The 141,702-nt window shown below is 38.4% G+C and overlaps 10 protein-coding genes across 19 annotated transcripts; 7 read left to right on the forward strand and 3 right to left on the reverse strand.

Annotated features, from left to right (window-relative positions):
• Nucleotides 1-1,490: 1,490 nt before the first annotated feature.
• On the reverse strand, nt 1,491-8,467 carry tacr2 (tachykinin receptor 2). The gene is made up of 5 exons (XM_077237148.1): nt 7,911-8,467; nt 6,630-6,824; nt 6,304-6,454; nt 1,921-2,117; nt 1,491-1,683 (listed from the first exon to the last, which is right to left on the reverse strand). The coding sequence occupies exons 1-5, from the start codon at nt 8,303-8,305 to the stop codon at nt 1,491-1,493; spliced, it is 1,131 nt and encodes a 376-aa protein (XP_077093263.1). The 5' UTR covers nt 8,306-8,467.
• Nucleotides 8,468-9,419: 952 nt separating this feature from the next.
• Nucleotides 9,420-38,540, forward strand: tspan15 (tetraspanin 15). Its single transcript, XM_077237149.1, has 8 exons — nt 9,420-9,620; nt 14,588-14,773; nt 15,227-15,301; nt 15,677-15,772; nt 22,137-22,250; nt 33,736-33,786; nt 34,214-34,330; nt 37,085-38,540. The coding sequence occupies exons 1-8, from the start codon at nt 9,537-9,539 to the stop codon at nt 37,244-37,246; spliced, it is 885 nt and encodes a 294-aa protein (XP_077093264.1). The 5' UTR covers nt 9,420-9,536; the 3' UTR covers nt 37,247-38,540.
• Nucleotides 38,541-43,808: 5,268 nt separating this feature from the next.
• Nucleotides 43,809-60,406, forward strand: rufy2 (RUN and FYVE domain containing 2). 4 transcript variants are annotated; one of them, XM_077237151.1, is made up of 19 exons: nt 43,810-43,955; nt 44,414-44,500; nt 50,353-50,526; nt 51,301-51,418; nt 51,837-51,938; nt 53,342-53,465; nt 53,554-53,618; nt 53,770-53,835; nt 53,941-54,010; nt 54,087-54,188; nt 54,555-54,671; nt 54,769-54,936; nt 55,070-55,167; nt 57,018-57,137; nt 57,247-57,376; nt 57,760-57,854; nt 57,940-57,988; nt 58,164-58,244; nt 59,462-60,406. In XM_077237151.1, the coding sequence occupies exons 2-19, from the start codon at nt 44,425-44,427 to the stop codon at nt 59,603-59,605; spliced, it is 1,899 nt and encodes a 632-aa protein (XP_077093266.1). In that variant the 5' UTR covers nt 43,810-43,955; nt 44,414-44,424; the 3' UTR covers nt 59,606-60,406. The 4 variants fall into 4 exon arrangements, with proteins under 4 accessions (XP_077093268.1, XP_077093266.1, XP_077093265.1 ...); XM_077237150.1 differs by lacking the exons at nt 43,810-43,955; nt 44,414-44,500 and adding an exon at nt 47,252-47,797; XM_077237153.1 differs by lacking the exons at nt 57,018-57,137; nt 57,247-57,376; nt 57,760-57,854; ... (1 more) ...; nt 58,164-58,244; nt 59,462-60,406 and adding an exon at nt 56,372-56,744 and having other exon boundaries at nt 43,809-43,955.
• Nucleotides 60,407-61,099: 693 nt separating this feature from the next.
• Nucleotides 61,100-66,818, reverse strand: hnrnph3 (heterogeneous nuclear ribonucleoprotein H3 (2H9)). 3 transcript variants are annotated; one of them, XM_077237154.1, is made up of 10 exons: nt 66,752-66,818; nt 65,721-65,833; nt 65,471-65,626; nt 64,925-65,068; nt 64,344-64,482; nt 63,356-63,546; nt 62,106-62,311; nt 61,868-62,003; nt 61,704-61,760; nt 61,100-61,583 (listed from the first exon to the last, which is right to left on the reverse strand). In XM_077237154.1, the coding sequence occupies exons 2-10, from the start codon at nt 65,806-65,808 to the stop codon at nt 61,510-61,512; spliced, it is 1,191 nt and encodes a 396-aa protein (XP_077093269.1). In that variant the 5' UTR covers nt 65,809-65,833; nt 66,752-66,818; the 3' UTR covers nt 61,100-61,509. The 3 variants fall into 3 exon arrangements, with proteins under 3 accessions (XP_077093269.1, XP_077093270.1, XP_077093271.1); XM_077237155.1 differs by lacking the exons at nt 63,356-63,546; nt 64,344-64,482; XM_077237156.1 differs by lacking the exons at nt 64,344-64,482; nt 65,471-65,626; nt 65,721-65,833; nt 66,752-66,818 and having other exon boundaries at nt 64,925-65,061.
• A 788-nt stretch (nt 66,819-67,606) lies between these two features.
• Nucleotides 67,607-70,406, forward strand: LOC143744705 (phenazine biosynthesis-like domain-containing protein). Its single transcript, XM_077236349.1, has 9 exons — nt 67,607-67,763; nt 68,197-68,293; nt 68,373-68,471; nt 68,558-68,667; nt 68,787-68,816; nt 68,901-68,989; nt 69,523-69,698; nt 69,881-69,943; nt 70,141-70,406. The coding sequence occupies exons 1-9, from the start codon at nt 67,680-67,682 to the stop codon at nt 70,251-70,253; spliced, it is 861 nt and encodes a 286-aa protein (XP_077092464.1). The 5' UTR covers nt 67,607-67,679; the 3' UTR covers nt 70,254-70,406.
• An 863-nt stretch (nt 70,407-71,269) lies between these two features.
• LOC143745377 (phenazine biosynthesis-like domain-containing protein) lies at nt 71,270-82,425 on the forward strand. The gene is made up of 7 exons (XM_077237485.1): nt 71,270-71,391; nt 74,319-74,445; nt 77,656-77,781; nt 80,203-80,335; nt 80,955-81,130; nt 81,313-81,375; nt 81,568-82,425. The coding sequence occupies exons 1-7, from the start codon at nt 71,308-71,310 to the stop codon at nt 81,819-81,821; spliced, it is 963 nt and encodes a 320-aa protein (XP_077093600.1). The 5' UTR covers nt 71,270-71,307; the 3' UTR covers nt 81,822-82,425.
• A 404-nt stretch (nt 82,426-82,829) lies between these two features.
• Nucleotides 82,830-85,158, forward strand: LOC143745225 (phenazine biosynthesis-like domain-containing protein). Its single transcript, XM_077237193.1, has 9 exons — nt 82,830-83,177; nt 83,278-83,374; nt 83,461-83,559; nt 83,650-83,759; nt 83,877-83,906; nt 83,988-84,076; nt 84,329-84,504; nt 84,666-84,728; nt 84,907-85,158. The coding sequence occupies exons 1-9, from the start codon at nt 83,094-83,096 to the stop codon at nt 85,017-85,019; spliced, it is 861 nt and encodes a 286-aa protein (XP_077093308.1). The 5' UTR covers nt 82,830-83,093; the 3' UTR covers nt 85,020-85,158.
• Nucleotides 85,159-85,577: 419 nt separating this feature from the next.
• Nucleotides 85,578-95,884, reverse strand: dna2 (DNA replication helicase/nuclease 2). 3 transcript variants are annotated; one of them, XM_077237208.1, is made up of 23 exons: nt 95,495-95,884; nt 95,334-95,381; nt 93,629-94,569; nt 93,352-93,525; nt 93,072-93,255; nt 92,618-92,766; nt 92,305-92,436; nt 91,952-92,180; nt 91,748-91,865; nt 90,958-91,114; nt 90,658-90,849; nt 89,777-90,007; nt 89,552-89,668; nt 89,357-89,466; nt 89,090-89,199; nt 88,670-88,891; nt 87,863-88,056; nt 87,590-87,679; nt 87,178-87,385; nt 86,778-86,867; nt 86,501-86,683; nt 86,166-86,312; nt 85,578-86,030 (listed from the first exon to the last, which is right to left on the reverse strand). In XM_077237208.1, the coding sequence occupies exons 1-23, from the start codon at nt 95,522-95,524 to the stop codon at nt 85,977-85,979; spliced, it is 4,110 nt and encodes a 1,369-aa protein (XP_077093323.1). In that variant the 5' UTR covers nt 95,525-95,884; the 3' UTR covers nt 85,578-85,976. The 3 variants fall into 3 exon arrangements, with proteins under 3 accessions (XP_077093323.1, XP_077093321.1, XP_077093322.1); XM_077237206.1 differs by having other exon boundaries at nt 92,618-92,769; XM_077237207.1 differs by having other exon boundaries at nt 85,850-86,017; nt 86,153-86,312; nt 92,618-92,769; nt 95,495-95,831.
• Nucleotides 95,885-96,464: 580 nt separating this feature from the next.
• Nucleotides 96,465-100,104, forward strand: LOC143745241 (E3 ubiquitin-protein ligase TRIM62). The gene is given in 7 exon segments (XM_077237243.1): nt 96,465-96,562; nt 96,565-97,161; nt 97,566-97,661; nt 97,889-98,122; nt 98,228-98,250; nt 98,482-98,615; nt 98,724-100,104. Coding segments are annotated over 7 exon segments (1,674 nt in total). The 5' UTR covers nt 96,465-96,532; the 3' UTR covers nt 99,284-100,104.
• Nucleotides 100,105-104,746: 4,642 nt separating this feature from the next.
• On the forward strand, nt 104,747-141,468 carry psda (pleckstrin and Sec7 domain containing a). 3 transcript variants are annotated; one of them, XM_077237203.1, is made up of 16 exons: nt 104,747-107,107; nt 107,197-107,308; nt 108,211-108,742; nt 109,371-109,790; nt 118,698-118,883; nt 119,214-119,294; nt 119,394-119,506; nt 119,638-119,696; nt 120,430-120,519; nt 126,472-126,515; nt 128,437-128,624; nt 129,118-129,188; nt 129,274-129,431; nt 131,023-131,167; nt 138,471-138,617; nt 138,713-141,468. In XM_077237203.1, the coding sequence occupies exons 1-16, from the start codon at nt 104,879-104,881 to the stop codon at nt 139,013-139,015; spliced, it is 4,878 nt and encodes a 1,625-aa protein (XP_077093318.1). In that variant the 5' UTR covers nt 104,747-104,878; the 3' UTR covers nt 139,016-141,468. The 3 variants fall into 3 exon arrangements, with proteins under 3 accessions (XP_077093318.1, XP_077093319.1, XP_077093320.1); XM_077237204.1 differs by lacking the exons at nt 104,747-107,107; nt 107,197-107,308; nt 108,211-108,742; nt 109,371-109,790 and adding an exon at nt 111,713-112,139; XM_077237205.1 differs by lacking the exons at nt 104,747-107,107; nt 107,197-107,308; nt 108,211-108,742; nt 109,371-109,790 and adding an exon at nt 117,889-118,012.
• Nucleotides 141,469-141,702: the final 234 nt, after the last annotated feature.

Consider the following 141,702-nt stretch of genomic DNA (forward strand, 5'->3'; position numbering starts at 1 on the left):
GTTGAATGCTTTACCAGAAAGAAAAGTAAATACATATTATTGGCATTGAAATAAAATGAAATATCTCTTCGTCTCAGAGCTAAAACCAAGGTAAACGGTCTTTAATCAGTCAAATGTATTGATGTACATGCAGATTTTGGCTATATTAAAGATAATACATGCTGAAACATTGAGCACCACTGAAATGTGACCTTGCTTTTCTATGTACAGTACAATTACAACATGGAAATGTCTGTTTCGTTTCATTTATATGTTTGCTTGTCTATAAATATATACATAATGTCTTCAACCACTATATATATATATATATATATATATATATATATATATATACATGCAATACATTTTTCACTCCTCATTTTGTCTATCTTTTTGTCAATTTAAGACAACAGTCATCATCCTGTTTACACTTGACGGTATATCTCAAGCAATCCATACCATTGACCTGTGGTGCAGATGCACTGACCAATTTAATGTTGATTTCTTTTGTTTGTTTAGTTTCCAGGCACCACTTGAGTTTCAACCAATATTTAAAGTCTAAAACATTAATTTCTCTATGTGTGTATAAAACAACAAGGTACACTACCGTTTAAAAGTTTTGGGTCGGTAATATTTTTAGAGAAACCAAGTTTTTGATAAAAATCAAGACTGCATTTGTTTGATCAAAATACAGTAAAAAAGTAATTTGGTGAAATATTATTACAATTTAAAATGACTGTTTTCTCTCTCTCTCTCTCTCTCTCTCTCTCTCTCTCTCTCTCTCTCTCTCTCTCTATATATATATATATATATATATAAATTAAATGAATTTTCAGCATCATTACTGTCACATGATCCTTTAGAAATCATTTTAACATGCTGAATTGCTGGTCAAGAAACGTCTTCAATCTTGACATCAGCTGTGCTGCTTGTTATTTTCATGGAAACCAGGATACATTTTATGGATTCTTTTGTATCATTTTATATCTGTATTTTTACTTTTACTGCATCCTTTCTGAATAAAAGTATTAATTTATTCAATCTTACTAACCACAAACTTTTAAACAGAAGTGTGTACAGTATATACAGAATACTGATTGTATAATAGGACTAGTACTCTAAGCAGCAACACAGAAACAAATAAGGCTTGGTGCTTCTGCCATAGGAATAGATGAATTCTCCGCCTGTAAAGCCCACAGAATCCACTGTGAGGTATTAAGTGCAAAGTGTGGGCGTGCTTGATTTTAAGAATAGCCAACAAGAGTGTTTTTCATCCTCTCTGTATGCCCATCAGAGGTGTCAAGTCCAGGTTCAGAAAGTAAAATTCCTCCTCAGTATTTTGTTCCAATCACCTGGATTTGCTAATTAGCAAAGTTTTTCAGCCAGGAGATGGAACTAATTAGTGAAATCAGCTGGCTGAGTTAATGGGTGGAATAAACATATGGCAGGACTTTTACTTTCTGACCTCTGGAATTGACACCTCTGATACCCATCACTGAAATATTGTCGACTCAAGCTTTGATTAGTTTGGATGTGTTGTCTTCTGGTTCACTGGCATGATTTCGGACCACCATGCTGGTGGTCTCGGTGCGATAACTGCGTCTCATGTGGAAGGTCCTCATGTGCTGCAGTTCCATGTTGTCCTCCTCAGAAATCTTGATGAAGGGGCACCACTGGAACGCTTTGCGAAAACCTGAGCGGAATCTACAGAAAGACAGCATGATGCAACATGCAAACTTCTTGTGCATTAAATATGAACAAGTTTAATATTGAGTAAATACAAAGAGTAAATATTGATTATAGTATTGCAGTAAAACTCTAGGGATCACCATTGCCACACCATAGTCCTAAATGACATTAATGCAAACGCTGTACTAAATATCTTTCTTAATGTGTTTCATAAAATTTCTTTGTCTTACATTAGATGTAGTGTGCATGTACCTTTGGTTTAGACAGCAGTAGATGATGGGGTTGTACATAGTGGAACTCATGGCCAACCAGAAGATGGCCAAATAGACCTGCTGGATGTAGTGCTGCTTGTATATGTCCCTGTTGAAGCTCCCCAGAATGAAGTAGATGTGGTAGGGGAGCCAACATATTGCAAAGGTTGTCACCACCACTATCATCATCTTCACAACCTTTATCAAATTGCAAAAATGACATGAATCTTTTTTTCTTTCTACACAAAGACCTATAATCTAAAACCATAAATAGCTGCTACCATCAATATAAAGTCCCACTGAAGAGGCTTATTATTATTGACAAAAAAAAAGGAAAAATGTGAAAGAAGTGAAAAAGCGCATGTCCTGTTCTGCCAGAAGAAAAGATTTCTGTCCCCAGTAGAGGTTTTATCATTGATTCTTTGAGTCTTCGTGGAACTTAACTACATTCATTCATGATAATATAGTTTTTTTTTCAGATGTAGCTAGGGTAATTACAGTTAATGAAAACTGAAATTAAAAACAAAAAAAAACTTTCAAATAAGAAAAATGTTAACTTAAAATAAAATGTATGCATCTATCTAGGGTTTAGAAACAGCAGAATTGTAAATATAACAATTACAATTACAGTTTTATTTCATTATTATCAAGTATTACCCCTGATGGACATTTTTTTCTTTTTCAGTTTTTTTGTTGAAATCCTTTTGCCTGCGTTGATGCCAATTGCCAACTGCATAAATTTTGGCACAAGTCTGTATTTCTATTGGAATTTTACTATCCCCCCCCCCCCCATTTAATTTAAATAAAGGAAGACATTAAATCTCTAGAGGAGGATTAAACAACTCCACAAACAGCATTACCAGCTTCACTTATAACTAACCAGATTGACTTTATTTCTGTTAGACATCTACAGAAGTTCTTATTGAGAATTAACAGAGGTTTAGATATTGATGTATTTTTATTTTGTTTGTCGTTACCATGATGGTGATCGGTGTTTGCAGTGACGGCGGTGTGAGGTTACACTTTTAGCTCACTTTGACCTCTGATTGTGACCAAATCTTGAGTATCCTGGTGGTCGTTGAGGAGATTCCCTCTTCAATGTAAAGCGCTTTGAGTGTTGAGAAAAGCGCTATATATAAATGTAATGAATTATTAATATTATTATCCTGGGAGCTCATGCTGAGATCACTGATCAAATTGTTGACTGGGTAAGGAAATGAGTCACTTTTTTAAATTGATCCACAAAGTTAATTATTATTTCTCTATAATGGTAAAACTCGGTACGACAATTCGGCTACTTTAGAAATGTTAAAATTTATAACATTTTTCCTGTCAGGCAGAGGCTTACATACCCATATTTAATCATTTTTAGTCATAAATAAATACTATTGTATTGCTTACTATGCTTCATCCTCTGCGGCCACCTTAAAATATGGCCTCCCTCAAGGCTCTTTGTTGTACATTTTTGTACATTTTTGTTGTACAAATTGTACATGCATCCTTTGGGTTCTATCTGTCGTCACTATGAAATTTCCTATCATATGTATGCAGACGACACACAGATTTATCTACCTCTCAAAATCGGGAACCAACAGTCCCTCAAGTCCTTGTTGGACTGTTTGAATGAGCTTAAAGTTTGGCTGTCTAAAAACATTCTTCAACTTAATGAAAAAAAGTCTGAAATTATAATATTTGGTCCACCAAAATTCAAAGAGAAGATAGCCAGTGCTCTTACTCCATTAGAAATGACGGTGAAAGATAGTGTGAGAAATCTTGGTGTAATAATCTACTCATCCCTAAGCTTTGATAAACATAAATTCTGTTGTAAAGAATAGCTTTGATCAGCTTAGATTGATTTCTAAGATAAAACCCTTTCTTAGTTTTAAAGATTTGGAGGTCGTCATCCATGCTTTTATTACGTCAAGACTGGACTACTGCAACTCTCTCTATGCAGGGATCTGTCAACGTCAACTAGGCCATCTGCAGCTGGTGCAGAATGCCGCAGCCAGGCTTCTGACTGGCACTAAAAAAAGGAACCACATTACTCCAGTATTATCTTCTCTTCATTGGCTACCGGTTCAATAGATTATAAGATTTTATTAATGGGTTTTAAAGCATTGCATAATATGTCCCCAAACTACATTGTTGACCTTTTAGGATCTTACATACCAGGTAGGACATTAAGATCAACGAACCAACTTTTGCTGACTGTCCCTTATTCTAAAAAGAAGTCAAGGGGTGATCGAATTTTTTCAGTTGTGGCCCCCAAGTTGTGGAACAGTCTTCCCCTTCATATCCGGCTCGCTCAAACTACAGAGATTTTTAAGTCTCAGTTAAAATGTTATCTTTTTAACTTAGCTTGTAGTTAAGGGTATTGTACATTCTACTTATTACTTATTTTTATCTAGTTTTATTTTTTCTACACTGATCTCATTATATAGTTATGTGAGGGGTATGTCTAAGAGTGTGTCATGCCTTCATCTGCTGAGCTTGATAAATATTTTATACATGTAGGCCTATGTATTGTTTTAGTTAATTGTGAAGCACTTTGGGCAACAACGTTGCTATTAAATGTGCTATAATATATAAAAGTTGAAGTTGAAGTTGAAGTATTGTCATCCTTTAAGTCTGCTGTGGCTTTTGCAGTGGCGCGGAGAGCCGCTTCTGGGACGCTTCTGAGACGCGCTGCGTCCGCAGCTGGTGGACTTTAGAGCATTGACTATAATGGCCGAGATTAGCTGCGGCATCCGCGACGCTGACGTTCCGCGCCGTAGACGGATCCAGTGGATTTTAGGGGTTAGGCTGCGCTCATATATAGCGCCTGAAAACGCTAGTCACGCCGCGTTCTCCTTTTTCCAAAGCGCGGTTGCGCTCTGTCTGGAGGCGTCTGTCTTTGCTTAGCAACCATCAGCTGCGCTCTCCGTTACAGCAAGGAAAACGCTTGCGGCATTCTGAAAAGTTTTTATCTCGATGCGGCGCGGACGCGCTTGGAAAAAACGAGCGCGTCGCACCGCGACCGCGTCGCTTCCATTATGAGCGCGCATACCGCGCGCCTACATTTGAAATAACGATCTTGAGCGCGCAAAAAACGCGATACGTGAACAGGCCCTTGCAGTTTTTCCGGTAAAACACATTTCTTGAAACCATCACTCATTTTCCTTTCAAAATCAAACAATTGCCTCAAAACCATTTTATCTGTGCTCAAAATAAAACCATGCTCTCAGATCATACACACAGAGATGTCAAAATTATAAACACTAGGCTACAGATCATTCATCATTAGACACTACATAAAAAAATGGAGAACAGAACCCAAAGCATGCAGTTACAGAAAAAAAGTATTGTAACAAAGTAAACAAATTTTGCAATTACGTAAAAAAGTATAGTAATGAAAACTTACAGTTAAGGTGAATAAATTGTATACTTTATCCACTGCAAGTATAGTATTGTACTGAATATTGAATAGTAGGCTAGGCCTATCGAATGTCTGTATATTCACCACTTGCATACGGTGAAAATACAGTGACCCAACTGCAAAAGCCAAAAATGTTACAGTAAAATACTCTAAATGAAAATAATGTTACAGTCACTCAGAAGAGTTGTGCAACTGCAGAATCAAGGTGAGTTTAAGAGATTGATTCTGCTTCAGTATCTCGTCTTCATGTCGGGTCCGAGACACGGTGTGATCACAGACAATGTCGTTTCTGCAGGCCTTTGGGAAAAACCCTAAAGCCAGATCCAGCCTTGACAACATTCTCCACACCTTGCTCTTTCTCGTCCTCCTCCTTTTTGTTCACCACTTCTTACACACATACTTTACCTCCTCTCCCTCTTATATTGTTTCCATCCATTGTTAACGTTCAGTACAACATTTTGAGTAAATGTTGGGACTCTGAACTGACTTGTATTATGTACAGTTGGTTTGGTCACATCATTAGAAATAAGTGTGAATTTTGAGTCGCTGTGTGTAAACGATGACAACTGTGTTGCAGTTGTGTTTAACTTTCGCTTACCTGTGTTTAGCATTTTGAAACATAAGTGCATCACAGTGTAAAATGTGTTTTAGTGAGTGAGAATGTGTTTAGAGTTTTGAAAAAAGAGTGCATGAGATTTGCAAATACTGTTTTAACTACCTGAACTTGTTAAATGTTTTACAGAAAGAGTGATTTATTCGACAAATAGGTTTAGACTATTGAGAATTTGGTTCAGAGAATCGGGTTTAGTGTTTTAGCAATTCAGAAAAACTGTAAAGCCCAAAAAATGTATTTTGCCGCGTTATGTCACCGACCCTGTGTATGTGAGTAGGTTAGTTAGGTGACTGTGCAGAGTAACTGGAATAAATATCATTAACAAAGTTATATGAGTAAATACTAGCATCGTTGACCTTCCGTTTCGCCTGCATCTGATTCTGGTAGTGGTCGGATGCTTCTCCGGGGATCTCACTGCCCCACAGCCTCTGTCCCACCAGGCTGTAGGTCACCAACATCACCAGCAGAGGGAGCAAGTAGATCAGGATAATCACAGCAATCTGATATCTAGTGAGATCAAGCATCACTTCACAAGTCAAATCTGTGCCACAAAAATTATGATATTGTAATAAGAACACAAAATCATTATGTAAATCAAGAAAATGGAAATGAGATGTATTAACATTTTTTTCTTGTGAGTAGAAATGTTACAATGCTAGTAATTTTTGTCTGCTTTTCTTACGAGAGCTGATGTTTCCCTCCATAATCATCAGGCCATTCCACCATACAGACAGTCCGAGGGAAGTAGAACTTGGTGCTCGCGTAATAACACTGAGGGAAGGCCAGTGAAAAAGCCACAGTCCAGATGATCCCGATCAGAACTTTAGTAGTAGTGGAGGAGAGCCTGGGCGTCAGAGGATGGATTATAGCCATATATCTGTGGATTTCAGACAGCAACATCTTATTGAAAGTGAACAGTATAGCCTATAGGCTACCTTTAAATGCAAAACCACTTTTTTTGACTCACCCTTCTATGGACATTCAATGTTTCAGAGGGCTTTTTAAAATAAATTTACTGCATGCGTAATGTTTTACATGAGAACTTCCAGAAAGAGAATTGATAGGTTGCGTTATTTCCCGTGCGTGCTTAATTACTATCATCATCATCATCATCTACTTGTTAAGTCACTCAGAACACAATATGGAAAGTGATAAGTGAAAAGTGGAAAGTGATCCTAACAATCACTTCATGAAAATGAATATTCATATGGGATATATTTGAATAGTAAATATTAACTGCTTCTGCCCGTTTGTGGTGGATTAGTGATGGAGCACAGATCAAAGCTTTATAGCCTACACTCTTGATATATTTAGAGCTATTTCTAAGCACAGTGGCAAAAGCTAAAATTTGGTTGATAAATAGCTCTAACCGCTTCATCTGTCTAGGTGGATGTCAGACCATCTGATCAATCATCCAGAATTTAGATCAGCTTGGACCAGCAGAGGCTGGTTGCATAAACATAACCATTATGTTAAGACAGTGTCGTAAGTTCAAGTATGACCCACTAGCAGTTGGTCAGGGGCAGTCAGTCTTAGTTTTCAGTATCAAATTAGGCTAATCTACATTTTTATGTAACTGATTTAAAAAAAGATATGAACATTCTTAAAGAAAATAAATTGATGTCTAACTTGTAACACTAGTCTTAGAGGTTTATGCAACCGACCCCTGCTCTTAAACATTTATGACCAGGAAAAAAAAAAACCACATAAAACCAGCTGCCAGCTGAAGGGTAAACTTAGTTAATGTATGTGTTATATTACAGCTACAATTAGGCTTTCATTCGCTTTCGGGCTGTAACTGTTTTATGACATGGTTTATGGCATGTTATCTCATTAGGATGGTGATTAATTATTATCATAATCCATGGGAACATCATGTTGAGGTTTACTGATATTCACTGAGAGCACTAGATATGATGATGAGATAGATAGATAGATAGATAGATACATAGACATTGCTTACCTGTCAACAGCAATAGCCGCCATTGAATAAATGCTTGAGAACATTGCTGTTATTGGGAAGAAGTTTTGAAATTTACAGTATCCTAAACCGAAATACCAGTCATTGTGCAAAGCATACACGAAATTGAAGACAGTGTTAAAAGTTGCCATAGATGCATCAGAAAAGGCGAGGTTTACAATGAAGTAGTTGGTCACTGTCCTCATGCGTTTATGTGCCAGAATTATCCAAATAACAGTGACATTGCCAATGATGGACACAATTACGATCAAAGAGTATGCAATCGCCCATAGTGCCACCTGCCAGTCCGGCTGCTCGAACAGATTGGTGGAGGTTTCGTTTCCATCTTCCTCGTCGTAAAGAACAGATGTTGAAAGGGGGTCCAAAGTGATATCCATTGTAGTTGTCCGAAGTCACAGGGCATGAATCAGTCAGTATGCTTATTCCAGTGAGTTACTTACTCTTCTGTAGCTATACGACATGGTAAACCTGTGTATTTTGGACATTTGCAGCAGTTCCAAACAATGCGCGATCAGTGCGCCTCGTAGCCATACCGCCTCGTGTTCAAACTGTCAGCTGAAGTGCGTTATTGTGCCCGCAGCGATCGAGCACTGGAAAACTGAAGGAATGTGTGTGTGCCACAAGTATTGGAGGTGTGTCGGTTCAGATGACGTTGATTGATACACATTTTTGCCAACGCGCATTGTGACGCACAGAACTTTGCGCTTTTTCTCCTAAAATCTGTCAATAATATCAATAATAAATATAATTGGCATGCAGTTGACGTGTTAATGACAATGGCCAGCTTGCTGTCATCAATAATTGCAACTCCCCTGCAGCGAACACTAATGGAAATATCTATGTCACAGTTTAAGAGCATGTATGCTCTTGTTCTGCTGAGACGTTGCTTAGATACCCCTTAATTCTCCAGTTGTGTGAGGTGATATTATTCATTTTGTCTGAGGAGTGAGACAGGTGTCTGGGCAGCATGGTGGAGGAGGATGTGGATAGTGAATAGTGTAGCCTTGTTTGGACACTTCGAATCACCAAAGGCTATTTCTGGATGGTTTTCGCAGATCCGACCTTTTCATTTAGTGTGCGTATTATAAAAAAACTTTTCATGGGAATTTCTGCCAGTAGCCTAATTTTACTGCCGCAGTCTGTTGAGATTTTCCACACAAAAAAAAACTCTAGATAAAGGGTAGGCTACCGTATCTTCATTATAATTTTTTTTTAAAGTTTTCTTCGATGTGTAAATCGATAATATAATTACAATAATTATGTGTTTTGTGTTTATGTGTTTTTATTGATTGTCTATAATTATAATAAATTAAATGTGACTTGCTTTAATGGATAACTTTTGTTTAGTGTTTTGTGTTGTCTTTGTTTATAGTTTTTTTCATATTAACTGTACCCTACTGTTAAAGAGTAATGTATTTCAGTGCTCTAAATTGAATAAACTCCCCTTCCGCTCTCTCATTGGACAACCCACCCATCAATCAAAATATTGTAATTCATGTCAGCGTTAGTGATAATGGAGCGCGTGCTCTGCTCGCTCAGGTAGACGTTACAAACAAACCAGGAAGTGTTTACGGGAACGTATTCCGTTCCATTTTTACGTTTTTTAACATGTCAAAAGAAATCCGATATTGCGATAGGTGCTCGTACATCTTTCTCAAGTTCTCGTTAATCGTATATGCAACAATTTTCTGGGTGAGTTTGGTTGTTTTTCTCTCTCCTATGTAGCCTAATAGATCGTTGTAATACATTCACGAGGCTATAGTAAGCAACTAAGCACAAGAGCGGTTTAAAAAGTCGGAAAGAACAGAGAGAAAGAAAAGAATAGTTGAATATCATAAATCTGCTTAAAGTAACACTTTGTATATGTTTATATATTTTTAATTAGGCTATGTTATGACGCCCATTAACCTGTTCCAGCGCTCTTGACCCCACCCTCCTTCTACTACTGTAGGCTACTGTAGGATTAAGAGTTTGTTACTGAATTATAGATCTCTTTAGTAGAGTGGGCTAACTTGCTGTTAAAACATCAATGTTTTTTACGACGTTGCATGTGTTTATCAATTGATTTATTAATAAATATAGGCTATATATATATATATATATATGCAACGTCGTCGCTGTAGAAAGTAGGCTACTAAGCGGAAATATTAAGGTAATGACTAATTAAAGTAGGTATATGCTACGATTTAAATATCTTAAGACCTTCCTTGTTAAACTGATATGTTCATCTGGGCACAAAACCAAGTGAATAGGATTCCTTTTGATAGAAGTAGATAGAAACTGAAATAGACAAATTTTAGTGGTTGGTGGTTATCTTGCTTCTGTTATTGATTGCATTATGACGATCAGCTGACCAACATTGTGTGTGTACTGTGCATGAATATAATGTTTGTGTGTTTCCCTGGATTGCCTTGTTCTTAAAATCAGTTGAAAGATAAAATAGCTTGCATGTGTCCTGAATGCTTGATCCTTAAATGTATTGTCTATCTATATAGCCTACATAACCACACATATGCTAATTGTACTATATATTTTAAAAGCCATTAATGAATAATTTAATCTAGTGCTTTTAATGCAAAACATTATCAAGCTTTATCAAGCAAACATCATCAAGCAAGTTTTTATTTTATTTTAGTTCTCAATTTATCTAATAGCCTACTCTTATTTGCTATTGTCAAACTACTAAAAATCAGAGAGTCATTTGGGGTTACATAAGCCCTGGAATTTGGCGTTTTAAAATTGAAAACAGTTCAGACTCCGATCTGATTAAAATTAAAAGTTATAGTTAAGATACAATGGTTGTTCCTATTGTTCAGTTTAATTGTTCTTAAATGTTTCTATTCTCCACATTTGATGTTCTTTATTTATAATTATTATTTTTTTGCATCATATTATTTTGTCAACCATTTGTGTCATGTTTTCATTAACTCATATAATAATCTTTTATACATTTCACATTTGTGACATTAATGTCTCATTTATGCTTTGATAATACTCTTTTATATGCAAATAATGCTTTTCATTGTAGTATTATCCAAGTTTGAGCCACTCTCATGGCGTATGCACTATGACATTCTGCTATCTTTTTTTTTCATCTGTTATTGGTATTTAAAATAGATTATTGTGTGAAAAGAGTTGGTGTCAAAGCAGCAGGGGTTTGAAATGCTATGGGCTGCACCATTGTGCTTCTCCCATAGCTTTCTGTCAAGAGCAGGACTGCACATATTGAACCTATCACACTGACAGCATAAACAATGGGCCCCACAGGACGCTATTTCAGACCATTATGCCACCAGCCGAGGCTCTTGGTGGCCCATTGGCAGCAGTATTACAGTACTGGCTGACCTACCGCACACTTTGTGCTGCTCTCATCAGGGCTTTCACAAGAGACGTGGTGGATGTGCAAAGAGTACATTTTTATGTGTGGATGGCAATCCTGCTCACAAAGGCAAGGGCGTAGATTTGTCCTTACCATCTCTGTTGATTTATGTGCTCTCATGTCTCTTTTATTTTTTGTGCGTACAACTTATTTGACTTGAAGAGGTTGAAGGTGCTAACTTTACTGATTGGCTCAATAGTAGATTTGGATGTTTAGAAATGGTTTTGAATGGCATACATTTGCAGATGTAAGTGGTCCTGGGGACCCACTGTCCTGCAGAGTTTAGAGTATGTTTACATGATAACGATGTACTAAAAATGGAAAAGTTTTTCCTTTGCATTTTTTTTGTTGCTTACAGACAACACAGAAAAACACGCCAGAAGTTGGCGATGTCACTTTGTAATGAAACACTACACGCCTATAGACCAACACATAATATCCATGCGCATGACATCACCGTTTTCACAAATTCACGTTTTTGTAGTTTACATGTAGACGATAACTGTATCGTTATCAAAAGCTTCAAAACTATCAAAAGTTTGCATTTTCAGGCAAAAACGCATAAAGTTTTTTTATTTTTATATGAAAACGGTGTTGTGTTAATGGTCCCTTTGTTCCAACCCTAGTCAAACACACCTGAAGCAGCTCATCAAGCTGCTTCTGAAGTAGGTTGTAAATAAACTTTGCAGGACAGTGGGTCCCTATGAGAAAGGTTGAAGACATCTAGACGTTTTGTAAGTTGCTATCAGGATGATCTTTCTTTTCATATACCTTCAAGTAATAAAAAGGCAATGCAGTTTGGAATAAAGGTAGCCTACATGAAAATAAAGGAATTATAATGACCAGATCGAACCGGTTTCTGTTGAAATGAGGTGGTGGTGGTCTCGGACTCCATAAACCTTAATGCTTTCAGTCCTTTTAAAGTCAGCCAAAGGTCATAAGTAACTGGTCGACACTTTCCAGACGGTTTCCCAAGAGGCTTTTGAAACCTTATGAGGGACCTTAACTATAGGCATTTTTTGTTTTAGTTTGTCTTCCAGTCTATCAGTATCTCCCACTAGGATTTAGTCACTGACATGAACATATTTCTAAGCATCAGTGGCATGATAAAGTTAGTTTCATACTTTCTCTAACTGTGGTTGTAACATTAGTCACTATTTTTGATTTTCTTGTGCAGATTTTTTTTTAAAAATTGAAAACGCATGTTAGGATAAAGTACAACAATTAATTGTTAACCAGGCTACTCTAGCTTCTTACCAGTGGCGGTCTTCTGAAATGAAGAGAGTGCTTTGCGTCTTCATTGTTCAAATTCATTTATTGTTTGCACATCCAGGTTAATGGCATATTGAAAATGATCAACCTTTGACTATCACTAAGCAACTTACCACCATGTTGTTTTTTTTATTTTTTAAATCATGTCACGTCAAAGTCTCATTAACTTACGCCACTGTTTAAATTTTCTGATCAGTACGTTTTTGTTTTTTTAAATAAATGTATACTTTTATTCAGGATACAGTTGTAATGGAAAGTATTTAACCCTCATTGGAAATCAGCCTTATTGGTAAAATTTACAGACCTTTAGCTGTTTGCAATATGTTATTAGAGATGGCTGTGTCCAAGTAATGCGTTTCAGAAATGTATATACAAATCACGCAGTTAGCTAATAATTTATAATTTAAGGCAGAAACAATGAGCTCATTGAAGTAATTATTACTAGTTGTGGACATAATGATTACAATATATGAAAAAATGTAGCATTAGTGCATGTTGATTCAGAGTTTGCGTCAATCATCTCTTCACAGGTGTCTTCAAATCGGTATAGTAAAATTATTTCTAAAGGATTGTGAGACACTGAAGACCAAAAAAATCTGAAAACTGATGAGAATTCAGGAATAAATTACTTTTGTAGAATATATTAAAAGAGAAAAGAGTTTTTATAACTCTAATAATTTTAATAATATTTCACAATAAGTTTTTGATCAAATAAATGGGCAGAATGTAGCTTATAAGATCCTAAGTTAACGTTTTTATATTGCTTCAACAATAGCTATCTTCTCTTTTCACTCCATTAGTCCTCTGCATACTAATGATGATGGCAGACACGGAGGTGTAGCTTTAATTTAACCAAACTATGTGGACTGTTACTAAAAACCGGATTACTTGCAGACCATTTGTTTCAAGTTCCTTTCATTTGGACGAAACTAAAAGTGGTCCAAGTGGGTGACGTTTACTCTGTAATTAGTCCATTCATTTTTACCATTTTGACCTGTTTACACCCCCTCGCATTCCCCATACAATATAGCCTAGCTGCCTCCCTCTGAAATTTGATCCGCTGTACTGTTGAACAGTTCAGTATCATATTAGAACAGTTAAAAGAACCGATTATGCCTCTATTTAAGGAAGAAGATTGCTACTACTCACTTATCCATACAGACTACATCTTGGTGTGGTGTTGAATGAGAAGGGAAGTTCTGGGACAGGAGGAATGCATTAGCACAACACATTTGTCGTAAAGCCCAATATGTACACAGTACACACACACACACACACACACACACACACACACACACACACACACACACACACACACACACACACACACACACACACACACACACACACACACACACGAGTTAACAGGCATGAAGTGGTTTTGCTGCAATTTACCAGCCCAGCATTATAAAGGTTATTATTTGATTATGCCATTAAGCCATGTCACTGGAGCTCTGTTTTTTTCTCTGGGTTACAGAAGTGCATTTGTTGTTCTATGTCACTTTTGTACAGCTTCAACTATCATCTTCTTCTCCTCTACTTTCTACTACTCTTCAGTCTGACACAGAAATGCAGTTTGGGGTTAACACCACATGCTTTAATTCTTTAATAATTCAACTACGGCTCTGATCAGTAGAGTATGAAAATCATTTAGAATATTTCCAAATGGAAATCATACTCTGCGCATCAGAGAAGCCATTACGATTCAAGGTCAGAATAAATTAACTCAGGAGCTCGCAGTTTCAAATGGCTCTAATTTGCTCTTGTTTTAACCGTAATACATTTAAATATAAAAAAAATGAAATACTCCTAGGGTCAATAATGACCATCCTTTTTAGATTTTTTGAGGCCCTGACTAAAACATTTCATGGAGTCTTTTGTGTTGCTTTTGTGTTGCTTTTGACCTATCTCCCCTATAAGGTAGCAACATAACTAAAATAGTGTTGATTATCCCATCTGAAATTTTATTTTGCTTTAAATCCAAATGGTCTGATCTGATTTGTATCAGTTTATAGGGGGCTTTATTTTGGCCATCGGCATCTATGCGGAGGTGGAGAGGCAACGGTACAAAACGCTGGAAGAAGTGTTCCTGGCTCCCGCCATTATCCTCATTGTGCTCGGTGTGGTCATGTTCATCGTTTCCTTAATCGGGGTTCTGGCGTCTCTCAGAGACAACTTGTGTCTTCTCAAAGTGGTAAGTTTTCATTTTTCCATCAGACACCACACTTGCGTAGTGTCCTCTACATCACAATTGCTATAATTCAGCATATCGCTTATGTTAACCATATTGATTTTCTGAATAAAACACTTCATATACTATTCTTTATAATAATGCTTTTTGAACGGAGCAAACAGATAAATAATATTATAAGCTTAAAGGGATAGTTTACCCAAAAAGGAAAATCCAGTTATTATTATTTATTCACCCTCATGACATTACAAATCTGTATGACACAAAATAACATGTTTTGTTTTTGTCTGTGCAGTGAAAGTCAATATCCAATGTTGTCATTTTATATGGATGGACAAAAACATTTTTCAAAATATCTTTTGCATTCCACAGAAGAAATAAACTGTGCGACTGTTGTTTCATTTGATTGTGAGTAATGTGCCCGTGTCTCTTTCACTGTTTACTCTTGCCTTGCAGTTTCTTTACATGCTCGCTCTCTGTCTCGTTTTGGAGCTCGTCGGTGGGATTGTTGCTCTGATTTTTAGGACCCAGGTACAAACCTTTTTATCACTGATTTTTTTTCTTATTTGTTTGTTGTATTATGTTCTTGACAAATGTATAAAATCTCTGCCTTGTTTTTCAAAGTACGTGTTTCTTCCTTGTCATTTCCAAGCAACAGATTGTGTGATTTCTTTGTCAGCTGGAAGTGAAAATTTGTTTCGCTTTCTTGACACTTCAGCAATCATTAACAAAATAATTTTGACGCCAGAGCATAATTAACATCATTGTGAACTTAATTTCAGTCATATTCTAAGTGCTTCAAAAACCGTTGAGAAACAACAAGGGCTTGACATTGTACATATGAAATATTATGGAATTCGTAACAACATCTTCCTGTTATAACACTGACCCTTCTTTGTCCAATAGACAGTGGAACTTCTCAACAAAAACATTCGTAAAGGCATGGTGAATTACTATGATGACCTTGATTTCAAAAACATCATGGACTTTGTTCAGAATACGGTAAGAGATTTATATCATGGAGCACATGAAAGGTACAGATTTGGAAGGCTGACTTTTGAAGATCTTTGAATTCGGTCTGTCGACATAGTTTCATCCTTTGAAACAATGTCAGTCCAGACCTCTCTGCATTTGTAAATGCTTATATTCTTGATCCTCATTTGTTGCAAAAAAAAAAATAAATATATATTTTATTTTTTCTGGATTCCATTTTAATGGTTTTAATTATTTCTAATTAATAAATCAAATATTTTTTAATAAAATATTATTTATCATAAGGCATAGCTAATCAATTGAATTTAATAATTATTAAAATTGTAACAATAATAGGACCATATGAAATCGGTGTTGTTGTTTTGAGCGAATTCCATTGTATTTTTTTCCTAAATTCTGTTTACATTTTTGAATCTGGATTTTATGTTTTTTGATGTAATTCAAATTTAAGATTGAATTAAAATTGATCATAAAACCTAACAATTTAATCAATCTTTTAAAAATGTAAATAATCATTTTTGCAACAAAAATGGCTTTTTGTAAAAAATAGGCTGTACAACAGGTTTTTTTCTTTGTAATTTTTTGTTAGTAATGAATTCTGTCATAAATTCCTAAAGTAAAATGGAACATTTATTTTGGTGATTTGTTGTGAATACCTTTGCAAAAAAATGGGGGGTTGATTGTTAATTTGATTGGGAAACAGTACTACTTTTGACTTGTCCAAATTCCATGACATTCAGCTTTATACAGTATATCTTGTTTTAACGTCTGGATTCCACAATTTCATCCGTGTTTTCTGCATTGTGGAAATGATAGGGCCCTATAATCCAACTCAGATGTCAGATAGTGACAATTCAGATGTCCCTTTGATACAGTAGTTAAATCAACAAAGACCAGTGACTATGAGGAGTAGGTTTTAATGACCATAAAGTAGGTATAACAACTCCTGAGTGCACAGGTAAGAGATTGAGATCAACCATTTGCTTTTGAAATTCCTTTGTATTTACTTTTATGTGTGAGAAATTATATAAAGACTTTCAGTAAATAGATCCCACCAAGTGGGAATTTAGACTTTTGTTGGAGGAGGCCATTCAAAGAGCTCTACTTGTAATTTGCAAATACATCTACAAAACATTCAATGCATAGGCATTTTATGGCAACAAAGTCAAAGAGCCCAGTGGCTCTATGATACATTCAAGTGCATGAGGATGTCTTCTAGTCCTTCAGATACACAACCTCACTCAGAGCATCTGCATGAAACTGTTTAATATGAGTAATTACTGAGAGCTGTTTTAGCAGTGCTCAATTATGTTTTATTTATTTATTTAACCTTTATTTAACCAGGAAAAGTCCCATTGAGTTACAGTAACTCTTCTCACATGGAGTCCTGGCCAAGACAGGCGGCCAAATAGTTTCACAAATAAAAATAAAAGACAGGACAACGATTACATATCACACCGCAAATCTCTATACATTATATATACACTAACAAAATATTTTACCTTCTTATATAGGCAAATACAAACATACAATTTGAAGGGCACCTAGTTAAAAGCAATCACATTGTTCAGTCAGAGTGGACTTTAAAAGGCTTTTAAAAGTATTAATAGGTGGAAGTGATTCTAGATTTAAGGTATTTTGAAGTTCATTCCAGACATTTGGTGCATATGACGAGAAAGCTCTTTAACCAAGTTCAGTTCTTGTTGATGGAATTATTAATAGAATTTTTTTGGTATAGTACATTGTTTTTTTTAACAAGAATGAAGTAGGGTGCATATAAATTAGGTCACCATAATCCAAAACTGATAAGAATGTGCTCTGCACCAACCTTTTCCTTGCTGAATAAGGAAAGCACTTCTTTAATATAAGATAAAAACCTAACTTGGGTCTAAGTTTTTTTTAAAGGCTCTCAATATGGACCCCACAGGACAATTTATCATCAAACACCTAGGTATTTGTAAGAATTCACTCTCTATTGGAGTACCACATATATTACAGCAATTTCATTCCACTAGATATTTTGTCTTGATTAGGACTAAATAAACTAAAGCTGCCACTCTAACCAGTCAATTTCAGGTAATCATTCCTCACAGTGTGATGGCTGAAAGGAAAAAGTTTAGCTCTAGTTTGGTAAATTGTAAAGATAAAAGGATTATTTTCTGTTAACCACCTTCAGTCCTTTTCACAAATGTGGTTTTGAATCATTTTTTTTTTTTCATTTTTAGATTATTTGAATTTGTTTTGTTTTTTGTTTCTGTTTTTGTTAAACAGTATGCCAGAATCAACATGACACAGCAGGTATTGATCTTGACTTCACAGAATATTTATCTTAAGTGAGTGAGATTCCAAATCATAGAAAGGAAATGTGTTTAGTCTGATAGGCAGTAAAAACAGCACAGGGAGCAAGTCTACATCGAAATATCAATTAGATTAGAGAGAGAAAGAAACTAGCCATTTTGCAACCCCTCAGTACTTCACAATCTTTGGCTAAAATAAGCAGTGAAAAGTAAGTTCTGTTATTTGTTGAGCTTAAGTTGTCTCTGTGGTAGTTTTTACATTATTCACAAGTTATAAACTGCATGGAAAAGCTATTGCTGTAACATTAAATAAGGTCACATACAAAATTATGTAAGAAGAAACATTAAATAAATTCACCAAATCATATTTTCATCACAACAGTAATATAAAATACAAGAACAGGTAATTAAAATAATAGATATTTTATATAAATTAACATGGCTGTATTTTGTATATTATTGATCAATTAAAGACTGGTTAGTTGAATAAAATATATATATATATATATATACACAGGTATATATACAGGTCCTTCTCAAAAAATTAGCATATTGTGATAAAGTTAATTATTTTCCATAATGTAATGATACAAATTAAACTTTCATATATTTTAGATTCATTGCACACCAACTGAAATATTTCAGGTCTTTTTTGGCATACAGCAAATATTTTGGCATACAGCTCATGAAAACCCAAAATTCCTATCTCAAAAAATTAGCATATCATGAAAAGGGTCTCTAAACGAGCTATTAACCTAATCATCTGAATCAACTAATTAACTCTAAACACCTGCAAAAGATTCCTGAGGCTTTTAAAAACTCCCAGCCTGTTTCATTACTCAAAACCACAATCATGGGTAAGACTGCCGACCTGACTGCTATCCACAAGGCCATCATTGACACCCTCAAGCAAGAGGGTAAGACACAAAGAAATTTCTGAACAAATAGGCTGTTCCCAGAGTGCTGTATCAAGGCACCTCAGTGGGAAGTCTGTGGGAAGGAAAAAGTGTGGCAAAAAACGCTGCACAACGAGAAGAGGTGACCGGACCCTGAGGAAGATTGTGGAGAAGGACCGATTCCAGACCTTGGGGGACCTGCGGAAGCAGTGGACTGAGTCTGGAGTAGAAACATCCAGAGCCACCGTGCACAGGCGTGTGCAGGAAATGGGCTACAGGTGCCGCATTCCCCAGGTCAAGCCACTTTTGAACCAGAAACAGCGGCAGAAGCGCCTGACCTGGGCTACAGAGAAGCAGCACTGGACTGTTGCTCAGTGGTCCAAAGTACTTTTTTCGGATGAAAGCAAATGTTGCATGTCATTCGGAAATCAAGGTGCCAGAGTCTGGAGGAAGACTGGGGTCCATCAGTGATGGTCTGGGGTGCCATGTCAGCTGCTGGTGTTGGTCCACTGTGTTTTATCAAGGGCAGGGTCAATGCAGCTAGCTATCAGGAGATTTTGGAGCACTTCATGCTTCTATCTGCTGAAAAGCTTTATGGAGATGAAGATTTCATTTTTCAGCACGACCTGGCACCTGCTCACAGTGCCAAAACCACTGGTAAATGGTTTACTGACCATGGTATTACTGTCCTCAATTGGCCTGCCAACTCTCCTGACCTGAACCCCATAGAGAATCTGTGTGATATTGTGAAGAGAAAGTTGAGAGACGCAAGACCCAACACTCTGGATGAGCTTAAGGCCGCTATCGAAGCATCCTGGGCCTCCATAACACCTCAGCAGTGCCACAGGCTGATTGCCCACATGCCACGTCGCATTGAAGCAGTCATTTCTGCAAAAGGATTCCCGACCAAGTATTGAGGGCATAACTGAACATAATTATTTGAAGGTTGACTTTTTTTTGTTGTATTAAAAACACTTCTTTTATTGGTCGGATGAAATATGCTAATTTTTTGAGACAGGAATTTTGGGTTTTCATGAGCTGTATGCCAAAATCATCAGTATTTAAACAATAAAAGACCTGAAATATTTCAGTTGGTGTGCAATGAATCTAAAATACATGAAAGTTAAATTTTTATCATTACATTATGGAAACTAATGAACTTTATCACAATATGCAAATTTTTTGAGAAGGACCTGTATATACACAGGTGAAACTCGAAAAATTTGAATATTGTGCAACAGTTCATGTATTTCAGTAATTCAAATTAAAAGGTGAAACTAATATATTTAGTATATATTACTATATACATATGCATGATTATACTTTTCAGAGGGCCGACATTTCTGTATTTAAAATCCTTTTTTTTATTGATTTCATGTAATATTCTAATTTTCTGAGAATTTGAATTTGGGGTTTTCATAAGCTGTAAGCCATAATCATCAAAATGATCATTTTTGCATGATATTCTATAATTTTTTGAGTTTTATGTGTGTGTGTGTGTGTGTGTGTGTGTGTGTGTGTGTGTGTGTGTGTGTGTGTGTGTGTGTGTGTGTGTGTGTGTGTGTGTGTGTGAATATATATATATATCTCACCTTTAGCATAAATAACTTGAAGTAATCCTTTTCTATATGACTTTATCAGTCTCTCACATCATTCTGGAGGAATATTGTTGCCCAGGTCCTGTGGATGCAAAACAAGCCCAAATCATCACCCCTTCACCACCTAGCTTGACAGTTGGTGTTTGTGCTGATATGCTGTGTTTGGTTTTCGCCAAACATGGCATTGTGCATTATGGCAAAACATCTCCACTTTGGTCTCATCTGTCCAAAGGACATTGTTCCAGAAATCTTGAGGTTTGTTCAGATGCAACTTTGCAAACCTAAGCCGTGCTGACTTGTTCTTTTTAGAGAGAAGCTTTCTTCTGGCAACCCTTCCAAACATGCCATACTTGTCCTGTATTTTTCTAATTGTACTGCCATGAACTTTAACATTTAACATGTTAACTGAGGCCTGTAAAGTCTGAGGTGAGTCTTGGGTGTTTTGCGATTTTCTCTGAGCAATGCTCAGTCTGACCTTGGGGTGAATTTCCTGGGACATCCACTCCTGGGAAGACTGACAACTGTCTGAATGTTTTCCACTTGTGAATAATCTTCCTTACTGTAGAATGATGGAATTCAAATTGTTTGGCAAAGGCCTTATAACCCTTCCTAGATAGATGGGCAGAAACAATTGCTCCTCTAAGATCATTGCTGATGTCTTTCCTCCTTGGCATTGTGTTAACACACACTTGAATGATCCAGACCAGCAAACTGCCAAAACTTCTGACCATAAATGAGGTAACAACACATGCTAATCTGTGCGGCTCAAGTGTTGTCTGTATTAGACAACATTAGAGTGTGTTGCAAATTAGCGGGTTTTGTTAAGTGAAGTGGATTTTTGCAGATCTCCCATTATCATTATTGTAAGGAGCAGTGAACCCTACACAGGACAGTGTTTTCTGTCAGGCTGATGTGGAGGGTGGCTTCTTTCCCAGAGGGGTCCTGGTCATTCTTCATTTTTTTGTTTTATGACTGACATCCCACGCTGCATTAATTTCTGTTTGCCTTCTGCAATTGGATATCATAACACAATTATACTCTTTGCTGATTGTCATATAATTCTTGTACATCAGTGAAGATGTGTTTTTTTTAGTTTTTTTTTAGGGAATCCACCAATTTCTTAAGTAATTTCCTCAAATTGTATTCACTGCCATTTAAATGAGCTAATTTGCTAGAATATGAATTGTGCTATTCAGTGAGGGAAGACGGGAGCCTAATATTTATTCATGCTTGTCTTCTGAAAGCTTTTGGGCTCAATAAATTAATACAAAGCAGCTCAGATTATTCATTCACCTCTCTTGTTTCATGCCCTGTCAACCAAGGTGCAGTTTAGCAGATGACATGCTTGCAAATTCAACCATTTGCACTATTGTTGTTTTTAAAAATGCAATGTACAAATATTCTTCTGTCAGGCTTGTATATGACTGTTGAACCACCGTGTTCTACCACAGCATGGCCTCAGCAGATCTTCAGCAGTGTTAGATGAGAAAACAGCTTTACCAAAAATAATAGACTTCTTCTGAAGCTATGCTAATATTTCCATTGATAAGTGGTTTTACTGCTTTGCCTCTTGTTTTTCCAGTTCAAATGTTGTGGGGGAAAGGAGTACACAGACTGGCAGGTGAACATGTATCATAATTGCTCTGCTCCTGGTCCGCTAGCGTGTGGAGTGCCATACACCTGCTGTATTCACAAGGTTTGTCTACGGATATCTTTTTATTCCTTTGCAGTGTGAACCTATACACAGATCAAATCCAGTTTGTCATAAAGCAGTTACCACTTCAAAAGTTCAAAGGTTTGTCATTTTAAATTGTTACAAATTCAAATAAAAACACTTCTTTTGAACTTTCTATTCATCAAAGGATTCTGAAAAAAAAATGTATCATGGTTTTCACAAAAACATTGTATACGTAACTGTTTTAAACATTGATGATAATAAGACATTTTTCTTTAGCACCAAATCAGCGTATTAGAATGATTTCTGAAGGATCATGTGACACTGAAGACTGGAGTAATATCAGCTTCTTATATATAATCCTGGGATAAACAAAATCCTACAATGATTTCTGAAGGATCATGTGACACTGAAGACTAGAGTAATGTCAGCTTTTTATATATAATCCTGTGGTAAACAAAATCCTACAGTATATTATGTGGTATTTTATGTTAACTCATAAATTGAATTAAATGTTTAGATTTAGACCAGCCCTGGTTCAAACCAAAAGCAATTGAGTCTTTCACTAGGCTACTGTTTGCTTACCTGAAAGGAGACAAAAAAGGCGAAGATGAAACGCACAAGAGAAAAAAAATTCACTTTGTGCTTCAGCATTCCTCAGCTAGAAAATTTGATGAGTCTGTTAGTTTATTTGTATAGTTTGCATAGTAATTTCAGTTATTATGTTCCTGTGTAATTTGCGTGAATGAGGATTGGTGTTGGGACAGATATTGTGTTTTGCGGTAGTATGCAATACGGAACCGTTGCTACTGACTAGGGCTGGGACGGTTACCGCATTACCGCAATACCGCGGTCACGTGACTCCAACCGCGGGTCTGAGCTCGTTACCCTCATCACCGCAAAAAAAAACAAAAATAAAAACCTTGGCCTGCACATGTGTGCACGTTGTGTCTAATGCCATGGATTCATTGATTCTAATGACATGGATTATGTCTAATGATATTGTGGCTTACATGGATTCAAGGTTTTCTAAACAAAACTTATCATCAAAAGATGGAGCAAATCCGACCTTTCGCGAGTTGAGGAGCGCAATGTTCCATGACGCATAATAACATTCCATTCGTATTAGAGATGCGCGGATAGGCTATTATTATTTCATCCGCAACCGCATCACAAAACTCATCATCTGTCCGCCATCCACCCGCACCAACGTTTTTTGATCAATTTTCGAAACCGCATCCGCAGCGCTGACTGTTTTAAGGTCTATGAGCAATGCGAGGTGCTGCTGTCGCGAGGCTAGAAAGCTCTTGGCTGGTCTAGAAAGAACACTGATCCAATGCAGCAAAGATATTTAAAGGCTAAAGTCCCTAGTATATTGGCTATGTTGTATCCCCAGAATATCAGCAGTGAACTCCGTCTCCGATCGGCGCCCAGGGATAAATATGAATAAGTAAATAGCCTATAACGCACATCGGCAAACCTGACCTTACCTGACTAGGCTACTGTAGACTAAAATTTTATCATTTCGTTTTGAATTTTGTTTAAAAGTAGACATTTAGGCCCAGCCTACGCAGAGTTTCGGTTCATTTATGAGACGAGCTCCAGTTCACGCGCAAGAGATCGCACCTGCGCTTCCACGTCCTCCTGATTATATGTCTGCTTTTTGCTTCTTATTGCTTAATTCCAGGCAATTAGTTAATGAAACAGTGATTAAAATTAAGGTCCAATTTATACAAAACGAAATTTAATTTAAAGAAAGGCTTTCTAAAAAACAAAACTTAATAAAGTGGTCAAAATAGTGTCTTACCCATCTTATGATCCTATCTTACTCATGCTGTTCACTCTTCATATAATCGACATAGATTAAATAAAAAATAACACTATATTATGTAAACATAAATATGGAGTATAATATTTGTAATTAAGACATGTTACAATAGGTGTTCTTTCATTTCCAATGTGAACATCATAATTTATTCTCCTGAAAATGATGAATTCAATGCGAATGTATCTGAGAATATTCTTAAATAAGGAAATCTATTCAGTGATTCATGCCTGGCTATTTAAAGCGGTTTACCGCCATACCGCGGGAAAATCTTGCTTTTCAACCGCGGTTAGAAAAAATCCATACCGCCCCAGCCCTACCACTGACCGCTTTAACGTCTGCAGTGGGGCTCGACAGCCTTAGTCAAACGTGTTGGCGCATATGGTTGGGTTGTGGAGAGGTTGTGAGAGATTGTGGTTAGGTCAAAGGAGCAGCCTCAGCAGCAGGAGGGATGTAAAGGTCAGTAAGCTGGGCTGAGTTGAGTGGGGGACGGAGGGGGGTGACTCTGGGACGCCAGAGTCACTGTCGAGTGTCGAGTGTCGTGTCGAGACTCTTGAGGTGTCGTGGGCTAGTCGACGAAACACTGAGGACGGAAGGTGCCCACTTGAAGACCCTAGAGATGTCCCCTACTCTGCTCAATCCAGACGGTTGTCATGAGGGGACTGCACTATAGTTGCAGCCGTTGTGTGTGCAAATACACTGCAGCTATTAACACCAGACAGAAGGAGATTCACATCACCATTTGGAAAGAAGCGGAAATGGATGGAGAAGCATAGGTTACTGTAAAGCTACGTCTTAGTTGGTGCTTATCTTGGCGAAAGCCGAGTACAAATCAGTATGAAGTTTTAACATCTACTCTCGTGTAATGGAAATCATGAAGATCTGGATACGTCCAGTGACTGCGGTGAATAGTGCTGCTGGCAACAAGGGAAAGACCTTGCAACAGCCTGGAGAGACAGCTGACAGGAGGAAAGAGACCCCAATGGGGCTGGTAAGGGTTAGTTACCCTTGTCGGCAGTATCCAGCTCTGTGTTTACAGGATGCTGGAGACACCCGCCCAAGGCTTCTGAGAAATTAAAGAGGAAAATACCCCTAGAGTCTGCGAGAGCGGGGGCGGAAGATGACTCAATGTTGGACAACATGGTTAACGACTTTGGAATGGAAACGGATATGAGTATGGAGAGTACTTCACAAAAGACTAGTTCAGGTTCTGCAGTTAACAAAGTCATTGAACTCCAAGCTTGTGTCTGTGGCTGGAGCAAGGCGACAACGGTCAGGGGTTTGAAGATTCATCAAGGGAAAATGAAATGCTTGAGAGAGAAGGGACAAGGGCCTCGCATTGATCAGTACTTCTAACGAAGTCAGTCAAGTCAGTCGAATTGAATCCAGCAACAGGAAGCAAACCACAGTTTGCAGGATATCAGCACCCCTGTCATAGAGGAGAGGAGGGTTTGCACAGTTAGTGATGAACACATTGATACTTGTGAACCCGGTCAGATTAACCAGCAAAAGAGAGAAAAGAACCTCAACGGGCATAGGCCTGGAGTTAGATGGCCAAGAGCTTGTGAGAAAACTGCATGGGACACGGTAAACACAGATCAATGCTTTGCATTGGAAAGGTTAACTGGTACAGTTGAAAAGAAGCTGGATAAATTTGGGGACATCATTTACGTATATGGAAGTGAGAGGTTTGGTGTGAAAAAAGGAAGGAAAAAGTACAAACTACTCCTGGAATGTCTAGACGGCAGCAGAAAATTGAAGGGTTAGTTAGAGAAAGGAGGCAGCTGAGGAAGCAATTGAAAAAGAGTAGAACAAGGTCAGAAGGAGGGACTCAATCTCTTACAAAGGGCCATAAAAGATATGGCCATACGCAGAGCTGAGCGCCTACGGAAACGCTACAAAAAGGAGCGTGCGAGGGCTAATTTCTATAAAGACCCATTCAAATTCGTAAAGAAGTTATTCACCAGTGAGAAGAATAGCTCAACCCTAGATGCTTTTAAAGTGCCAGAGAGATATTTGGAGAAAACGCATACAGGTTCAAAAAGCCATGAGCCTATGTCAATTCCGTCAGACATCCCACCCATCAATCCACCAGAATACCACATGGAGGTCTGTGCACCTAAGTTGAAAGAGATAGAGCAGGTTGTGAGAAAGGCAAGGGCTTCATCATCTCCAGGGCCTAATGGAGTTCCGTACAGAGTGTACAAGAATGCTTCAGGAGTTCTACGAATTCTGTGGAAATTGATAAAAGTGGCATAGGAAAAGCAGGTTGTACCTAGAGCATGGCGCCGAGCAGGTGGAGTCTTTATACCTAAAGAAAAAGATGCTACAAACATCAGTCAGTTTCTCCCTATTTCACTATTAAATGTCGAAGGTAAGATTTTCTTCAGCATTATTGCTCAGAGATTGTCAACCTACCTATTAAAGAATGGCTTCATTGACACTTCAGTTCAAAAAGCGGGCATTCCAGGGTTCTCAGGATGCTTAGAACATCAATGTTATTTGGCAACGAATTCAATCAGCTAAAAAGGAGAGGAAGGAGCTCCATGTGACATTCCTGGATTTGGCTAATGCATATGGTTCAGTGCCACATGAGCTTCTTTGGTGCAGCATTTGATTTTTTCAGGGTACCGATGTCGATAACAAATTTAGTGAAAGCCTATTTTGGAGATTTGCAATTTAGTTTCTCAACTCCAGAATTCAGCACTACATGGCAATGCTTAGAGGTTGGAATAATGGCAGGATGTACAATTTCTCCACTTGCTTTTACCATGGCAATGGAAGTAATCATTAGGGCATCAAAATGGGTAGTAGGAGGAGAGCGCTTGGCTTCTGGGATGCGACTACCACCAATCAGAGCATACATGGATGACATGACAACCATGACTACCACAGTAGCCTGCACTAATTGGTTATTGGGTAAGTTAACCAGTAACATTGAATCGGCACGAATGCAATTTAAGCTCTCTAAATTAAGGAGCATCTCGATAATTAAAGGCAAGGTGGTAGATAAAACATTCTTCATTAATGGTGAGGCAATACAAACAGTTTCTGAGAAGCCAGTGAAGAGTCTTGGGAGATGGTACGATGGGGATCTAAAGGACACAGTTCGAGTGGGAGAAGTTAGACGACAAGCAGTGAAAGGGTTGAAGAGCATAAACAGCTGCGCTTTACCAGGGAAACTAAAACTGTGGTGCTTTCAGTTTGGTCTACTGCCAAGGTTGCTGTGGCCACTGACTGTGTACGAGGTTTCTTTGACAACAGTGGATAAGCTGGAAGCGTTAATAAGTTCATATATCAGGAAATGGTTGGGAGTTCCACGCTGCCTCAGCAGAGTGGGACTTTATAGTAAAGGAATATTGCAGCTGCCAGTCTCTGCTTTAACTGAGGAGTTTAAGTGCGCCAAGGTCAGACTGGAAATGACCTTAGTAGAGTCACGCGACAAATGTGTAAGGGAGGCAGCACCTGTGTTAAAAACTGGTAGAAAGTGGTCCGCAAAGAAATCTGTGGAAGAGGCAAAGGCTACCCTTCAAATTGGTGATATCGTGGGGCAGGTACAGCATGGAAGAGGGGGTTTTGGGCTCAGTTTAGCTCCTCCTAAATGGCACAAGGCAGCCCATGCTCAAAGGAGGAAGCTCATAGTCAACGAGGTGTGAAAGCAGGAGGAGAGGATGAGGTGTATAAAGGCCATTTCCCAGGCCAAGCAGGGAGAGTGGATGAGATGGGAGAGTGTGGAACAACGCAAGATGGGCTGGCAAGACCTTTGGTCAATGGAAGAGAGTAGGATCAGTTTCCTTATCAGGTCAACATATGATGTTCTCCCATCACCACAGAACCTAAACCTCTGGGTAGGAGAGGATCCCTCTTGTCCTTTGTGTTCATCACCTGCCACATTAAGGCACATTTTGACAGGATGTAAGGTGGCTCTTAGCCAATGTCGGTTTACTTGGCGCCATGGCCAAGGACTCCGATGTTTGGCTTTAGCATTGGAAGACAAGCGTAACATGACCAATAAGTTGCCACCTGTTCTAGCAAAACATTACACACAGAAGACAATATTCCTCCGCCCAGGCGAGCAACCACCAAGAAAAGGTGTTAAAACCAATTCTCGCTCAGGACAACTGGAAGCTGCTAGGGACTGGAAAATGCTGGCTGATCTTGATCAACGGCTTATTTTTCCACCTGAGATTGCCACCATTAACCTCCGACCAGATATTATTTTGTGGTCTGCGCCAGCACGCATTGTTCAACTGATAGAGTTAAAAGTGCCATGGGAGGATGCTGACGATGGAGAGTCCGGGTCTATCCAGTGGAAGTGGGTTGTCGAGGATTTGTGGCACACTCCACAACCCGGTTCCTCAGAGACGTCGGATTCAGTGACCAAGGGTTGCGTCGCACAGTAAAGAACTTATCTGAAGCAGCAGAGAGGAGCAGCAACTGGCTGTGGTTGAGACTGAAAGAGTCTGGCTGGATGTGTACTGGCTGCCATGCTACGGTTTCGAAAATTTGATGAGTCTGTTGGTTTATTTGTATAGTTTGCATATTAATTACAGTTATTACGGTCCTGTGTATTTTACGTGAATGAGAAATGGTGTTTGGGCAGATATTCTGTTTTGCGGTAGTATGCCATACGGAACCATTGCCACTGACCGCTTTAACGTCCGCAGTGGGGCTCGACAGCCTTAGTCAAACGGGTTGGCGCGTATGGTCGGGTTGTGGAGAGGTTGTGAGAGATTGTGGTTAGGTCAAAGGAGCAGCCTCAACAGCAGGAGGGATGTAAAGGTCAGTAAGCTGGGCTGAGTTGAGTGGGGGACGGAGGGGGGTGACTCTGGGACGCCAGAGTCACTGTCGAGCCCTCTTGAGGTGTCTTGGGCTAGTCGACGAAACACTGAGGACCGAAGGTGCCCACTTGAAGACCCTAGAGCAGTGGTTCCCAAACTGTGGTCCGCGGACCACTAGTGGTCCGTGAGGGTACTGCAGGTGGTCCGTGGAAAGGCAAAATAAAATATAAAATAATATTTTTTACCTTCATTTTACCAGGAATCCCCATAAAAAAAATAAAAAGTAAAAAGAATATGTAGGCCTATATTGATATAAAATTTAAATTAAATTGTCAGGTTATTGTGTGATTACTAAAATAGGCTAGTGGTGCTCGGCCGTGAAGTTCAAGTTCAGTGCCGTTAGAACCACAACATGGATCGGTGGATAGCAACAGGTTCTCTGAAGAGGAAAGCGGCAGAGGCAAATATTTTGTCATTATATAAAATATTTGTCTGATTATAATTTCACCAACAGTAATTCTGGATTGCCTCCACCAAACAAGTAAATAGGAAATAAGCAAATCAGAATACTGCACGACAAAACAGCAGTATGCGCGCAAGCGTGAAACGCTAGTGTTTCTTCTTGGTGCGTATCTTTTACTGGGGTCTCCAACACGTCGCTCGATTGGAGGTAGCTCATCAAGGGGCCGTTCATATATCGTGTCTTTTGCGCTCTCAAGTTCATTATTTCATGTAGGCGCGCGGCAAGTGGGCTCATAATTGAAGTGACGCACTCATTTTTTTAGGCACAGCGAGATGAAAACACCTCAACTTTTCATAATGCCGCAAACGCACCGCAGTTCATGTGACAAGAACAAACAAATCAGCTTCATCCTTTCCGTAAACATTGACAACTCAGTCAATGAAGAATGTAAGAATGCACGTGCACCCAAACACTATGTGTGTTTTTCTCTTCTCCGTAAATAAATCTTGTAGCAGAGCTACAGCAAGCGTTTTTCGGTGGTGGAAATCTATTAGCTACTAAGCACAACTAAGTTGTGGAGAGCGCGCATAGCAACGACAGACGGCACGGGAAAATCGGACCGAATATTACTATTAGCTAATAATAAAAGATAAGCTAATGTGCATCGATGTAAATGTCAAGTAATTTATCTTTTTTTGACTCATTCTTTTTATAAAAATGATTTAAAGGCTGAAATATGTGAGGTTTATCTTTTTATAAAACCTTTTTTTGTTAAAATTTCATTTTACTATATGTGCCCATAGGGGTGGCATGGGTTGGCGGCAATGTAAGTATCTGGATATTTGCCGCGGGGCGAGGGCTTCGATTACCTCTCTCTTTTTTGACCATACATGTTTGCATCCCTGAAATGAACCTGATTATGCCCTCGGGCGCTTGAGTAAATAAATAAATTAAATATGTGGCAGCCGTTGTGTGCAGTAAACTTTCTTTTAACAAGCTGTTGTACTGATGTGATGACCAGTTATAGTTTTAATGTTAGTAAGCCTATTTAGAGGTGCGGATTAATTCAGGAAGGACTGTGTGTAGATATATTTTATTATGTGTATTATGAGGTGGTCCGTGAAAATTCTTGATTACAAATAGTGGTACACACACACAAAAAGTTTGAAAACCCCTGCCCTAGAGATGTCCCCTACTCTGCTCAATCCAGACGGTAGTCATGAAAGGACCGCACTGTGGTTGCAGCCGTTGTGTGTGCAAATACACTGCAGCTATTAACACCAGACAGAAGGAGATTCACATCACCATTTGGAAAGAAGCGGAAATGGATGGAGAAGCATAGGTTACTGTAAAGCTACGTCTTATGCTTTCTGTACACCTGAAGACTTTGAAAAGATTTAGAAAAGACTTTATAAGATTATCAGCTCACATCTAAAGACTTGGGTTCACAGTTTTTAGTCTCAGACTAAAGACTTGCGATAATATCAAACATGTTTGATATGAAAGACTAGAGAAAGACTGGCATAAATCGGGTCGCCGACTGCAGATTATCACCTCACATTTAACGATCGAGATGACGGGAGCACGCCGAGACTCCAGTAAGATTCCTAAAGACTGCCGGCCTTTAGTCTGGGACTGTGAAAATCCTTTGGTGTACGCCAGGCGTGCTTATCTTGGCGAAAGCCGAGTACAAATCAGCATGAAGTTTTAACATCTACTCTCGTGTAATGGAAATCATGTTCTGTCCCATTTGAGCTCTGCTCAATTTTACAGGTACAAAAATAATGCCACTTCATCCAGTGAATTAGGAAGAAACTTTGTCCATGTCATTTTTTTGAAATGATGTAGAATATGAGTTGATTTCTGCTCAGGGTTTCCAGTTTCCATAACAGCCAGTTGCTTTGCTTTACATTTGTTCATTTATGGACATGTTGAGCTCATAATGATCCTGCGTTATCTGGGTCATTCCTGTTTTGTTCCCTTTTGAAATCTGTAACTGCTAAAAGTGAATTTTTGTGTTTTGTATTTTAAGAAGTATTTCTATAAAAGGGTACCAGACTTTCGAAAATATGCTCTGATGAAGCATCTGATTGAAAGCTTGATTATTTACACAATGGAAATAACATGAACTAACTGTCTAACAGGATGGAAATAAAGAGCTAGAGTTAGCCATATTTCAAAGAGGGATTGAGAGTCCGCTTACACGAGTGTCAATTTAGGGTGGAATGTTTGTGCTGCTGCTGTTGTGCCAAAAATGATGTCATTTCCTGATGGAAGGGACCTGACTTTTGTTAGTTAAAGTGATAGTTCACATAATAATGTTGATAATTAAGTCATAATTTACACACCCTCATGTTGTTCCAAACCTGTATGGCTTTCTTTCCTCTGCGAAACATAAAATAAGATAATTTGGTGATTTGTGGTTTCCAAACACCTTTAGATTCCATTCACTTTCATTCTATAGGAAAAAATAGGCATTTTTCAAGAAATCTTTTTTTTTGTGTGTGTGGAATATTTCTTATAAAGTGACTTATGATGGTGACAGGAAAATGTACTGCATAGCAGGAATGACGCATCTGTACGTATTGTTTTAGTCAGGAAGATATTGTTATGCCATGTTACAATAAAGATGGCAGCTATGTTTGTTAGTTTGTATCTTGCACATTTATTTTCTTGTCAAACATTCTTAACATAAGCCAGAATGTTAGTAACATGTCACTGCAGCTTGATATTAGATTCACCTGAATATTAAAAGATCTCATTTTTTGAAGTTGCATAGGACAGTTGAAAACAACGTTTTCAATTCCTTTGAAGTGCAATACTTAAACAGGTCTTGCAGTCAAAAGGACATTCATTTTTCATTAGTTTTGGAACTAACAAGTTTGTTTGCCAACATCCAGCTGTGTGCAGATTACCTATGGACAAGCATTACCTCATCATTACCTCGGTCTAAGACAAAGTAATACACTAAAATGCTTTCTATATGTGAAGATTAGATCAGAATATTTTGTCTGAAATTGAATATCAGAATCTAATCTGATGATATTGCCTTTAATACCAATTAAGTGATCTTTAATCCCACTTTATTAAGACTTATGGAGATCTGTTTGTTCTTTGCTTCTAACCAGATTATTACAATATAAGTAAACCTTACACCAGTTAACCAGCTCAAAAAATAGTAGGACCATATAAGAATAATTTGGCTGATGCATTTTCCAAATACGAAATTATACTGAACAAACAATGCAGGTTTTTTGTATAAATGATTTAAGTTTACTATCTTAAGGCATGGTTCTTATGAATTCTTTTGAAAAAAAGAAGTGTGAAGTCCGCACACTGAAAAAGCTGCTCCAAGGAATTTATTAGCAAGGCAACGTTTCGACCATCAGGTCTTCATCAGGCACAATTGTGCCTGATGAAGACCTGATGGTCGAAACGTTGCCTTGCTAATAAATTCCTTGGAGCAGCTTTTTCAGTGTTCGGACTTCACACTTCTTTTTTTCATTTGTATTACTCAGTTGTCCTGCACCTGCGCCCAATTCTGGGTGTTTGGGATGTGCACACCAGTTGTGTAATTTGATTCTTATGAATTCTTTATCACCCTTCCATCTGAAATTCTGTTTAAAGTAATGTTTAGCTTAATTTAACCATATATCCCTGCTTTTTACATTCCCTTGAGCGGAATTTGTTGCTCCAAGGATGCATTAAATGATCAAATTCAATGCACTTATCAGTTTATCTTTTCGCGTTGTCACCAGATGTGCTTGTCGTTTTAAATGTAAGTTGGTCCTGTCATCAGCTTATTCTGTGTTGTTATCAGGCAAACAAACTACATTGATGCAGTCTGGAAAATCTATATAAAGGAACCTTTTCCATTTTAATGAGGTCATGTTGAACTTATTTAAAGAGTTGATTTAAAAGGATAGTTCACCCGTAAATGGAAATTCTGTCATTTACTCACCCTCATGTCTTTCCAAACCCATAATACTTTTGTTTATCTTCAAAACACAAATGAAGATGTTTAAATGAAATCTGAGATATTTATGTCCCTCCATTGAAAGTCTATGCAGCTAAAACTTTGACTCTTTACAAAGTTCATAAGGAGTTTGTAAAAGAAACAGATATTAATAAAGTGGTTTAATCCACATCTTCTGAAGAGACTCGATCGCTTTTTTATGATGAACATGGGTTGAAAGTTATTGAGGAACTTTTAAATTACATAAAAAATATCTTTATTGGTGTTTCAAAGATGAACCATTAGCATCTTAGCATAATATACAATGTGTAATTTCATTTCTATGATCCAACTTGAAAATGTAAAACGATTTCCCCCCCATAGGTTTTGCTGTTTGCCAGATCTATTTGCAATCTTAGTTTTTAAGAGAGATAGTTTAATTCTATGAAAATGGTAAGACTGCATTTGCTTGTGTTTTACAGCCGTCTGAAGTTGTTAATACGATGTGTGGATACATGACCCTGAAAAATGAGGTATGTTCCCTGATCAACTCTATTTCTCTATTTCTGTGTCTGATGATGTTTTGGTTAGATCTGCTTTTGCGAACGAAAAAGAAAGTTAGAGTAGCTTATAAGTGCATTCTGATATTAGAAAAGTTCTCTTTGTCGATCCACCTGATATAAATGCAGTCATTTTGAGGGGTCAAAGGTCTGATCGGTTATCAGATCATCTGGGAAGAGCAATGAGAACCACCTCTGAATTTTAACAGGCTCTGAGTATATGCAGCATGCACAGATGAATGATGATCTGCCATCCAATTATCCCTTAATACATTACTTCGCAATATTAGTTGTTAATAAGAGATGCAAAGAGGGACCTTTTTTGACTCTTAGAATTGAATAATGAACAGATGACCTTTGAATATGACCTCTGTTTCTTTGGCCTGACCTTTGCCCACAGAGGCTAGAATATGTAGATGTTATCTACATCCGCGGTTGCACTGATGCAGTCTTAATTTGGTTCATGGACAACTATACAGTCATGGCTGGTCTTCTTCTGGGCATCCTACTACCTCAGGTAAGAGAAGAAGGTTCAGATTGCCTGCACCAACTCAGTTTTAATATTACAAATTATGCACTTTTCTTAAAACATACATGCTGTTATCCCTTGCAAGCTTGCCAAGAACAAAAAAGGCATTTTTCTTTGGTTGTAAGAACCTTTCAAAGTGTTTGAAGAGTCCGAGATAAAAGTTGTGACAGCAATTATTGCAGTTTTAAATGTTTTTTTTATTTTTTATAAGGGTGTTGGGGTTGGGTGGGGAATTTTTAAGCCAATTAAATATTATAAATGTCATCCTGCTCTCTTTCTTTGCTGAATGACAAGAAAAACTTACTGGACAGCCTACAACAACACATATGTTTAAAACTCTTCTGTATCCATCCACGAGAATGTAATTTCCTTTTTAAAAAAACGACAGTGCTTATTGTCAACCTACTGTTGTGTAGGCCATCATTTTACACTCTAAAGAATGCTGGGTTGTTTTAACCCAATTGTGGGTCAAATATGGACAAACACAAACATTGGGTTAAAAATGTAATTTAAACAATTCAACTCAACGGCTGGGTTTGTGCATATTTGACCCAAAGTTGGGTTGAAACAACCAAGCATTTTTTAGAGTGTAGCATTTCTGGCAAACCATTCTTCTTTTTCACATTTTAAAAATGACACCGCAGTGTATTAATGTCCCATCCTATTGTTTTTATGTTCATATAGATATAGATATTCATGTTTATTAGGTATTACAGCATAACCCAGCTTCGAGAGCTCCTCTTGATCCCACAGTCATTCGAAGCCTGTAATCATGGCAGACAAATATCAAACTTTTAATCTGGTCAGTTCTTCTCAGAATAAAATAGGATATTAGAGATAACAGTGACAAGACACATCTACTGTGATGTATAAATAAGAACATTTTATATAATTAATTGGCTTAAACTATCACGATAAAGAGTATTGAGTAGTAGGACTTTAGAATTATTTGCGTAAATGTGCTATATTTAAAGTTGTTAATATTAATACATGTTAATATTTTTTTAATAATAATAATTATTAGTCGTCGTAGTAGTAGTAGTAGTAGTAGTAATACATTTAAATTAAAAGCAAAATAATTCATTAAGCTAAAAAAGTTGAATTTTGGAAACACTAATATTCATATTCATATATTTACTTTAATAAAACTTGCCGTAGCGAAAAGTGCCAATAATTTTCTCTTCAAAAGGCCAAGAATTTGGCTTTATGGAGATATTTCATCTAGTCTTTTATTCATCATTATCTGTGCCAACTCATTATTTCAATGTAATTAAATCGCCTCTTTACATAATATGCCCCTTTCCGCACTGATGAAGAGGTGGCTGCCTGGTGAGAGAGACATGGTTTAAAAGAATTTAAACTTCTCTCAAAAGAGCACCATGAGTAGACCGGTTTGAGCAAATTAGCAGTCTGGAAATCCGTCTCACTTTAAAAAGCATCCTCTAATGTGCAGCTGTTACTGTGTGTCCCCCCATTTTAACCAGTTTTAAAGAGGTGCCTTGATGCACCGAAAAACACCAGTCGCAGATGTGGATTATCATAATCACATGCAGTTTGAGTCCATTATGTTGCCATTTCAATAATGCTGCAACTTCGATAACCCCCCCAACACAGAGAAAAACACATGCACGCAAACCGTAATCTCAGTCTTTACTCTTATTAGGACTCTTAGAGGTTTTACTCTTGAGGTGCTGAGAACAGGCTAAGTTTCTATCAGGTCGGACAGTCCTATCCTATCTGTAGTTTCACAGGAAATTATGCCAGAATATATAGTGTTATCGGTGATAAGCACAGATATTGTTGAGAAAGACATGAATATACTGTTGATTTTTTTACCAGTGACATTCATATTGGATTATAATGTTTCCATCTGAACATTCTTCAGTCTTATGCTTGTGTGCATGTGAGCAAGTATGTTTATGTGTATGGGAGGAGGCGGCGGGACTTTTTTTTTTATCAGAAAAGTGTTGAAACCGAGAAGCTTTTATAATTAGTTACATATTTTTTTCCCATAAATGGTGATTCAAAGTTGATTCAAAATCATTAGTCAGTCTCCCTTCACTGTGAACCACCCCAGTTGTTTATTACAAGATTTATATTTCTGCACAAATAGTGTAGAAGTGCACAGATTAACAGTGCTGTGAAAAAGATAAGAGAAGATATTGGGTTGGCATTTCACCAAATGTTGATATAAGGCGATATAACTGATCAAATTAAACTTGCAATGTAGATTTTGTTATGAGCTGTACAGCTTCAATGAACAGAAAGGCCCATTCTGTGTGTGGAAAAAGTTACATCTCTGTTTATCGCTGCACACTCCTTTCAAAAGATTCTGTTTAGGTAATATGTTCCTTAAAGGTACTATTATCCACCCTTTAGGGTTAAACAAGGTACAAAAGTGTACTGTTTGAAAGAAGCTTTTGTTCTACCATAAGCGTTGAAGTACATGTTACCATTATGCCAGGACCAAAAGAGCCACTTGACACCTCAAAGAACCTCAGGGTCCCATCAAGAGATTTGCAGTCAATTCTGGCGACAGTTAATGAGAGTGTTCATCAGACAACCATTAGAAACAGGCTGCATACATTGTACATAATGGTCATTTTGAGGGTTTTGGAAGGGCCAATCAAAGTCCAGATCTGCTATGGGGGAACTTGAATTAGGCAATTAATGCAATAAACCCTTCCGATACCACATAATGATTTTATTTATTTATTTATGTTTATTTCTTTTTTTTGTTAGTTTTTTGGAGTAATCTTTACCTGGCTTTATATCACCCGTGTGGAAGATGCCATCGAGGAGTGTGGTCACTATATGGATGGTCTAATGGCTGAAAAAACCCCGGAAACCAAGAGACAAAGCAAGCTGGCCAAATGCTGCAGATGTATGCCTTTGATGGACTGAGTGACAACTTATTTCGGATACTACGTAAAGGATTTATGTAGGTACTATCACCTGCTGAGGATGAATATAACCGTTTGTAGCTCTTTGCTGCTCACAACTGTGCTGTTACTGTTGTAAAATCAGCCAAAGATACACTGATGCAAGCAAGTCATATTTGTACTGTCAATATTGTTTTCAGTTACTCTCAGGATTTATTATTTAACCTGTCAGCTGAAAATGGGTAGTTTATGTGTCAAAATGAACTGATGCTTGGACTGACCATCCGACTCAGGTTCTTTCTATTAAATCACATCTGAATCGTAGACCGAAGATGCTATATATTTTCATCAGGTTGACAGAGTCAGAATTTTACACAGTTTAGCTTTGTTTGACAGGGAATCTGATTTGACAATTGGCACCCACCGTGTGAGTCTCGGTGATAAAGTGCAAGGCTTCTTTTTTTCCTGTGTTAACAGTGCGCTTCACACAAGAGAACTTCTATAAAAACTACATTCGTCATAATAAGATTGCTGTTTTTTTTGTTTACACTGAGATGAGATGTTTGTAGATTAACAGTATGAGTTTCCACACTAAAAAGCTTTGTAAATCCAATGCCTTGGTTGCCACCATACCACCATATTTGCTGTTTTCATCATTCCAAATTTGGCATTTATTTCTCTTAATCTTCAAAAATATACTAATTATGAGGTGATTATTTTGTAATCTACTACTCTGGGAGTTTTAATGACCATTGGTTATATGTAGTGCCCTTTCATAATATTTTTTTTCTTTTTTAAGTTCAACATATTTCTGTGAGAGCTGCAGGTATACATCTTTGGGTATATCTTTTAAAGTTTTTTTTGTGCCAAAGAGCTTTTATATTCTCCTCTATTTTTTCTCTTTTTTTTGTATAAACATTTAAAAATCTAATTAAACTGTATATTTTGCCCTGTTTTTTATGATAAATACATAATATGGATGTTTTAAGTGACAGGAGAGTCATAAGATGGTATATTTAAAGTTTCTAGAGTTTTATGTAAATTGCACTAAATTATGCATTAGTTTCAGTGTCATTATTTAAAGAAAAATCATTGGAATATTAAAACTTAACATTGGAATATTAAAACTTAACATGACTTGGGTCTTTTCAACTATTCTTTTCTCTTTTTCTTTTTAATCTTTTTTGGGGCTTTACTGATGTCTTTTTGTTTGATTTTTCTGTCTATGTATTGACTTGACTATTAAAGCTGGAGTTTTGCCCTGAACACAGTGAGTGTCCTGCTGAATGAATGAATAAATGATGTTTACAGCGCTGTGTTCTGCTGCTTCAGTGGATGTTCTTATCTGTTCTCTGTCATGCTGGTTTGACTTTGCAAGGGGACTACGTCATTCTGAATATTGCACTTCAAACCTTGACTAATATTTAACTCTATGAGCGTCTGTTTCATCAACTTATTTGTGCCATTTCAATCTTATTTAAATGTGACATTTATCTTACTTAAAAAATGCAGTTTTAGGAGAAACATTTGAAAGATTAGATTAAAAAAAAATTTGTCACAGTTTTGTAATAACTACAGTAGTTCCACAGATTCTGAAAAAGTGTTTGAGTTTCTGATTAATGCATGTTGAGTATCATATGACACATCATGGCTCATATAGTAGGCTATAATATCGGGGGACATGGAGCTCATATTCGAGGAGGAAAAAACACTTCAGTTTTATTCAGACACAAACTGAATGGAATAGTGATTATAGAGAAATATCATTTGATTAAAAAAACATATTTTTTTAATCTTTCACACTGAGGGTTTTCAGCAAAATTTGAATGTGTATGGTAAAATGTTATATGGCTCCCATTCATAGTTCACCCAAAAATGAAAATTAGCCCACGATTTACTCATCCTCAAGCCATCCTAGGTGTATATGACATTCTTCTTTCAAACTAACACAATTGGAGTTTTATTAGAAAATGACCTGGCTCTTCCAAGCTTTATAATGGCAGTGAATGGCCGTTTCTGTTTTGAAGTCCATCAAGGCGCATCCATCCATTATAAAAGGAATCCACACGGCTCTGGGGGGTTAATAAAGGCATTCTAAGTGGAGGGTTACTATAAAGTATATAGTATTTTATACTTTACTTTTATATTTATAGTATATAATTACTATAAATATAGTATTTATAGTAATTTATATAACTTTATAAAGTAAAATAACTAGCTTCCGACCAAACTAACATACAGATTCCACTTACCTAAAGCGCAGTGTGTGAGTACATATAAGTAGCCTATATGACCTAATAGTTCTTGCTGGATGACTTACGTAGTGATGAAAAAGCACACCTCATTCTTTCTGTGGTTTAAGTTCATGACAGATAAACAGTGACATTGAAACATCGATCTTAAGCAAATAACTTATTTAGATTTTTTTGGTCAGTGGAGAGCTGCATTCTCTGCTAGATGTTTTTCTCAACACTAACCGATGAAAGTCAAATACACAACGGGGATTGGTTAGGAGTTTTTTTTACCTTTTTTTTTTTTTTTTTACCAATGGAGGCAAAAGTGCCCCCTTTCTTTCTTTCTTTTTTTTTCTTCCATTTAATTAATATATTTATTTTTGACAATGTACATGCCAGAATGAGACCATGAAAACACGGATGAAATGAACTACCCACCTACCAATCCCTCCCTCCCCTCCCACCCCACCCATAATTCATAAACATGTTGAACAATAACAGAAAGGCAGTCAGAACTGAAAGATTTACAAAAAATCCCCCTCTCTTTCTCTCCAGCAGACACTTTTTCCCTCAGTTTTTTAAAATTAGTAAGGCCTACGTGTTTTCGAGACATTTCACTATTTTCAAATTTTGCAAGTATAATTTGTAACAGCAATAACTAAAGAAAAAAAAACTGAAATTAAAATTAAAGGGCATCACAAACATATGTTAAATTCATTTGACAGAGACACAGTTGTTCTTAGGGCTTTTTTGATTTTTTTAAAACTTCTTCAGACTCACTTTAGCACAGTTTTCCGAACGGTTGTAATTACATCGTCAGATTCGACAAGTTACCGGGAAAGATACAATTTCAGTTACAATGGTGAAATTACATGGAATACACATTCTGAGAGATTAAATGAAATAAATAACTAGGAATTTTATGTTTTGACCTCGTAATGTTATATCAAAATGTCATAAGTGGACTTTCCGGTGAAAATGACAAAAGGCTATACTTCTCTCTGGTGACATATGCAGGATTTCTCCAATCATTTAGTCCGCTTAAACTCTGCCCCTGGCAAGCTCACGTTCATCTGCCTCCACTTTTGAGTGCAACACCCACATCTCAAAATACAGTCAACAGCAGAATCAGAACCAAGTCACCCACCCTACACTTTTTCTTTTTCAATAATCCATTACACTCAGATACGGCATACGAAAGAAAGGATATGTTGTCACTTCCGTTTCATCATGAATTTAGTTTCAAATAACTATTATGGCTTACAAATGTAGTACAACTGTCTTTAATTAATAATGCACACTATTAGAACACAAACAGAATACTTTACCTGACAAAGTGTAGGCTACACTCATATGATCAGGAGTTTGAAAACATGTAATCCATAATAATTGTGTTTTTGTCTTAAAAAGCACCATTACAGAGCAGAATCTTGTTTCATCACATATTTTCTTATTTTGTTCCTTCATGTATGAAATACAGGATCTTTGAGATGGATCCTAACGGTAGCACTATTTATGATCAAAATTTGAATTACAAACTTTTGAAGGTCAAAAGACAATAGCTATGCATTACCAGACCAGCCCACATTCTCCAGCAGGAGGTCTTTATTTATTTAATAAGCTGAGGCCATTCCTCATTTGAGCATGTTCTTAAAATAGACAAGATCATAATGACCTCCTTGGGCTCAGTTAATAATGAAGTAGAAAATGACTGTAGGTCTTGCCGTCTTCACCCTTCGCTGATTTAAAATGATTCTTGGAATCATTTAGCATGTCCTATGGCAGACTAATTAAAGTATTACTCAATATCAGTATCTGCAGACACACAAATCCTTGTGAGATAGAAAATGTCAAGTCTAAGATCAAAATTCAACACTGTGCGCAACAAGTTCCCACTCCTCCTAAGGTTTTAAAAGTTACACAAATGCCTATCATCATGGTGTGTTCACATTGCACAAAAACTTTGAATATTAAACAACAAGACCAACCTCACCATATCACCAGCTTCACTGTGATGGTCGAGTGCCTGTCCATTGGCAAATACCGTCTTTTCCCAAGGGTAGAGAAATAGAGGGACAAAATATGCACTCATTATACTGATGATTCCTTTTTGTGAAAGATAAATGCTATTTATAACCAAACAAAATCCTTCAGTGCGAATTGTCAGAAGAGAGCGCTGAGGAGCCAGCAGTTAATCAAATGTTGTTGCCTGGTTTAATGCCTGAAGAACCCTTCAAACTCAATCAGATGTGATTTCCTATGCATGGGGCTGCCGATGATTCTTGCTTCCGCGCCTGTAGCATCTTTTGATTTACTGGGAGGCTTTGAACTGATGTCGAGTGTCGTGAAGGATGCAACCAAATCCAACAAGACCATTGGGTAGAGTCTGTTCAAAAACAGAATAATGTTTGATGGTTCTTGTGATTTTCACATCAGGAAGGCACCAGTGCTGCAGGCTTGTGTGATAATGACACTGACAACCCTTCATAATTATGTCTGTGAGGACTACTTTTACATAATGTAGATTTTAAAGCTAAAGTGTGTAATTACATGTAAATTTTGAGGCACTTTAATGTTTGAAACATCACATGAATGGTGTTGCAGGACGAATGGTGTTACACCTAAAAGTAGTTGTTTTGTTTTTTAGAGTTGTAAAGAATGCATCATTTTGAATCATTATTTAAATATGTTTAGATATGCTGCGGTCTGAATAAGTGTAAGACATCCAATATTAAAAACCACAGTGAATGAGTGCCCTGGAATAATGACTATTATTGTGGATAGTGAGCATAGACCCTGCCATATCTCTTAGTGTTACCATGTATCCTACGCTTTGAGGCTGAATATTTTTTTGTTTGCATGAAAGGCATGAGCGAATCCATTTAACCCCACAGAGTCAAGTTGTGAGATTTGAATGCACAGCACTTCAACAGTGACCAGATGAAAGCTCTTTAACACCACTTGCCCTCTTACTTACCACCTGTGAAGATTTCAATCAAGTCTGCAGTGGAACTTTATTTTAAATAGAAGTTTGAAGTAGTTGTAGAAACCGAAGAAGTAATAATGTGATGGAGATTAATTAATTATGATTTTGCACATTGAGTTATAAGGTTCACCCAACAGTTTATAATTCACTGCCTTCCTGTGACCTTTCCTCCTTTAAGGTACACATAACAAAACATAAGACGTGTCTTAGAAACACACTCAGTGTGAAAATGTGTGCAAATACCACTTCACTTTAATCATTATAATAATAAAGTTTATTGCAAGATCTAATTTGATAGACATTCGATTTCTACTGTTTTTGGAGGACACTGCCATCTTCAGGTTAAAGATTAGGCATATATGGAGATGGATTTTAATATTGAACTTCATGGAAGTCTTTTAATAAAATCATGGCATTAATTAACAACAGAGTAAGATTGTATAGGTACGAGATCAGATTGGTTTGTTTAAGGCCAATATGAGAATTTCCCCCCTGTTATCTTGCAGTCTTATCTTGACAAATCTAACAAAAAACAACAACAAAAAAACATGCTGATCACAGATGGCATTACCTTTGTGGAAATACCCTTCACTGTCTTTAATAACTTTGGGTCAAATGTTTTAAAAATAAATTGTAATAATATTTCACAACTATTTCACAAATTATCTGATAAATCAATGTTTTGTCTTGGTGAGCATAAGATCCTTTTTTTTATGTATTGTATTTTTAAATTGTAATTTCTTCATGTGATGGCAAAGCTGAATTTTTCAGCATCATTACTCTAGTCTTCAGTGTCACATGATCCTTCATAAATCATTCTAATATTTAGATTTTGGTTCTCAAGGAACATTTCTTATTATTGTAAATGTTGAAAACTGTGCTGCTTAATTGTTTTGTGGAAACTGTGATGCATTTTTTTCAGGATTATTTGATGAATAGAATGCATGGATGCATTAAACATATATATATTATATATATATATATATATATATATATATATATATATATATATATATATATATATATATATATATATATATATATATATATATATATATAGTTTAACGCATTCTTGCTGAATAGAAGCATTAGTTTCTTTCCCAAAACTTTGAATAGAAGTATATATTCATTATTTTCTGTGAATCAAAATCACAAATCATCACACAAAATGCAGTTGCAATATGGTTAAAAGGATTATGCATAATAGCCAGATGTATGCCTGTCACATTGATCTGCTCATTCATATCCTGGCAGGGATTGCAGTATCATTCAGAATCCCACTTCCTGAGTAGCTTGTATAGCTCCACGTTTATTGGCCGGCCAGCATGTTCACATGTCCCACCCCCTTTGTTTGACCGCCCCTGCTACCCTGTACCAGCGAGAGACATCTCCTCCCAACTGCCCGCTAATGCAGCAAATGCTTGCACCTCACCTAACAGGCATAGGTCAGCTGGCTCTCTCGACACAATCGTACCAGCAGAACACCAGCAAAGGGTGAAGGTTTAACAGGGGTAAGTGTGTACTATTTTGCTCAGAATCTCTGAGTGATTCAGTAACATTTAAAGTAGAAGTCAGAGTCTAACCAATATGACAAACCAGAAGATGTTTGATTTCATGTAGTGATTATCTCTAAATGTTATGTGCATTGAAATCATAAGATGTTTTGTCTGTTTAGACTGAATGTTTATACACTTCCTTCCATGTGAGGCGGGACAGTGGTGCAGGAAATCAGAGTCATATGATAGCCAGACAGACCCTGAGAGGAGATCAGCAGTAAACAACTGAGAAATGTTGAGTTTGTGATGTACTGTTGGTCAGCAACTGTATTACAATCAGCTTTTATTTCCTGCAACATTTAAATCAGTTATGAATAAATGACAAAAGGTGTGCTAATAGTTCTGTTAAACATGTACAAGTGATGCTTAATGCTATCCATCCATTGAGAACCAAGTATGTTGTCTGTGTTCAGTTGATCCAGACATGTATTCCCCTCAGAGCCTTCACCGATGGGGCATCACACATAGCGAAAGTATGGAGCGTTTGGCCTACAGTCAAGGTAAGCCTCCAGAGCTTAATATAGCCTACTAAGTTGAAATTTACAAAGTATATAAGTTATAGTTGTTTGGAACTGCAAACCACCACTTTTGCTACTGGCATACTATAGAGTGGTGACACCATAGTCTACGAGGAGAATAATCCTGACTCGGCACTAGTTAGGTCAGCAGGGGTTGTTAGCATTCATTTAAAGCACGATCAGTGTGAACTGTTGGAGTAACACTTGCACTAATAAAAATGAGCCACTTTTTATTAATTATCCTTTGATTCATCCCAGTGACTTGAATATAGAGAGTTAACAAAAAAGAGTTTCTGATGATGGCTTCCTGGCCTATGATGAACATTTTTAAGGTGCGGACACATTTAATGTTGTTTTGGTAAACTTTTGTGGACTAAATCCAGTCATTTCATTAGGAATCCACACGATCACACGTTTTTGCCTTTTTTTAATAATATGAATTCTGACATATGCAGTGTTCCATTTACCTCGGAAGAGGGATGTTGGAGCTGGGAATGATGTCACACTCGAGTTGACCTTACGGTAAACAGGTCGAAAAACTAAGATGGATGCATCCAGGCAAACCTGTTCTTGCTCTTTTGATAATGCAAACACATAATTATTTTGCACATAAAATGTGCAGTATAATGTCCACAAATAGGGGTTAGATACTGTGTGCACCTCTGAGTTTATTGAGACACAGACAAACAGAAGTGATAATAAACAATACTGTTTCACTATGGTTGATGCTCTGAGCAAACATATTAGATTCTAAAGTTGAGGTTGTTGCTTTCTTCCCGAGTTTCAGTCGCAACTCCAACTTATGGGGTGTTCCAATTCAAACGTTTTTACTGGGAACGAGGAATTTCCCACTTCTGAGGACAGATGGAACCCACCATAGCCTACTCTTGTGGTCTGTTTTTCACATATAAAAGTAGGCCTATCGAGGCAGCATGAGTGAAACGAGTAGCCTATCATTTATTTAAATATATGTGTTTTAATCTACTAAGAGACTTAATTCAAGCAATTTTGTTTGGATTTTGTCTTTTAAGATAGGATTGATATCAGTGAGTCAGTGCATGGAAGTGGACGAGAAAAATTCGTTCACACTTAAAGGAACACTCCCCTACATTAAGATAGGTGGGCAAAAGCATTTTTGTCTCAGTGCATGCATTGTCTTAGTTTGGCAGCGCCGACGCTAGCTTAGCTTAGCATAGTGAATGGAATCCTATGTTGTCAGGTAGCATGTCTTGAGTAAAAGTGATAAAAAAATTCTGCGTATTCACAACAAGTACAAATAGCAATTCAGATTAAGAATAGGCGATTTCCTAGGCAGATATTGACTTGGGACTATATTAGGGTGAATCACAGGCGAAGCACTGCTACTTGGGCGCAGTCATATCACGCAGAAGCTGAGATCCCCAAACCTCCGTCTACATACCGGTGTGAATATTAGCTGGCTATTTTTCCGACAGTAGACATAGTGAATGGCAATGGACATGGGGGGTTTTGTGCGAGACGAAGAGGGTGACTTCTCAGACAGTCATGATCCAGAACCATAACTCTACAAACCGAGTTTTCAGAAGAGGAGCTGTGTGCTTTGGGAATAAAACGACAGGAGGAGGAGGTTGCGATCGCTCAACAGCCTGAAGACGTGAGGATGAGAGCCAATTTTTTCACAGGTAACAATAACAGCAAAAATTATTTTCAATCATGTTGTTCATGCTAAACAAGTTGAACTCAACATGAGTTTATAGATGAGGCAATTTGTACCATAGCCTACTCTATACACAGCTTCTCTATCTTACAGCTGAATAAAGACACAGATTCACGTAAGGAAGAGTAATAAAAGACAACTTACAAGTGTACTTTTTTATGCCTGTACTTTGAAAATGGATGGGACGGCCGTATCCTTCAGACGTAGTACCGTCTTTCTGGTCCTATATAGCATTTTTTCAACATAATCCTCTGGTGCAAAACGCTCTTCGCAAACACGATAGGCTACTGGCTAATTTTGTAGTGAGGTGTTGAAGTACAGATATTCAGAGCAGCTAGCCATCGATTTCTCAGTTCCACATTCGGTGGAATTCTGTGAAACATTACATTCGTGTATGTCCTTTGCTCGTTCTCTCAACCTTTTGCAGGTAATTACCATGTTTGCTGTAACTTCTCAAACTAAACACAATCCAAAAGCGAAGATACTCAGTGCAGGTCAGGTCATGCGGTATGTTGACAGAAGTTGGGGGATTTCAAGTGTTGCGTGACTGCGCCATGACTGCGCCAGTGCTTCGCCTGTGATTCACCCTAATATAGTCCCAAGTCAATCTCTGCCTATGAAATCACCTAGTCTTAATCTGAATTGCTATTTGTACTCGTTGTTAATACGCAGGCCACAAGAATTAGGTGTTTATTATTATTATTATTTTATCACTTTTACTCATGACATGCTACCTGACAACATAGGATTCCATTCATTATGCTAAGCTAAGCTAGCATCAGCGCTGCCAAACTAAGAAAATGAATGCACTGAGGCAAAAATGCTTTTGCCCAGCTATCTTAATGTAGGGGAGACGGTGAATAAGCCCTATTTCAAAAAACTGTGGAGTGTTCCTTTAAAAGATTTGTTTAAAAACATATAGGCCTATTCATTCACGAATGTGAAGGGACCCCTCCAGTGAATATTCATAATTTTCCAGGACAATGTTACATACAAGCGGTAGAGGGTAGTATATCCATACTCTTCCACTAAATTACGTCTTTTTTATGTTATGACACCACCCCTTTGCTGCAGACGGGTCGTGCAGGAGTGCTCGGGTGTAAACAAATCTACAATATAGCCATTTGTTCTCAAAAGATATGATGACCATATGAATGGAAAACATACGTCGCTTTTGGGGCGTTGACAAGGAACATCACATGGGAAATCGCTTGAATTTCGTCGTTAACTGTTTATCAATGCCGCTCAACATATCACCGCCGTGGTTATGTGAAGCATTATCCTAAACTGTATGATATTCACTTTAACGATGGCGACACCTGCAGAACAGGACCTTGTGTTGGCGGAAGCAGAGAGCAACAAAGAGAGGGGGCAAGTGTTCGGTATCCTCAGATTGCAGGAGGATAAAGCAGCCGGTGAGAAAGCGAGCAGCGCTGCCATGAAATCTGGAGACGGGAGATGGCAGGCGCCCATATTCGCTTTAGCCAGAAAAGCGTCAGAAACCTTCTCGGGTGGCATTCACGCCCTGCCCAAAGTGATAGAGGCTAAAACATCGCCTTTTTCAGAAGAATGGGGTGCCAAGGGTAGGTTATAGATGACATTAAAGCCCGTGTTGTTCAGACGTAGCCTATAGGTGTATGGCAAGCCATACAAACATTTATTGCTGAAAACTAAATCCAAGACAAAAAAAACTTTAGAAATGTTTTTTTGTTTTATTTCTAGTGCTATAATTAATTTTTGTTCAGGTAAATATACTATCATTAAAAATACAGAAAAAAATATTTTAAAAAGTAAAGATTCTGAAAGTATTGAAAGAGATATTAATTTAATAAAGCTTTACAGAAGTAACAAAAAATATATTTTATTAGGCTATATGATATGAGTAATATGTAATGTCATATTTTTAAATGTGAGGGTTTCATTATATGGTGATTATCTCTGGTAAGATGCACACCCAACTTAATATATAATATTTATTATCTGAATCATCGTCAACGAATGGAAATGTCAGCCAGCTATTTATCATGTTAGCCAAAACAGCAGATAGTATGGTATTTTTGTCCAAAATACCATACTTTTACACATTCTTCCATTATTGCTAACCTGTTGCTTTACCTTGAACAAAACTGAGCTTCTTTTCCTCACAATTGCGAGCTTACACCGCAATTGCGTGATATAAATTCACAATTGCGTGTTATAAAGTCAGAATTGTGAGATATAAACTCACAATTCTGAGAAAAAAAGTAACTTTTTTCCTTAGAATGGGACTTTTCACAATTCTGAAAAAATATGTAATTATTACGAGATATATAGTCAGAATTGTGTTATAAAGTCACAATTGCGTGATATAAAGTCGCAATTGTGAGAAAATAAGGCAGAATTGAGTGTTTAAATCTCACAATTCTGACTTTATAACACACAATTGCGAGTTTATATCATGCAATTCTGACTTTGTAACACGCAATTTCGACTTTATATCATGCAATTCTGACTTTGTAACACGCAATTTCGACTTTATATCATGCAATTCTGACTTTATATCTCGAAATTATGAGAATTGCGAGATGTATACTCGCAATTGTGTGATTAAAAAGTCACAATTATCTTTTTAAATGTTTTATTCTGTGGCAGAAACAAGCTTCCATATCATTGACCGTTATGCCCCGTCTCGCAGCTTTTTCAACATGTCACACTCGAGACCCAGCCTTCTTCTCCATTCATTAGCATTGCGGCTCTGCATTTTTGGATACTATAATGCATGTCTTGTGTTTTTAAAAGCAAAAACACGTTCTGTTTGATCATACCTTTATGCCTGTCACTCAAACGTCAATTTTTTTTTGTCAAATTGAACAGATAGTGAAACTAAAGCGCTTCTCCTCATTCAGGCGGATGCAACGGCACGGCATTTAAAGATAATTTCCGATGACTGACATCACAGAATTTACCGGTATTTTGGAGCTGATGTGTGAATGGTCTCTTACCGGTGAAAAGCCAGAACGTTGCTGCTTGTGTGAACAGCATTTGTGTATATACCAATAAAGTCATTCTAGTAGTTTTATGGTAGTTTACCAGGATTGGTGTGTGAAAGGGGCTAATCATTTTATAGATTCCCATTTCCTACATAAATCTACAACATTTTAAAAAGCATTAAATATTAGATTTTTTTTCTCTTTACACAATCTCGTCAGTGATAAGCCAGATTTCCACATGCATAGTCAAACAAAAATAGATAATAGTTATTTTTAAGGACAGCTAAAATGGCTTGCCATACATCATTTTCCGAATGATGTCATGATGGCATGATGTCATAAAGAGTGCCTTGTTGTTTTGTATTCATTTGTGCATAATACATCTAGGTGTTTTATAACTACTAATCACCAGGTCATTCATACAGTTGATGTGCAGAATGTTTTTATTTTGTTTATTTTTTTGTGAGATAGGCATGTCAGTCAAATCAGTATGCTGTTGATTTGTCATGATTGGTTCATGATAGTGAATGGAATAACTAATAATAATAATTATTATAATTATAAGAGGTTATTAAACAGAGGATACATTATTTAAATTATATAATATTATTTAAGTTATCTACCCCAGAAGTCTGATGGAATAAAGCTTCATTCTCTTAGACCAAATAAAGTGGCAATGGGAACAACAACATAAGTGGGAAGTAGATTACCAGTGCCAGTATGCTTGGTAGACAGAGCCTGTCTGAATATGTTTGCATAACAATTATTGATTAGCCTGATGGTTAAAAACAGGGTCCAATGTATCACAAAATCAAAACTGGTATAAATCAAAACTGATAAGGATACGACTTGCATTCATTTCTGCAGTAAACATAAAACATAAAAAGTCCTGCTTATTAACAGTGCTGCTGTTAAGGTCTGGTGAATGACAGTGCAGTCAAAACCAGCTAAAGCTCTTTAAGGGTTTGTTAAAATTTAAACTCAACAATTCAAAGTGTGGTCACATGTTAGTCCTAAGAAAACAGCCAGAGGTTGAAGTGCTGTGATGAGTTTAGTGTGACTGTTGTTTTTTGTTTTAAATGTTCTTGAACCACAAGAACTTGATTTTGGCTGTAATTATGACATTTTTGGTATGATGTATATATTTGTCTGTGGGCTGTGTCTTCTAGCCTTACGAGATCCTATGGCAATGGAACGAGCAAACTTGCTTAATATGGCTAAGCTTAGCATCAAGGGCCTGATCGAGTCGGCTCTGAGCTTTGGACGAACTCTGGACTCTGACTATCCGCCTCTACAACAGTTCTTTGTTGTCATGGAGCACTGCCTGAAGCACGGTCTCAAAGGTATGTTCCACCATCATCAGACATCAGCCAGGCACAGAGAACCATCTGTTAACCAATTATCATTGAACGTTCTTATGTGCTTGCTTGTTGGTAGGATAGCTGATGTAGTTAAAGGTGCTCAAAGCGATGTCACACGTTTTTTAGGCCAAAACATTTTTTGTCACATACAACAAACATCTCCTCACTATCCGCTAGCTGCCTGTCCCCTGAACACACTGTAAAAAAAAGCACGGTCTCTGCAGACCCCCTAGGCTTCACAAACGGCAACAAAACAAAAGTGGGCTTACCCGCACCACGAAACATAACAAACTGTTCAAGCTAATAACCGATAAGAAGGGTTTGGGGGTGGGATTTGGGGGGTTAGTGCGCGGATGAGGAGGAGGGAGGGTCTAGCTAGCCTTCATTTTGTTTGACAATACTTTAAAATTCAACAAGAAGTGATGTCACCCGACATCGCTTAGAGCACCTTTAAATATTCTCTGTTATCAATATCTCTTATATATTTCCATAGGCTAGGCCTATGTTAGTGTTATTCTTAGGGACTAGACAGATAGCAGCTACTGTTATGCCTTGTGACTTTATAATAGGAAAAGAAAATGAGGAAATGCTTTTTTTACTCATTCCCAGCTGTCAGATGATCTTGTCCAGTGAACCAGTTCTGCCACAAAATTTAAATACTGTTTTGAATGGTGTTTCATCAAAATCTTTGCATGCTCTGTATGCCAGATCATAGCCCTGAGTGGTTTAACAAACACGTTGGTCTCTATCTCCCAGTGAAGAAATCGTTTCTTGGTTACAACAAGTCGTTGTGGGGGCCTCTGGAGATGGTTGAGAAGCTTTGCCCAGAAGCAGGCGAAATCGCAGCCAGTGTACGGGACCTTCCTGGCCTCAAGTATGTGTAGAACTAAATATAATTTTCGGTATTACAGTTACATTGCAGTTTTAATTTTTGTATGTTAATCATCCAGGCCAGCACTCTTAAAGTTTATAAATATATGCATTGAGTGAAGCCTGCTCCTATCCTCATTTAGTTTTAATTTTGTCTAAATGAATCTTTCAAAGACTCTAAGACAAAAGCAGATTCACTATCAGTCAAGTCCACTATATTATAAATATACACATGCTTTCTCACACTCATTCTCCAGTACACTAAGAGGTGCCTTTCAAAATAGGGAAGTGCTAATTTCAGTTATAGTTCCTTGATAAAACTGAAACTTGCAACTGCAAGTTTAGTCTATTTCCAGAGTCATGCATATCACTGTCTCTCTGTCTGTCTATCTATCCTGAAAATGGTTGTATGTGTCTGTTAGGACACCACTGGGCAGAGCCAGAGCATGGCTGAGACTGGCACTGATGCAGAAGAAATTGGCAGATTACCTCCGTCTCCTCATCACCAGGAAAGATATACTTAGGTTAGTTTTTTTCCTTTCAATACCCTTAATTCCTTCTTTCTTCCTTTGTCACAATAGTTGTGGGGGAGAATTGGTGATTAGAGAAGTGATAAGATGCCTGAGACAAACGAGACTTGTGTTTCCTTCTCAGGGTATCAGAGTTTAGTTAGCTGAGCTCGCTAGAAGGTGTGCGTCACGTGTCGCTGTCTAATAAAAGCACTTCTGCTGCTGCTGACTGAGATTTAAATTTATACACTACCATTCAAAAGTGTGTGGTCATTAAGATGTTTTCATATTTATGGATTCATTTGATCAGAAATACAGTAAAAAGAGTAATACTGTGAAATATTATTACTTTTTAATATATCTGGTTTCTAATTTAATATATATTAAAATGTAAATTCTTCCTGTGATGGCAAAGCTGAATTTTCAACAACATTACCCCAGTCTTCAGTGTCACATGATGCTTCAGAAATCATTCTAATATGATGATTTGCAACTCAAGAAACATTTCTTATTATTATAAATGTTGAAAACAGTAGTGCTGCTTAGTATTTTTGTGGATTCAACAGAACAGCATTTATTTGAGATGAAAACTTTTGTAACATTGCAAAAAATGTCGCAGTTAGTCAATTCTAAGCATCCTTGCTAAATAAAAGTATTAATATATATATATAATTGAAGCTAAACGCAAACATTTATGGTTGCAAGCCATTAAACATACAGACTGGATTGATGAAACCTGCTGCAACGAATAATATGTCACAATTCTGAAAAAAAAAGTCAGAATTGCAGGATATAAATTTGTTATTCTGAGGAAAAAAAGGCAGAATATCAGTTATTCTCACTTATTCAGAATCACGTATTCTCCTGAGAATTGTGAAATATAAACTCGGAATTGTGGGGGGAAAAAGTCAGAACGATGACATATGAACTCGAAATTATTACCTTTTTTACTCTTTTGTTCCGTGGCTTCCATAGACTGCCACTACAGAACTGAACTGTCATTTTCTGCCACCCGGTAGGCTCCACCCACAAAATACGTCATCACTGTTTGCAAACACCTGAATAGTCTATTAAAAGACAAGAATAAATATTACTTTTGCGCATTCTGTCAGAACTAAAATAATGGAACACAGTTAAATGTCATCGTAATATCAAATGTAATATCATTGTGCGTCATAGGAACACAACAAATTCAACATAATGCAATTTTTACAATGGAAAAACAACACATGATCAATATGATGCAAAGAAATTTATGTTTTAATAGACCGTGTGGATTCTTCAGAGGTTTGTTTTCAGATTATGCCACAATTAAGCTCCATAGAAAATTGTAGTTAAAATTGTAATAGAAAATGGTCTTTATTTTTGTCTTGACACACCAATGATAAATGTCAATACGTTTGTGTGTGTGTGTTCAGTGAGTTCTATGAGAACTCAGCAGTGATGCTGGAGGAGGAGGGAGCCGTCATCGTTGGTCTCCTGGTGGGACTTAACGTCATAGATGCCAACTTATGTGTGAAGGGCGAGGACCTCGATACACAAGTATGAACATTGTATATTGGATATTTTTAATAACCTGCCGTCTGGCTTCTGTTTGAGAAATAATAATGCCTTGTATTGGAATCCCCAGGTTGGTGTAATAGACTTCTCCATGTACTTAAAGAATGACATCGATGACTATAGAAGTGAAGAAAGGTAAAAAAAGTATACTTGGTAGACAACATACTTTAATGTGAAGGGACATTTAAGTTGAATAAAATTTTTATTAATTTATTACATGAAATCATTATAATAACCTTGATGTATTATTCAGAATGAATAACCATCATAAATATGTTCTGAATAGAAATGGACAAATTGCTGCTATTTTGGATCAGAAGAATTATGTCGAAGAATTAAATAGGCAGCTGAAGTAAGTTCATGCTCTTCCTTAAGCATTTGTTATATACTGTATTGAAGATGAGTAATTATTAATTTTCAAATAGATTAAGTTTATCTACAACTTTTGTCTTTTAAGTTCTACAGTTCAAGGCTTACAGGGACGCGTGGAGTCGTTAGAAAAATCCAACTCCAAACTCATCGAAGAGGTACTGTTGGATTTCAGAAAAATAAGTCTGATATGTGGAATAGAAATACTCAGTACTAACTCTTTTTTAATTACAGTTGGCAATAGCAAAAAACAACATAATTAAACTACAAGAAGAGAACCACCAACTCAGAACAGAAAATTCTGTAATTCTTATGAAAGCACAACAGCGTCTTGAGGTATTGTTATATGTTTGTATTATACATATTCTATACAGTGGGCATTAAGAGAGGCAGATAGTAGTTAATGTGCACAAACATTTTGTAATATTTAAATTCATATAAACTTTATAGTATGTGTCCCTGAAAAATATCATTCAGTTTTTATGATCCCCAAAATCACCCCATATTATTTAGACAATTATAAATGTGTATAAATCTGGAAAATATTTAGTTTTTTTCTAAGTATACAGGTATTTCATGACAACCCCAATATACCCCCCCCCCCCACACACCTTTTCAACACTTTTTGCCTTCTAAAAACATGATGATTATTGTAGAATTTCACAATCAATGTGCAAGCCATACACTATACTCTCTATTCAGCTTGCAGAAGGAGATTTGAACTGTGAGCTGGATACATACAAGCAGTCAAGGCAGGGCCTGGATGAAATGTACAACGAGGCAAGACGTCAGCTCAAAGAAGAATGTCAGCTCAGACAGGTTTGTGTTTATATAAAAATGTACCTGCTGTTTAGATTGTGCGGTGGCACTTGGAAGAGGTCGTCAAACCTGTTTTTGAATGTATCTTCGCTTCAAGGATGTGGAGAACGAGCTGGTTGTGCAGGTGAGCATGAAGCAGGAGATGGAGATGGCCATGAAACTGTTGGAAAAGGACATTCATGAAAAACAAGACACTCTGATTGGACTTCGGCACCAGTTAGATGAAGTTAAAGCCATCAATGTGGAGATGTACCAAAAAATGCAGGTAAAACATAATTAGGGCCCGAGCACCAATGGTGTGAGGATCCTCTTGGAATTGCTTTGTTTATTTATTAAGTGTTTCTTCACAATTTGTGGTTAAAATATGTTGTAATCAAGCTATTTATAACAATCGACAGTCTTCAGATGACGGCATGAGACAAAAAAATGACATGATCGCACGGTTGGAGGAGAAGACCAATCAAATAACGGCAACCATGAAACAACTAGAGCAAAGGTAAGAAGCGGTTCCTGATTTATTTTCGATCATGTCGAGCATAACGTTTAGTCTTCGTATTCCTGAAGTGCATTAAGAGCATTTTTAATCATTTTTGAGTGTTTCAAGGGTTTAAATAGCCTGATTTCTGACCTTTATTAATACAATGTATATAACGAATTTTATTCTAAAACATTTGTGGTCAGTTCAAAGTTTAAGGAATCTTTTGTTTCAGTTCAATTCAAATGAAGGTTTTTATTTGCAGATAACAGAATATACACTACCGTTCAGAAGTTTGGGGTCTGTAAGATTGTTTTTTTTAAGAAATGACCACTTTTATTTAGCAAGGACACATTCAATTGATCAAAAGTGACAGTAAAAGCATTTATGATGTTGCAAAAGGTTTCTATTTCAAATAAATGCTGTTCTTTTCAAACTTGATCCTGAAAAAAACACCAAGAATGATTTCATGCAACGCTGAAGACTGGCGTAATGGCTGCTGAAAATTCAGCTTTGCCATCACAGGAATAAATTAAATTTTAAAATCTATTAAAAATAAAAAGCAGTTATTTTATATTGTTATACATTGATACAGTTATTTATTTATATTTATATATTATTTCACATTATTTTAACTGTTTCTGATTTTTTTTTAATGCAGCCTTGGTGAGCAGAAGAGACCATTTATAAAGTATTATTTCTAAAAATTGTACAGACACCAAACGTTTGAACAGTAGCTTACCAGTGTAAATGCATTTCAGGATATGATATCTGCTTTTACAGATGAAATCAAATTAGTGTGCATTGATGGTGTCAGAACCATCAGTGCTTTTGTTTCATCAGTGAAACTGTTTTTCTGAGTGTCTTGATACCTGATAGCATCCAAAGGACTTTGCATGCTTGATTTGACTTGAAGGCTCATTGAATGGCTTTCTCTCATCTAACCGCTCATCCTTTAGCATTTGTGTTATTTGGTGATGTGGTGCTGTCATGTCCACTTCTCTGTTCACATAAATCATCCTTCCCTTTCTTCTCCGTTGATTTATCGCCATCGTATTTCTGATGTTTTATGACTGCACTGCTTAACAGGTTTTCAAAGCTTTGAGATGAATTTGAAATTCACTGATATTTACATCCTCTTTCCCTTTTTGTTCCCCTTTTCATTTCTTTTTTCCTCATCTTCCCCCTTCCTCTAATTCCATGTTTTCCCTCTATCAACGAATAGCGACAAAGACCTACTCAGCCAGACAAGAACTCTTGCTATGTCGTTTGTAAAATGCGCTAGCACAGATACCGAGCACCAATACAAACTTGTCAAAGATATTTCCTTCTGATATTAAGATTAATTCACTCTTTGTTACTAAACACTAGTTATGTGGCGATATGCAGTGTTCTTAAAAAGTGACGAGTTGATTGTTTTCACTAGCCTGTTTTTAAGTTTTATTCGATGATGGTTACTGTTTTCCACATACTATTTAGTGAGCAAATTTTTCTTGTGGTTCTATAGCATAATTATTTACCTGTAACATTTAACAGTCAAAGAAACCACTAATATGACATGGCATCACATTCTTCAATAAATTTGATGTTTTCAACTACTCGTACTTGTTTACTTGGTGAATTATTTATAAAAAAAAAGTTAAAAATCGAAAGTAAACTCCACCCGTATGAAATTTCAAACTCATTTCAGCTTTCTGGCTTTTCCCGCAGCACAACATTTCTGTCATCTGGCTCTGTTTTTGTTCTCGCTCTGTCTTGGCTGTTGAATTATGGCCATCTTTTTTTTTGTATCCCATATGTTCCAATACATCCCCGTCCATTCCATTACATTCAGAGCCCTAGTTTTACCCAGTTGGTTTGAATTACACCAGATTGCAGGATGCCGAGAGGGAACGCGCCAGTGCCGAAGACGGGGTTCGCAAATTCAAGCAGGACTTCACGAACAAAGCTGACAGTCTCCAAAAGCAGATAGTCCAGAGAGAGAAGCAAATGTAAGTTTTGCAATGCGGCTCATTTTGAATTAGAATTAATCAGTGTGTCTCATTTATTTAGATGCTGAGGTGCAAAATAGTATGATTTTAGTTGACACTTTCTGTTTAGGTTGCAGCTGGAAACAGACTTGAAAATAGAGAGGGATTGGCGGCAGACGTTACAGAATGAATTAGAAAGAGAACGAGGGACTATCACCCAACTCGCTGCTGAAGCACAGCAAATCAGCGGACTCAAAAAAGTAAAATGAATTGCTCAATTATGCCGAGATAAATCTAATAACCATTAAAGGGTTGGTTTTTAAATTTTTAAATCTGTCATCATTTACTGACCCTCAAGTTGTTTCAAACCTGTAAGAGTTTTTCTTCTTAAATATGGTTACCCATAATCTTCATCATATCTTCTTTTGTGTTCAGCAGAAGAAAGAAAATCATACAGGTTTGAAAAAACTTGTGGGTGAGTAAATGATGACAGAATCTTCATTTTTGAATGAACTTTCCCTGTAAGTCCACAGTAAATATGTATGAGGACTAAGGTGCTTGTATCATTTAATATGCTTCTTTGTGGCTCTTTTTGTTTGACTATGCCTGTCTTGGGCTCTGATGTATCTTCATGTCCTTTCAGGAGTTTCACAGGTTGCAGGATGAAAACACCCAGCTGAAGGGAATTTGTGAGGAGCAGGAACATGCGCTGGAAGAACTGGGCTGCAAACTCAGCGAGTATGTACGATTTAAACGTCAGTGCCATTTGGGAGCCTTCAAACAATGGTATTATTTTACTGATGCACACATTTTTCTTGTTCAGGTCAAAGTTGAAAATTGAAGACATAAAAGAAGCCAACAAAGCTCTTCAGGTTTGCGTTGAATCATTGTTTCAGATAAAACAAATAAAATGTTTTTATGCACATGTGCCATGCTATATATCAAAGTAATCTGAAACCACCACCGTGCTTCTTTTGTAAGAGAATTATCAAAGTTTAATCAGTCCATTTGTCCCACATGTTCATATTAATAAACAAATTATTTCAGGGTGGACAGGTCTGGCTGAAGGACAAAGATGCTACGCATTGCAAGCTTTGTGAGAAGGAATTTTCAATCTCCAGAAGAAAGGTCTGAATCAAACTCCAGTTCTGTAAAACACAACAGCTTGCTGTCAGTTCTCACACATCCACACTAATTCAACTGCTCTAAATAAAGAAATGTACTGGCACAAAGACGATATTGGATTTACGCACTTGAAAACATTTCCAGATGAAGATTAGATGACACTTGAATGAAAGACTTTGCAAAAGAGTTGGCAAGGCTTGATGTCGTCATGAAATGAAAAATCTTTTTTTTTTTTAAATGCATGTTATAGATCTTATTGTGAATGATTCATAAGTTTGTTTCATTCTTTTTATTTTTTGACCTCGTAATCTGTAATCAAAATGTCTTAACTTGGGCTAGCTTCACACTGTCAGTCCTCTTTAAAGTTGGGTTGATTCTGACTCCTTTTATTGTTCATCAGCTGAAAAAATTGTTCTGCAAGTGCCAATATCGTAATCGTTATTAGTGTTGTCAAAAGTACCGACTTTGGTATCAAGTTGGAACTGAAATTTAAAAACATGTGACCATACCAGCAGATCCGTCATCTATATCAGTGGATATATTATGGATCCATTGATAGACACCTGCTTTCAAACACTCCCATATGTATCTGTGTAAACCCTCTGTGAAGAAATGTTTTTGAAGCGTTGGAGCCAATTACTGACATATATGTTCAGTGCGTGAACACAATGGCCAATCAGAGGTGTTTAAGAATCCTTTCAACAGCGCTCAAAATGGGGGAAATGCTGGTATTGTCACATTTTTTTAATTTCTGTACCATTAGTTTCAGTTCATTATCTTTATCTTCTTATCTGCAATTCCATCATAGGGGGTTTTTAACTCGGAGCTCAAGCTGAGCATCGGGTTTGAGCCTCCTCCAAGGATAGCAAGCCAAGTTAGGTTAGCGTACTATTAACCTTTAAGGCTGAACGGGCAGGCGAACTAGTGAATCGTTTTGGTTGTAGTGTGGACTTTCCTATTCTCATAGAATTTATGATTATCAAAGCTTTAGCACTATATGTATAGTCCTTGGTGTGATTGCCTTGACTCTGAAAACTTATGCATTATGTATTTTCTTCTTCCATGAAAAACAACTAAAAAGTAATTCCCAGAGCAACTTTTGAACGAATCCCAGTTTATTATTTGTGAAGATTCATTTTGAATCTGATCCCCCAAAAAAAGAAAGACTACTGACCCTTTTAATTGAAAGCCCTCATGATCTCTTGTTTGTCTTTGAACAGCATCACTGCAGGAACTGTGGGGAGATCTTCTGCAATGCCTGCTCAGATAATGAGCTGCCGCTCCCCGCTTCACCTAAACCCGTGAGAGTCTGCGACACCTGCCACGCTCTGCTCCTCCAGCGCTGCTCCTCCAATGCAACATAAGATAGAAATGACAGCACATCGCCTAAAGGGCCAAAATCAGCTTTAAATCGGACACTACACTGTCCCGCATCGTCAAAGTGACCAAAATGGATACACCCGTTTCTCTGTTTGAAGTTTACATTTCACATAGGAAAAAGCCTTTTGACACAGAGCAAACTTAATGGCACTTGTGCAGATGGCCAAATGCAGTGTTTGTGTGCAATGAAAGAAACGAGTTTACAAATGGATTACTGACTCTAAATCCCTCCATCTGGGCTGCAAGTAGACTTATTTAGATTATTTATATTAGTATAACACTCCCATGCATTTTAAATATACTTTTGATATATGAAGGGTGAACAGGTTTCATTCCTCACGAGTCAAAAGTAAGCAAATGCAGTTATTTGAACTGGATGTCATTTCTCGAGCATTTCAAATTCAGTTGAAAGAACCTTACATTCATGTGTGCCTGTATAACAAGCCAAACTGATAAACAGGGATTTGACACATTTTCCTGAATCTTGATGGGCAAAAAATGTGTGTATACAAGTAAAAATGTTGTCAGTGCCACTCAAGCATGACTGAGATAGATTCACGTCAAATAGCACAGAAATTATGTTCTGAATTTGGTGTTCAGGTTTCTTGTCTGCAATTTTGTATTATTTCACAATTGCAGATTTTCCTTGGTACAGAACTCGGAAACTACTCACTTTGAGTATTTGTGCTATCTTTTGTCAAAAAAAATACAACTGTTAACTTAAATGTGAGATTTATGTATGAAACTACATATGCCTTAAACCACTAAAGTTGATTTTAATTCCACTTCTTGTGAGATGGATCTTATAGTTCCTTAATATTTAGGTGCTGAGAGGTACATACTGTACACATTACAATTCAATCTGGGGTCAGTACGATTTTTTTCTTTTTTGTTGTTGTGCAAAACAATGTTTTGAAAGAAATTAACACTTTTATTCAGCAAGGACACATTAACCTTGAGAAGCCTGACAGAAAAATCTTATTTTTAAATGTAAGAGTTTAGTGAACCTTTCTATTGCACCTGTATGTTTTTCTTTTTGTTATTCATCAGGCTTTTATGGATCAAATTTATTGAGGCCCAAATTGAGGAAAAAATATGGACTTTGGTGCAGCTGCTGATATTTATATTCCCAAAAAGTGTGAAATTCTGATAGCTAAATCACTATTTTATAATATAGCAGCTACTTGCATAAAATGCATATGAAAATTAGTTATTACTCAATATGTCCCAATACTATAAATGTAATAGACTGTGAACAACAGGTCGTTAACCAAAGTTTTGATCATGTAGATCATTTGGAGGCCTTGGAAATATAAAATAGGCTATATAGGGTTAAAGCAATCAAAAGCAAAAGACCAGCAGAAGAGACTCATTACCGGCCCCCACCTTTTGAACGGTAGTGTAAAAAACTAGAAAACAAATTTTTGAACAAGCTACACTAACACGACAGTTGTCTTCAATTAACATTCTCTGGTTATAAAATAAAATATACCGATAAAAGTTTTTATTCCATGGGTGTGTACATTTCACAGGTTTCAATTAGAAATTTTACTGAGCAGCAAAAACAGGTAAACATCCAAAATGATGTTATTGCTTTAAAAGTGCAATCTAACACTCAAAACTTGGGAATCAAGCCATTCATAACCATTTTTGAGTTAAAATACATACAAACAGCATATCTTAGACCAACACAGAATATGTAATATAAAAATTCAATAAGCAAAATGTACAGTAGCTGGTCTATATATATATATATATATATATATGCATATACATATATGAAACAGCTAATTTTCTCAGGAACATGTGAAAACATATCCATACAAAAAGACCTTCCAAGCTGGAAGCTCCAACTTTGGGTTGAAAAGTGCATGTATTGAAAGCATCCTCAGAACATTTCCCTTAGTCCACTTCCTCGAGAGCCCGTGCCACCATAGTTGCCATAGAAACCTCCTCCGCGGCCTGCAGTTTTCATGGCCCCAAAACAAAAGACTCACATTTAAATGATGTCTTCACACCTTCTCATCCATACACTTCAACAAAACTATTACATAATAACAACCTCTACATAGTCATACTAACCCGTTTCAGACGGCCCACTTGAAGTTGAATTCAGGAAAAGCTCAATGTAACGATGCTCTACAAAGAGGATGCAATGATAAATGGGATGATGCAAAAAACAAACAAACATAAGGACAGTGATGCAATTTGACTAAGGCGGAGGTTTGGAAATGAAAACAACTTACGCATATGATTCTTGTCCTTTGACATGGCAGACACAGCATTTTCATGAGATCTGAACTCAACATCTGCCTCTCCTGTAGACTTTCCATTGGGTCCTACATCAATGTGCACCCTCACAGGGTTCAAAGGGGCAAAGAACTGAAAAAGAAAACAACACTTACACAAGGGAAATAATAACTTTACTTTAAAATATTGTCAGGGTATATCCACAAGAAACGGCAACACTGTGGTGTTTCTTACATGTGCAATATCTGCCTCCGTAGCACGAAACGGTAGGCCTCTCATGTGCACGAAATGGCCACTGTGAAAGCCTGAGTTTGAATCGCTGCTGTAACCATGATCCCCCATTCCTCTTCTTCCTCTATCACCACGCTCACGCTCTTCAAACACGCCGTTACCAAAGCAGTAGTTGTTAAAGCCATTGTAGTTGTCAAACCCACCATATCCTTATGAAGGAGAGACAATTCAATACTTTAATTTGAGGTCTGAAACAATAGACAGTCAATAACAGCCAAGTCACATATCATCACTTCCTGTCAGCAAATACGCAACTGTTCAAAAGTGGGGTATTTTTTTACGTTTTTGTCTCTTAAGCTCACCAAGACTGCATTTATCTGATCAAAAACACAGCAAAAACAGTAACACTGAAATATGATTACTTTTTAAAGTAATTGTTTTCTATTTTAATACATTTTAATTTATTCCTGTTATGCAAAGCTGAATTTTCAGCATTATTACCCGTTTTCAGTGTCACATGATCCATCAGAAATCTTATATGCTGATTTGCTGCTCAAGAAACATTTCTTATTATTTTCAATGTTTTAAACAGTTGTGCTGCTTAATATTTTTGTGGAAACAGTGGCTACGTTTACATGCAACCAAATTGACGGCTCAATCGGACTGAAAAAAACTCATGTAAACACCTTAATTGATCCGATTGAGCTCGATCCGAATGAAATTTTGACCTGATTGAAAAGGTTTGTTTATTCCTTTTCTAATCCGATCGAGAATATGTAAACACTTGATCGGATTGAAAAACGAAACTGAAAGGACTGCATGTGCAATGACGTGCAATGACGTAGAAATAGCGTAATGATGTAAGGAACAAGCTGTTCCTGTTGAATAAGGTGTCATATAAACGAGTGTCCGGTCATTCTAAAATTCTCCTTTCACTCAGCGTCTGTGAAGTGGAGCAGGACAACGTCCCACCAGTCCTTGTTTCGGATTCTCATCCACAGACGACGCGGGGAGGGGCATTTTTACAGTGTGATAAATATAAGCAGCTTGGCACAACAGTTCATATGCTAAATGTCTCCAACATAAAAAATTTTTTTACTGTCACTTTTGGTCAATTTAATGTGCCTTTGCTAAATAAAAGTATTATTTCAATTTATAAAAAAAAATACACATGTGTAAATTAGCCTTTCCAGCAGTTACCATGCATCTGAAACCTAGTGAGTTAATTATTAAAGACTAATAAAGTAGCATACCACCACTGTAACCACCTCCGCTGCGCACCTGGTCCAGGGCGGCACCTCCCCTTCCAGGCCCGGTCCCAAAGAAGCTCCCGCGTCCCATCATCGGTCTGTCATATGGACTAGGCCTCTGTCCCAACATCCTCCGGGGTACTTCATAGTATGCACGCATTTCATTTCGGCTGCTTTTGAATATCTCTATGTACCTGAGTTTATTTTGAAATGCAACGCGTTAATGAACTTACAGGCTTGTTGAATATTTAACAGAAATAAGGAGAGGCGAGACAGTATTTGGGGCCCAGTGACTAATTTCATCACAATAACTGACAATTTATTGTCAGGTATTGACCAGAGGGAGAAGTAACAAGTGTCTGAAATGCTGCCCTGACCATAAAGGCCAGTTCACACCAAGGACGATAGCTATAATGCTTACGATAAAGATCAAGTCCACAACTGTAACAATAATGGGCCAGAGAAACGATATCGTTGGAATCACTTCTAAAACAACTTTTTATTTTTTTTCCAGCTGATGAACAATAAAAACAATTACAGCCAATCAGAATCCATCCCGCTTTAAAGAGCTAGAGCATTTGAAGTGGCAGACGACATAACTGCATTGCGCTTAGAATAAACAGAACGATATCATCTGCTGGTGTGGATACTAATATAGTTATCATTCTAGGTGCGAACGGGCCTTAAGTCTTGAAATTTAACTGCATCTAAAAGGCCATTTTTAGACCGAAACAGAATCTTAAAAATATGTTAAAGTGCCCGTTATTAAAAAAGGCTCTTTTGCTTCTGCAGTACTTGTTGCCCAACGATATTATGAAATCAAATTTCTGCTGATTGCCCCCCCCCCCCTTAATTAAAAGAAATTGTGAAATTAAACATTCCAAGAGTGATAACATGATCAAACCATCTTTTTTCTAGAGCAGAAAGATGCATGACCCCACCCGACATTTAGAGATAGCATTAGCAACCAGCCCAGTCTTGCCAGCCCCACCTGTGCCCTATTCTTTCCTTGTGTTTCCCCAGAGCCTTTTCTGCTATCTCCTTTGAGGCAAACTGCACGAAGGCTTCCCCTGTGCTCCTCCCCTGGTAGTCCATCGGCAATGTTATCCCATTTGGCACGATTTTCAACCCTTTAACCCAAGGACAAATAACCCCACATGGGGAGACATGTTAAAGAGCCGCAACATTCTCATCTGCAGAAAAGACATCCCCCCCAATTGAACCCCTGAAATCATTCCCTATGGCAGACAGAAAAGCCCTAGAGCACACCACAAAGGATAAATCCATGAAATTATAAGACAATCAATCATAGCACAGCTGTCTCAAGGTTGCTGGCGATATATAAATAGCATTACAAACAACCAGAACATGCTCAATAATAGTTTTATATGAGAGTTAGAAGAGTACATAAAAAGAAAAACCTTCAAAATATGACTTTACTGACTATATAAAAAGCATGATAAACTTTTCACCGACACAATTTAAACACCACAACCCCGAAAACAACACTCATAAAGATCCCTAGCTATACCTTCAAATCTAGGAGGTGATGAAGTGAAACATCAGATGTACCTGAAAAGAACTGTACAATTTCTTCTTTACTGCAGCCGAACGGCAGTCCTCTGAGACGCAACATGCAACCGCTGCCGCTGTCATAATCTGTGGGACCGGAACGTTTCATTACCCAATCCATCTCACTACGGTTTGACCTGAACACTATGGGAAGGGTCAAGAGGCAAACAATGTTATATTTTAACACAAGTACAAATGTGCAGACATCTCATCTGGTTTAACTCATGCTATTTAAAGTCAGTATGAAACCGAAAATGCTTCTCAAATGATGAACAAAATGTAGGCCGATACTTGTTTTTGTTTATCAGGAATTGATTAGTTCATTTTGATATGATAATTGCTACAAAATCATGTGAGTGACAGTTTGCTGGAGCCAAGAGGAGGTGGAGACGTTAATGTTTTGATAAAATATTAAGAGTACAGGAATGTAAAAATGTTATTCCATAAAAAATAAAAATGGCCAATTTTGGTTTCATGGTGGCTTTAAATACAATTACACTATTAAATACAATGACAGAATTTTCTACATTGCGGACAAGAGTGTACCTTCGATATAACGGTGACCCATATATTTGCGATCTTTTGCCAAAGCCCTTTTAAAGTCTTCTGGTGTCTTCAGCTCCACAAATGCCTCTCCACTCGGCCTTCCCTCTTTTGAGAAGGTAAAACACACCCCGTTGACTTTCCCTACAATGTCACAATCTGGAAATGAACAAAAAAAATGACAATTATATTTCTCTTTTTCTTCAAACACAGAACGCTACAAAAGATGCTTTCAGTTTGAGTGTTTGCATACCAGAGAAAAAGGAGGCCACTTCCTCCTGTGTGCATGACCAGGGTAAACCACGGATCCGCACCACATATCCTTCATCATTATGAGACATGTTTACCTGCTGGTCAGGTGTGTATCTGAATAACAAATTAGTGTAAAACATGGGCTGTGCTTTCAAACCCAGTGTGTTGCCTAATCTAATGCCTACCTAGATAGCACTGTGTTAACTAGTCACTACTCAATCAAGTTTGCATTAGTATTTTTCTGTCTTGACAACCTGGCGGTGCATCAAACCTAGTGAGCTGCCTAGCTAGACAGCACTATGTTAACTAGTCAATACTCGATCAAAATAGTTTGTATTAGTTTTTTTCTTTCTTGACAACTTGACAGTGCATCAAACTCAGTAAGCTGCCTAACCAAACATAATTTTTGGGCATCTCAGTAGAGTTCGCCCGCACGTTACAACGCTTGTATCAAGCCAAAAATTATATCTAGGTTAGGCAGTGCACTATGTTTTGAGGCACAGCCATGTTGTCAAAAGTCAGAAACTTCAGTCAATAGATAAAAAGACAAACAATAACGACATGTCACACAAATTCACTGTTTTGGTGTAGTTAGAGTAGTAACGTTACTGGATAGCATAAAGCAACTGGCATCTTATATTAAACATCGATTAAGTTGGCTAACGTTACGTTAGCTAGACAACCACAGCCGGTAACGTTATGTCAAAATACAACAGGATTTTAACTTAAGAGCAAGCTAACATGGTAAATGTTATATAGAGATTCCAAAAGCAGGTCGGTCATGTGTCAAGCAAACCGCAACCGAAAACCGAAACTGGCATGTGAACTTTAATCAAAACGTCTATAATATTAGAGATATATTCGCCTGACAGGAATTAACGACCGACAAGTTGACAGTTTTTAGGACGAAAACCAGCAATTCCGTTATACAAAGTACACAAAATATATTTACTATTGAATGTAAAGGATCTACTTTTACGTACAAAGTTAAATATCAAGCAGTATGTGCATGATTATCGAATAACTTCTCACCGTCAAGCTCCTGTCCTCTCAGGTAACCCTGAACGGATAGTCCAGATAACGTTACTCGAACTGTCGAAGTCTCGCGAGAACGCGCCTGTCAGAGGACATTGACCTCGCTGCAGGCTCGCAGAACGGCCTGACGTGTGAGCAGAGGCTTCAAGCGCATGTGGCACGAGCACCACGGAGCGACGGAGGATTGAGGAATCATCAAATATAATTACTAGGCTTATACTTAATTCTGTATAATAATGCAGTGTGGCAAATTCGAACGCTCCAGACTCATACTAGAGCCATGTGTACTGCCGCGAGAGAATCTGCAGCTCTATACAAACAAATACAGCTGTAGGAAGTAGGCTAAAGCCAGTGAAGCTAATTCCACTTAGATTCCCCCCTTAAATATAAGTTATGAATGTCCATTAACACAATAATGCAGAGAAAATAAATAAAATGTAAATAATGTGTCAGGAAGAGTTTTTGACAGAGAAAAATTCAACCATGCAAAATTGTTTATTATGAAAACATTATTCATTTTAGACATCCAGAAATATTAATATTGAATCTGACTGGAAACATGATATATTTGCACTTTATATTAAATGTCTTTAATTACCATTTAAAATAATTAATTTAAATTAATCATTTGATTCAATGCACTCATTGAGTAGGCTACATAGATGTTTTACGCTATATTTATACATTTAAAAAAAAAATAGTGATAAATTACTAAAATGATTTAGCCTACATTTCATTTGTTTTTAATGAGCTTCAACACTCAATCATATAGCAAATTACCTTAAAGAAACATTCTGAAATCTTGTTGCCTGTAACTTTAAAATGGGATGTTACACTACTGGGGTCAAAGTCTCAACAAGCCTCAAAGCACTGGACTATGAATTCCTAAACGTGCAAAACTCTGCCTTTAAAACAGCTGCAACAAATGGAAATTCCTATATTTACTGTTGATGCTTTTACTAATTTACCTTTCAAAGGTAATCCTGCTGCAGTATGTCTTATAGAGCATGTAAGTATTACAATATCATAAGACATTTTTTTTTGTTTTCTTTTCCCTAACTAGTTTCTTATACCATTTAAATATGTTAGCACTTAAAAATATCTGTAACACTTTACATTAAGGTTTAATTGTGAACATTAGTTAAGTACATTAACAAACTAATAATGAACAATACTTCAACATCATTTATTAATCTAATGTTAATCTCAACATACTAATACATTTTTAAGATCAAAAGGTGCGTCTGCTAACATTAGCTTTATGCACGGTGAATTAACATGAACAAGAACATTTTAATTATCTAACATTAATAAACACTGTAAAATATATTGCTAATTGTCAGTTAATGCATAAACTAATGTTAACTAATTAGACATTATTGTAAAGTGTTACCAAAATATCATATAAGAATATGAAATATATTTCTCTGTAATTCATTTAGGAGCTGCAAGATGATCTTTATCAAAGAATTGCTGCTGAGATGAATTTATCAGAGACAGCTTTCATCACAAGACGGAATTCTATGGATTTTTCCTCAGGTATTCTGCTGCTGAGACGCATGTACTACATTACTCAAACAACTCTTATTTACATTTTGGATTTGATGTATTTTGAAAGGTGCGAAGTTTGGGTTACGCTGGTTTACCCCCAAAACTGAGGTTCCACTATGTGGCCATGCAACACTGGCCTCAGCAGCAGTGCTCTTTTACATTAAAAGTAAGAAACGCTCGTCCTGACATTAATATTTTAACAAAAAAACAATGGACTGATGACTGTTCTAAAAGCACAATATCATCACACAGAGAATATCAACCGTGTTGTGGTGTTTGAGACGATGAGTGGGGATCTTTATGTGCGCCAGCATGAAGAATCTCTAATAATGGACTTCCCCTTAAACAAACCAAAGCCCCAGGTATGACCAAAAGAAACCTCGTGGACCCTTACTTCAATAAAACTAATGTAGATTCTCATGATCATTCAAATAGTTGCTCTTGTTTAAAATGTATAGATTTTGTTTTTGTTAATTTGCAGGACCAACATGAAATCAAGGATCTGTTGAAAGTACGTTTGCCAGGGAGTAATTTAGTATCATATTAGGTTTCCAATATAAAGTACGGAGAAACAAGCATTTGTGTTCATTTACAGGCTGCTGTTGGAGACTTACCCATTCAGGATGTGTGCTATTGTCCAACAACAAAGAAACTAATGATTCGTCTTGCTGACACCTGCGACAGGTAATGCTGGACAGGCATTTCTGAAACTAACAAGAAAGAAAATAAGACTGATGCAGGGACGAAGTATACAAATACATTGTTTTTGAATATTGGGGGGTGGTGGTATTGTTCTTGCTTGATTTGGTTATGAATTTCAAAAATATTATTATTTTTTAAATATGAATAACCAGTGACAAGAACTTGTAGTATGTTGGTAAAATTCTCCAAAAATATGTATCAGTAAGTACTGTATAAGTTAAGTATTTGCATCTAAAAGTTCAGCTGTAAATATAACCTTGAAGAGTTCTGTCATGTGCTTCATAGAACCTGAATTAAGCAGCTCGTAAACTACTTTATCACTATGACAAATTTAAATAACCCGTATGAGATTTTAGGCAATCATTTAAGACATTTCTCCTTATATAAAATCTTTTTGGCATAAAGGCTTTTTTAAAATGGAGTCAAGAACTCTATTATTCGGTTCTATATTGAAGCCCACTGAACCTTTTCTTCTAAGAATGTCTGCAAGGTTGGTGACTGTTTGTTGTTGGCAGATCTAAACTTACATCTTTGAGGCCTGAAGCTGAAGCTCTGCTGAAAAATGAATCTACTGGGAAGTTTAAAGGCGTCATTGTTACAATCAAAGGAGCTCCGACCGCACAGCCTGGATATGACTTCTATTCCCGTTACTTTGCCCCTTGGTTTGGTATCCCTGAAGATCCAGTCACTGGTGAGCTGAAATGATCAACATAGGTCTCTAAATTCAAAACCTACAATACATGTGGAGAAATATGTAGAAGTTTCCACATGTGAATGTAAAGCCATGAATTCTAATGGATATGTACAATGACAACTAGTCACCATAATGCATTTGAGTCATGCTTTAAAAAGACTAATAATTCTTTTTAAAAGGGTCTGCACACACCGTTCTTGCTGGCTACTGGTCTGAAAAGCTGAATAAAAAGAAAATGTTAGGTAAAGGCCTTTTCCCCCCTTTATCGTACTAGAGTACAAATCAGAATCCACATTAAAATGAAGCTGATAGTCACTAGTCCACATAAATTATTTAAGTTCATAGTTTTCTCAAAAAGCTTGAATAAAATACATAAAATAGGCCTACTGTATTTTTCCTCACAATAAGGTACTTATCCTTTCTATATTTGTTTTTCCAGCCTACCAGTGCTCCAGTCGTGGAGGGGAACTGGAGCTGGAGCTCAGAGATGACGGTCGACTCAACATCAGCGGTCGGGCGCAGATCATTCTTCAGGGAACACTTAAAATCTAGACAACTTGCTCAATTTACTCTTTGAATCTGAATAGTTTAATGGAATCATGTTCATTTTCTTTCTTAATAAAGAGCTGCAAACTGATGTTTTTTCACCTAGTAGGTAAATATGGCCAACATTTTAATAAATTGAGATTAGGAGACTAAATAAAATTTTGTAAACATTCTACTATCTGATTAAAAAAGTCTGTGAAATCAAATCAAATGAACGTTTAAATAATTATATTGCAAAATATTAATAAGATGTCTGTTGGGCAAAGTAGGGCTCAGACATTTTGGTCCATAATGACATAATAGCATCACACAGTTGCTGCAGATTTGTTGGCTACACATCCATGATGTAAATCTCACGTTCCACCACATCCAAGATGCTCTATTGGATTGAGATCTGGTGACTGTGGAGACCATTTGAGTGAAGTGAACTAATTGTCAAGTTAAAAAAAAACAGTTTGAGTTGATTTGAGCTTTGTGATGGCACATTTTTCTGCTGGAAGTACCCATCAGATGATGGGAACACTGGTCATAAAGGGATGGACATGGTCAACAATAATGCTTATGGTGTTTAAACAATGCTCAGTTGGTACTAAGAGGCTCAAAGTGTGCAAAGAAAATATCCCCCATTACACCACCAACAGTAGCATGAACCATTGATACAAGGCACGATGGATCCATGCTTTGTTTAAGACAAATTCTGACCCTACAATCTGAATGTCGCGGCAGAAATCGAGAATCAGACCAGGCGATATTTTTCCAGTCTTCTATGGTTTAATTTTGGGTGCTTAATGATTACTGAGATGGCACATTCTGACGGGACTAAAAATCACTGAGAAGCTCTGGTAATAATTACTTTACCCGTCCCCAGCTCTCTTTATGTTAAACTAATCCCATCCGAATAGGGCTTAGAGTGAATAGTTAATCTAAAAAGAAATTTTGAAATCTCAATTCTGTACCTTTAACCTGAGCTGTTATATAAGGTTCAAAGTCTAACTTGATTTCAAATACTAATCCAAGAATACCTAAAAGGTATGAGAAAAAACCCAAAAAGCTGAAATCAATGGAAATTCCAATATTTACTGTTGATGCTTTTACCTATGTACCTTTCAAAGGTAATCCTGCTGCAATATGTCTAATGGAGAATGTAAGTATTACACTATCACAAGACAGTCTTCTATATACATTAACTTATAGTTAGGGCTGGATGATTAATCGAAAAATAATCGAAACCGAAATTCAGAGCCTATAAACGACGTAATTTTACCATGTCGGTTATTTCGGTTTTTTAATCCTATTAATATTTCCGCCCACTGTGTGTTAATGTACTTTCCCCTTAAAACATATTACAACGTGTGTATTCACGTAACTCCGCCCCGTCCAGTCTGCGACATTGAAGCAACATGAGCCCCTTTCACACAGCGCGTTGATCCCGGGAAATTGCCAGAACAAACACCTTCTGTGTGAACGCAAAAACCACCCGGGATTGATGCCAGGTTGGGGACATAGTAACATTGCCGTGTTCAGAACAGGTGTTGTGCCGAATTCCGACTCCCTGCCAGAATCTGACTGCCCTCGCGAGCACGCGCATGACGTCAATTCGTACCGCCAGTTGCGAAAACAGACAGGCATTTCTGATCATAGACATCATATAGGTAGACGCCCTATCGACCGCTACTGCCTATTGGCACGGACGAGAATTGGAGCCGCCATCTTAAACCGGTCACCCGCTCCGCTCAGTGTAATCTGAATGGCAGGTGAAATGAGCTGTCAGCGCATTAAATTAATCATATCTCACTGAATACTGAACTGATTTTCACGCGGTTTTTTTGCTGCAAAGGTCATTCATGTAGCTATGATACAGGACACATGGTTCGGCGTATTTTAATATCCATAGTAGGCTTAACAGTAATATAATATTCTGATATAAGATATAAAGTGACCAGACACATTATGTGTGATGAAGGATATAATGTATTTTATAAATCACACACTATAAATATAATAAAGAAGCAGAAACAGATAGTTGCAGTAAAGTAAGATATTTTAATAAGTTGAAGAAACAATTTATGATTTGTGACACGCACATACACACGAACAGACACACAAACAAACACGAACACACACACACACACTCTCTCTCTCTCTCTCTCTCTCTCTCTCTCTCTCTCTCTCTCTCTCTCTCTCTCTCTCTCTCTCTCTCTCTCTCTCTCTCTCACACACACACACACAGAACGCAGCCACCGAATCCACCGAACGCAGCCACCTGTAATAAAAATTGAGAAGAAGATTTTCAACGTGTTTGCATCAGAAATTTTTAAAAATTAATTTCGGACAACATTAAGCCTATACCTTTTTTATTGTATGTGGATGTGGGAGGGGAAAATGTCGAGACTAAAGCCCTATTCGGATTAACTTTACAAGGGTAGATGGAGTAAGTTAATAATGCAATTTTACCACAGGACTTCTGTAATATCAATAGCCAAATCGCTTGTGATAAGATATAGGTTATCAATAACACTAGAAGTTGGAGGGCTAACTCAATTTGCGCATCGCTGTCATGCGTGTATTACATTGCTTCCTGATATCTTGTGCGCAAACACAAATAACCTATACAACAGGGCAGTTGAATGCTTATCTGATAACCTTGTAATTATTGTAAAGCTCTTGTAATTATTACTTTAACAGTTAACGTTACCCCACCTCTCCATGCCGGGTGAACACCGGCTGATGCAGTAAGTTAAACAGCATTTCGCAACGATTTCAGTACAGTAATAGCAAATATCCTTGCTCCTTCTCGATTATCTGGTAATATTCTATTCACAAAATACAACCAATAGTACAGTAATGTTAAGACTTACTTGTGAAAAGCCCTATTTTCGATGGTCCGGCGATTAGAACAGGAAAATGCTCCACAATGCTCTGGCATCTTATCTGCTGCCACGCAACGAAACTAGGAGTATGACCGGTTCAAGATGGCGGCCGCATTTCTCGGTGCTCAGCGGCCAATAGGGCATCTAGTCTCTATATGATATCTATGTGTCTGATGCCTCGCAACTGGCGGTACGAATTGACGTCATGCGCGTGCTCGCGAGGGCAGTCAGATTCTGGCAGGGAGTCGGAATTCGGCACAACACCTGAACGCGCGCTGTGTGAACAAAAGCCATAATCAATGCCGTGTCGTAATGATGGCGCTAAGGCGGGATCGTTCGCCAGCGTGAAACGGTTCGTAATGCGCTAGTTTATGATCGAATCAGAGAAAAAAAATGTACAAGCGTGGTTTCTCGAGAGAAATCGCAGCTCATAAGCAAACTATAGACGCCGCTGGGACATGTCACGTGTCTTTGCGGGTTGTGTGTGAACGCACTCTCTTGATTCCGGAAAATCACTGAGAGTGTGAATGAACCAAAGTCAAACGAACCCGGGTCAAATCCCGGGCCACTTTATCCGTGTATTTTCCGGAATCTCTGTGTGAAAGGGAACTCAAACACTGAGTCAACTCCACTCCACAAAGCAGGTTTCGATAACACAAGCATTTACAAATGCTACACAATATGAAAAGGATTAGTTTTTTTAGTTTTATACAAGATATATTTTACTTTTAAGATGGCAATATTTACAATAATTTATTTTGTTTACAAAAATAACTATTTTCTACATTTTTAGGAAACTTTCTTTTTACATTAAAACTTAATTACTTTTTTATAAGACGTTTTTATTTCAAGCATTGTATGCTTTGTTTGATTCAATTGTTTGAAATATTTAATAAGTAAGCATTAAAAGCTATCTGTTCGTTTCCTTATTTTAGAATCACAAAGATAGGATTATGCATTCTTTCATTTAAAAAAAATAACCGTGAACATATTTACAGTATAAGCCTTGCCAGTGACATATGAGAAAGAATTTTTTTTGAATAATCGTTCAATAATCGTAATCGAGGTAACTTGTTCGATTAATCGCGATTATGATTTTAGCCAAAATCGTCCAGCCCTACTTATAGTTATTCATGGGAATTTTTTTTAAATGGGTTAGCATGTTACAATGTTATAAAATGTTTATTTGTAATACATTTAGGAGCTGCAAGATGATCTTTATCAAAGCATTGCCGCTGAAATGAATTTATCACAGACAGCTTTCATCACAAGACAGAATTCTATGGATTTTTCCTCAGGTATTCTGCTGCTGAGATGCATGTTGAAATACTCACTCTTATTTACATTTTGGATTTGATGTATTTTGAAAGGTGCGAAGTTTGGGTTACGCTGGTTTAGCCCTAAAACGTACTCGGTTACTAACGTAACCTCGGTTCTCTCTAGAGAGGGAACGAGTACTGCGTAATATCTTACGCTATGGGGAAAACCTCTTTTCCACAAGATATTGAAGCCAAAAATTATCCTTAATTTTGAATTAATATAAAACGCTGTGCAGCAGCATGCAGACATAGGCAAGACGGCTTGCGCGCCTATTGGCTGCCCTGCAGCAACAGCAGCAGCCTATCGAGAGTGGCCCTGCATGACACATATCCAATGGGGGCATTTCGCGCCCACTTCGTCACGTCCCGCCAGAAAGGGCGTGGTCTCGCCCTATAAATATATCTCGATTAGGCTGGTACACTGGTTTTCATCGCCGAAGCGAACCAGAGCTGTGTATGCACGGCAAGATACGCAGTACTCGTTCCCTCTCTAGAGAGAACCGAGGTTACGTTAGTAACAGAGTACGTTCTCTTACGAGAGTATCTCTCGTACTGCGTAATAGCTCACGCAATCGGGAACACAATGCAAAACGCCATGCATACTGGGATCCGACACCAAAGTCTCAAGGGCAGTAGCCCGGGGCTCATATAGTGCATAATCACCATAGACTCACAGAGAGTCGGAGAAGAGAGGCTGCAAGCATCATTCCCCACGAAATAGCATCCTACAGGAGCTAGTTATGTTAACAATGTTTCACACAGACAGGGTGAACGTGTTCAGCCTGAACTGGGCAATAGTACGGGTTATTCACCACCCATGGAGCTGTTTTATCGCTCAGTGAGCGATGCACAAGCAAAACTCAGCATCTGGGCCGGCATGTCTGACAAATGGATTGGCTCGAACGGGGCACCTTTCATGGCTTCCAAAACCGTAGAAAGGTCCCACACCGGGACTGAAGGAGGTCTGGGAGGGTTCAGCCTCCAAGCTCCCTTGAGGAATCGCACGACTAGGTCGTTTTTCCCCAGTGACTGGCCAGACACAGGTTTTGTAAACGTTGCTATGGCCGCCACTTACACTTTGAGCGTAGATGGGGTCCTGCCCTTATCCAGCAGCTCTTGGAGGAAGGAGAGTACTTCCGTGACCCCGCAGTCTACGGGTCAAAAGCCCTGAGCTTGACACCAGGCAGAGAACACAGACCATTTCGAGGAATAGAGCTGTCTAGTAGACGGGGCCCTCGCCTGCGTGATCGTGTTTAACACTCCCTCCGGGAGGTTAGCGGGTACCCGTTGATGGCCCATGCATGAAGGGACCATAGTTGCGGGCGAGGATGCCAAATCGAGCCCTTGGCCTGAGAGAGGAGGTCTTTCCTCATATTATATTATTGGACACGGGGCAGTGCTGGTCAGCCGCATCAGGACTGGGAACCAAGTCTGGTTTGTCCAGAGCGGAGCCACAAGCAGCACTGGGCATCCGTTTTCCCTGATTCGTTCCAGCACTTGAGGCAGGAGCGAGACGGGGGGAAAAGCATAGAGGGGACAGCGGGGCCAGACGTGGGCCATCGCGTCCCTGCTCTTGGAGAAATATTTTGGACAGTGGGCGTTCTCGTGGGACGCGAACAGGTCCACCTGCGCTCTGCCGAATGTCTCCCACAGCAGTTGGATCGTCTGCGGGTGCAGCGACCATTCCCCTGCTGGGACATTGTCTCTGGACAGTCTGTCTGGTCCCAGATTCAGGTAACCAGGCACATGTGCCGCTTTCAGTGAAAGCAGGTTGTGTTGAACCCAGACCAGGAGGCGTTCCGTTAGCCTGTAAAGGTTTCGGGACTTGATGCCGCCCTGGCGATTTATGTATGCCACCACTGGCATGTTGTCCGACCGGACCAAGATGTGGTGACCCTCTATCTGGGGACAGAGGCGCCGTAGCGTGTTGTCGACTGCCATCATCTCCATACAGTTTATGTGTAGGAGCTTTTCCCGTTCTGACCACTGGCCAAAGAACAGTCTGCCCTCGAGCAGCGCTCCCCATCCCGAGGTGGAGGCGTCCGTGGACACCACCTTCACACTCGAGGGAGTCACCAGAGTCACACCTGACTGATACCAGCCGGTTATTTTCCAAGGTTCCCAAGCTGAAACGCATTTCAGATCGACCCGGAGGCGAAACCGACCAGCGGTCCATACCCTGGGCGGAACTCGAGCTTTCAGCCACAGCTGCAGTGGGCGCATGCGAAGCAGACCCAGCTGAAGCACTGAAGCTGCTGAGGCCATGAGGCCCAGCATTTTCTGAAACCTTTTGAGCTGGACTATCGAGCCACGGCTGGAAGGATTTCACGGCGTGCTGAATTTCCAGTTCGCGCTCTGGCGACAGACGCGCTGTCATGGACAGCGAGTCCAGCACTGTTCCCAGAAAATAAATTTTCTGGCTGGGAGACAGCGAGCTCTTCGCCCAATTGACTGTGAGACCCAGATTCTCGAGATGCTCGAGTAATGTGGCCCTGTGTTCTATGAGCTCTGATTGTGATCGAGCTAGAATCAGCCAATCGTCCAAGTAGTTCAAAATTCGCATGCCCTGGAGTCTCAGGGGTGCGAGAGCCGCGTCCATGCACTTCGTAAATGTACGAGGTGCCAGGGACAGGCCGAACGCCAGGACTTTGTATTGGTATGCCTGGCCCTCGAAGGCAAATCTTAAGAATCGCCTGTGACGTGACGCTATTTGTATTTGAAAAAAGGCGTCTTTCAGATCTATTGACATAAACCAGTCCTCCTGGCGAACTTGCGCGAGGATTTTCCTGGTTGTAATCATTCTGAACTGGCGCTTCGTGAGCGCTTGGTTCAGCTGTCACAGATCTAGAATGGGTCTGAGACCCCCGTCTTTTTTCGGTACCAGAAAATACCTGCTGTATAGCCCCCCTTTGCTCTGAGCCTGAGATAAAGGTTCTATAGCCCCTTTGCTCAGTAGTTTCGCTATCTCGGCTCGCAGTAGATGATATATTTCTTTTTGTACCGTCGTTTCGACTCGCGCCGCGCAACAGCGGGGGCGTCGAGTGAACTGCAGCGAATAGTCTCTTTTTATAATATTCAGCACCCACTTCAATACCCCGGGAAGCTTTGCCCACGCATCTGCGTGAAAGGCTAGAGGTAGAATGAAATCTGGGCTCTGGCCGCGGCATAGCGGCGGCCGGAGAGCTCCGGTGTGCTGAGAAATAGACACTGTGTTTGCAGTGTGCGAGGCGGGGGGAGCGCTGATCACAGTGGGCAGCCCGACCGCGCTCAGCTTCTCTCTGACAGGTTGTGGAGAGAAGGCGAGCGGGGCGAGCCCCGTGGGGTTCGGCATGTCTGTGAGGGAATGTGGGCGCGGGATAGCGGGCACACTCACTGCACTGAGAACACTGACGGCTCGCGCCGACTGAAAATGTGTTGGTTTCGTTTTTACAGAAACCGCGGGACATGCTTCGTGTAGTGTTTGTGGGCACTGTGTCGTGGGCACGTACACTACATTTATTGCACAATCGACATGAGTCGATTTTATTTGTGCTAGCCCTGTATTGTGGGGGATGTGTCTGTGTGTGGGAATGGGCACTGAGACGTGTGCATTCTTGCAACACTCATAACACCATCGGCCGTGGCCGGAACACCAGAAAATACACTCTTTATTGGATTTATTTGGGTAGCCGTAAAAACGGCTTTTGTGTGCAGGCAAGCGGGCACATGGACCGGCTTGTTGACTGCTAAATACGCTGGAACAGTCACATTGCATGGAACTGGACGAGCGAAACGTTTCGGTGAAAATCCGGCCGCAGCGGGATTTGAACACCGTCGCTTTCCTAGAGAGGCTAGAAAGGCTTTGAGACCTCGGGCTTGATTTCGATCCTCGGCCGGGGCCCAAGCTGAGGGGGGCAGTGTCCAGCAGAGCGAGAACGTGGTCTCTGTTCTCGGGCCTGGCGGCATTGAGAAGCGGCAGCGGCGGGTGTTGCAGGTTGCGGCTGGGAGCTCCGGGCAGACGGCTGTTTAGAGCGACCTGCTGCGGAACTATAGCGCTTCGGAAGGAAGTGCTTTATCGCCTGCGATGTCTTGAACCTCTTGGAATCTGTCCGCAAAATCTTTGACGGCAGATCCGAAGAGGCCAGCTGACGAAATGGGCGCGTCGAGGAATACAGAGCAATGACTCCCCTTCAGTCATTTCAGAGTCTGTAGCGCTCTGCAAATCCGCAATGCTGATCGACCCATCGCCTTCCTCGTCCATTTTTCGGAGAAGGTCGGCCTGGAAGATCTGCAAGATGGCCATCGTGTGGCTTGCCCAGCGGCGGCGTATGCGCGACCGTGCATGGCTGACGTCACTCGGCAGGCTTTAGATGGTAGAGCCGTCTGCGCTCGCCGTCCAGCAGAGGGCGGTCAGAGATGGGAAGCTACCGCTGCTTCCACTGGGGGAAGAGAAAGATATCCTTTGTCTTTCGCACCGTCCACAGTGGAGAATGCAGCCGAGACAGAGGTACGCACCCTGGCCGAGAGGGGGGGCACCCCAGGACCTCGCGACTTCTTCGTGACGCTCAGGAAGAAAAGGCGCGGGCCTGGATTGTGACGGCGCGTGGTCCTTCTTGAGGAAGCATCCGTCCAGTCAGTTGCGCGCAGGCTGCGCGGGCGCCTCCCAGTTGAGGCCGAGGTTGTGGACGGCTTGAGAGAGCAGACGCATCAGCTCCGATTCAATGCCGGCTCGTTTCCCAGAAGGCTCGCGGATAGAAGAGGGGAGGTCCACAGAGCTCGCCTAATCCTCACTATCCGACGCCAGGATAGAACAGGCCTCGGCTGTTTCGTCGACCTCAATGGCAGAAGCGGCGGCGGACGCTGTCCGTCGGGGAGGGACTCGAGCGATGCCGGCGAAGCTGGCGGGCGAACCGGCGAGCTTTGGCGGGCAGGAGAAGGCTCGGGGCCGCGCTGGGCACGGCGCTTCTTACGGCGCGGCGCTACAGCGGGTTGAAGTGCAGGCTCTGAGAATGATGCCAGGCGAGTCCTCAGAGTCACCATCGGCAGTAGCTCACAGTGAGGGCATCCGCCGTCGACGAGAGCGTGAGCCGCACATGATCCTCACCCAGGCAGGAAACGCAGATGACATGGCGATCCTCTTCACTGAGCGTGGCTCGGCACGAGCCGCAGGATCTATGCATCTTGAAAAAGACGCAGCTCTTTTATGAGAGAGGGAGAGACCGTGAAAAAATGTGTGTTGCAGCGGCGAACACACACACACACACACACACTTGAAAAGGATATGCCGCCGGAAAGCGTAGCAGGTACGGCGGCTAAAGGCGGCGATGCCAGCGACTTCAGACTCAAAGGCTCGTCCCGCTGTGTGCTTTTTCTCAGACGGCGTGGCTTCTCAGTCCAGATCCAGCGATGCGTGATGCTTCGCTGAAGAGATGAAAATCAGTGTACCAGCCTAATCGAGCTATATTTATAGGTCGAGACCACGCCCTTTCTGGCGGGACGTGACGAAGTGGGCGCGAAATGCCCCCATCGGATATGTGTCACGCAGGGCCACTCTCGATAGGCTGCTGCTGTTGCCCCAGGGCAGCCAATAGGCGCGCAAGCCGTCTTGCCTATGTCTGCATGCTGCTGCACAGCGTATTACATTAATTCAAAATTAAGGATAATTTTTGGCTTCAATATCTCGTGGAAAAGAGGTTTTCCCCATAGCGTAAGATATTATGCAGTACGAGAGATACTCTCGTAAGAGAACTGAGGTTGCAATATGTGGCCATGCAACACTGGCCTCAGCAGTGTTGGCCTCAGGGGAAACAAACTTTTATGTTCATTTACAGGCTGCTGCTGGAGACTTACCCATTCAGGATGTGTGCTACTGTCCAACAACATGGAATCGAATGATTCGTCTTGCTGACACCTGCGACAGGTACTGCTGGACATTCTCAGGCATTTCTGAAAATAACAAGAAAGAAAATAATTCTAGGCTAGATGAGATGATTAATGTCAAGAGAGAAATAGAAGACGACCAGCTCAAAGCAAAATTAAATCAAAGCAAACATCTTTGCAACAGAAAAGAGGGAATCTATTAAAAATTGAGCTGGTCAATCACATTACAATTTTTTTTAAAGCAACGAATCAACTAGAGACAAGAACTTGTAGAATGTTTGTAACTTTCTCCAAAAATAAGTTTCAGTACTGTATAAGTTAAGTTTTTGTATCTAAAAGTACAGCTGTAAATAAAACCTTGAAGGGTTAAGCCAGGTGCTTCATATCGAGCCTTTTAAGGGTTCAAATTATGGGATAATTTTATGGATTTATTTAGCTGTAGTTAAATCGCATGAATTAAGCAGCTTGTAAACATACTTTCAGTAGAGAAAAAAAAATTACCCATATCAAGCAATCACTTAAGACATTTCTCTTAATCTTTTTGGCATAAAGGCTTCTTTAAAATGGAGTCAACTCTATTATTCGGTTCTATATTGAAGCCCACTGAACCTTTTCTTCTAAGAATGTCTGCAAGGTTGGTGACTGTTTGTTGTTGGCAGATCTAAACTTACATCTTTGAGGCCTGAAGCTGAAGCTCTGCTGAAAAATGAATCTACTGGGAAGTTTAAAGGCGTCATTGTTACAATCAAAGGAGCTCCGACCGCACAGCCTGGATATGACTTCTATTCCCGTTACTTTGCCCCTTGGTTTGGTATCCCTGAAGATCCAGTCACTGGTGAGCTGAAATGATCAACATAGGTCTCTAAATTCAAAACCTACAATACATGTGGAGAAATATGTAGAAGTTTCCACATGTGAATGTAAAGCCATGAATTCTAATGGATATGTACAATGACAACTAGTCACCATAATGCATTTGAGTCATGCTTTAAAAAGACTAATAATTCTTTTTAAAAGGGTCTGCACACACAGTTCTTGCTGGCTACTGGTCTGAAAAGCTGAATAAAAAGAAAATGTTAGGTAAAAGGCCTTTTCCCCCCTTTATCGTACTAGAGTACAAATCAGAATCCACATTAAAATGAAGCTGATAGTCACTAGTCCACATAAATTATTTAAGTTAATAGTTTTCTCAAAAAGCTTGAATAAAATACATAAAATACTGTATTTTTCCTCACAATAAAGTACTTATCCCTTCTTTATTTGTTTTTCCAGTCTACCAGTGCTCCCATCGTGGAGGGGAACTGGAGCTGGAGCTCAGAGATGAAGGTCGACTCAATATCAGCGGTCGGGCGCAGATCATTGTTCAGGGAACACTTAAAATTTTGCTCAATCTACTCTTTGAATCTTTGAATAGTTTAATGGAATCATGTTCATTTTCTTTCTTAATAAAGAGCTGCAAACTGATGTTTTTTCACCTAGTAGGTAAATATGGCCAACATTTTAATAAATTGAGATTAGGAGACTAAATAAAAATTGTAAACATTCTACTATCTGATTAAAAACTAAGTCTTAAATCCAAATGAATACTTAATTTATAATTAAATATAAATAAAGTTGTCTGTTGGGCAGAGTAAGGCTAGATCTTCTGTTATTTAAATCTAGGATGTGTTACAGTCATAAGGAGTGTATGTATATTGGCTATATGCACACTCACCGGCCACTTTATTAGGTACACCTTGCTGGTGCCGGGTTTGACCCCTTTGGTCTAAAGAAATTTTTGTGGCATTGATTCAATAAGGTGCTGGAAACATTTCTCAGAGATTTGTCAGAAAATGCCTTGTTGATGCCAGAGTTCAGAGGAGAATGGCCAGACTGGTTCGAGCTGATAGAAAGCCAACAGTAACTCAAATAACCACTCGTTACAACCAAAGTATGCAGAAGAGCATCTCTGAACTCACAACATGTCGAAACTTGAAGCATCTGGGCTACAGCAGCAGTAGACCACACCGGCTTACACTCCTGTCAGATAAGAACAGGCTACAATTCACACAGGCTCACCAAAATTGGACAATAGAAGATTGGAAAAACATTGCCTGGTCTGAATCTAGATTTCTGCTGCGACATTCAGATAATAGGGTCATAATTTGGTTTAAATAACACAAACATGGATCCAACCTGCCTTGTATCAATGGGCTACTGTTGGTTGTGCAATGGTGTGGGGGATATTTACTTGACACACTTGCCGCCCCTTAGAACAAATTGAGCATTGTTTAAACGTCACAGCTTGAGTTAATGTTGCTGACCACGTCCACCCCTTTAGTACAGTGTACCAATGCTCTGGTGGCTACTTCCAGCAAGATAATATGCCACGTCACAAAGCTCAAATCAACTGTTTTCTTGAACATGACAATTAGTTCACTTTACTCAAATAGCCTCCACAGTCACCAGATCTTAATCCAATAGAGCATCTTGGATCTGGTGGAATGTGAGATTTATATCATGGATGTGTAGCCGACAAATCTGCAGCAACTGCGTGATGCTATTATGTCATTATGGACCTGTCGGTCCTATCTGTCTGTATACGTCTGAAAACGACAGACAGATAAAAAAGATAGTATTTTAAAGGATAATATAACAGTGAAAAGTCCATCTAGAAAGACATTTTGAAATCTCAAGTCCGTACCTTTAAACTGAGCTGTTATATCATAAGGTTCAAAGTCTAACTTGATTTCAAATACTGCTCTAAGAATACCTAAAAGGTACGAGAAAAAACCCAGAGAGCTGAAAAGCTGTAATCAATGGAAATTCCAATATTTACTGTTGATGCTTTTACCAATGTACCTTTCAAAGGTAATCCTGCTGCAATATGTCTAATGGAGAATGTAAGTATTAATCTATCACAAGACTAAATAAGTTATTCATAATAAAATGTAAATGTGTTTATGCAAAACATTATAAAATGTTTCTCTGTAATACATTTAGGAGCTGCAAGATGATCTTTATCAAAGAATTGCTGCTGAGATGAATTTATCAGAGACAGCTTTCATCACAAGACGGTATTCTATGGATTTTTCCTCAGGTATTCTGCTGCTGAGACGCATGTACTACATTACTCAAACAACTCATTTTACTCATTTACATTTTGGATTTGATGTATTTTGAAAGGTGCGAAGTTTGGGTTACGCTGGTTTACCCCCAAAACTGAGGTTGCACTATGTGGCCATGCAACACTGGCCTCAGCAGCAGTGCTCTTTTACATTAAAAGTAAGAAATGCTCATCCTGACATTAATTTTTCACCAAAAAACAATGGACATTTAGTCAGACTATTCTAAAAGCACAATATCATCACACAGAGAATATCAACCGTGTTGTGGTGTTTGAGACGATGAGTGGGGATCTTTATGTGCGCCAGCATGAAGAATCTCTAATAATGGACTTCCCCTTAAACAAACCAAAGCCCCAGGTATGACCAAAAGAAACCTCGTGGACCCTTTCTTCAACAAAAACTAAAATGGACTCTTTTGATCAATCAAGTAGTTGCTTTTGTTCCGAATTTGAGTTTTGAATGCTTTATTTGCAGGACCAACATGAAATCAAGGATCTGTTGAAGGTAACGCTGCCAGTTAGTATTTCTGTTTTTAGTAAGACACAAGCAGAAAATATTTTGTGACACCATATTTTTTATTTTCAGGCTGCTGTAGGAGACTTACCCATTCAGGATGTGTGCTACAGTCTATCCACAAAGAAACTAATGATTCGTCTAGCTGACACCTGCGACAGGTACTGCTGGACATTTCTGAAATTAACAAAGAAAATGATATTGTTGATGATGGCATTGTATTTGTGTGCATGAGCATTTAATGTATAAACAGCTTTGCAGAGAAAATCTATCTATTGCAAGCTATCCATGTGAAGTACATTTTAAATGTTTTAGTGCAACATTTAGTCAGATAATTTTTTTTTTTTTTTTTACAATTTACAACACCGTATTCTAAACATTCTGCAGTGTTGTTAATTCTTTATGGTTGGCAGGTCTGAACTTATCTCTTTGAGGCCAAAGGCAGAGACTCTTCTGAGAAATGAGACCACTTGTAAGATTAAAAGTCTCATTGTTACATTGAAAGGACCACAGACCTCTCAGTCTGGATATGACTTCTACTCCCGTGTCTTCGCACCCTGGGTTGGTGTCCCTGAAGATCCAGTCACTGGTGAGCAGAACATTTGAAAGCCATTTGAATGAGAAATGTGTACAATGTAAAGTCAGAAATATTACTAAACCATCATGATGGGCTTCCCTGGACATTCACAAGAGAAATCAATGCTTACTGGCAATCATCAATGCATCATACTACAACTTTATTTCTAAAAGGGTCTGCACATACAGTCCTTGCTGGCTATTGGTCTGAGAAGCTGGGGAAAAAGAAAATGATGGGTAACAGCCTCCTTTTCCTTCACTGCATCATGTCATCACATACACTGGAATGAATATAAATAGATCAATGAACAAGTTTATAAGTAAACTTCCCATGATGAGTAACTGTAAAGTTCTGCTAACATTAACAAAACAAGCTTGAACAAGGCATGTATCTCCGCTATGTTTGTTTTTCTAGCTTACCAGTGTTCCAGTCGTGGTGGTGAGGTAAAGATGCAGATAAGAGATGACGGACGACTGGACATTATTGGTCAGGCGCAGATCATTCTTCAGGGAACTTTTAAAATCTAGACAATCTTGCACAACCAATATAGTATAATATAATAAACGGATAGTTTTGATGGAAATCAAGTGCATTTAATTTTCACTTTATATTAACGTGAGAGTACATTTTAAGTTATGTGCCATTTAATAAAATTTATACAACAGTTCATTCTGGTTCTCGATTCTGATTGGCTGTGAGCCTTTTCCAGTCCAGAGCTATTGATTGCCTATATGGCCGAATAATAGTCGTGCTGATTTATGAGCAATATCACAAGTAGCCTTGCGATTTCGCTCACAGACGTGCTGATACAGAGCTATTATTATAGTATTATAGTGATTATTGATAGCCTGTCTGAAAAAATAAAATAAATAAATCACATTTTAGAAGAAAAAGAAAATCATACACTGACTTTCAAAGCTGCTACATGGAAACGACTTCCGACTTCTAGGACCTTGATGGAAATGTAGTGGAGTGAAAAGTACAATATTTGTCTTTCAAATGTAGTTAAAGTCTACGTTTCCAGAAAAAATAATACTCAAGTGACGTACAGATAATCAAAAAAATAATTCAGGGGATATAGAATAAAATGTAATAATCTTTGCAATTTTTTATTAAACAAAATCTTTAAATTCTTAAAACAGGAGAAATAACATTAAACAAGTACACCAATACAAAATATGTATAATGCACATTCACAAAACAGTAATGACACTACACAGATAAAACTGTAATGGATTTAAAAAAACATGTGATATGAGGTAGGAATTATCTGGGTGAAGACAATTGTAATTATGTAAGCATGTACTAAAGCCTGTCAATACGGATTCTATATTAAATTTGACATTTATCATTAAAACAAAATAAAAGTTGTCTACGGTTATTTGAAGCTTATGTGTACCATTTCACTTAAATGTTTTCAAGTAATTGTTTCACAGCATTATCTTTGTGCCATACACCAAGTATCAGAAGGGTATTTGTTTTTATCACAAGTGGATTCCAGGTAGTGCCTCATGGGCGGCAGGAGGTAGCTGGAAGATGTGACTTAAAATTAAGGACAATTTCAAAAACGCGGTTTGCGCAAAAAAGTTATGCTAATTTCAATGAAAGTGACATAGTCACATCAAAATACTGAATAAACAAGCACTGAGAGTAAACACAGCTGTAAAGGATATCATATCTTTCTGTTGAAGGTGACGGAGGAGTTTCTCTAATGGTGCGTACCGGTGAAGGGTAGGGGCCGAGCCCAGCATGAGGAGCTTGTGTTTGGCTCTAGTGATGGCCACATTCAGTCTACGCCAGTCTTGGAGCAACTCTCCCAGCTGAAAAAATATTTGACATCTCAGAATAATAAAAATGATCTAGTGCATAATGGTTCTTCGTTAATCACCACAGCCACGGATTATACTTGAGGCCATCATACCATACACATCTACACTGCAATGAACGGTTAATTGGTTTAATGGTAAAATAATTAGTTTGTTTAAAATTCAGGAGGAAGGCCACTTACGTTGCCCTCAGGGTTGCTTCTAACAAAGGACACAATGATGACACTCTTGTCACGTCCTTGGTATTTGTCCACAGTGTTGACTTCCAGAGCTTTAAAGGCGTCTCCCTGTAGCAGACTAGAGATGGCTTTCAGCTGTTGCCGATATGGAGCAATGACCCCAATATCAGACGCTCTGCATCCAGCCTACGACACATTTAAAATGATCATTTCATTTCAAGTACTACATAAAAAAAAGGACAGATTTCAGCGTTTCATACAACTAATGGCATGTTCGGACCTTGAGCAGCAAAGTGACAAGGGCTTGTACCAAGATGGCTTCCGTGTGGTTGCTGATTCCACTTTTCTCCACAGTCTCATGGGCAGGAACCTGAAGAAAGGTACAGTACATAAGGAGAAGGTAGGAAAAGAAAATTTAGGATTCCATAATAGGCCAAATGAGATAAAGTCTTAAGCCTTGTGCACACTGCTAGCGACTTTTTCGCTGCATGTCACTATTCTCTGTACTGTGAATTCGCTCTAATGTTTTTGGTAAACTGCACTCTGGACATATCTTTAGAAATCATATCTTTATATATTGCCAGTAAAACCAAGATATTCTAATTTGACTTTGTTGCTGCATGCCACTGGCGGCATAAACGGGGCTTTAAAAAAAAGAAAGAAAAGAAAGTAAGACTGACCTGAGAGGTGTCCAGGAAACAGACAGGACTATTGGGCTCCAGTGCAGCCTGGACCCAAGCACTGTACTGTGGCTGACACACATACAGGTCCAGTTCCTTCTCAACCTGAACTCTGCTGGGCAGCTGCAGCACTGCACTTGCCGTCCTTTCAGAACCACACTCCAGTCGGCCCTCATACATCAGAGCATTGCTCAGGGACATGATCGCACTGCAGGACACAAAACAAGTGTAAGAGTTGCACAGCTGCAGCTGGTGGTTGTGAATATTCTCAAAAATGTATCAGAAAAATCACCTACTAGTATTTAATATTAAAAAGGATAAGTCTGAATCTTTAACCCCCCATTATGTTTTTTAGTTTGCCATTTAACAATCACATGTACAGTCTGAATGTCTGACTGGTGTAAATCCACACCTGTTCATTCGATATTGCACATTCAACTGAACAACTGCATCACTGTGGTGCTCCAGACGCTTAAACAAACTCTCATCCATGCCCAAGGTCCTGAGTAAAAAAAAAAGAAAAAAAGGTTCGTGGTCAAATAATGGGGTAGGGGAATAATATGGTGATGTTTAACTTGTCTAGTTTTGGGAGCTTCATATTTGTGATTAAAACAAGCTGTATTCAATGATGCAAAACATGATAATCTTGCAAAAGTTAATCTGAATGCAGACAAAAGTGTACTACCTGGCTTCAGCATTCTGCACAATAGGAGGAAGTTGTTGGTGGTCTCCCACCAGGACAAAGCGCTGGGCGTAGAACAGCGGTCCCAAACATACAGGTTGACTGATCTGAGACGCCTCATCCACGATGCAGAAGTCAAAGCGTCTGCGGCTGAAAATTGGGTGCTTCACACCCATACAGGTGGTGGCCACAATAAGCTACAAGAAAAAAAGAAGGTGATATTTACAATGATAAATAATTTTCATAATGTGAAAGAGTCATTTTTCCATTATCCCTTACGCGTCACATACAGTACAATTCAAAAGTTTGGGGTCAGACAATGAAGTGCAGATTTTTTTTACTTTAATACTTATTTAGCTATTTAAATTGATCAAAAGTGACCGTAAAGACATTTATAATGATACAAAAGATTTCTATTTCAAATAAATGCTGTTCTTAACTTTCTATTCATTAAAGAATCCTGAAAAAATGTGTCGGTTTACATAAGAAAAAATCGTATTATTAACAATGTTGAAAACAGCTGTGCCGCTTAATATGTTTGAGCACCAAATCATCATATTAGAATGATTTCCGAAGGATCATGTGACTCTGAAGAATAGAGTAATGATGCTGAAAATTCCGTTTTGCCATCACAGGAATAAATGACATTTTAAAATATATAAATTGTAATAATATTTTTAACTGTATTTTTGACCAAATAAATGCCACCTTGGTGAGCATAAGAGACTTTTAAAATGCATTGAAAATCTTACAGACACCAAACTTTTAAACTGTATACTGTACAAGACTGAGAGGATTTTAATGTATTACTTCTTTATTGTACAGTTGTTCCAACTCTTCTAGTGTCTGCATGCCTTTGGCACGACAAGACTCCTCTGTGAAGGGCAGGATGTCATGGTGCACTTTTTGACTACGACCCAGTCGCAGGAAGCCGATCTTAAACCTCTTCAGTTTCAGGAGGATGTTGTCCACAGCAGAGTGGGTGTAGCTAGTCAGAAGAACACTAAATCCACAAGCATGGAGTATCCGCACCTATAAAACAAGGAAGTGCAAAATAAATGTCAGATTAATATTCCTTTGTTCACATATAGAAACCACTAGCATAAACAGTAAGTTTCATTCTACAGGTCAGAAAAAAATGTATGTAAACGAAATCATGCTTACATTTATATCTGTACATGCATTTACTGAATATGAAATTAATTCATAAATAAGCCCTTGCGCTCTTACCAATGTACAAATGGTGGTAGTTTTCCCAGTACCTGGCATTCCCACAATAAGCGTGTAATCTCTGGACAGCAGCACTTTTTTCATGGCTTGCTTCTGGGGTTTATTGAGTCCTGAGGCGCAAAATATGATTAAAACACATCATGTAGGAGATTATTCACTCTATTATTCACAAGGACACATCAAGAGCATGTTTGAAAGCAGCTCACTGCAGAAAGATTGAAATGATGGTTTATTGAGAGAAGGCAGCATATGAAGTTATGAACACACCTTTCAGAATGTTGGCCACAGTGTCCTTGGCGTCTCGTGGCAAAACACTGCTGAGGCTGTCAATGAACTGGGGAGGCCTGAATTCCACAATCAACTCCCTCAATCTTTCACTGCATAAAAATGTACACATTGAGCTTATCATATAGAAAAACACATTTTAAGAGAAACAAAACAAAAAGAAAATGATGATCAGACCTGGTTGGAGTGTTTTCCATTAACCTAGACAGGTTTCCTAGATGAGTGCTAAGGCCACCTGCACCTTCATCCTGGTCCAGTCGGAAAATTGTGTTTGAGGAATACTTAGAGAGGTTTCTGAAAGGATAGGAATGTGAAATTAAGCTTTGATAAATCCCTGAACACTTCAGACTCAGGTCAGATGAATTACAAAATGATCAACTTAATGAAAAGCAAGATACTTACTTGTCCAATGAGCAAGTCAATCCACTGACTGTTATTTCTGTGACATATCCTGTGGCCAGGCCTATAAGCACAGAGTCTTGATCACTGACCACAATCCTGTCGCCCACTATCAGCCCAGTGAGAGTCTGCTCGCCTTCCTTCCTTTCAAAGCTGTGCTTATATACACCATCAGATAGGATGCTAACGCCTCCAGCTAACCGCATGTTACCCGCACAGCCACCACTTTTCTCCCTGAGAATGAACAACATAAGAACAGGGACATTCAATAAGGACAAAAACATTCAATTAACTCAAACACAGTGTTAATCTGCTAAGGATCTGAAATGCATGAAAAAAAGAAACTGTTTTAAACTCAAATAAAACATAAAACTATTGGAAATAATGAAGAAAATTAAAGGAATGCTTCTGCCAAACATTACAATTCTGTCATCATTTACTCCTTGTCCCTCCTAAGAAAGTCAATTTACTAAATTTTTGATGGTTTGACCCAAGTCTTCTTTATATGAACAAATATAATTTTGCCTTTTCTTCTACTTACCATATTTCATTATCTGAGTTATGTTCATATTAAATTTTAAAAAAATGAATAGAAGCCTAAATGAAGCATGTTCATCACATTAAGCGACGTGTCTCATATGGATTACTTTTACAATGTCTTCATGAACTTTTCGAAGCTTGAAAGTTTTGGTGGAATGGACTTTCAATGGAGGGACAGAAATCTCTTAGGCTTTATTAAAAATATCTTCATTTGTGTTTCAAAGATGAATGAAAGTCCAAATGGGTTTGAAATAACATGAAGGTGAGTAAATCGATGTTTTATTTTTATTTTTGGGTGAACTAACACAATACACAACTCATATTTTATTTTTAAAAAACCCCACCTCTGCTGGGAAGTCTGTAGCCAGATATTTCGCCGACCTCCTTTGTTCTCCATGGTGAGCGCCTCCAGCGTGCAGAGCAGCAGCCAGTGGCTGAAGTACTGGAGGTGTATCTGGCTGAGGTGTTCGCTCTCTGACTGCACAAATGCCTGTGGACCTTCAGTACAGCTCCCCATGGGATCTCTCTCAACAGCTCTACACAAATAATACATTTCAGCTAAAGCACAATTGAATTAAAAAAACTCTGTTTGAAGTTGGAAGTTGAGACTTGAAGAGTCTCACATGAAGAGAGAAAAACAGTACCTGTTGTAAACTGCGCAGTTTCTTTTCTGAGGACAGTACTTGCAAGCCTGCTGGTCAGATACCATGGCAGGCAATGGGGCCATTTGACTTCCACACTCCATCTTGATCAGGTTGTTGCCGATGTGATGGGCCAAAGAGTTCCTTATTTTAATCAGCTCTGTGATGGAAAAAATATGAATCAGTATAGTCATAAGTAGGATGGTAAGCTTATACAATTTTGATGTTACATTGTTATGACAAGTACACCAGCTCTAATTTGTAACATTTGTATAAAACAAACTTGATCTTAAGGGATAGTTCACCCAACTATAAAAGTTGTCATTCATTACTTACCCTCATGTCTCTCCCAAATCATAAGCCCATTTCATTTTTAAAACGCAAATGAAGATATATTTGATGAAATCTGTGGGATTTCTGTCCCTCCATTGAAACTCAACATAAAGACATAATAAACATAATCCAAATGAAATGAGGCATTTAATAAAAGCATTCTGAAGAGAGAGACATTATCACTTTTAATAATTAAAAGATTTAATTTAGCTAAATTGGATGGTTGATCCACAAGAACCAATTTGATTTGTTTATGCATATCACGCAAGCATGTTTGAGCATCCACAAGGACCAATGAGGCTTTAGGACAGAAATCTCACAGGTATCATCAAATATCTTCATTTGTTTTTTAAAGATGAATGAAAGTCTTATGGGTTTGAAACAACATGAGGGTGAGTAAATGATGACAAAATATATGGATATAAATTATATAAAAAAATTTTTTTTTAAAACAACCAACCTCTCCTGTCCATGTGGTTGCCCACAACAGGATGTAGACTGCCAGTCTTCAAATAGATGAGGAAACCTGCCTCTGGATCACAACGTCTAGCTGAGCTCATCAATGTATACAGAATAACCTTGAATGCAAATAAAATGTCTGTAATAAGAAGTGATTTTTTTGTACATGATACATTTCTAAAGCATTTTCTGAAGCATTTTGTACTTGACTGCGATGCTCAATGGAGTTGGACTCCTTGCCGGTTTTCAGCTCCAGTGGCACAATCCTTTCTATGGGCTTTCTGCCTCTCCGGTGAATCCTGACGCCAGCTGTGACATCGATCTTCCCCTTCAGGCCAAAACTCGGACACCAGATGTTCTCCTCGATGTCCACAAAATCTGTGACTGTTATGCTACAGGTTGCATCTTGCTTGCTCAGAGCCCCGTCACTAGGGCTGATGGAAAATAACCACACAAACCATTAAGTTCACCTATAATATCAACCTGTACAAACCAGAATATGCTGAGAGCCTGCTGGGCTTGCTGTAATTGCTTGTTTGAAAAACTATATACACTCACAGTTTCAGAGTGAGCTGCTTTTGTCCAGCCTGTGGTGAAGTGTGAAGGTAGTGTTTTGCCCACTCAGATAAAGAGGGAAGATATTCTTCAACTTCCTGTCTCATGTCAGCTTGAGTCAGCTTTAGACTGTACCTAATTAACCAAGCAGAAGACATTTCACAATACTTATAAGGCGCTGACATATCATCAGGAGCTTCATTATTGTGGTCAAATGCTGTATTACCATGATATAGTAAAGATTACACAACAGATCCTTAAGTGTCCTTAAGTTGTGCCTCTAAACATGGAATTTATGTTGCATGATAGCCCTTACATTTGTCCGAGGTAGTTGGGGCTTCTAAGGGCATCTGAGGCAAATGTCTGTATCCTCTCTGGAGAGAAATCGGAGGACATGGCTGCTTTTTGGAAGATATCATGAACGATAGTACCATTTAGCATCTGCTTAGATCCACCATCAAATGCCTGCTTAAAAATCACACACAAGAGTTTTGATTATTTGACGCACTAAAATTGGATGTACTCTAAAAATCAATTAGCATCATCATTTAAGGGAAAGAGATTTTTTTCAGGATTATTTGATCAGTAGAAAGTTCTGACGAACATTTATTATAGCATTTATTTGAAACATTTATCTTTTGTAACATTATAAATGTAATTTACTTTTGGTCAACTGAAAGCACACTTGCTAAATATAAATATTTATTTATTTATTAAAAAAAAGAAAAAAAAGAATAGTGAGTCACATTCACAACATTAAATTTGCAGACCTTAAACATCTCTCCCAGCACCCCTCTCCTCATACAGCGAATACTGCTGGCAATGCTGGTCCCAGATATCAGCAGGTCAGGCAGCAGAACCAGAAAACCAGAGTCTCGGTCAATCGTCCACAAGCCAGAAACACTCCTCCCTTCCAAGTGAATGATGTCCCCCGGAGCAACCGGAGAACTCTCCCTTTAGAAAAGAGGTTGAAAAGTTCAAGAATAAAAGACAGTCAAAAAGAAAGAACTCTCTCAAGAATCTTTCTAATAGTCAAGTAACATTTTGTACCAGCCATCTTTGAGAACACAAGTCTCTGTGGACTGTGTCGTCTTTGAGCAGGTGATGGTTAAGTGTTTCTCTGTGCCACTTCGTGATGAAGGGACGTCTTGTACATCCAGTACCCAGTATCGGTTATGAACACCAGAGGCCAGTGCAACATGCTCTGGTATGCCTTTCATTTTTCTAAAAGCCAAGGAAAAATGTTATGTTCAGTTTTAGTACACAAAAATGACCAAATAAAGGCACACTTATGTACACATAAATAGGCTGAATAAAATATTCATACTCATGACTGAACTTCTTAGGTTTTGGTGCCTCCGATTTTTGCTCCATGCCATCATCAAACCACTCATCTATCAAATCAGTAAAATCGTCCTCAAAAGGGGCTGGCAAAGTCTTTTGATCAGCATTTTTTTCTTTCACTTGAAGCTCAGCAGTACTCAAGGGCCTCTTCTTAGTAATAGGACAGTTGAGAAAAGTCTCTTTTTCTTCAGTAGACCCATTTTTTATCCATGAACTATATGACATCACAAGATCTAAGTCATTTGTTCCAGAAACTGCACCCATGCCTATCTCTGGCTTCCCATTATGAGCAAGTGCATTCTCTTTCTCACTGGTATTAAAGCTCAGCTGATGAGAGGATTTTTTTGAGAGCTTTGAGAAACCATTTGTTTTTCCATTCATTTTCACACAAGGCCCAGTTGCCAGTCGGCTACGCTCAACACTAATAGACTCGGCTTTGATTTTTTTCTCAGAACTCTTCCGGAACATAACAGAGAGCGTTCTCAAAGACTCATTTCGCTTAGTAACTGGTAAGCTTGTGTCGCACTCAGGTTTCTGAACTTGCATTATCCTGGACCGCTTGGCACTCTGAACGTTTTCTGAGCTGTGCAACAACCTCTTTACAGAGCCCGAGTGACTTAAGCCATTCTTAAGCTCAAAAGTGTCCTCTGACTCAGGGCTGCTGCTGTTCTGTGGCTGCATCAGCTTACGTGCCATCAGGCTAGGTTTACCCCTGACACCTTTAGTATTTAGACCACGGGACACAGGTGAGCACTTCTCATATGAAGTGTCGGAAGGGTTCTCGGTCCTCAGACTGTCAGGCGTCTCTGGAACAGCAGATGGGCTTGGGGAGCAGGGGACATTTTCATCCACAAAACAAGTCTTCAATGAAATGGGGGATCCTGTAATTCCAGCTTCAAATCTTTTAGGTGACTTTGGAGAAACCTGGAAAAAACAAAGGTATGGTTATCCACCGTATTTTTAATGTAAGAGCAAACAAAGCCATTTTAAACTTGAAAGTGCAAGACTTCCGATGTCAGTTGCTTCCTGTTTTTTTTTTTTCAATCAAATTTCAAAAATACAAAACAAATCAGTAGGTTCTCAAGACATTTAACAAACAACATAAATCCAAATAAGAATGCAAAATGAATTTAAAATGAAAGTACATCACAAACATATCTTAAATTCATTTAAGAGAGAGAGAGTTTTGGGGGCTTTTTAAATTTTAAAAATAGATTCAAAATAAATTTAAGGGCTTTTTGGAAATTCACAAAAAAAAGGTTTGAGTCACTCCATTTACTCTGATGAATTAAACATTTTTCAAATAAAAGAATAATAATACAGACCTTTCTTTTTAAAATGTCATCTTTATTTGAATGATCTGTAGATAGATTTAGGACTAATTAGAATTTATTTTATTATGTTTTTTGAAGCTGCAAACTGGTAAGTTATTTGTCATTTTATTATTACTGTAATAAAACACAACAGTTGGTAGCATAAATAATTTGATCCCATTTTCTTTTATTATATAGACAACATGTAATGAAATTGAATAATCAATGAGGGTGTAAGTCACTAATCTCCTTTTGTGTTGTACAGAAGAAATAAATTCATATAGGTTTGGAACAACATAAAAGTGAGCAAATGAGAATTTTCATTTTTGGGTGAACAATCAAGGTAAGTTAACTAGATTAGTATCACGCTCTTACCTTTGAGAGGAAAAAGGCAGAAATGTTTGACTGAACTCCATTGACCATCTACAATAACAACAAAAATGTTAGTTTGTAACGTTACAGGTTCACAACGGATGACATTTAAAACTAGATAGCTAACGTTAGATGAGGATGATCAACCAACCACAAATACTTACGGAAGATCTGCTGGATTTACACTTTATCATCGTGGACTGCAAGTGAATAAAATGACTAAAAAAAGATTGATTTTTCGGAGAAAACAATATCACGAAGCAGCTGTAACGTTACTGGTATCAAAACTTAAAAACCTCTCAAAAGACTGTCAGCTGCACATAAAAATATACACTGCTATAACGTTAGCTCAAATCTAGCTCGTCCAGAAACAGATTTTCCCACAGAACAACGGTGTTCACATGTGATTTCACATAAAACAAAAAACAGCAGATTTCGTGCGTAAATAACTTTTGCTGTATCCCTGCAGGGTAAACACTCTCGAAATTCCCGCGTACAGTCAGTGAACAGATCGAGATCACATGAGAACTCAAACGTTTTCCTCGTTTGTTTGTGCGGAATTTACATCGCCATAACAGACACACTGCCACCTAGCGACAGTGAGATTATCAATTTGTCCTATGCAGTTGCTAGAAAAAGCTGGAAACGATATTTTTATTAGCCGTATTTTATTAGAACCACATTAGCCTCCCGTGATATGTAAATGAAAAACTGGCCATTATTACATCGTTATTTTCTGCAATGGGACATAATTTTGCGGTTACCAAGCCAACAAACGGAAGAAATACCAGCTGTTGAGGCACATTTTTGAAAGTAAACATGGTAACGTTAAGCATTTTTGTTTTTTTCAGGTGCTTTGGATAAATAAAATACGTGTGGGTTATGGAGTATAATAATTAAAGACATTAGCCTCCAAAAAAGTGGCAGAAATTCTGTTAGAGACAGAAATTACAAATGTAGAAATATTGACATGAAATTAAAGTTCTAATTATGAAATTATAATAAAAAAACACAATGAATGAAAGATAGAATGTTACAGTTTTTTTGGACACTTAAAAATTTGACATTTGTGTCCCCTTTGGTGTGGTTAACTTCAATATTTGAAACAAGAAGTAATTGAATATCACCTGTACAGCTTATTGTAATTGAATACACTAATAACAAAATGGCATTGAAAACTGAGCCTCATCTTTGAAATATTCATGCCAAGCCACCACACACCGACAGTAGAAGGTCTGCTAATATGGACGCGCAAGAAGAAGACCTCAAATGTCCTGTTTGTGTAGAACTTTTTACAGACCCTGTATGCCTTCCATGTGGGCACAACTTCTGTGAAACCTGCATCCAAGTGGTCTGGAACATGGATAACCCCAAGACATCAGGAGAAGGGCCACTGTTCTGTCCGGAGTGTCAGATCCTCCTTCCTTCTGACCTTAAGCTTGAGTTCAACTCAGATCTTCAAAGGAAAGTTCAGGAAGTCTTTGCAAGAGCATCTTTGCTGGAAGGATCATCTCATAATATGTCACCCTTCATTATCATGTGTGATCAGTGCATTGGGAAGACTGAGGTGGCTGTGAAGAGCTGCCTCTCCTGCGACGCCTCCCTGTGCTCTGCTCACACTCTCCTGCACCAGCAGAGAGAGGCTTTAAGAGGGCACTCTCTCATCGAAGTAACAGAGGACTTGATTTCCTTCAAGTGTAAGGAGCATGGGGAGGAGCTGAAACTATTCTGTCAGGAGGACCAGACTACTGTGTGTTGTCTGTGCATTGCGGTTGGGTCACACAAAAACCACCAAGTTGTTACGCTGCAAGAGGCATGCTCAGAATTCAAGGTAGGGGCTTCAATTCATGAAAATGGATTTAAACGAGTGAAACATATTACTATTTTGGTAGATTGATCAATTATAAATAAGTGTATATGATATATTAAAGGAACATTTTTAAACACATGCCAAGTTCTTAAAAATGTACATGTTGTTAAAAGTAAAATTTTTATATATAAATATTATATAATCTATGCATATTATAAATACATATAATTTAGTACAGAAATAAAATGACATGCTCATCATAGAACAGGTGTTTTTTTTATAACAAATTAAGAGAGATATTTTTACTCAGATATATTTTTCTCAGATAAATAAAAAAAATTCATGGTACATTATTATGCCTATAATTTAGTGTGAAGTAACAGTTTATTGAGAACTTATGGAAACATATCTCTTTGTTCTTTTAGAAGGTGCTGGAGACCAACAAATCACTTCTTCTACAGAGGAAACATTTAGCTGAGTCTGCTATGCAAGATTTGAAACCATTATTTTCAGAGGTGTCGGTGGGTATTCCAATATGAGCTTTCTGAATAATAGCAACCAATTAAACCAATAAAATTATTATATACAGCACTTCACAGGTAAATCTAATTTTAAATAATACTTTTTTAATGAATGGCAAAACTATTCAAATCCATTTTAGCAAGAGATAATCTAATATGTTTCCTTTGTCAATTTATGAGTTCACCAGGCTTTAACTTTTTTTTTAAATCTTGTGGTGGTTTTCAAGAAATACGCAGAAGCATACAGACTCAGAATAGTTGAGAAATACAACCAGATAAAAGCCCAGATTGAGGAGGATCAGAAGCTGATGTTGGCCGTTCTGGAGACAGAAGAATTTTACTCCAACAAGTGGCTGAGATGGAAAAACGAGTCACTGGAGTGTCATGTTAAAGATATTAATGCTGCCCTAAAATCAAGCCAATCTCTCCTCGAGGTAGAAAATGACATCATATTTCTCCAGGTGCATATTATAGTTTCACAGTCTGTGTGGATTATATTTGAGTGCTCATTTTCCTTTTTTTTTTTAATCTGTAGTCTATTAATAACATAAAACAATTTTTTGCAGCATCTCAATAAACATAGACTTGGGTGAGTTCTTTACATTGCATTATCTTAAATTGTACTTAATAGAGCTCCTAAAGGGAAATGGTGATGAAACAAAAAAATGGGATGAGAAAAATTATGTCAATGCTTTTGCATTCTCTTGTAAATGTTTAGCATTACTACGAGAAACTTTGCGTCTCCTCGCAAAATGTTTGCTTCTCCCCATATTAAAACCAAAATGAATGTTTTTTCATGAATTCTTCATCATCGCTCTAGGTCCCAGGTGGAATTGCCACTTGTGTCTGTGATAGAGCAAAAGTACAGCACCACAGACAAGATGGATACAGTCGAACAGCTGGTTGATAACTTAGATGAAGTTGTCTTGCAGAATACTCAGCGGCTGTGGTCTAGTAAGTGTTATGTTTCAATGCACAATGTTAAAAGACACACTTAGACTTAAATACAAAATACAATAATCCTACCTTATAGTGTAACCTATCAATCTTTGCCACCTGCAGGTCTCAGAGCAGTACATTTACACCCAGAGACAGCACACCCCGAGTTAGAGGTCTCGGCAGACAAGCTGGAGGTACACTGGAGTAAGAAACCAACCCAAGAAAGGAAACTGAAAACAAACATCAGCTCTCAGTACAGCGTCCAGGTCAAAGAGAGATTCTCCAGTGGCTCCCACTACTGGGAGGTGGCCGTCTGGAAGAAACCCTATTGGTTGATTGGCCTGTCATATGGGTCAGCTATTAGGGATCAGGATTTTGAGAATCCCAACAGTGACTTTAACAGTGTGTTCTGCTACATCTATCATGGTAATGGAAAATATCTTGTTTGTCAGGACTCAAATGAAAAGTTCCTGGCAGTGAGGAAAACAATCCAAAAACTTGGATTATGGGTAGATATCCCAAAAGGAGCCGTGTCTTTCTATGATGGAGATACGCTAACTTTGCTCCACTCATTTCACGTTGAGTTTTCTGGCCCAGTTTGTCCCATTTTTAATCCTTGTATTGACATAAATGGCCAAAACAGTCAGCCTCTTTCCATTGTCCACCTAAGAAAACAAAAATAATTCATAAAGCACCTCACAAAATGCTCCATCCATTTCCTTTACATAAATAATACATGGATTATTATATTGTATCTGCCTTTTTAATGTAGTTGGGTTTGGTGTAGTTATCACAGTAAATATCTCACATTCTCTTTTGTTCTTTTTTGTCATTTCTGCAACGATGGATAACTATGATTAACCTTCTGGGTGTTTTAAACCAGAAAAGAAGTGTGAGAAAGAAGAACATTTTGACAACATGCAAATTATATCTAACAAACCACGTTGTATTTTTTATTTAAAAGGTAGTTTAAGAATTTAAGCGTTAGTTTACTAACAACGACAATTCTGTCATCTTTTGGGGTTTTCTGTCCATAAAGTGAAAGTCAGTGAGGTCCAATCCTGTTTTGGACCTCATTTACTCTTGTTGTATAACACGAGGGTGAGTAAATTATGACAGAATTTCATTTTTGGGTGTATTATTATTATCCCTAACAAGATATATAGAGATATAACTGTCAATTATAGATTAGTTTTGTGCATGACTGTGCTTATAGTCGTAGATATGTCCATACAACCTGAGTTTGACCAGCTTTAGATGATAGAAAACTCTTCTTGACAAAGTTGTAGTCCACCTTAAGCTGAGATGGGCCTCCTGCCAGTGCTCTGATAATGTGATACAGGCACTCCCTAAAGACACAGGAACAAGTACAGTATACTGACTTCTTTGTCTGCTGTAGGAGTCTTTCTAATTACAGCGGAGCTGTCCACTTCAGCACCTCACATGCAAGCATCAAATATCTGCCACATCTGCAACTCTTTGCAACTCTTCATGGTCCCATCAGGTATGTGAAGTTGCTTGTCCCTCTATTTTTGTTTCTTATAAATAAAGAACAAAGTATAGCAGGCTGCCTTCAAGTGGTGTTGTTATCAGATTAACTCTAGACTACCAACATTTTCCCGTTACGGTTGGTGGAAACTTTTACTTTTTGTCGTTGCAGAAAATCCATGTATTTATATTATGAATCTAATGTTGAACTTATGTGCTTTTATTTTTGCTCATAGACCTGGTGTATACCCTAGACATCCATTGTAGTTATCAGTCACCTTAGAAGCTAAAGTCTTAAGAGCAGTCAGTCTGAGTAAAGTATTCTTTCCAAAGCTCTCAAATAACATAGTAGGTAATGCAGGACAGCTCTACCCAGTGCCTAGAACTTCCGAGGTCAGTCGAGTTGTACAACATTTTTATAGCACACTTATGTCTTATGCCTAAACCTTTTGCTCTTAAAGCTACTTTCACATCATGTAATTCCCTTTTTGGTTAGATATATGTGGATAGATATGGACAGTTTACAAATAACATGGACATCAGTTGTTGTTGTTGTTTTTGTTGTTGTTGTTGTTTCAACATGGAAATCTTAAATATTTTATGCACGGTGCAGTGGGAAGTTCTGGGAACCAAAAGTCCTCATTGAAATAAGTCTAATTTAATCTAGCTAATAAACAAAGTTTAAATAACAAAGTTTCTCAAAATTGTTGTGCTAATAATATAATTTGTAATTATTTTTGTGTAATAAATTATAAAAATGCATAACATATGCATTTTTAGTGGTCTCAGACTTATGAAACCCAGTCTTTGTATATGTAATGGTAAATCATTTTTATTTACTTATAATAGTTTAGAATTTTAGCATACAAATAATCCATATCGCCACAATTAGTATGAGGTCATAAAACATTGAGTAATTAAATAATTTTAGATGAATTATTGCATGTCACAATACACATGTTAACTACTATACTATATTATACTATACATAGTGTAGGGGGATAGGAAGAGTGAATGAGAGCACATGACTCTTGAAGTTTTGCTGATTTCTGTAACACAGTTCTCTTGAGGCAGCAAGCATAGTGCTGTTAGCCCATATACTGTGCTGAATCATTGAGTGACTCAAAAAAAGCAAGTCATAATGCAGTGGTCAATAAGGTTACTTAAAAGGTTTAACACTTTAACAAGCCTAGATTCAATGAGCATCACAAGTGATCTTCAGCATTAAAAGGGATACCCCAAAATAAAAATTGTCATCATTTACTCACCCTCATTCCAAACCTGTATGACCAACTTTATTCTGTGGAACAACATTGGGAACCAAACAACATTTGAGCAAATTGAAAATTTCTCAGAATACGTTATTTTGTTTCAATATAGAAAAATGTCATACAGTTTTGGAATAACACAAGGGAGTAAATAATATCAAAATGTTCAATGCTCAACTATCCCCTTAACTATTGGATTTGGGATTATTATTTTTTTACATTTAGCAAAATCACAAACAGCAGCAAAATAAGCCAGCAAATACATGTAGTAACAATAAAAAAGAAAAAGTTAAATAACACATGTATGCGACAATGCATGCTGGGAAAAGAAGCACATAGTGCTGTTGACACTATTACAGAAAATCTGTAAGTAGCTAAGAGTTTACGCTAATGCAAGCACAGCTAATCATTATGATTCTGCCACATGACAGTCATTTCTTTTTAATTTTACAGTATAATTGTCTTAGAATATTGTAAAAATGACAGTGACTAGTAGCTATGACATACTTTAAAATCACACACAGTTTTTTTTTACACTGTGATAGTCTGTTGAGACTCAGGACTGTTTCTGTTCAGATGTAATCCCAGCGGCCTTTTCTCAACCCCTGTTACTGTGTAAATCTATTTACAAGGGGCTTTCCCTCTGGCTAGGCCCCCCTTTGCGGGTGAGCTGAACCTTTTGCCACCTGTCACAGAACAGACAGAGAGCTGGCACACCTGATTGGCTCAGTTCTAGAATGAGGTAGGTCTTAAGAATGTGAGTGACTGGGTGAGTCCAGGAAGTCCTGGGGGGGGGGGGGACGTTGGAGAAGACGCACTAAGTCGTGTGGGTGGCGTAAATCCAGTATGCGTGATCCAGTAAGGAGCAGAGAGCTGTTTTGTGTTCTGTGGAGAAGAGAGGGAGGCACAGAGACTACAAACGCATGAATAGCCAGTTTTTCTGAAGACTCTAAAGGAGGGGATTTTCTGGGTTCCCACTGCTGCTGTGTAGCGGATGGGACGGAGCTGTTGAGAGGGGAGTTAACAGGTAAAGGGAGGGTTTGACTGTAATTGGTTTCTATGTGCCTGTTCATGTAACAGATACAGGAGTGAGGACAGGAGGAGGGGTTGGAGGAATCCTATTAGCTACAGTACAGAAAAAGTAGGTCTAAATGGCCTACGTAACAGAAAGTAGATATGTAAAATACATGCATTTGAATAACTTTCCTTCAGCTAATTTTGTCATTTTCAGTGATTATAGAAATTAAATAGTACACCAATGATTTCAATTGCTGAGAAAGTCAAAATACTTAATGGACATCTTAAATCAACTCTGCGATATTAGTTTTTATTAATTATAGTTTTAACTTAATTCTTTGTAATCTTTGGGACTTTTAAAGATTTGAAAGCAAAAGTGTCGTCATAATTGAAATAAAATTGTTGGTTTAATCTCAATGAATTTTGCCATATTTGCAGAAGCAGAACTGATGCAAATGCAAATACATTTTTGCAAATACAAAATACAAAGAAACACATTTTTAAAATAATTGTTTCAGTGCTATAAACAAAATCATATTCTTGCTATATCTGCAAATATAGTTCATTCTAGCTAATTTGAACTCTAGTGTATAATAAAAGTAAATTATAATGATGATGAATTCAATTTCATAGATGCTTTTATAAATGATCCTCAACTTTGTTCATCATACATGTAAATCACATAAATTGTTGCAAGTTGTTACAGGTTACCTTTGAACATGTAAAACGGATTAAGTTACTAGACAAGCAACATACATTCAATACATTTCAGCTAAAGGACTGCAGGAAGACTACAGTAAATAAGGGCTTTGAATGTGGAAAATCTGCTGTTCACTTCCAAATGCTTCAGTCATTCCGACTGACTGCAATTACATGAGAGTTTTAAGTATTAGTCGCCTACCTGTCTGTGTAGTTTGACTCTGGCATTATTACTGTTGGGTTTTTAAACGTAATTAATAATAACACAAATTAGTGTGTGTGTGTGTGTGTGTGTGTGTGTGTGTGTGTGTGTGTGTGTGTGTGTGTGTGTGTGTGTGTGTGTGTGTGTGTGTGTGTGTGTGTGTGTGTTTGTGTTTGTTAGACAAAAAAACTTATAGAACAGGGTTATTCTGACTACAACTAAAACCATAAAAACATTTGTGTGTGAGAGAGAGGGGTATAGAGAGAGAGACCTAAAGAGCACCCATTCATGTTTTTGAGCATGTGTTTCTTTAATGAAAACTATGCACTATCCTTCCCTGCCTCCTCCCCCATAACTGCAGTGGTGGTCATGATGCCGGGTGCATACGACTCAATCAATTGAGCGCAACACCTGGCACACGTCCAATCGCAGCCACACTTCCCCACTTTCACAAGAGCTGACAGAACACAAGCAGCTGTGGCAGATTGCATGAGAGAGGTTAGAATAGCTTATGTGCATCAAAGAGAGTGAATCCTTTAGGGTAGTTTGTAATGATCAGCCTCATCCTTACTCTGAGCTGTATGCAGTAGGTTTACTGTATTTCATTTAACGTGAACTGACTTCATGGTTTTGTAAAGGTGATTGCAGTCTAATTCAGATGTTAAGGCTTTTCTGAATCCATTAAAAAATCTATATAGTTCTGTATGGTCACCAGGATGTTTTGGATGCAGCTAGCTAGCCTAGCTACCAGCTAGCCTAACCATTATGGGTTCTTTGGTCAGAGACACCAGACCATGCTAGTTGTGCTTTTTTTCAGTGTGAGTAGTATGTCTAGTCTATCATCTTATTACATCTAAGGATTCATTCATTAATTCCTTATTCATTCATTAATTCCTTCAAGACAAGTAGGTAATCATATTATACATTACTATACTTCTGAGAGAGCTACATTAAAATTTAGTCACAACTATGTATGTAATATGAAGAAGGAGTGAAGCAATACTGAGGTGCTTGCGTATCTGGAGTTTGCTTTACATTCTTTAATTAGCATGTTACACATTTAGACCCTCTTGCCATTAGTAAACATGCTCAGCTTGATTTAGAGGAGTACAGTATAGCAAGAGGAGTCAAGGTAGTTAGTTCACAAGTCACTTTACGCAAGATATTTGCTTTAGAGAAAATGTTTCACTATTATTTTCCTTTTTAATAGATGTCACTTCAAATGAGAGTTCAAAATACTGTAGACTAGGACTAATATGTGGGTCAATGTATAAATGTCATGCTCTATAGAAATACTGTATGACATAAATTGAAAATAAAAATTATTATTAATTTAACGTGTAACACACAATTGGTATTATTTAAAAGAAAATGAGTGCATTTTCTTCCTAACTGATGGAGGAATTTGTTTAAACAGATGTTAGTAAATTCTCTTCTTTTTTGTTTCTCACAGGTGATTTTGGGGATGATATTGGTGTCTCCATCCAAACTCTCTCTCAGATTTGAATGCCAACAAACTTCCAGAGCAAACAAGATGACCAGTGTTGATTAATCAATTATAGAGAACAGGTGTTGTGCTATCTGCAGGCTGCTTTTGGTCAGTCATGTCTCAATCAGGTAAAATCCTCCACCTCTATGTAGAGGTGAGGTCTGTTGCTGATGAAGAGGGAAAAGACCTGGGAGATGTGGAGAAAACAGACTCCCTAATGTTGACAGCACCAGACATCCTTCAACAGTCTCAGTATGGTGGCCCTAATGCCCCACTTGACCGGACATCTCCACGTGGAGTCCTGCATAAAGGTGGAAGCAGCACTCAGAGCCTAGCCTCCAGTAAATCAACATCTAGACACTCTGTAAGTTTTCAGCTACATCCAGGACATGACTCGGAACAACCGGATTCCCAACACCAAAAGAGTCTACCTTATGATGAGATAAGCCAGTTACTCTCTGCTTTTCAAACAGGACCCACTGGAAATACATGTCACTTGGTGTGTGCTCCTTCTGAACACGACCACTTCTTTGGAAAGGACCCTCACTTCTCAGGATGGTTTACTGCCCCTCCTACTCCCAGTGGAACTCGTAAGGCATTCAGCCCAACAAAGATGAAGGGAGGAGATGAAGGGAGGCGATCTTTTGCCACTTTCAGTTACATTGAAAAAGCTAATATTAAATCTGTAGAGGGTCAGTATGGCTCTTTGTGCCAAAGCGAGCCTCAGAATCCCTTCAACAGAACCATGGAGAATCGAGCTACCCCTCTCCACCTCAGGAAAAGGCTTAGTGACCCAGTGTGGTTGGAGAACAGCTTGGAGTCCAAGAACAACTGCAGCTCAAAACAGCTTAGTCAAGGTTTGGGGAACTCACATATAAGCACCCCCAGCTTTAGGCGGGCAACTCTAGACTCTATTGCCAGAGAAGCCACCCATCGGGCACTGGAGGAATTTGGATCCCCACAACTAAGGCAAAAACTTGCAGGCAACTGTCCTGATAGAGGTCACGATGTCAGGAGAGAACAACGTCGCTGTCGATCTTGGTCTGGGTCACCGGTTATACCATGCAATTCTAGGACCCTCCCCAGTAAAGCAACAATCATGGATCATGAGCGGAATAGTTCGTTTTATAGACTTCCTAGGAGCCCTGCTACTGACCAATTGTCTAACCATGCCAAGCAAGCCTACTTTACCATGTCACACTCAACCGTCAACACTCAAGAGGTCTCAAACCAAAGAGCACAAGGGTATAGGTATCGGCCAAATTTACCATCCTGTAAGCCTACAGCTATTCAACATGAACTGCCACCTATGATTGTAACTCAACCATCTAGCAATCAACGAGTCAGTTATTCCATGAGTGATAGTCCACGGCAAGCCCACAGAGTTAATTTCAATCTGGCCAACTCCAAAAATAAGGTAGAAGAAGAAGCTAACCTACTGAGTGGAAGAAGGAGCATATCCCCAGCCACAAGTCCTGACATGGCTCGTAAACTAGCGGAGGAAGCCACCAAACTCTCCATACTTATGGAAGCCAGGAGGTCTCCATCCCCAACACAATCGTCGACAGACACAGTGAGGTCTGACAGTCCTCGTTTGGGGCATTCAGGAGAGCCTCAACTATATGCTAGCTTACAAGGCTCAGCATCCAAAACCCACTCTAATTGCAAACTTTCTGTTCAAGAGCACCATTGGAAACACGAGGTTGTCGAGACTGGTCACCACTCTGTTCAAAAAACCCCTCTTTTGCCACACATTGGAAGTACATCTCCTGCAGCTCCAGCAAGGTTTAACCGATCAGATGTAATATCATCCTCTCCCATACGAGACCCACGGATAGAGAGAACAGAGTTGGAAGGAAAGGACAGCCCGACTTTGCACCGGCACCTGCCTTCCCAGTACACAAAAAACAAGTATACACCTAACAATGAATGTTGGCAGTATGAGAGTCTCAAAGGTCACAAAGACAGTCCAGATAGCAGCCGGAGACCATTTACAAGGCCTAATCCAGAGACTCCAGTAAGTTGGACCATTCACCAAAAGAATGGGATAGAAGAGTGCTTAGCCAGAGACAAGGAAAGCTTGAAGGACGTGAACAATCATAAGAGGAATAGTTCAGCTACACCGGGCTCTCAAGAGAACCATTGTAGGGTCTTAATGCAGCGCAATGAGATGAAAGGTGACACTCAGGCTAACAAAGAGTGGAGTGGTACAGCATCACAGAGCTCCAGTGGAGTCACAGGCAGCCTTATAGATAGCACTCTACATGAGAAAGACTGCATATCCTCGGAGACATCTAGCAGAAGCAGCCAGAAGAGTTCTGACTCTGGAAAAACAGGCATACAGGTGATTCCATCTTGGTACACATCTTTAGATTAATTGAATGCTCTGCTTCACTGTATACTGTTATTTGATAATTCAGTTTTGGGTTGTAGTCTGAAAGTGGACCATTTTTGCTGAGGCCTTCCTTGCATTCTCAGAAGATGGCTCGTGCCAAATGGGAGTTCCTGTTTGGGTCCCACTCAGAAGACCAACATGAAACAAAAGGTGAGAATTTCTTAGAAATGCCAAACTCAGACTTCCAGAAGCCAGTTCTCTGTAATGTCAACCTTCTTTATTTATTTTGCCTTTCCTTGTGAACAAGCTGTTTGCCTCAACGAATGCTTAATCCAATCATATAACAAGCCTCATTCTCCATAGAATGAAATTAGGATTTGCTTTCTATATAAACTTTTTGTATTTGTTTTTACCCCTTATCAATTCTCAGGGTGTTATATTTTCTCTTTACTATCACGATCTTTAAATGGATTAATGTTACAGCTTTAATAGATTTTTTTTCTGTGTTTTTATGTTGTTTCCTTTTCTTGAAAAGCAATGTGTTTATCTATAATTCCAATGGCCTTCAGATAGATTTTTTTTAGGTTCAATGAGTTGAATGAATTCTTTACTGTGTGTAGGTGCTTTCAATTTACTGATGTCAAACAGAGAGGTAGGGGAGAATGAATCACTTGAATTACCGGTATTCTATGTCGTTTTCCTTTCACCTTGACATTTATACAGTTTGCAGATACTTTTATCCAAAACAACTTCAAGCCATACTTTTTATCGATCTACATATTTTCTGGGAATCAAACCCATGACCATGACATTGATATGGAGCTACATTAAGCTACATGACCTAAGGACATACAATTATTATTTAATAATGTCCTTTTTGTAATATTTAAAAAATGTGTCTAAAACCATTTACTATTTACTAAAACTGTAAATTAGAAAATCTAAATATAACTGTGTAATGTATGCATTTTGTCTCTTCAGAGACTTTGTTTTGATTTATAAAAAAAATAGTATATAAAAAATTTGTAATGACTGACTCCACTTGTGTAATTTACAATTTAAACCATGACACTCTCAATCTTTTTGTTTTTCATTGTTCACACAAATTCCAGGCTCCTCCACTGCACCCTCCAGTGGCTGTTCCAGCGAGTCTCTGACACCAATTTCACCCTTGTCCACCCAGTTAAGGCCTGTAACATCATACTTAAGACACTGTAAATCAACCACCTCTTCGAAATCCTCATGCCATGATGTACAGCAAGTCAAAGTGGTGTTTATCAACCATCATCCCACAGTGGGGTCCTCCAATATGACCGGCATCATCAAACGCACTGTCAAATATTCAGAGACAGACATAGATGCGGTGTCCCTGCGCTGTTACAGGGAAACAGACCTTGATGAGGTAATGCTAGCAGAACAGGAGGAAGTGGACTCTGCTTTTGGCAGTAACCGCAGTGTGCTGGGTACCTCAGGCACTAACAGCAGCAGCCCCCTGGAGGGAATGCTGTGCCCACACACAGATGGTGAGGAGGAGCTGCAAGATGAAGAGGTGGTGAGCTGGGCCAGTGTGAGGATGCAAGGCGACAAAAAGAGGCAAAATGCCACACCTGAGGGAGATGAAGTGTTTAGTCGACTATTGAGAGGGTGAGTGTGGAATAGATACTATAGCACCTATGCATATGTAAAGTCACACACACACATCAACAATCCACACTGGATGCTGATATGATGTGATGCTGAACAGAGGACTTTCATTTGACCAAAACAACAACATAATGGCTAGAATTCATAACTTTTTTAGGTGATTAGTTTAATGTTTTGATTTTGTATCCCTGCCTGCTTTGTGTTGTTTGGTTCCGTTTTGATGACTTGGGGTCAATTATAACAAGAGGGGATGTCCAGGGGGGCTGTAATGGAGTGCTAGGGTGTCTGAGGAAAAGATTTGAGGAAAAATGTATACATTAATAAATACATTAATAATATAAAATAAGTTTACATTACATTTACATTATAAATTTCATTCTGATTTCTAAAGACTTGTAAATAAATAAATATAAATACAAACTAACTATTTTTAGATTATATTTTATATTTCTATTTTTCTCACAATTAACTGGGTCTTTATATGTGAAAATGTATAATTGCAATTTAAATTTTAGGAAGGCTGTCATCATATTTGCAGTACTGTGGCATCAAACATTTTAAATTAATTTTAAATTATGCAAACAATCCACTCAAAGTAGTGCATCTATGATTTATGTTCCTCTTATAGTCCCCTAGATTGCCAGCCTGACAGCCACACGGCTTTGAAGTCTCCCATCTCTGTGACCAGCCCGTGCCGAATCTCATCAGATGGCTTGGACTCTTTCAGCAGACACTTTGAGAGTATTATGGAGTCACATCGTGCCAAGGGCACCTCTTATAGCAGCCTGGATAGTGAAGACATTACTCCTAGTGGCCCACCAGTCTTCACTTTTGATTTTCCGACTCTCACTCCTGAGATCCAGAGTCAGATTTGCGAAAGTGCCAAGCAGATCATCGAACTGAGCTTTGCTCCTCTTACGTGCCCCGAACCACCTGCTGTGTCTGATCCCATAGAGAGCGGTGTCTATGAAGAAGAGAGTCCGTTCTGCAGTGGATCCTGCTCTGATCAAGTCCCCAGGCCTGATTCTGACACAGACGCTGCCATAAGGTTAGTTGCAGTCTGGTGATTTTCATAAATATTTCATCACTGCATGTCAACATATATGTTACTGTAATGTAAATACCCCCCTCCCCCGGTGAAATAATCTCTTGCAAGTATAATAGTAATTATACACATTAGAAGAGAAACAGCTGGCAGTGCAGACACACTCATAAAGACAAACTCATTCCTGTCCTCAGTATAGTAGTAGAGTGTCAAGCCATAGTTGTTTTGAGGGCAGATGGTTCTCACAACTCTGTAGCCACTTTTCCACCGTCGGGCCAAACGGTGCTTTGCCTAACTGTTCCATTCCGTGTCGATCCGGCCCAGCCAGTATGGATATGGTTGAATTTTTTGGAAAAGCAGCTTGTGTAATAATTGTGTATTCTTTTGGTAACCAGTTGAAATGGCTTTTAAGTTGGCATGAAACAAAAGTTGCATTAGTCTTTTCTTCCCCATTGTGACGTATATCTGGGTGAAACGGTTTCTCGAACAAGATTTTTTTTTAGGGTGGGACTTGATTGTGTCCATTGGTAATTGATTGGGTCTATTGCCGTGATTTCATGTGAGTGACAGGTTATCCCGCCCTCACGTCATGTCATAAGAGAATGTTGTTGCAAGAGAGGGAAGTTAATTTGATTCAATGTTATGAGGGCACATGAATTTAAAAAATGATGTGCATGGATGTATTGTTTATAACAGTTAAATATTCCATAAAGAAGTAAGAATTGTTAATTTTGATTTCATAATGACTTTAAAGCTTTCTAGTTTAGGATAAGTTTACAAAATGAATCTACAGTTGAGTATTTCCCACTAGATGGCAGAGCTGTGCTTGTGATTGTGTTAAATGTTTAAACGGTACTCAGTTACTAGCTCATTTGCTTTTCTTGATGATTTGTTTAGGCAAGAGCTTCAGATACATTTCTCTCACTTATGCCCTTGATGAATGTAGTGTGAACTGTTTTATTCAGGATTATGCACTTTCCTGTCTGTTAAAATGCAGGGCTTGCTTCAAATCATCCTTCTGTTGTTCATCCTTTCTCAAATAAGGAGAAAGTTCCTACTAAACAAGTTCTCCTCCTTGGTAATGGCTGTATAAGATCCTTCCGGGGCTGTGTCTGACCTACAATCTCAGGGTCAGATTTGTGTTTAGGCCTATAATCCCTTACTACTCCTTCCTGTCTGTTGTCAAAATAAATCAGAGTGCAGCTCTGAGTCCACACAGGCAAAACACTATTTCTTGTTTAAAAAAAATCAAAACCTTGTTTCTTGTTCTATGTTTAAAATTACATTTAGATTTAGGTGGGAGGAAGAGAAAAACAATCAGAAGGGTATTTTAATGTAGCATAAGGTTTTCAAGTCCCCTACATAAGGAATATTGGTTGATCTGAGTTTAGTGTGGTTATTAAGAAAGCCGACACTATCTGATTTGATACCTGGCTCATCCACTACATTCCTTCCCCTGCCATGGGGCCAGATAGACTTGGATATTTGCCAGGCACACTCGGTCTCCATGGTGGGAGCAGATTAACTTGTCTTGTGATTTCAGGGTTTTAAATAGAGAGAATAACAATCTATTACCAGGGCTGTATTTTTCACCTCTGTCCAATATTTAATTTAAACAGCCATTCATACTAAAGAAACGCAAGCAGTTCTTCTATCACATAATTCTGACCTTTATACTTTCTCATAGATTGGATATAAATGTATCTTTTTTAATGAGACAGACAATGTGTCTAGCACCATGTTGAAAGGGAGATCGACAAAGATTAATGGCGGCACAAAGTAACAAGGCAAGACAAAGAAAGGAAGAGAGGCTAGGAGAAAGGGGAAAAGGGGGAGTAAACAGTTGTGAAAGGAAACACAGACCATATCCACCAGCGAAAAATAGCTCAGCTGACAAGAGTAGAGAAACACACATCCACATCCACAAACACACGCAACCAGGCAAGCGGGAGAGAACAGCGTGTTGGGAGAGAAAGAATGAGAGAAAATAAGACAGTTGTATCAAACCTTTGACTACACTATGGGGACGAAAAGCGCTTATAAAAGTTTGGAGCAGAATAAAAGAATTAGCAACGCGACAACTGAAAGACTTTAATTTCAGTCTAAGATACTTGCAGACGCAGAGAGACACAATTGTTCTAAAGCCTCTTCAGGCTTCTGGACAGCAGGAGGTTTAGGGAAGGGTAGAAAAATGTGGAAGGCTGGATACTGCGTTTATAAGCAAGCTTATGTCATCTGGCTATTTGAGGTGTGAAGGGGCAGGCCTCATGTGATGGCTCATTATGTGCTCTGCTGGGGGGGTGGGGCCTTGGGGGATAATTACATATATGCCCCCCACCCTGCCATATACAGGTGAGTAGAAAATTCTGCTCTGTATCAGTATTATTTTAGTATCATAGAGATATTATTACAGTTTTTTATTTATTTATGTAGTTGTTATTTTTAGAATTTCTGTTTAACGCTAAAGTTTTTAGTAATTTAGTTTATTTTAACATGTCTATATTTTTTTATTCATTTTTATCTGTCTCCAATCTATTTTAGTACTTCGTTACGATGTTTTGGCCAGACAGCAACATAATGTCGGCCCAGATCCGGCCCACATCTGGGCCGTGTGGAATCCATGTGTACCAGATGTGGGCCGGATCTGGGCCGACACTATGTTGCTGTCTCGGAACTAGATGGAATAAAAGTTTTAACATTTTTATTTTATTTCAGTTAACGTTTATTATATTTCAGGTAACGAAAATGTTTTTATGGTTTTAGTTTTAGTCATAATAACCTTGGTCTATATATAACAAGTTTTTTTTGTCTTACACACACACACACACACACACACACACAAACACACACACACACACACACACACACACACACACACACACACACACACACACACACACACACACACACACACATATATCTGATAGATAGTTATTACTGAGGACCATTGGACTTCAAGGTTTTTATGAGGACCATTATAGTTTAACCAGGGTCCGAATTAAGTGGGGTTTTGTGCGGTCTGACTCCTAAATAAAATTTGTTTTCAAAATAAAAGGTTCAGGGGGTCTTAAAAGAATTGTACATGACGTATGTATTTTTTTAATTGGGGGGTTTTAAATATTTCATTAAACTACAAAAGTTAGATTTCAAGTTAATTAGGGCACATATTCACCTGACGGTAAATAGATGCTCTCTGCCAGAAATCGCGTTCGCCTGAGGGGGTAACCACAGTAATAGTCAAGTTTCTTTCGTTTGGATCATCATACAACAGACGGCATTGACAAAACATAAGCACTTTCCGTTTCCTTGATCGTCCTTGGTTGATACGACATCAACTGAATATCAACTGGAAATCTGGGAAGATTTTGACTTGGGGGTGCATGTGCTCATCCGTAAAGGAAGAAGTTCCAGTCTCGTCCAATGCCAACCTACCTGATACCATCCCAGTAAACTCTACTTCTATTGAGAGCCCCATTGAAAATCTCTCTGTATCCATCCCATCATGCTATTCTCAATTCTCCGATGTATTCAATCCTGTCGAAGCAGCAAAGGTACCCCGCCATCGAACCTGGGACTGTGCCATCGAGTTACTTCCTGGTGAATCCATCCCAAACGGTCGAATTTATTCTCTGTCAATACCTGAACAAGACGCCATGAAGCGATATATTGAAGAAGCTCTAGAACAGGGATATATTCGACCTTCCACTTCACCCGCCACTGCCAGTTTTTTCTTTGTCCCAAAGAAGGATGGGGTTCAGCTATCCGCTCCCATTGATTCCTTCGTCACTTGAACAACTTCGAGAGACCACGATCTTCACCAAGCTGGATTTAAGGAGTGCGTATAACCTCATTAGAATCCGAGAGGGCGATGAGTGGAAGACCGCGTTCATTACACCAGCAGGGCACTACGAATATCTGGTTATGCCATATGGATTGGTAAATGCTCCTTCTGTATTCCAAAGTTTCATGGATGAAATCTTCCGAGATTATCTGAATCAGTTTGTTATAATTTACATCGACGACATCTTGATCTACTCAAGGGACGCAGTAGAACACCAACGACACGTCTCCCAGGTACTCCAACGATTACGAGAATTCTCCCTGTTCCTGAAAGCGGAAAAAGTGCTTGTTCCATCAAGCTTCAGTGGAATTCCTAGGTTATCACCTCAGTGCGAAAGGAGTAGCAATGGATGATCGTAAGAAAAGAGCTATCACTTCCTGGCCCATTCCACAGTCCATTAAGGAATTACAGCATTTCCTAGGATTTGTCAATTTCTATCGGAGGTTTATTCACCGGTACAGCCTGATTACCGCTCCGCTTACCTCTCTCTTAAAGGGAAAACCGAAGACACTCTTTTGGACTGCGGAAGCAGAAGAGGCTTTTCAGACGTTGAAGACGGCATTCACTACAGCTCCACTATTACAACACCCTAATCCTGAAGAGAAGTTCATTGTCGAAGTAGATGCTTTCACTACAGGAGTAGGATCTGTGCTATCCCAGGTCTCGACTTCCTCACCAAAACCACTACCTTGTGCGTTCTTCTCCCAAAAAATATCCCCTGCGGAGGTAAACTATGACATTGCCAATCGAGAACTCTTGGCGGTTAAACTTGCTCTTGAGGAATGGAGGCATTGGTTAGAAGGAGCCAAACAGCCCTTTTTGGTTCTTACCAATCATAAGAATCTCCAGTACTTGAAGGATGCCAAGAGACTAAATCCTCGCCAGGCCAGATGGGCACTCTTCTTTACTTGTTTCCATTTCCAGATCTCCTACCGTCCTGGATCAAAGAACATCAGAGCAAACGCCCTGTCCCGTCTCCATTCTCCAGAAGTCAACTCTGAGAAACCTGATAATATTCTACCAGAGAAACTGTTTGTCAATCCCATCCAGTGGGATCTAAATGAACAACTTATTGAACTGTCCCAACGTCAACCCAATCCACCAGAGTGTCCAGTTGGAAAGATCTATGTTCCTGAAGAATACCGTACTCCCCTGATCTCTTCTGCACATTCCTCTGTAGGCACTGGACACCCAGGGGTAACAAAGACTCATTCCTCGCTCCAAACTTGCTATTGGTGGCCTGGTATGGTACAAGATATAAGGACATTCATCCAAGGATGTATCCTGTGTGCCATGAACAAGAATCACCGTCATCTACCCACAGGAAAACTCATGCCTTTACCTGTTCCGCAGAGACCCTGGTCACACATAGGAGTAGACTTTGTCATTGGCCTTCCTCCCTCAGAAGGGAATACATGTATCCTGATAGCCATTGACCGTTTTTCAAAGGCCTGCAAATTGATTCCCCTGAAAGCCTTACCCACAGCATTTATGACTGCAGAACCCTTGATGGAGCATGTCTTTCGGAACTTTGGGATACCCGAGGATATAGTGTCAGACAGAGGACCCCAGTTTATCTCAAAGGTATGGCGACCATACTTCACATTAATGAACGTCACAGTGAGTTTAACGTCAGGATATCACCCACAAGCCAATGGCCAGGCAGAACGGAAAATCCAAGATGTCAGTCGTTTCCTGCGGACCTTCTGCTACTCCAATCAACATCTTTGGAGTCGATACCTGGTATGGGCAGAATATGCACAAAACTCTCTTCGACAAGCTTCCACAAACTTAACCCCGTTCCAGTGTGTTTTGGGCTACCAGCCACACTTGTTCCCATGGTCCGGTGAAAATTCTGAAGTCCCTGCAGTCAACACCTGTGTCCAGAATAGTGAGAGGGTGTGGAATCAAGCCCATCACCATCTCCAACAAGCTCTGAACCGTCATCAACCTTTGCCAATGTTCGTCGACAAGATGCTCCAGAGTACCAGCCTGGACAACTGGTTTGGCTATCGACAAGGGATATTCGCCTACGATTACCCTGCCGCAAATTAAGCCCCAGATATATCGGCCCATTTCCCATAGTCAGACAGATAAATCCGGTGACCTATCAGCTCCATCTACCAGCCCAGTATCGCATTCATCCCTCATTTCACGTCTCTCTCTTGAAACCACATCATCCGCTTTTAGCTGTTCCCGCTACAGATTTGGTTCAAGATAACAATCCTCCAGTACCTCCCATCGAAGCTGAAACCATCTACACGGTAAAGGAAATATTAGATTCCCGACTCAAGGTGGTCAGTTGGAATATTTGGTAGACTGGGAGGATTATGGACCGGAGGAGAGGTGTTGGATTCCACGTAAGGACATCCTCGATCCCATGTTAACCACTGAGTTCCATGCCCAACATCCGGACAGACCTGCTCCAAGACCTCGAGGTAGACCCCCACGACGTCGGGGTATTGGATCTGCTAGCGCGGATTCTGGAGGGGGGGTAATATCAGGAATCAATCAAGCTCAGCTCAATCCACCACTCAGCGTTCACTCTCACCGGAATACTAAACACCTGCACCTGTTAACAATCATCAGTCAGCTATATAAATACACTCATCTCACGATCAGTCTTTGTCAAGTCTCCAACAGGAACAGACCATTACCCTTGTCACTCTCAAGACTCTGATGCATCCAGTACCCGCAAAGTTACGTATACTTACCCGTTAAATACTAACCTCTGTATCCTTGTTCTGATGTCTCCAGAATCCTTGCCTGAATCCAAGTATCCTGAGATCCAGTATTCCTTTGAGTATCCTGAATTCCTCCTGAGTCTCACTTACTAGTGGTCACATCTGAAAAGACAAAAGACAAGTATTACCGAACTGAGATTGTGTGACAGAAACTAACCTGAAGAGGATCTGCTCACCTGTGATCTTCCCTGCATTCAGTAATCTACTTCTGAACTCTGATTACTGACCTTTGCACTTATATCACTTAAATAAAAACATTGTTTGGATTCACTTACCTCTGTCTCCGTCCCTGTATCCTGACAGTATGGGGGTTTAGCTGTTCCATAAATGCCATAATCTACTGTCAGAGAGTGACAGTAAGAGCATTTTCATTCAGCTTCTCTCTCTCTCATTTTTTTCTTTCTTTTTTAAATTAAATGCTCGAAAGAACAGTAACAATTGTTGCCATAAATCATTGCCATACCATAACGATACAGTGATACTCCATCCAGGTTCCATCAGTCTTTCAGTCCAGATTAAGTGCCAAATCCTTAAACATAGCCACTGTTCTATTCAGCGTGTCTCATACACGTTGGAGTTGTTTACATCAGAGTGCACGTGACTCTTTGACGTAGCACCAGCACACGCGCATAGTGTTGTACATTTTTAATGCTTGATGAAAAAGTATTCTTAAAATGCGTTCTAAAAAATTAAATAATTCGTAATTTTGAAGTGCCCACGATTACAATACCGAGATTATGAGACAAACGTTCCTCTTGAAATTCCTTTAAAAACGTCAAATTTACGAAAGCGCTTTGGGTTTTAGATAAGCGCATTATGAATAAAATGTATTATTATTTTTTATTATTATTATAGTCAAATGTCCATTAGAGTTTTCATGAACAGTGAAGCTAAAACAAAAATTCTAATGCAACCTGTTGTCAATGGAATGTCATTTTTATATCCTTCTTACTGCCAGAAGCTTTCACTTCATGCAAAAATTTAAACTACATGATCTTTTTCCTCCTTTGGTATGTAAATCTTGTCACAGTCTTTAAAAAATAGGTGTGTTCGCTTTTGTTAAAGCACTGGAATGCTGTAGAGCCTCAGAACAGGTGAGCTGATTGTTTGTCGGGTTATTCACCTCACCGCTTATAGTCGGTGGGTGTGAACATGTGCACTAAGAAGTTGCATTTTTTCCCCCTCACATGCCGTCACCAAACAAGTTATAATATGTGTGTCATGTTATTGTTATTTACACACATAAATATATCTAAATAAATCAACTGATGTCTGGCAAACAGCAATATTTATCAAAGGTGTGTCTGTTAGTCACTGAGCATCTTTGTAAAAGCTCGTCACACATCCTAGAAGCTGTGGTGGAAAAGTTTTCTGTTTTTCTTCCTGGTTTTCTCTACCATGATTCTATCTGTACATTGTTTCAAGAATAAACAGTCTGCCCTCATCCCCTTTCTTCGAGTCTCCTCCCCTGGCTTGTTTGTGAACTATCCGGTTGGAGGAGGTTTGGGAATGGTGATCCTCGGAACAAACCAAAGACAGAGGATAGAGGGGAGATCTGCATCTGGCATGAACTTTTTGGTTCTCGTACATCTAACTAACTTTGGAATGCGGTGGTTTAAAGGCAGAGTTGGGTCACTGAGGTAGAGTAGTGCTTTGGTTTATCAGACCTTTTGTGTTATTAATATGCCAGTTTTACACTTTAGTTTTTTGATTCAAGACTAAATGAAATGTTTCACACATATTTGACACTTTTAATATAAGTTTTTCTTCTTTCTATCCTCTCATTATTCACATCTGAATACCAGCTGAAGTATGTTTGTGTGTATACGTGTCTGACAAGTTATAAGGCTTTTTTGAATTTGAATGGTGCACAAAGGTGCAGGTTCATGTGCTCACAGTAGTTTGTTAGATGTACCTTTTTTCAGTTATTAAAAGCTTGTTTCTCTCTACATTGTGGATTGAGTTGACCTGCTGGGAAAGAGTCTGTATGGGTACATCAGATAGAATCTATTTACATCACATTGCCAGTGCTAAGAATAACAGGTTTAGATATGAGAGATGGTAAGTAAACAAATTTAACCTCATGACTTGACTGGTTTGACAAATAGTCAGTATTCAAGTGTAGTTCAGTATGCTTATATTGTGTGGTTGTGCATGTTGACTTATTTTATGCCCAAACACATTCACACATCATATCCTGGTTGCCTTTTCACAAAATAAACTTTTACCTCTTTTACTTTTCCTTGTGTAATGCTTCAACCCACATTCAAATAAGTGTCTCATATGTCATATATTTCACACACAATTATTTTTCTTTGGTTCCAGAGAAAGGCCATCACGGCCGGTGTCGGAGTCTGATCCAGAGGTAGCCGAGCGATTGGCTATTGGCAGCACTGAAACTCTGGCCAATGGCAACAAAGCTGACCTCCAAGCTGCAAAACGGCTGGCCAAACGTTTGTACAATCTTGATGGATTTAAGAAGTCAGACGTGGCACGTCATCTGAGCAAGAAGTAAGAATTATTTTAATCATTAATAAATACGTTTATTTTTAGTTCTTTCCTCTTGCTTTATATTTTGAGCTTTTGTGAAACACAGTGTTCTTTGATACCAATAAATACCACGTTGTAGGACAAATGTGTAGAAATACACAGTGGGGACTGTTCATTGTTTTTTTTAGTGTTTTAGGATTTTTAAAATTTTGAAATTTGAAACAAACTTTATAAGTTAAAATGAAGAAATTGACCATGTGAGCTTTGTTTGAAAGGTCTGACTTTTGGAACCCCAGTATAAGAAACAAAAACCTCTATTCTTATGCATTTGTCTTTTCATGACTTGCGTAGCAATGATTTTAGTAGCATGGTCGCGGAGGAGTATCTACGATATTTCAACCTCTCAGGAATGACTGTGGATCAAGCACTGAGGTGAGCTTGCTGCTCCATTGTGTTTAGTTATATAAATATTTGCTCTCATTTTACATGTCCAACAGGCTCATTCTGTTTTTCCTGCTGTCTTTTTATTAGAGTGTTTTTGAAAGAGTTTGCCCTAGTGGGAGAGACACAAGAGAGGGAGAGAGTACTATTACATTTCTCTAAAAGATACCTCCAGTGCAACCCGAACACTATACCAAACGAAGGTAAGCCATACAAGCATTGTGCGTGTGAATGAATGTGCATCTGATGTGTATTACAATAAAAGTAACACTGTGGGGTGCTCTTGCTCTGACTCTGTGTGAGCTTATAGGACTTCTATGCCTGCGTGTTTCAGATAGTGTTCACACGTTGACTTGTGCCCTGATGCTGCTCAACACTGATCTGCATGGTCATGTAAGTTTGAGTATCTGATGTACCATAAACATAACAAACAAACAGAAAAAATCGTGAACCATGTTCATCCATCAAGACCATTTTAAAATCTTTAAAAATATACATTGATACATGCATTTTCTGAATCTAAACTGTTTGTAAATAGAATTTCTTTCAAATTGACTCTATTCAAATTTGACTTCTTATTATATTAAATGATAATTACTTGTGTAATATACAGTAAGCTACAAAACATCAACACATTGTTGATTTTTTTAATTGGATTTTAGTGCTGTGTACAAAAATTGACTTATTAAAATAAATCCCAGTCACATTTCTGAAATGTTTGTGTACTTTGTGGAAAACGAAAAATATTATCTGACACTTGTAAGTCTGAAGTTGTAATAGATGTTTATTGTGAAATTACTATTATTATTTGTACATGTACATGATTGAAGTCTCTGTGAAAGGAGCTGGTTTGATTTTATTCTCTGAGCTGTTCACTACCCTGAGGGGATGCGTGCCAGTTTTACATTTAGGAATAAAAATAGAAATTCATCCATAAATGTAGCAGTAAAAATTATTCTCAGGGGAAGCAAAATTATTTTATATTTTAAATGATCCAATATTAACACGATTACTGGCCGCTGTGTATTTGGTATTGTAAGTGTTGTTGAGTGCATAGGGACTGTGAAATAGGTCAGCGCATCAGCTGACAGTAAATTCATATTCCATTCGTCTCTCTCTAATTCAGAACATCGGGAAGAGGATGTCCTGCATGCAGTTCATTAGTAACTTGGAGGGACTGAATGACGGCCAAGACTTCCCGAAAGATCTTCTAAAGGTTTGTAGGGGTTTCAAGCATTCACACACATTCACACACTGCATATTGCATATTGAATTATTCCATAAGGTCCGTATTGTGGTTAAGCCTTAAAAGATATATTTACATGTACCACAGCTAATTAAATATTCCTGTATGTAATTAACATATTTTGAGACATGCACATTTTTGTGCTGCTACTCTCTTCTGGAAATACTGTAAAGACTCACTCTTGTTGTTTAATACTATGCATTTTGTAGTTTTTGACAGTAATTAACCAACTTAATATAATTTTAAATGTTTCTTCAGTAGCTTTAATTTTCATACACTATCATTCGAAAGTTTGAAGTTGGTAAGGTTCGGGGGAAAGTCTCTTATGCTCACCAAGGCTGCAATTATGTGATCAAAAATACAGTAAAAACAGTAATATTATGAAAATATATTAAATTTAAAATATTTTCTATTTTAATATTTTTTAAAATGTAATTTATTTTTTTGATGGCAAAGCTGAATTATCAGCCATTACTCAAGTTTTCAGTGTCAAATGATTCTTCAGAAATCCTTCTAATACTCATATGTTGCTCAAGAAACATTATCATTAAAGCTGAAAACTGAATGAAATTGAAATCTGTGATGAATAGAAAGTTCAAAATAAAAAAAATGTATTTGAATTTTTTTTATAACAATGTAAAAGTCACTTTTGATTAAAAGAGAAAAAAAATGTATGTCCTTAAAATTAAGCCGATATAAATTAATAAAAATATTGATTATTCCTTATTTGGAATATCCAATGTAGCCGATGTATATATAGTATAAATACATTTCAATGAAGACTTCCACTAGAACACAGAGGTCTGGTTTCACAGACAGGGTTTAGATTAAGTCAGGATTAGGCCTTAGTTTAATTAGGACATCTATAGCTTTTATAAACGTGCTTTAGGTAAAACTTTACTGGTGTGCATATTGAGGCATAACAATGGCAGTGACTTTAAGATATGCAAGTACAAGTTGCTTTCAGTTAAAACTGCTCAAACGTGCATTTTAGCCCGGGACTAGCTTAAGCCTTGTCTGTAAATCTGGGGAATAGTCTCTGTAAATAATAACAGAATGCTATTCTGTTGATACTGCACTTTGATATGCTCTTTTGACTATATATTCTAAATATTACAGGCATATGCTAATATGCGAAACGTCTTCTTGAAATTTCTAAAAACTGCGATGTTGTCAGTGAATAATCATGATAATCTGATTTATATCGGAATATTCTTGTTCATGTAAATGTAAATCCATTCATATAAAGAGCACTTTTTGTTGTAGACATTTTTGGTGAAATGTACAACTCGTCTGTATACTTAAGTTGTGACAGAACCATTATTACAGACCATAAAATAGCTACAAGATTAAAAAAATGTATCTGTTAAAATGTTGCGCTGAAGCTTGTTGTGCCTGAATTTGATTTATTGATTTTCACCATGTCTGAAGTTGAGTGTTGTGACTAAAATCAGTCATGTAGGGGATTTCTGTCACAGCTGATGTCAATGAACTTCCTGTGCTCTAGTGTGCTGGTTCTTAAGGTTTGTCTATTTTAGTCCCTTCGCTTGGATTACAGGCCAGGCTGCACAAGAATAATAGCCACATGATGACCGCACCTGAACCACTCTGCTGATATGTGCTTTAAAATCATGGGGAGCCTTTCAAGCGTTTGGTCCTCCTACTCTCTCTCTCTCTCTCTCCTCTGGCCATCTCTCTCTCTCACTCTCTCTCTCTGTGTCGCTCATCCCTCGTTCTCTCCTCCGCCCTCTCACTCTGTGCCTCGAACTATTCCATCACCTCCCACCCCCTCACTGTTTTTTCTGTGCTCTCTCTCACTCTAGCCATTTAACTATCTGCCATCTTGCTCTTTGTTTCACCCTATAATCTGCAAAAAAACTTACTCTGCTGAACTGTACTTCACAATCCTGTCTGTTGAGGTTATTTCCATATCTATATAATCCCCTTATCTTAGCCCTTGGCTGATAAATGGCATCCTTCTCTCTTCTTCTTAGCTCTGGTCTTCCTTCTCCTTGTTTCTTTCCTCCTACCACTATGTGAGGGTGTGAAGGCCACGCAGTTGTCGGGTAAAGGCAGTTAATCTGTCTAACTAGGCTATGGGTGTGAAGTATTTAGCTACTTGGATATTCCTTCTCATAATTCTGTTCTCTTGACACTCTTTTTCATCTCTGTCTGCTTGATGTTACAACAGGTTTTAGGGTTAAATATAGCACCGATAGAGATGGCAGCTGAGAGAGTTGTCTGCAAGCCAACAGGTTAGGCTCTCAGTGCCTGTGTGGTTCATGACAGTTAACGGCCGTGAAAAACCTGTGTGAAGTCTGTCTTTATGCCAGCAACAGCAGGGGTGGCATGGAGGACAGATGGGAATTTGGCTGACACACGGCTTCTCACAGGTTTTGTCATGGTATTATCATAAATGCGTTAACAAATTGCTCATTCTCTCTCTCTCTCTCTCTCTCTCTCTCTCTCTCTCTCTCTCTCTCTCTCTCTCTCTCTCTCTCTCTCCTGTTCCTCTTTCTGTCTTTTGTTCCCTCTTTTTCTGTTTGTAAATTATGTTTCTGTTCTTTCACTTAATTGTGTGACCAGTATAATTTCCTTCTTTGTTATCTCCCAGTTTGAGATCGAGTATGTGCATCACTGCAAACAGAATTATGCTCCTCCCACTGGTCACTACACTTGTACTGACTGCAGCGAACTGTGCAAGATGCTGTTCTAAAGTTTGATCTTTAACTTTTTCTAAAACACTTTAACAGAAGGTTGGAAAGGCGATGGAAAGGGTGTGCGGAAAACCCTTATATGGACATGTTTTGGTCATGTTTTATGTAAATTTTCAACATCGGGCATGTGGTTGCTCATTTAGATTACTCTAAATTTATTAATGGATGAACAATGTTAAGAACAAATCCATGTGCATACGCACTTGTTATAAATTAGGCGGATTTTTTTGTGAGAAGTTCTCCTGTTCGTATAAATACAAATAATCCATGAAATTATTAGAGAATCAATGTTTGCTGTTAGTTAATACACATAATAACTAGTAATGTATTGTGTGTTTTATCACTAATGGAACATTGTTTTGACCAGTTACCATCTTAGACTGTAACTATATTATAGAAAATGTAACCAAGCTTCAGCTTCTTCATTACAGTCCTTCAGGCCTCATCTATGTGGCAGCAGCCATTGCACAACAAACATGGATGTATTCCATTTGCAAGATGTGTTTGGCTTGTCAAAGCTGTATTCATTCTCTTTCAATTCAGGCTTTGCTGTGGGATAACCCCAGGTGCTTGTACAGTCTCAACTTCTGGGATCTCTGTCTGCTTTAATGGACACATGGAGTCCTTCTTGTGCACTGACATGAGCAGATAAAAACCTCCCTACACCCAGCTCACTATTTTAACGGCTGGCTGCCTTGTGACCGTGGCCAAATAAAAGCAGGTCACGTTTGAATAAAGTTAGACTCAGACTATGGGATGCCCAGTGTCCCAGAGCTGTGTGTGACAGACACATGGAGAGAGAACAAGCTGCAACAATGATCCAAATGACAAGAGAAACCATACCAATCAAACTGATTTACTATCTTTCTTCTGCTTCAACATGATCCCCAGTGGTTTGTTATTGTGTAATTCTTATTCTTTATTGGCTGCTCCCATGTGTGAATTGCCCAATTAAATTTTGTAACTCATTTGCCAGATGGACAAAGAACAGCAAATTGTACAAGCTTTATGCAATGTTGCATGTAAAAACTATTTATCCATTAATTATTTATTGACACATTTAACTAATTTTTATATTTTCATAATTTAAATGAACCATTTTAAGTGTCTATTTATCAATTTGAAAAGTTATTTATTTTAATTTGTAATTAAACATTGATCATTTTTCATGTTATTTATTAATTGTATTCCTAGCCAATACATTAAAGTCAACATTTAAAATAATATTAAAATATTTTAAATTAACATTTAAAATATGATGATTTTCAGTGCTGGCATACTCCGTTATCATAATTCACTTGGTAATAAATGTGAGCAACAGGTTAATTGCTTATTATCAAGTTACAACAGACCTTTTCTACATTATGTGCATGGAAAATGAGTGAGTATGGCAGTGACATGTAGCGCGTGTGAGGATTTGCACGTTCGAGAGCCTGAAAACTGATTGACATTCTTGGGAGGCTGGAATCATCGAACATTCATGTGCTGTGATTTGTCAGTCACGCTGGGAGACGGGTACATCGATTGAGAAGCAGAGCGCGAGAGAGACAGTGAAAGAGATCTGGCGAGATTGTGAATGCAGGAGAGAGAAGGGAGGGTTAGCACTCCTCGCTCACAAGATCTCATTCTCACCGCACAGCCCATTTTTTATCTGCATCACGGAGGAGAAAAAAGACTGTGAGGAGAAGAAGAAAAGAGAGCGCAGGACTCGGACGCCAAACCTCTATTGTTCCTACAGCCGTGCAGCAAAGCTGTGTTTTGTGAAAGGGAAAAACAATAAGGTGTGAAAGAATCTTCCAATTGGATAACAGGCTCAAAGGACACAAGCTCAAAGAAGAAGGAAAAAAAAAAGGATGAAATAGAATTGTGGATAACTTCTAATGCTTTCAACCATTTGACATGGAATAGAGAAAACTGCACAAAACAACAGGATCATCTTGTTTCTTTGCTGATTTCCTGCTTTAGTCTCGTCCTTCTGTCTCTTGCACGTCTTGTGTCTATTTTTCCGTCCCAGAGGGGGACGCTAGGTGACGTCACAGTTTTTGGGATGCCAGTTTGAGAGTGGGTGGAAGTCAGACCCTCTCAGTCTGTTCCCTGCATGAGCCCATGTGAGTTTATCTCATGCATTTGCTTCAATGATGTTCGTATTCCTCCGTCTGTCCTCTTTTCTCCAATAATCTCCTTCCACCATTGAGGTCCTCGCGAGCCATCTGCACCGCACCTGTGAGCGTGTCAGCGTGTGTTGGTGAACATGTGTAGATGTGGTGAACTCGAGGATGTATACGAGGAAACAACTGGATGTTAACTGCAGATCTTCTTCCTTGATCGTCTTCGATCTTTCAGTCAAAGCAGAAAGTTTTATGCAAAATGGCGCTGGTGGATTTGCAGTGGCCCAGCAATGTTTTTACATGCATAATGAATAGGAATGGATCCATAATGCAAGAGTCACTACAGAATCCCTGATGCCCATGTGACACCCTTAAGGATCTCACAAAGAGCTTCGCCACTGCCAAAGACTTTGATTTTGCCACTGTATTCTACATGCTCTTTGAACTCGTTTCTCCTGATCACTCCCGCAGGTCTGGATTCTACTGGTAGAAGAAATACATCAAGTGACTGAGGACTTCATTAAGTTTACTTGTACATTGTTTGATTTTAAAGCCTTCTTTGTACTGTTTCCTTATCTCTGGATCCCATATTGACCAAAATCATGATTGGTGTAAACAGTATTCACTCCACTGGCCGTGTCCGCTCTCGCTCCCTGTGTTCAGTGCGATGTGGACGGGACTTCAGCGTGATGGACCCGTTTCGTTACACCAAAGCCCCTCGCTCACGTTCCTTAAAGCCCCTGGCCTTCCCTGATCTGCTCGGCAAGGTTCAGGACGGCCAAAACCACCCACAAACCCGCAAAAAAAAGGAAAGGGTAACACTAGTTAACAACAGGATCTGCCCTTTGAAACTTATATCTTTTGCAGTCAGAGAAATTATAAGCTAATTTTTCCTTCTTCCTTCTAATGATGGTTGGGTTGCTACATAAAAAAAGTATAGTCTGCAACCTGTTTCTGATTCATGGGTATTGTTAACTTTCAGTTGCTATTTTTAGACACATCAGTGGGATGTTTGAACGCACGCTGTCATATGCACGCACAGAGCAAAACTGTTGATGGGGTTGTGTGATTTAATTGTTGTTTCTCTTTTTTAACAGGCTCTCTACAACTCTATCAAAAATGAAAAGCTGCAGTGGACGATGTAAGTCTATTGTTTTTTTCTAGTGGCTCTTTTTCAGTGCATCAGATTTAAGAGCAACTTATCCTTATCCAGTATCATCCAAAACATTTGAAAATAATGTAATGCCTCTAAAAGTGTTAGTGATTTTAAAATATTTTAGCTGCTCAATAGGCCTTTTCTTTTCTTCAGTGAGATGTGCTTATTAGGTGCACTTTTAGAAAAATAGGGTTCTTTACTCGACTCCAAAGAACTCTTTACTCAAAAATGTTCTGTAGAAAAAAAGAATAACGTTTCAACATTAAAGATAAAAAGGAAATTATTCTTTAGGCTCTTATAAATCTTTAATAATTTTTTTCAGTGGTATTCCTTAAATACCACTAGGTATTTATTTTAGTTTCTTATAGTAATAACGGTTTCATTTTGATATTCTTGAAATGCAATGAACACATTTTATATTTTATACTTTTTATATTTCTGGGATTCTCAGAAGCTAAAGTCATGAGAGTTGGGTAAATTCCTATTGCCATGAATGGGAGACTACAGCTAATTTAATTTTTACATTTTCATGACTTTCCAAAAGAGAGAGAAAAACAACAGAGATTGATTACGTCACTCAGAAGAGAGAACAGTGCTTCGTCAGCCATTGCATTAGAAACAACTTTGCAGCAATTTTGATTATGTTTTTTTTTTTATTATTCATACCATGGTAATATAATACAAAGTACAGTGTTATAAATGTTGTACATTACATTTTTTAATAATTGAAAATATAAAACTTTGCTAGATTTAATAACTGTGGAAACATGTCACTAGCAGAAATAAGTCTTAACAATGTTAAGATCTTTGGAATTCTTAAAAGTTTCCATTTATATTTAGAACCTTTTTACCACGCTATAAGGGAATCCAATAACGTGCTTTTCATTGAACCCCTTGTAAAATATTCTATATGGAATCCTTTTTTTCTATAATAGAACCATTTCTTCCATATATATCTGTATTTATGACCTGGCCTGAGCTATTTGATGCCCTAAGCCCTTACTTTCGACTTTCTTTATTTTGTTGCCATGGTTACTACAAGTTGCCTCTTAATAATTACAGGTTGCAATCTTTGACTGGCTAATGTGCAGACTCAAACACAGCCCTCTCTTTTTTTTTCTCACACATACTCACTCCCATGTACACTGCGTTCGCTCCTGAAGGGATTCTGCAGTACCCTTGTTTATGTGTGAAGGAGGAAAGCACAAGTGATTGTTTTATTCTCTTACATTCAGCAGCAGTTCTTTTGATCTTCATCCATCCCAAAGTCCCCACGCTTTATCCCGTGCTCTCTATGTTTCCCTGTTTCACTCTCCCTTCATTTCGGAGTTTGATTCACGTCATTGCACTTTCATTTAGCATCATGTGATTCTCAGCTAAAGGCCATCATTCACTGTATGAATCAATGCACGTCATTCACCATTTTTTTTTGTTGCTGCTCTTTCTGCCTCCGTCTCTCATGGTGTTCCATCTTCTGTGCTGGCTCTCTTGGTTACCAGTGTTGAGGCCAGCAGTTACTAAGCAACAGATGAGAGCATTATCATGTGAAGGCAAAGGCTCTGTGCTGTACACCGTAGCAGTTAGAGAGGAATGTTTAGCGGTCCAGGCCTCAGGGGCTTTCCAGGGTGTCTAACTGGACTCTCTGTACGGCTGCCACTCAGCTGGTTGCATGTACTGTAGATTAAAAAAAAACTGTGCCAAGCACTAGGCAATGAAGATTCAGTTTGATTCCTGTCAGTGACTTTTAATGCACAATACACAAAAATGAAGGTAGAATTGGGCTTTATTATTACCTCAGGTAAATGTTGAAAGTCAGAGAATTTTTCAGTGCATAAAATACCTGGTGAATAAAGGTGAGAATGCAAACTACTTTTCGTAATAATGTTCTTGTTTGCGTACTCTACAGCGATGAGGAAGAACTGCGCAAATCTTTCTCTGAGCTGGACGGCAGGACAGACTCCGCATCGCACACTATGAAGCGGATCAACAGTGGAGGAAACCCTCTCGTCAGTGTTGCACAGCAGTCCAGCGCTCAGGTCTACAACAATGGCTTTCTCGTGCGGAAAGTTCATGCTGATGCTGATGGCAAAAAAAGTAAGCCTTCCCTCAAATACAGCCTTTTATTTAATCTATTAATGTATTAGTGTATTTATTACAGCATTATTCTAAATGATTGTAGTGTAGAAAATGAGAGAATATTTTTTTTTTCAAAATTCAAAATCAAATATCTCAATAAAAATATCTAAATATCTCAGAACAACATGCATTTAACTAAGAAGCTATAGACAAAAATATTAAGACTTGTTTTCAAGAGTAAATCTTTAAGTTCTTTTACCCTATTACATTTTTTTCTTCATGTTTTCAATCATAAATCTAACATTTGTAGATTTGCCAGTGGGGTAAGAAAAAATAAACTTTCTCTAAAAACAAGTCTTTAGATAAAAAAAGGATCTCTAAAAACAAGTCTTAGTAACTCTTGCTAGTTAAGTAACTGTAAGTAAGTTAATTTATCTTGTTTTAACAAGACACAAATACTTATTCTTAAAACTTTCATTATGTTAAGTTTGACTGTGTATTGTTCTTTTAGCTCCACGAGGTAAAAGAGGATGGAAAACATTTTATGTCATCCTTAAAGGACTGATTCTCTACCTGCAAAAGGTACATTTAACGATTTCTTGTGCTATGTGAACCATAGTTTTTTGTGGTTGCTGTGATTTGCCTCTACTTTACAATTGGTCTGCAGGATGAATATCGTCCAGATAAGCAGCTGTCTGATGAGGACTTGAAGAATGCAGTATCAATCCATCATTCTTTAGCCATGCGGGCAGCAGACTATAGCAAGCGACCCAATGTGTTTTACCTTCGCACTGCTGACTGGAGAGTCTTTCTCTTCCAGGCCCCGTAAGTAAACTTACCTTATTTCTATTATAAGGGTGATTCACCTCAAAATCAGAAACAAGATTTTTATATATTTTTTAGCTTTTAATACCATTAAGAGGGGCAAAAAAGTCTTTATTTGTAGTGTGACGAACATAATAATTATATACACACACACAGCCGTTCAAAAGTTTGGGATCGGTAAGATTTTCTTATGTTTAAAAAAAGTTTAAACAAAAGGCTGCATTTAGCTAATCAGAAATACAGTAAGAACAGTAATATTGTGAAATATTATTACATTTAAAAAAAAAAACTATTTTAATACATTTTAAAATGTAATTTATTCCTGTGATGGCAAAGCTAAATTTTCAGCATCATTCTTTCAGTTTTCAGTGTCACATGATCCTTTAGAAATCTAATGTGCTGAGTTGCTGCTCAATTATCAATTATTATTGGTGCTATTATTTTAAATATGGTTTGTATACATATGTGTATACACATATACATTCTTTAGGGATTCCATTTGTAAACAGTTCAAAACAATAGCATTTATGTGAAATATAAATCTTGTAGCATTATAAATGTCTTTACTTTCACTTTTGATCAATTAAATGCATCCTGGCTGAATAAAAGTATACATTTAAATGATTAAAAATTTAGATTTTAATAATGAAATAATTTACATTTAAAAATAAAATAAAAATCTTACATACCCAAAACGTTTAATTGTGATACTGTATCATGGTTTCCACAAAAAATATTAATCAGCAAAAACGGTTTTAATTAATAAACATTAATAATAAGAATACATTTTTCAGCATATTAGAATGATTTTTTTTAAGGATAATATTAAAATATCAAAAAGGTTATTTTAAATTGTAATAATATTTCGCCTTAATTTAAGGATAATATTAAAATAGCAAAAAGGTTATTTTAAATTGTAATAATATTTCATCTTAATAATGTTTTTATTGTATCTTTGATCAAATAAATTCAGCCTGGGTAAGTAAAAGAGACTTTTAAAAACATTTTAAAAAAGTTCTGACCCTAAACTTTTGAACGGTAAATAAATAAAAATAAATCAATTTTTAAATGATCATATGATGATCTATAGAACTTTTTGCAACTTTCGCATAACCCATAACTGTCACTTTGAGTGACAAAAAATATTATTCAGCAGAAGCTTTATGGAAAGCTCACGTTGCTTTATCTTTTGGAAATAGAACAGCAGAGAAATACACAGTAAATCTCTTTCAAACACACACACAAACACCTGAGCTCACCCAATGCACTGGCTGGTTGTTGATTACATGCAGGGCTGGTAACGCCCTTGTCAAAGTGTTCTCATCACAGATGAATGACTCGATGTGTATCTCCCAAGAGGATAGATCCTTCTCAGCTATTCTGTCTGTCCCAGATACACATACTAAAACTCTCTCATTCTGCTCCATCTGTTTCACTCGATCTCTTCTGCTAACAGCCACCTGCTAATTGCTCAGTTTTCCAGGCTGTGTGCAGTTTCTTTGAGCATAGAAAAATTCAGATATTGTTTCCACTTCTAAATTCTGTCGTTTTTGTGCCCTCTGTTTGACCTGCGCCTGCATTTCACCCCTAGCAACGCAGAGCAAATGCAGTCCTGGATCACCCGCATCAACATAGTGGCCGCCATGTTCTCTGCCCCTCCCTTCCCAGCAGCCATTGGCTCCCAAAAGAAGTTTAGCCGTACTCTTCTGCCGGGTTCAAACACCAAGCTCTCACAGGTACCAGACACTTCACTTTCTGAAGGGGCAGTCACGCCACACTTTTCATTCTATTCACTTCCATACATACGTATGCGAATGATGAAAACGCAAGCTGGCAAGTTTTGCATTTTACTGAGTTCCAAAGTTCAAGTTTGGTGAAGATGCGCATTTGTATCAGATCACTTAGCTGAATTAAAAGGACACAAACTTTAAAGCTGCAGGTTTGCTAGCGTGACTGCCCCTATATTTGGGTTCAGAAATGTACTCATTGCATTCATGTTTGAAAATCATTTATGAAATTTTCACCAAAAGTTTGAATTGAATGACTTTGAATGACAAATATTTTTTTTTACAAATATCATGATTTATTAATGCATAAATATCATTGGTTTCCTTTCTTTCCTTGTCATTAAAAGTTTTTTTTTTTAAATTGTCATAAAAAAGATTTTTAATATTTTAATATTTTAAGAAACATATTAACCTTGACACAGTCATGAGGGTCCTCTCAGGGGTCTTCTCTGATATCATTTCTGGTTTATTTTTATTTTTCGTGCATATTTTTGCATGTTGGTTTAACTTGGTCCCCCTCCTAACCGCCAGAGTCTGCCCTCTCCCATATAGTGAACTCTATCCTCTGTTCCTGTCACATTGTTTCTCCTTCCTTTTTAAGGAACCTGAATCCCTTCGTTCATTTGTGGAGTATTGTTTGCCTGGTCTGCAATCCTGACTTGACTTGCCTTGATTTTGGATTATCTGCCTTGTTATACCGTTTACTCTTTTGGATTTGTGTTTTGGATTTGATTTTGGATTTGATATATCGTTTAGACGATAATATCCAAATTGTTGTCTGGACGATATGGGATATCGAATATTTCATAATTTGTACAATCCGACCCCCCAAACATGAAAAGAGCTGAAGGAAGTTAAAGAGGAAACAAATAACGCACACTATAACCTTCTAAACAATTATATGTATCGATTTTAATACTGTAGGGGTTTGTTTGACTGCATTTTATTTTATTTTTTGTACAAAATCGAGATCATTCCTCAATTGCACGAGAGTAAGCTGCTACTAATTTGCAATATACAACAGCGAAGTTCTTACCTCACCTGTGTGTTATGACGTTTCTTAGGTTGAAGCAACAATCCAAAATCGTAAAGAGTAAAGCCGATGTACGACTAATAAATTTGGCTGCTAGAAAATGCAAAATATGCGTTGTTTGCGGAAAAATGAAGTCTGAAGTTAAACATTTTTCTTAAAGGTCTGTGGCGTCCTCAAGTGGCGAGCTTCGTGATTGCATCATTAGAAAATTGCGTTGTATAATGAGTCCAAAAGATGGAATACTTTTTCCCAAGAGATCGGTTCGGTACGCATTACAAACCGAACCATTCCGGTGGTTGGATCATTTTTCCTGCCGACCAAAATCCGCGCTGGAGCGAACAGCACAACGTTGCTCAACATCAAATGGCAAATGTAATGAAAGCGGAACGAAACTCATTGTTTTGTGCTTCGCGGACCGTTTATCAGTTCGGACGAATGTCAGCCAGCGCGAGCCGATCTTGATTAAGCGACACCGTTACTACATAAGAGATCCAGTAAACAAAGCATTTGAATAGGCTCTATGCACGATTGCTTCCGCGTTTTGTCTCAGCCCGCCCAGTTACATCCGGTGCTGCGTCAGAAGCCGGGTTTGCCTTAGGTGGAGATAATGGCAAATTACACTCGCTGTTTACAAAAACTTCCTGCGGTTGACGTGAATGATGTTAACAACACTGTGAGGCAGTTAGCTGTCACACATAAGAGTAAGAAAGAGAAGGGCTTTAAATTATATATTTCGACCTACATCGACAACTTTGAGGGTGAGTATTCTCTCATATCGTGCGAAATCCGACTAGCGAATCAGTTTCTAAAATCGTTGTCTCCGTTTCTGAGAAAATGAATTTTATTAAAGTTGTGCCGCTATACACTTCGCGCTATGCGGAAGTAAAGACGCTGGCTGAGATCCTACCGGAAATACGTCAGCAGCGTTCGTGCATAGAGCGTATTCGCCACTTAAGTAATAACATCGCTGCGAGATCTAGTGAGAAGCTTACAATTTCTCCGTTATTAACTGATCAAACAGCGCTGACGTGGAAACCAGGAGAAACATCGTTCCATGAATGAACTAGTTAAAGTTATAGGTTTTAAGTCCACACGACAATCAGACAGGTAGACAATCCACCTACTCACTCTTCACTGTGAATGGCTCTGCCTGAAAAGTTTTGAAGGTTCACCTGATCAGTGTTTGGGTTTCCTCAGCTAGTGTAATCTTTTCATGACAACATCCTAAAGAGTATGCTAATGAAACGAAGATCATATTCATTATTACCTTGCTCACTGATAAAGCTCGGGACTGAGGTAATGACAAAGTTGAACTTGCCTACCAGGATGAAGGCCTATAACTCAACAAGTTTATTCAGCTATCAATCCGTCTCGATCCATTACTCAATTACAATAACCCTCTGTAGCAAAGTTCAGGGAAGAAGGAGGCGGGAACCGGCGAACAATCAAAATACTTTATTTAAAATAAAACAAACAAACCAAAGAACCGCCAGCAGCCCCTCGCGGACGACTGCTGGCTTCCAAAATAAAACATAAAAAGAACCGCCAGCAGCCCCTCGCAGACGACTGCTGGCAACCCAAAATAAAACAAAACACAACATAAAATCAGGCCTGTTCCTCTCTCGATCATTCACGCCGTCGCTCCTCCTTTATGCTTCCGCTCCTCCGTGAGAGATGCGAGACCGGTGTGCCTCACAGGTGTTGTTCATTAACACTCGCACCACCGTTCTCTCACGTCCCTCGGCCTCGTCCTGTTCGCCACACCCTCGTCTTACTCTAGCACTTCATGTACATACTGCCATGCCTGAAACTGTCCCTCGAGAAGACACCCCCATGGTTATCTTCGTTCGCATCTCACCACTATGGAACGCCAACGACGTCAGTGGGAGACTTTGGAATTAGGCTAAAAAGAAACAGTATATGCTGTTGGGAGAGTGTTTTAATATTACCATAGCAGTGTTCAGTGGAATAAATAATTTACTAGATTAACGATCGATCAATCAACAAATTAAACTCACTCATACTGTCATAAATTACTAAAACGTCATTTGTATTTGACAAATAATCAATTTTCTTGTCCCTAATAGTCAAAACAATGCAGGGGAAACTGTAAAATGAACTGCAGCAGTAATAAACTTGCATCATAAAATTAGACAACTCGAACTATAAATGTATGAATTAAACTCACTGAGACTGTCGACAGTTTCTTTTCCATGCATCATTTTATTATATCCATATATGTGGTTACAGTTAAATCATATTAAACAGTGTAATCATCCTCGAACTCTTCTGTCTTGCCTGCACTCGAGACGGTGACGTGAGCTCCACTGAAAAGGCTTCTTTCCTATTGGTTGTCGCTCGCGAAAATCGCTTCTCATTTGCATAAAGTTGAAATTTCTCAACTTTTGTCGCTTGTCTCTTGTCGCTTCACACGCCCACATTCTGTCGTCAACGGTCAATGTCGCTCGTGTCGCCGGATGTCGCCAGCGCTCCATTGAAATGAATTGGATCATGTCGCTTTGTCGCTGTGTGTCGCTGGTGGTGTGAACGGGGCTTAAGTCGGCTCGGGAGCTGCTGCCAACTTCATTGATGGTGGTCTAGTAAAAAGACTCATGAATCTTACACTACTCTGCAACCCCCCATCCGAATCACCCCTTATGATGACAAACCCATTGGAAATGGCCTAGTTCTATCCATCACTGCTGCCATTCAACTGCAATTGGGATTACTGGACAAAGAACAATTACAGTTTATATCATTCAGTCTCCTAGGAACCCTGTCGTTCTTGGCTATCCCTGCTTAGCCCTCCACAATCCCGACATCTCTTGGTCTGAAGGAGAACTATAAAATTCTACAAAATTACAATGCTGCAGTACTCAAATTGAAAGTCCTAAACGATTGTAATCCTCTGTTATCCTCCCAAAGTGTTATCAAGATCTCTCAGAAGCCTTCAGTAATACCAAATCTTCACAGCTTCCTTCTCACTGACCATGGAACTCCACCATCGATGGGATCTAACCCACCCAAGAGCAAAGTATACCCCTTGTCTATACCTTTGAGAGTTTCAAAGTATACCCCTTGTCTATACCTGAAACTAAGTTAATTAAGGAATGCATTGATTATCAAGGTTTTAACAACATTTCTCAAAAAACCCTTACCCTTTCCCCCCTAGTACCAGCAGCTCTAGAACAATTGAGATCTGCCAAGATTTTTACCAAGCTTGACCTAAGGAGTGCCTATAACCTCATCAGCATCCACCCTGGCGACAAGTGAAAAACAGTGTTCTCGCTGGCCCCTTTGAATACCGAGTCCAACTCACCCGCCATCTTCCAATCGTGTATGAATGAAATCCTAAAAAAGACGTAATAAATCACTGTCATCTTCTACATTTACGACATTCTCATATATTCCAATTCTGATCAGAGACACATCCCACATGTCCGTCAAGTCCTAGAACATCTCATCTCTCACCAACTGTATGTCATAGCAGAAAAATGTGAATTCCATAAAACCACCATCTCTTTCCTGGGTAATGTTCTCAAAGCTGATGGTGTAGAAATGGACCAAGAAAAAGTCAATGCCGTCCTCCAGTGGTCACAACCTCAAAATATTAAGGAACTACAGCCTTTCTTAGGATTCGCTAACTTCTAGAGGTGATTCATATGCAACTACAGCTCTGTTGCCAGTCCCCTAACTTCCATGTCAAAAGGCAAATGAAAGACCTTGTAGTTGACTCACACAGCTCATTTTAAACACACAAGAAACGATTCACTTCAGCTCCCATCATCCGTACCCAAAAAAAACTTTCAACTTCATGGAAGTTGATGCTTCTGACACTGGAACTGGAACTATACTCACACAAAAAGATGGTGATACAGCCAAGCTTCCCCCCTGTGCTTTGTATCCCTGCAAATTGTCCCTAGCCAAACTGAACTACCACGTCGGAGACAAGGAACTATTATCAATCAAAATCATATCACATTAAAAGAATGGAGACATCGGTTGGAGGGGGCCAAATTCCCATGCACTGTACTCACTGATCACAAGAACTTATAATACATCTGTGGCGAACAGGACGAGGCCGAGGGACGTGAGAGAATGGCGTGAGGCCGGTGGTGCGAGTGTTGATGAGCGACACCTGTGAGGCACACCGGTCTTGCATCTCTCACAGAGGAGCGGAAGCATAAAGGAGGAGCGACGACGTGAATGATCGAGAGAGGAACAGGCCTGTGTTTTGTTTGTTTAATTTTTATTTTCGGTAGCCAGCCGTCGTCCGCAAGGGGCTGCTGGCGGTTCTTTTTGGTTTGTGTTAGTTTTATTTTAATAAAGTCTTTAAATTTTAGCCAGTTCCCGCCTCCTTCTTCCCTGAACTTTGCTACAACATCCATTCCTCCTAACGTTTAAATCCTCTTCAAGCAAGATGGTCATTGTTCTTTACAAGATTCAACTTTACTGTCACATATCAACCTGGAAGCAAGAAAGGCAAGGCTGACGCCTTATTACGTATTTACAAAAAGGCTCAAGTGAACCTTTGCAACTCCCACATTTGCCTTCTATAATTGTTGCACTGATTAGTGGGATATCATAACGGACATCGAGAACTCCCCAACAACCTGGCATAATTCCCACTGACTGCTCTGCAGGTGAACTCTTTGTGCTTAAAAACAAAACGCACTAAAGCTATTCAGTGGATTACCACATTACTTAGTTTAGGACACCCTGGCTTTAACCGCAGACAACAACGGTCAGACAACAATTCTGGTGGCCAATGTCAAGTTTGTACACAGACCCGCACACCTTGAAACCTCCCCACTGGACTCTGAGAACCCCTCCCCATTCCCAGAAGGCCTTGTTCCCATATTGCCATAGACTTCATTACTAAACAGCTAAAAGGCAATACCATGTCATGGTTATAATGGACAGATTATCTAAGTATTGCAGGTTGGTGCCCCTTAAAGGACTGACCAGTCCTATTGACACTGCTGAGACAATCTTCAACCATGTATTAAGAATATTTGGCCTAGCTGAAGACTTCGTTTCGGACAAGGGACCCCAATTTACTTACTGAGTATGGCAAGCTCTCTGCCAAAATTGAATATCAACATAAGTTTAACCTCAATCCAACGGACAGTTGCAAAGACTTAATCAAAAAATTGGCAGAATCTTACGTTCGTATTGCCATAGATCACAGAACAAATGGAACAAATTCCTACCATGGGTACAATATGCACAGAATTCACTCATCGATCCATTTCTCCTGCGGCTTAACCCCCTTTAAATGTGTATTAGGATACCGACCTTCACGGTTTTCCTGGACTAGGGAACCATCTGATGTTCAACGAGTTATCCAATGAAAACGGACCAATGCTGATTGCAGGCAACAAGGGTCTGACTTTCTACCGCAGATGTCAAGATTTGCCTTCCCTGCAAGAAACCATTCAAAATCATTAAAAGGATAAACCCTGTCGCATATTGTGTCCAACTCTCTGCTTCTTACAGAATCTCACCTACGTTCCATGTTTTTCTTCACAAGCCCGCTTACTCTGCAATCTAAACAGAACCCCTACCACCACCACCACTAGAAATTGATGGAAGCCGAGCTTATCTTGTGGGGGGGGGGGGGTGTTATGTAATATTCCAACCTGAGGTTTGCCTTCCCAACCGCCATAGAGTACCCTCATCCATATACTGAACTCTATCCTCTGTTCCTGTCACATGGTTTCTACTTCCTATTTAAGAAGCCTGATTCCCTTTGTTCATTGAAGTATTGTTTGCCTGGTCTACAATTCTGAGCATTTTCCCATTGTTGTGTCTTGCCTTGATTTTGGATTATCTGCCTTGTTATATGGTTAGTCTCTTGGATTTGTGTTTTGGAATTGATTTACCTTTTTGATTTACCTGTTTATCTGTTTTCTTGGTTTTTGACCCTGGACTTATTGGCTGGCTTACGACTCTGTGATATTCACCCTTTTGCTTCTAATAAATCTCTGCATATAGATCCCTCTGCTCTCCCTAAGTCTGATATGTTACAGTTGGTGACTTTGATTTTTGATACGAACGTTTTTCAAATATTTATATTTTTCAAAACTGCATTAATGCTTAATTATTTCTACTTTTTAATAATTCCATGTTTTTTAAATAATATACTTGAGTCTTTAACATATTAACAAAAGAAATGTCATTCTTCTAATGTGGCTTTTTTCTTCATTGTGATAATAGGAGGAGCAGCTTAAGTCTCACGAGACACGATTTCGAGCCATTTCTGCTGATCTCCAGGAACTGCGCTCTACCCTACACATAGACCGCAGGACCAAAAGCAAGGACCAAGAAGAGTACAAGCAAAGGGAAGAGTACCTGGACTTTGAGGTAAAAACATCACATTTTCACTATGCCCTTTCCCTGAGGGATTTTTGTGGACCTCAGATAAGCCATTTATACATTTCCCCTAATGTATCCTGTAGAAAACACGCTACGGAACATATGCAATGCTGCTGAGAGCTAAGATCCGGACTGGGGAAACAGACCTGGGAGCGTTTGAAGCCCGTTTGTTTGACGATGGTGGCCTGCAGAGGGCCCATTCCAGCCCCACGTTACCACAGGACCACAGTCATGCCAGCAGTCATGCCAGCAGTCATGCAAGCAGTCATGCCAGCAGTCATGCCAGCAGCACCAAAGAGTCGAGCAGGAGCAGCAGCAGCGGCAGCAAGAGGACCAAACGCTCAGACGGTCAGAGACACAGCTACAGACAGGCTGTCAAACATTGAGAGGACCAGGGCGGAAGAGGTTACTTATCTCCATTCAGCGGCTGAATATAGAGCATTACCAGGACGCCTGCAGTTCACTTTGGTGGCTGCCCTCAAGTCGTCATTAAACTGTGGTTGGGGTTGCTGTGCCCCATATGGCCGCTGGTAAAGCATGCTTTTCTGGCCACTAACTGCAAGTCCATGTCTGCCAGTGGGCGGAAGAGAAGGAGCACCAGCCTCACATTGTCTTATTTATGTCAGTCTTTGTTTTTGCCACAGACCTGTTCGGTTTATCTGTGTATTATGCTTGTTGATCGTCAGGTTAAAACACTTGTGGCTTTTTAAACAAGCTGATGTTTAAACTTCAGTTGGTGACCCTTGGGAATGACAACCAAATCAATAGTGATCCTCTTTATCTTGTGAACTTACTGTATGTTGTTCACTTTATATATTTAAAGCATTGTAGATTTAGTGTTTTAGACTATCATTTCATCATCTGAGCTCGATCAAACGCTTTAACACCTCATAGGATGTTTGAGAATTTAGTCTGTATAGTCATTTCAACTTTCTAAAAGCACTTCTCAAAGCATGCCTAAGAGTTTGAAGACAATCAGTTCCTCATTTGTTATAGTTATTATATTAATATGAATGCATTATTTTTGTTTATACCATAACGGACTAGTGATAATAGCAATGTAGATAGCACATCCCTTGTGAGAAATAGGTGAGCTTAAATGTATTGTATGTGCACTTGTAGTGTACTTCAAATCTTAACAGTATTTTTTATTTATTTAAATTGGACGTACAGATAATATCATATGAATGAAAATAATGGCCACTTAAGTGTGCTGAAGTGCACTGCAAGTGTTTAACAAAAGTAATACATTAAAATGTGAAGTTTTACTTTTTTTTAAAGTACATTGTAAATCATCATGTTTTAATAATCTTTTTCATGTTTTAAACTAGCGTGTTATGTGATTTTACATTTAAAGTTAATATATTTGAAATGTACTAAATAGCAACTTCATCATTACAAATATGTAATTACAAAAATATTTAAATATGTCTTTCAATTTTCATAAGAAATTACAATAAATTGTATATTACTTACAGTTAATGCTTGTCAGTACATTCGGCAGTCCAATTTAACCATTTTTCAAAGGCAACTGAAGTAATTATGAAGTTAAATATAAAGATGTACTTAAGTCTTAATTGTATAAAAAAAGCTCTTAAATTCAACTATTTATATTTAATATGAATTTAAACATACATTTTCATTTAATTGCAAATAACGTACTGTACAATTTACTGTCAGCAAAAAATCCCATTTAGTTCTCACTTCACAGAGAAGAATATTACTTTAAAGTGTATTATTTCTGTAATAAGTACTCTTTTTTTTTTTTTTTTGTATTTTGTTAAAGTGTACTTCTTTTTCACAAGGGATTATGTGCTGTCATTTCAACAGGAATGTCCGAATGACTTTACTGACTAATTACCATGTGAAACGGTTGTTAACAGTCATCACGATAATCGACCCCATTGTATTATTTAGTGTAATGTGTATTGAGCTTGAGAATGACGTGATGCAAATTCTCTGTGTCAAATCCCATTTGGATATGGCCAAGCCATTGAATTCTCAGGCACTCATTTTTCAAATTTGTAATTCATTCAGTGCTGTGGTAAAACACACTAAAAGGAGGCACTAAACGCTGGTTTGTTCAGAGCAACCACATCTTATACCTCAATTGCACTGAGACCTGCTCAAAGGATTGTTATTTGGTTGGAAATAATTCTACCTGTTTACAAACTGATGCGTTCTTATGTTCAATGAATTCATGTGTAATATTGCTTTGTAGGAGTGTGAAGGTAAGCTTCTTTGCTGCTTATCAAAATCTCATGAATTGTCCTGTTGATATCAGAAACATGAAGGATCCAAGAAATTGTAAAACCTGTAAAACAACATGCTAATGCAAATGAAGATCTAAACTGACTGTTAAAACTGCCAGCGTATAGATCAAATTCAGACATTAAGGACATAAAATACACTTGCAAAATAATTTTGAGAAGATCTTGGACCCAAATTCCATCCAATGGCACTTCGATAGTGTTACGCTTCACTGCACTATGAATATTAGGTGTATTTATTGAAAAGAGTTATTTATATATTTTGAACATTTATGATCAGTCTTGACTATTTGTTTATGACTGAAGCATATTGACTAAAAGGTTTATACAATTTTTTTTATAGGGAACACTTAACCAATCCAAGTAGTTTGGTGTCACCCAAAGATTTTGCTGTAAATGTAACTTATTTCTTATAAATTAGTTTTTGTGTTTGGTGTGTTTCATCCATTCTAGCTGTATATAACGTGAAAATTATGTTACAGCCGCTCAGTAAAAATAATGCTATGTTTGTATGTTTTAAAGGCATAGTAAATATGTTTTAAAGGCAAAATAAATATGTTTTGAAAGGATAACTGTGAAAAGGATTCATATATTTTTTTTTTTATATATATATATACACTACTGTTCAAAAGTTCGATAGGGTAAGATATGATTCGTTAACGTCTCTTAAGCTTACCAAGCATTCATTTGTACAAAAATACAGAAAACAGTAATATATTCAAATATTACAATTGTAACTTTATTTTAATATAATTTAAAATACAATGAATTCCTGTGATGGCAAAGCTAAATTTTCAGTATCA

The sequence above is a fragment of the Siphateles boraxobius genome, unplaced genomic scaffold, assembly GCF_051911475.1.
Source record: "Siphateles boraxobius isolate OS27281-9 unplaced genomic scaffold, OSU_SipBor_1 20, whole genome shotgun sequence".
Classification (NCBI taxonomy): domain Eukaryota; kingdom Metazoa; phylum Chordata; class Actinopteri; order Cypriniformes; family Leuciscidae; genus Siphateles; species Siphateles boraxobius.

What these genes read in the sequence shown, in the direction of transcription:
- LOC143745377 (XM_077237485.1), top strand. Translation starts at nt 71,308, where the DNA reads ATGGAAATTCCAATATTTACTGTTGATGCTTTTACCTATGTACCTTTC. An exon ending in GCTGAGATGCATGTTGAAAT is followed by an intron (nt 74,446 to 77,655) that starts ACTCACTCTTAT and finishes CTGTGTTTGCAG; the next exon opens with TGTGCGAGGCGGGGGGAGCG. An exon ending in CCCTGAAGATCCAGTCACTG is followed by an intron (nt 81,131 to 81,312) that starts GTGAGCTGAAAT and finishes TCTTTTTAAAAG; the next exon opens with GGTCTGCACACACAGTTCTT.
- dna2 (XM_077237206.1), bottom strand. Translation starts at nt 95,524, where the DNA reads ATGATAAAGTGTAAATCCAGCAGATCTTCC. An exon ending in AACAACTGTACAATAAAGAA is followed by an intron (nt 88,057 to 88,669) that starts GTAATACATTAA and finishes TTTTTCTTGTAG; the next exon opens with CTTATTGTGGCCACCACCTG. An exon ending in TTGTCACTTTGCTGCTCAAG is followed by an intron (nt 86,684 to 86,777) that starts GTCCGAACATGC and finishes AATGTGTCGTAG; the next exon opens with GCTGGATGCAGAGCGTCTGA.
- rufy2 (XM_077237150.1), top strand. Translation starts at nt 47,506, where the DNA reads ATGATATTCACTTTAACGATGGCGACACCTGCAGAACAGGACCTTGTG. An exon ending in ATGAAACAACTAGAGCAAAG is followed by an intron (nt 55,168 to 57,017) that starts GTAAGAAGCGGT and finishes GAATTACACCAG; the next exon opens with ATTGCAGGATGCCGAGAGGG. An exon ending in TTTCAATCTCCAGAAGAAAG is followed by an intron (nt 58,245 to 59,461) that starts GTCTGAATCAAA and finishes GTCTTTGAACAG; the next exon opens with CATCACTGCAGGAACTGTGG.
- LOC143744705 (XM_077236349.1), top strand. Translation starts at nt 67,680, where the DNA reads ATGGAAATTCCTATATTTACTGTTGATGCTTTTACTAATTTACCTTTC. An exon ending in AGTGCTCTTTTACATTAAAA is followed by an intron (nt 68,472 to 68,557) that starts GTAAGAAACGCT and finishes ATCATCACACAG; the next exon opens with AGAATATCAACCGTGTTGTG. An exon ending in GAATAAAAAGAAAATGTTAG is followed by an intron (nt 69,944 to 70,140) that starts GTAAAGGCCTTT and finishes TTGTTTTTCCAG; the next exon opens with CCTACCAGTGCTCCAGTCGT.
- LOC143745225 (XM_077237193.1), top strand. Translation starts at nt 83,094, where the DNA reads ATGGAAATTCCAATATTTACTGTTGATGCTTTTACCAATGTACCTTTC. An exon ending in AGTGCTCTTTTACATTAAAA is followed by an intron (nt 83,560 to 83,649) that starts GTAAGAAATGCT and finishes ATCATCACACAG; the next exon opens with AGAATATCAACCGTGTTGTG. An exon ending in CCCTGAAGATCCAGTCACTG is followed by an intron (nt 84,505 to 84,665) that starts GTGAGCAGAACA and finishes TATTTCTAAAAG; the next exon opens with GGTCTGCACATACAGTCCTT.
- tacr2 (XM_077237148.1), bottom strand. Translation starts at nt 8,305, where the DNA reads ATGGATATCACTTTGGACCCCCTTTCAACATCTGTTCTTTACGACGAG. An exon ending in GCGGCTATTGCTGTTGACAG is followed by an intron (nt 6,825 to 7,910) that starts GTAAGCAATGTC and finishes TGAAATCCACAG; the next exon opens with ATATATGGCTATAATCCATC. An exon ending in GGAGGGAAACATCAGCTCTC is followed by an intron (nt 6,455 to 6,629) that starts GTAAGAAAAGCA and finishes TGATCTCACTAG; the next exon opens with ATATCAGATTGCTGTGATTA.
- hnrnph3 (XM_077237154.1), bottom strand. Translation starts at nt 65,808, where the DNA reads ATGTCTCATAATGATGAAGGATATGTGGTGCGGATCCGTGGTTTACCC. An exon ending in CGGAGGCAGATATTGCACAT is followed by an intron (nt 62,004 to 62,105) that starts GTAAGAAACACC and finishes TTTCTTTTTCAG; the next exon opens with TTCTTTGCCCCTTTGAACCC. An exon ending in AAAGGACAAGAATCATATGC is followed by an intron (nt 61,761 to 61,867) that starts GTAAGTTGTTTT and finishes TCCTCTTTGTAG; the next exon opens with AGCATCGTTACATTGAGCTT.
- psda (XM_077237203.1), top strand. Translation starts at nt 104,879, where the DNA reads ATGTCTCAATCAGGTAAAATCCTCCACCTCTATGTAGAGGTGAGGTCT. An exon ending in GAACACTATACCAAACGAAG is followed by an intron (nt 119,507 to 119,637) that starts GTAAGCCATACA and finishes TGCGTGTTTCAG; the next exon opens with ATAGTGTTCACACGTTGACT. An exon ending in CAAACACCAAGCTCTCACAG is followed by an intron (nt 131,168 to 138,470) that starts GTACCAGACACT and finishes TTGTGATAATAG; the next exon opens with GAGGAGCAGCTTAAGTCTCA.
- tspan15 (XM_077237149.1), top strand. Translation starts at nt 9,537, where the DNA reads ATGTCAAAAGAAATCCGATATTGCGATAGGTGCTCGTACATCTTTCTC. An exon ending in ACACCTGCTGTATTCACAAG is followed by an intron (nt 22,251 to 33,735) that starts GTTTGTCTACGG and finishes TGTGTTTTACAG; the next exon opens with CCGTCTGAAGTTGTTAATAC. An exon ending in ACATGACCCTGAAAAATGAG is followed by an intron (nt 33,787 to 34,213) that starts GTATGTTCCCTG and finishes CTTTGCCCACAG; the next exon opens with AGGCTAGAATATGTAGATGT.